The 143,109-nt window shown below is 44.7% G+C and overlaps 3 protein-coding genes and 1 pseudogene across 5 annotated transcripts; 3 read left to right on the forward strand and 1 right to left on the reverse strand.

Moving 5' to 3' along the window:
• Positions 1 to 1,178: 1,178 nt before the first annotated feature.
• Positions 1,179 to 51,284, forward strand: PCYT1A (phosphate cytidylyltransferase 1A, choline). 2 transcript variants are annotated; one of them, XM_047734195.1, is made up of 9 exons: positions 1,179 to 1,332; positions 20,016 to 20,142; positions 35,936 to 36,035; positions 39,944 to 40,060; positions 41,277 to 41,428; positions 43,355 to 43,433; positions 44,500 to 44,642; positions 46,109 to 46,297; positions 47,181 to 51,284. In XM_047734195.1, exons 2-9 carry the CDS (start codon positions 20,026 to 20,028, stop codon positions 47,385 to 47,387), a joined length of 1,104 nt encoding a protein of 367 aa, XP_047590151.1. In that variant the 5' UTR covers positions 1,179 to 1,332; positions 20,016 to 20,025; the 3' UTR covers positions 47,388 to 51,284. The 2 variants fall into 2 exon arrangements, with proteins under 2 accessions (XP_047590151.1, XP_047590158.1); XM_047734202.1 differs by having other exon boundaries at positions 1,213 to 1,422.
• Positions 51,285 to 52,277: 993 nt separating this feature from the next.
• On the reverse strand, positions 52,278 to 70,828 carry SLC51A (solute carrier family 51 subunit alpha). 2 transcript variants are annotated; one of them, XM_047734230.1, is made up of 9 exons: positions 70,136 to 70,828; positions 69,495 to 69,589; positions 58,721 to 58,875; positions 57,715 to 57,788; positions 57,139 to 57,297; positions 56,475 to 56,586; positions 56,039 to 56,185; positions 53,670 to 53,775; positions 52,278 to 52,918 (listed from the first exon to the last, which is right to left on the reverse strand). In XM_047734230.1, the coding sequence occupies exons 1-9, from the start codon at positions 70,171 to 70,173 to the stop codon at positions 52,713 to 52,715; spliced, it is 1,092 nt and encodes a 363-aa protein (XP_047590186.1). In that variant the 5' UTR covers positions 70,174 to 70,828; the 3' UTR covers positions 52,278 to 52,712. The 2 variants fall into 2 exon arrangements, with proteins under 2 accessions (XP_047590186.1, XP_047590178.1); XM_047734222.1 differs by lacking the exons at positions 69,495 to 69,589; positions 70,136 to 70,828 and adding an exon at positions 67,876 to 68,736.
• Positions 70,829 to 84,250: 13,422 nt separating this feature from the next.
• Positions 84,251 to 93,970, forward strand: ZDHHC19 (zinc finger DHHC-type palmitoyltransferase 19). The gene is given in 8 exon segments (XM_047734243.1): positions 84,251 to 84,724; positions 85,315 to 85,436; positions 85,942 to 86,081; positions 86,902 to 87,074; positions 87,418 to 87,523; positions 93,337 to 93,422; positions 93,772 to 93,868; positions 93,871 to 93,970. Coding segments are annotated over 8 exon segments (1,254 nt in total). The 5' UTR covers positions 84,251 to 84,281; the 3' UTR covers positions 93,958 to 93,970.
• Positions 93,971 to 111,593: 17,623 nt separating this feature from the next.
• On the forward strand, positions 111,594 to 112,752 carry LOC125102769 (mortality factor 4-like protein 1; annotated as a pseudogene).
• Positions 112,753 to 143,109: the final 30,357 nt, after the last annotated feature.

The raw sequence follows: 143,109 nt of genomic DNA on the forward strand, positions 1-143,109 counted from the left end.
ATTAAGGGATTGATTATAAATTGTCACTATTATAAATAACACTGGCATGAATTTATTTGTGCATAAAGGTTTTTTGGTACATTCTAAATTGTCTTTATCTCCTATCCATTGTTTCTGCTTTGCTATTGCCATCTTACACCTTATACAACTTATTAGGTGAAATGCACATTCATTTTCTCCTGGGTCTGCCATAGTGTCAGACACAGTGTCCAAGTTGTGTATGAAATCGGTCCTTCCTTTGAAACTTGGGAGATTATTTTGGTTACTATCCAAGCTCCCACTCTCTTTATAGTGATGTTCCCCGTTGTAGCCCCTGGCGTCTTCTCCAGCTAGCAGCCCTTATTGGGAGCACCTTAGTTTCCAAGCCACGTTCAAGTAACTATTTGAAATTCAAAAGAGAAAGGGTTACAATTTAAATCCCGTTTCTCCCTGGGGGCTCCTCAGTACAGTCCTGAGTGTATCCACCCACTTTTCTTCTCAGCCACTTTCAAGTCAAGCATGTAGACAAAAAAACAGTAATAAATATATTTAAAGTTCTTTTACATTCTTCTCCCTTAACATTGGGTATTTGCTTGTCTTGCATCTGTGGAATCAAAAGTGACCCCTCCAAAGGTTCACTCTAGCAAAGTAAAACGTTTCTCTACCAGATACCCTACTACATGTGGTTTCCTACCAGCTGGCCTCCCTTGATTCCGCTCCTGCTCAACTAGACCTCGGCTAATAATCATTTATGGGAGAGCCAACCTGGGTCAGAAATAACGGAAACGAGGGTTTGGGACCGGCTACAGGTCACCACAGGGCTGGGCGGACGGACAGGAATTCTCCCTTCGTGACCAAGTAGGGCAAAGTTGGCTCTGGGGTGAAGCAGCCGCGGGCCGAGGGGTCTCCGGCGGAAGGCGTCACGGCCACCTGCCCTGCGCCAGAGGCCCGGGACGGGGCGGAAAGGCCAGAGAGGGCAGGTCCTCCCCGACTGGCAGCGAGCACGCGCGACGGTCCACGGCCGTAACTCCCCACGAGGAGGCGTCTTCACCCCAAACTCCAGTTCCGCATGGCGACTGGCCCTTAGCCACCTCATCTCTTGTGTCCGGCGTTCTCTGTTCAGCCACGCCATCCCTTTGGAGGGCAGAACTACTGAGTCAGGGGTCATGGTTTTCAGGGAAATGTCGTAGTCGGATTGACAAGAAGGCGGGCAGTAGGCGGGACTTCCGGGCCGCTGTTCCGTCAGCTGCCTTTCCCGGGCGTCTCCCCGCAACCTCTTCAACTTCCCTTGTCCGTGACGCGGCGCCCGGGAGAAAGCTGCCGGGACTCGGGCCCGCGGAGCGTGAGCTGCAGGTGAGGATCCGGTGTGTGCATCTCCTCGCGGCTGTCTTTGAGAGGACACGCTGTGTGGCTAGGACCGCCAGGAGACTGACTGAAGACTGGGTCAGTGACAGCGAGGGGAGTGCGTGGAGGGGTTACGAGGCTGCTGTGACCCTGGGCGGTGACAGCGAGGGGACTGTGACCGAGAGGTAGCTGCTTGCGAGGAGTGTGCGACCCAGGAGCGGTGAATGCGAAGGGACTCTGACCTCGGAGAGCACGAGGCAGAGGCTGCGAGAGGACTATGACCGAGAAGGTCTGAGACAGTGCCCCGGAGGAGAGTCCGGGTGGAGGGATAGTGACTGTGCAGGGAATCCGATCTAAGGGAACCTGAAGCAGCGGCCAGGGGCGGGGAGGGGGGCGGATCTTTGACTCGGGAGCAGTAACTTTGAGGGGCTGACTTGGACAACAGTGTGGGCTCGGTGCCTGGACATGGTACTGCAGGGTTGTGTTCGGGCACAGGGTGTGGTTGAGCGGTCATGACTGGGCAGGGAAGGTGTGTAGTATAAAGAACGCGGGTCTGGGTGGCACTTATCAGACCTGAGTTTAAATTTATGGACAAACGTCTTGTGGCTGGAAAACTTACCTCAAAGCCCAGCTCCAGTTTTTTTTTCTTTCTTTTTAAAAGATTTTATTTATTTACTCGACAGTGTCATTGAGAGAGGGAGCACAAGAGGGAGAGGGAGCATCAAGGTTCCTGCTGAGCAGGGAGCCTGACTTGGGGCTCGATCCCAGCACCCCGGGATCATGACCTGAGCCGAAAGCAGACTCATAAGGCCTGAGACATCCAGGCACCCTATCAGCTCCAGGGTTTTCATCAGTGAATGGGAAGTTTGGACTACTAGACTAGGGGTTCCATGCTATTATTGGGTTATGAAATCCGTTTAGTGGATAGCACCTGAATTTCTTTTAATGGAATACAATAGGAATTTTCAGTGTGTTCACATAGTATTGTTTCATGAAACTTGTTTCAGTTATGTATGTATGAGATGATGATGTAAAGTTGATTTCATATATCCTAAAATGTATGAAATGTAGTAAAAATGTTTAAACTCAGTTTATTTCTGAGTTTTCTTTCAGGTCTAAAATGCCATGATTCTTTATTTAGGGGACTGTTTAGAAGTTCAAAGACTGGCTCTATGGCTGGGGCAGGGGTGAAGGGGGATAGGCTCCATCAGATTGACTTAATTGGAGAAGGCTTCCCAAATATAATTGAGGTGACTGGTTATGACTGAAGATTGAAACTCAAGATCTCAGTTGTAGAACCAGAACTTAACATATTAAAATAGGGACAGTGATATTTATAGAAGCAGTGAGGATATAGGGGTTTGTGATAGGAAAAACTGCTAGGAACAGACATCAAGAAAGGGGAAGCTTTGAGGAGGGTAGGAACAAGGCTTAAGAAGGGAACTGAAGATAGAGACAGAGAACATTCTGCCAATACGGACTTTAGGGTTCTTTTCAATCTTGGTATTTAGTGATTCTGTAAGCACCATGAATTGCTGGTAAAAAGATATTAGTTGAGAATGGAATTGGTGCAATAATCAGTGGTAAGCAGATGGTGACCATAATGTGGAAGAAAGGATAATGTTAGGAAAGTCAACAGTGGGGACTAGAATACTATATGGGAGAGGCTTTGGTGTATTTAGCTGTCCAGCTCCATGATTTATGTACTAGAGGCCAACACTGGCAAACTAGGAATAATACCATGTCGTGAGTAAATTCAGATGATGTTTTAGCTGGTGGTTTGATCCCCTACTTATCCCCATTCCTGAGGGCTGTTAGCAATGCAGGTGAAATGAACTAAAGTGAGTTTCACTACCTCCTCTCTACAAACTTTTGTAGAAGGTGCTACTGATTGTACACCCAGTGATTTTTTTTTAAAGATTTTATTTATTTATTTGACAGATCACAGTAGTGAGAGAGGCACAGTGAGAGAGTGCCACCCAGGCACCCCCACCCAGTGATTTTTTAAACAATATTTAATAGAAGAAGTTTGAGGGGCGCCTGGGTGAATCAATGGGTTAAAGCCTCTGCCTTTGGCTCGGGTCATGATCCCAGGATCCTGGGATCGATCCCCACATCAGGATCTCTGCTCAGCAGGGAGTCTGCTCCCCACCCCCCACCGCCTGCCTCTTTGCCTACTTGTGATCTCTGTCTGTCAAATAAATAAATAAAATCTTAAAAAAAAAAGAAGTTTGAGGTAATTTTAGCCTATCTGATGCTGCAATTATCTGATAACATAATAGGGACCCTCACCTCCTACACACATATACTTTGTAATAGAGGAAGGTAGTTGAGAAAGTTTCTTGAATGTTATGGTATTGAGTTGTGAATGATGGGGGAGAGGCTTTGTTTAGTCAAAAAATGGCTAGTTACACCTTTTTCTAAACATTAGATGTTTACTTGGCTTACACTTACACATAACTGAAAGGAACTACTCAAGAATTTCTGTAACAGAATACAGTTGACCCTTGAGCAACATGTTTTAGCTGCATGGGTCCACATACACGTGAATTTTTTTTCTGATAAATACAATATATACTGTAAATGTATTTTTTCTTTCCTATGATTTTCTTTTTTTTTTTTTTTAAGAGAGAAAGGGGGAGGGGCAGAGGGAGAGATAGAATCTTAAACAGGCTCCACACTTAGCTTGGAGCTGAAGCGGGACTTCATCTTAAAATCCTGAGAACGTGACCTGAACCAAAATCAAGATTCAGATGCTTAATTGATTTTCTTAAAAAAAAAAAAAAAAGATTTTGTTTATTGATTTATTTGAGAGAGTGAGAGATCACACGCAAGAGGAGGAGAGGGAGAAGCAGACTCCTTGCTGAGGAGGGAGCCCAATGTGGGACTCGATCTTAGGACCCAGGGACCATGACCTGAGCCAAAGGCAAACACTTAACCAACTGAGCCACCCAGGCCCCTCAGCCCCCTTATGATTTTCTTAATAACATTATCTTTTCTTTAGCTTCCTTGTATTCCTTGTCAGAATATGGTAAATAATACGTATAATATACAAAATATGTTAATCAACTATCAGTGTTATTGGTAAGGCTTCTAGTCAACAGTAGGCTTGTTTTGAAGGGTCAAAAGTTATAAGCAGATTTTCAAGTTTGTGTGTTGGGGAACAGTGCCTCTAACCTCTGTGTTGTTCAAAGGTCAGTTGTATATGCTTCAAGATAACTGACTTAGAAGTCATTTAGACTTGGAGACTGCAGCACTGCCTCTGGGGTCCTTTGTGTTTGTTGAATGAAAGGATTCTTTTGACCTACCCTGCTTTGCAAATTCCCTTCAAAAACCAGTGTAATGGCCTGATTGATAAAGAATGAACTTTAGGGGCGCCTGGGTGGCTCAGTGGGTTAAAGCCACTGCCTTCGGCTCAGGTTATGATCTCAGGGTCCTGGGATCGAGCCCCACATCGGGCTCTCTGCTCAGCAGGGAGCCTGCTTCCTCCTCTCTCTCTGCCTGCCTCTCTGCCTATTTGTGTTCTCTGTCAAATAAATAAATAAAATCTTAAAAAAAAAAAAATGAATGAACTTTATTCCTTTCTTAGCCTATGATTTTTCTTCCCATAAATAGGTGAGGTTTTGTTTTTCTTGGGGTCCTTCTCTTTGGATATGTGATCCCTTAGGGAGAATAATCTAGTCAGAGCCTTAGATTTAGAAATCCCAGGTTAATTATCTGATGCTAACACTAACTCACTCTGTGACTAAGGGAAGAACTGTTTGCTTTCTCTTGTTTTAGCTTTTCTGACTATGGCAGAGGTAACTGTTTTTCTGCTTAAATAGTTTTTAATCATCAGAAACATAGTCATCCTCACCAAATTTTGTATACAGTCTCATGGAGTTTGTAAACCACCTGACCCCATTCATGATTCCCCTATGGAGCTGTCTAACCTATAGGTTAGACATGATTCTCTGAGGGAGCTAAATAACTTTTCCATGTTATAAATGCTGATAAAAATTGATTTAAAAAATATTTATAGAAAAAGCAAGCATAATAATTTGCTATTGTTATTAATGTTGAGTAATGACAAGATAGTAATAATTATAATTTTCTTATGCTTTACTTTTCATGTATTTGCATAACTGATCTGAAGTCAGATCTTTTGGCTTTTCTACCGTTAGAGAACTCCCTCTTCTATAATTCAGTCAAGAAATTCAGGGAATATATACATTTTTACGTACTCTATTTTGCAGTATGTGCCATAGCTCCACTCAAGAAGAAAAAAAAAAAAGAGAACTGTTTGTGAGTCTCTAAAAAATATTTGGCACTATGTTTGTTTACATACATTACTCCATTACTATAAATAATTTAATTGCTTGTATTTTACTATTTGCAAACCAGATTAGTAGGTAGATATATACCTGGATTTTTCTGGTTTTTGTTTTGTCTTTTTTTTCCCTTTCTTTTGATAACTCTATTGTGAAAAGTTACATTAGTTTGAAGCTTTCTTTGTGCTAGGATGACTGCCAGTGAGCCGGGGATCGCCTGGGTCTGCCAGGCTGTTATATCACACTCACAAGTATTTGCAAACCAATTTTGAAGTGAAGGCTGGTAAAAAATTAGTGACATATGGTCTTTGCTCTATGCTAGAGAACAAAATGGGTGTGTGACACTTAACAGAAAATAGGTTTTTTGTTTTTTTTTTTTAAAGATTTTATTTATTTGACAGAGAGAAATCACAAGTAAGCAGAGAGGCAGGCAGAGAGAGAGGAGGAAGCAGGCTCCCTGCCGAGCAGAAAGCCCTATGTGGGGCTCGAACCCAGGACCTGGGATCATGACCTGAGCCGAAGGCAGCGGCTTAACCCACTGAGCCACCCAGGCGCCCCTTTTGTTTTGTTTTTTAAGTAGATTTTCTTATTTTAATTTAAAGGGAATTATCCTAGGTGTGATTATCTTTGTTTATGTTTTGGCCCTAGAGTAGAAATCTTAATCTTTTTTGTGCCATGGGCCCCTTTGGCAGTATGGTGGAACCTGTTGGATTCCCTTTTGGAATAATATTATTATACCAGGCAAAGATTTTAAATACATAAAACAAAAAGGAAACTATGTTGAAATATAGTTACCAAAATGCTTTTGAAATGTGTGATATGAGGAACTCCTGGGTGGCTCAGTCATTTGAGTATCTAACTCTTGATCTCAGGATTGTGAATTCAAGCCCCAAGTTGTGCTCCATGCTCAGTGTGAGGCCTACTTAAAATAAATATAAAATAAAATGTGTAATATAATACTATATGTGCTTTTTATTAACACCATAAATAATGTTTATTATTAGTGGATCTTATAACCATAATAATTTTAAAATGATCATATGTTTAAATAGTGTTTCAAGATAGTTTTAATAAGTGTGATGTTATCTGAAAGTATCTAAGATTTCTATTATTGACAATCTGTTACTGTTGTAGCTTATGTTCATAATTGAAGGAAATTGTGAATTTGCCAGAGGTTAGTAAAAATGAAGATATAATTCTTTTTGTCCAAATTCCAGACTTCCCTGAATCTGTCATAGACCCTGTCTTAGACATACGAATTCCATAACCCACTCTAGGAAAAGCAGAATCTAAACACCGTGTTTACTCACTGAATTTTGTAGTGGAATGGTGGGAGAGCAAAATTATTCAACCATAAAAATTAGTACAAGTGTCCCTTGTGGTTTTTAGGATAGTCTCTTTCCTGAAATATTCTGTTGTGTGGTGAGGCCCAAATATAGCCTTTATTTTGTTCTATGGTGAACCGAGGGTCTGGCACAGTGTAAGTGCCCACTCAGTGTCTGTTGAAAAAGGTTTCTCTGAAGAAATTAGAGGGAAGAGATCAAGTTCAAAACTAAGATCTTAGATGTGGCAATTTAGTAGCCTCAAATATTGAGGGGTAACATTGAGCTCTGGTTTAAAACTAGTCTGTTAATGTGGTTACATTGTGGTCTTTACCTTATCATTTAGAATTTCCCAAATCAGGAATACTTATGACTTACTCTATATAGTGTGGTAATATATACAGATTAGTGACATAAACTGCAGTAGTCCTATATCAGAAAGTTACAGTACAATTTCTTGAAGTCATATTCCTAGCACTGACTTCTACTTTACTGTTTGCATAATCTAGGTAGGATTTGCTATCTAATTAATGATAAACTGGTTCTTTCTCCATTTAGTATAAGAGATGGCAACTTTCTTGGCAAACTTGGCAAAATTTTTTTCAAAAGGACCAGATAGTAAATATTGTACTTTACAAGTCATACAGTGTCTATTGCCAACTACTCAACTGTGCAGTTATAGCACAAAAGCAGCCATAGACAGTACATCAATGAACGAGCATAGTTGTGTTCCAATAAAACTTTAATTTCAAAAGCAGTCAGTGGGCCATTTTTGGCCTGTGAGATCTGCTGGTTCTTGAACCCAGTCCCTCCTCCCCACTGTGGGTTAAATATATCTTCCCTCCAACTTCAAAGGTCTTTGCACAGGGATGACATGACTGCATTCTTCTCTTTGGAAAGGCCTGAGTGTACAGCAGATGACGTGATTAATGCCAAGAGTATTAGATGCACTTTGACCTAGAAGTTCACAGAGCTTGCCTTTTTTTTTTTTTTTTAACATATAATGTATTATTAGCCCCACAGAACTTGCCTCTTAAGAGCACCACTTCATTAAGCTCCACAGTGGTGGAAACAGGTAAAGATCCCAAGTATAAAGTATGCTTGCTCACTCAGCCTTGGAACTGGACATTGGTATGTCAATAGGAAGTTACTGAGCATATGGTTTTACTGAGGCAGACAATGTCCCAGAGATGGGAGAAGCAGGAATAGAATGCAAAGGAAAAATTCATGTCTCCTTTTTTTGCAGATAGTTCCCTGTAGTACTCCGTCAAATTTGAATTCAGTTTTTGAAACTTGAAGAATGTATGTGCGTGCAGTTTGCTATTACTTAATTTGTTGCATAGGTTAGGAAGCATCTCATTACCCTGAGATGCTTACTAGATCTCTTAGTAATAAGGAAGTAGAATAGAAGGGGGGGTGGGGGTGGGAGTCCTTGAAACTACAGTTGCAGGAGATTGTCATCTTTAAAACACAAGCGTATGCATACCAGTATCCAGATTTTGTCTCCGTTAGGACACATAGATTGGAAAAATACTTTACTAGGTTTATCCTCCGTTATCTTCTCACTGCCACCCTTCCCACCTCACACACATTTTCACTTCTCTGTACTTTCTTAGTAGCAAAATTGATGCATCCAAGAAGGCATTTATTGAAACATTGAAGAACAAGGCAAGCAGTGTGTTCTGGGAAGTGAGTCAGCAGAAATGGAGCCAGATTTTGTGAATCTGAGTAAAAATCACAGGCATAGATACTACATTCTGTATTTTGAAAGCAATTTCAAGACCCTAATTTGCTTAATAGGCATGGTGGTAGTCTGGTGGTAGTGGCCGTTACGTCTATATTTAGATTTGTGCATTAGTGGGGATTTTGACTAAAGATAGGTTACTAGGGATTGTAAAGGTACCAATGTTAGATCAGGCCTTACACATGCTATCAGCTCCCTTTAGCTCTCTTTTGTTATAATTTCATTTTACAAAGAAACTTTTTTGTAGGATAAACTGCTAAGGAAACAGGAAGCCTTGGTACACCCTAATGAGTTGAAGACAGAGGCTCTGTATCCTATCTCCACTACTTTCATTCTGACTTATCCTAGCTTAATTAATATGGATGCTATGGCTGGAAGTCAGGATCCACCTATAGAATATTAGGTAATTCTCCACTCCCCATCCCCATTCTGATCTTACACTATATTGGTTCTGAAGAGGTACCATCTTTTTCCAACCTTATCACCTTCTGGACAGCCTGTTATGTTAAGGTAGCCACGTATGTGTTTGTTTTTTTTCCCTCACTTGAATGTAGATGTTTAAAGCTACCCCCTTTCCCAGGGAAATCACTGTACCTTTACTTAATGGTATTGGTTGATTACAGAGGTATAGTTATCATAAACGGAGAGTTTGGGAAGTATTGTTCCTCATTGTTGGAGGAACGGGGCAATTGTGAATGTTGTAAAGGTGATGTGGTTTTAGGAATAGCAAAGTTTCAGTATAATGAACTAAAAGCCAACATGTATTTACTCTTCTCAGTATGCTCTCATCCTCCCACATACCTTTTCTCAGTGGCAAAACTGATATGTCAGGCATCTTTTGTAACTTTTGGGGAACTGGTAATTTTTTTCCAGTAAGGCTCTAATAGTTAAATTATTCTATATGCTTTCATGGTGTGTAAGTTAGTAGATGTGAGGGAACATGGGGTTGGTCTAAGAGAGAGCCAGTGGGGTGCCTGGGTGGCTCAGTGGGTTAAAGCCTCTGCCTTCGGCTCAGGTCATGATCCTGGGGTCCTGGGATCGAGCCCTACATTGGGCTTTCTGCTCAGCAGGGAGCCTGCTTCCCCCTCTCTCTCTGCCTGCCTCTCTGCCTACTTGTAATCTCTGTCAAATGAATAAAATCTAAAAAAAAAAAAAAAAAAAAGCCAGTGAAAAATGGTCTCTTGAGTGATCTGTAGAGTCAAAGTTTAAAAAATAATAGTAGTTTTAGAGGAAAAAAGGCATGAGAGTTAATCTTTTTATGATTTCAAAATTCTTTTAGAGTTATTGTTGAAGAATGTGATCTTGGTGTTCTCCATTTTCTCAGAAGGTGGATAAGATACAGAAGTGTTTTACATTAAACACCAAATGTATTCGGTATATTTGTTTCAAATCCATAGGATCTTAAGACCTGAGTTTCAGTCTAATGTATAATGTTCATTTTAAAGTGTAATGTAAAATACAGTGTAATATACAAAAGTCATCTTTAGAAAATAGAAGAACTGTATGTAAGCAGATAAGGAATAGTGTAACCAGATAAGGAAAAATACTTTTAACCAGGTGGGAGCTTTGTTGTGCCATCTTTGATACACTTATAAACTGACAAGAACTTGACTCCTTTCCATCAAAAGAAAACAGTAATTTATAAGTGCTTTTCAAAATTTCAAAAGTGGTTTTCTATACTTAGTATATTTATTCAAATAGTAATTGAGTGTGCCTACTATGTGCCAGAGCTCATTGCTAAATATTAAATGCACCAACTGTGATTTTTTTTTTTAAAGATTTTATTTATTTATTTGACAGAGAGAAATCACAAGTAGGCAGAGAGGCAGGCAGAGAGAGAGGAGGAAGCAGGCTCCCCGCTGAGCAGAAAGCCCGACGCGGGGCTCGAACCCAGGACCTGGGATCATGACCTGAGCCGAAGGCAGCGGCTTAACCCACTGAGCCACCCAGGCACCCCCAACTGTGATTTTTGTGGTTACAAGTGATAAGAAACCCAGTTTAACTAATTTAAGCAAAAAGGGGAATGAATGTATTGGTTGGCACAGTTAGACAAGGATCTAAATTCTCCCCATCATCTGCTTGCTTTCTGTGTGTCAGTGCTTTCAAAAAAGTCTCTCCTCCTGGTGGTAGGATCGCCACTAGATTGTCACAGGATGCTTCCCAAAGCCATGTCTCTCTAGGTTCAGGTCCCCAAGGAGAAGTGATAATCTTCATCCAAGCATTTCCATCTGGTGAGTTCTGAAAAGTACTCTGATTCAACTGACTTAGGTCACCTATTACTGTCCATTTTTCCTCCCTCCTTCCAATCTGTGGGCAGGGGAAGGTGATATGCTGATTGGTTAAAGTTTCATACAGTGATCTGATAAGATTTGAGGTTGAAGCTTACCAAATAGACCAAATGAAAGTGAGCCCATAAATAAAAATGGGCTCTTTTCAGAGCAGGAGGATTGAACAGTGGGAAGACAAACAACAAATATCTGCTACATAAGGGAATTTATAGTCTAATTTCTCATTTGATCCTTAGCATGATTTAGAAATTAAGTACATTTTATTAGAGTCTTCCCTAATCACATAGATAAACTCTTACCTAGAGTTAAGGTACTGGAAGGAGCTAGAATTAAATCCCAGTTTATATGATATGATTCCTAGTCTAGTGTCTTTTCTGCTCTTCTACTCTGGCTCAAACCAAAATAAGTCTCCCAGAGTTCTTGAGTATTTTGCTATTGATAGGCCCAGTGAGAAGGGAGCCCTTTGTTTATGAAAGATGAAATTAAATTCCTGACAGTGTAATACATGGTTTTGATTAAATTCTTATATGACCATTTTATATACTAGGCAGCATAGTGGTGCTGTTAAGTACACAGACCCTAGAGTCAAAATGCCTAGGTTCAAATCCTATTTTTGCCCTGTCCTAGGTGACCTTGGTCATTTAACTTAGCTCTGCCTCAATTTCCTCATCTTCAAAATAGGGATAATAGTATTAACTTATAGGATTGTTGTGAGGACTAAGTTATTTAACATATGCAAAGGTTAAAACTTCCTGGCATGTAGGAAGTGTGCTAAATAAATGTTAGCTATAATTATTATCATCACTATTATCATAATCTTTGGTATTGTGATAGAGAAATGTGGGTTTTGTGATAATGCAGTAAGACAGATTTACATCTGATTGAATACTAATCATTAAGATATTTAAATATATTCTCTATCCTGGGTTGTTTTTTTTCCCCCCGGAAGACTTTATTTGAGAGAGAAGGAGCATGCGAGAGAGAGCGCGAGCAGGGCGGAGGAATCTAGTGGTAGGTCACATTGGTGTATGGTGACATACCCTGGTCAGTATTTTCAGCAGTGACTTGGATGGAGATGGATTATAGACTTCATAAAATTATGATAAATAGCTAATATTATAGATGGCATTCAAGATTAGAAATTATTTTAACAGATTGGAATAAGCAAAAAGATCAACCAAGATGGACTTTATAACAGGATAATGACCAAAAAAATGAATAAGTATGTTTCTGTACAACCTCTGCTTGAATGTCCTGGTGTGCCAAAATGAAATGCCTCTTGAGGTAACCCAGTCCTGTTTCGGATAACTCTTATTCCTAAAAAGGTTTTTATTAAGTTTAGTTAACATTTATAACTCTTCCTCTTCTATCCAGTGATCCATTTTTTGTTGTCTGGATGTTTGCTCTATCCAACATGACAGGCATTCAAATATTTAGAGAGAGTTACCAGGTATCTTCTTGTAATAGTATGGTATTGTTTCGTATTATATATGTTGTAGTGGTTAGGAGTTTGTAGTGTGCAGCCAGGTTGACTGAATTTGATTCCCAGCTTCACTACTTACTAGCTGTGTGGCCTTATCGTCTGTGCCTCAGTTTTAATGATCAATTGCCATCTCTGTCAGGACACGACACCATGAAAGGTAGAAGGCTCCCTGCTCAGTGGTGAGTCAGCTTCTCCCTCTGCCCTTCCCCTAGCCCCCTCTCTCTCTTTCTTAAATATATAAATAAAATCTTTTTGGGGGGTGCCTGGTTGGCTCATTGGGTTAAGCCTCTGCCTTTGGCTCAGGTCATGATCTCAGGGTCCTGTGATCGAGCCCCACATCGGGCTCTCTGCTCAGCAGGGAGCCTGCTTCCCCCACCCCCTGCCTGACTCTGCCTACTTGTGATTTTTGTCGAATAAATAAAGAAAAATCTTTAAAAAAAATCTTTTTTTTTTAAAGTATACTTTTCATAATAGTAATCCTGGGGGGGAAAACTTGACAAAATCTTTTTGGATATAGGGGATACACACGAAGGCAAACTTTAAGGCAGATGATGACAACTACTGCTACTAAATAATATAGCAGCTAATGCTTACAAGTACTTACTTTGTGCCTGGCACTGAACTAAGGCTTACATGGATTACTCCATTTGAATCTCATTTATTGGGTGATGCAACTCTGGCAATTAAGGAGTTTGTCCAAGTTCTTATGGCTGGTAAGAAGTAGAGAAGGGATTCAGACTTAGGTAATCTGATTTTAGGGCCTGAACTCTTAACATCGTTACACTATGCTGATGGAGTGAGGTTAAAATCTCTGTATTTCCTCACAGACCTGTACCCCTGGGGATAAAAATATATTATATGTTTATAAAAAATAAAATTAAGGGGCGCCTGGGTGGCTCAGTGGGTTAAGCCACTGCCTTCAGCTCAGGTCATGATCCCGGGTCCTGGGTTCGAGCCCCGCATCGGGCTTTCTGCTCAGCGGGGAGCCTGCTTCCTTCTCTCTCTCTGCCTGCCTCTCTGCTTACTTGTGAGTTCTCTCTGTCAAATAAATAAATAAAATCTTAAAAAAAAATTAAATTAAAAAAAATCTCTGTATTTCTTAAAATGGAGCATGGATAAAAAATACTGAGAAACACTGCCTTAGACATTTGATTAAAGGTGCTTATATAAGGCAGATGGAAAGATTTTGTTATATGTACTCAATTGAAATACAGGTAAAATATACTGGTATTACTGTCATTTACCAAAGGGCTTTATAACATGTTCGTAACAACAGTAACCACTGTAACCACAGTAACCACTTGATCCCTTCCATGTTTGTGAATTTTACTTTAGCTTTAATAAGCTAATCATACAAATCTTTTCTCTTGCCTTGAGTCCTCATTGTGATATTTTATATTTTTTGTATGACTTTTTAATCTAGTGAAATAGAATGGGTATCACAAGGTCCAATTACCCCGGTACCAATTTGGCTTTCAAATATATTTAAACCACACTGGCAGTATTTTAACTCTTAGAAGGCGAGCCTTTTGCTTCTTTCTAGTATGATAATATCCATCATGTGTTTGTCTAGTTAAGTTGAATCATATGACAAGATGGTTCAATACTTTAAGAAGTAAGCAGTTAGAAAGCAAAGCAAATCTTATGTTACATATATTTTGTCACAGTATAAAAAACAAACAGACAAATAAGTAAAGCAAAGTTGAAGTCGGGGAGGCAGGGGTGGATTCTAATGTGGTATGAGGAAACCTGAGAGTGGTAGTAATGTTGATTATCTTAATTTTGATGATTCACAGATGTATAGATATGTTAAAACTCATTAAATCATACACTTTAAATACAGTTTATTGTCTCAATTATACTTCAGTAAAGCTATAAAAATATTACAGCACACATACCTTCCCACTCTCCCACCCCTGACAAAGAGCAAAAACTTCTGAAGAAATTCATACAAACATGTCTTTGGATGTGTTAACTATTTTTCTATTAAACATTAAGGAATTTTAACTTGAAGTTATAGAGAATAATTGCTGAAATCCAATATAACATTTATTTATTTATTATGGTACCCTTAAAACTGTTTTGTATCATGAATGGAAAGTACAGGTGCTTTTACAGTGACACCTATTTGTAATGTCAGAAGAGGGAGGAACAGAGATGAAAGAAATCTTTTTTTTTTTTTTTAAGATTTTATTTATTTATTTATTTGACTGAGAGAACACAAATAGGCAGAGTGTCAGGCAGAGGGAGAAGAAGAAAGTGGCTCACCACCAAGCAGAGAGCCCAACACAGGGCTTGATCCCAGGACCCCAGGATCACGACCTGCGCCGAAGGCAGATACCCAACCAACTGAACCACCCAGGTGTCTTGAGATTAAAGAAATCTTTATTGCTTAAGTTGAAAGTTGACAAGAAAATCCTAGCAAAACTATACAATAGGAAAGATCTACACATCTGTACAGCTGACAGATTGGGCTGACTCTGAATGAGACCAATAGCCACACCAATTCTATTCAATTGGTCCTGAGATCTTGTTTACCTTTAAGTACTGTGACCTTTTCTTCTACTGTGCAGTTAGGACTTAAGTCTGCAAGACTAAAGGGACCCATGCTATAGAGAGAGTGTTCTTGACAGAAGTAGCAGTATTGATGATGAGACAGCTTCTTTTTAAAAATCTTGGATTTCCGGGAGACAGAAGAATATAGTGGTAACGACTTTGGAATTAGACAAGTCTGGATTTAAATCCTGGCTCTTCCACGGCTAGCTTTGTGATCTCTTGGATGGGTTACTTAGCTTCCCTGTTCCTTAGTTTTCTCATTTGTAGGTTGGGGCTAATAGTACCTGCATCTCATGTCATATAGGTTAAATGAGAGTAATACATATAAAGTACCTAGCATAGTGCCTGGCACATAGTAAGTATTCAAAAAAAGACAGCCATTATTATGACTGTTGCTGTTATGATCTTACTTCCTTGCAAGGTGTTTAGATTACTAAAACATATACTTCTTGGAATATTTGTATCATTCATACTAATTCAAAGAGTTAGGAAAGAGAAGGAATCAATTTCTAGAGAAACTGAAAGACAGTCTTATATGAGACTTATACGAGTGGAAAATTGTTACAGAACATTTTTAAAAAAATTTTAAAAAGATTTTATCTGGGGGTGCCTGGGTGGATCAGTGGGTTAAAGCCTCTGCCTTTGGCTCAGGTCATGATCCCAGGGTCCTGGGATCGAGCCCCGCATTGGGCTCTCTGCTCAGCAGGGAGCCTGCTTCCCTTCCTCTCTCTGCCTGCCTCTCTGCCTACCTGTGATCTCTGTCTGTCAAATAAATAAATAAAATCTTAAAAAAAAAAAGATTTTATCTGTCAGAGAAGTGCATACACAAGCAGGGGGGAGCAGCAGGCAGAGGGAGAAGCAGGCTCCCTACTGAGCAAGGAGCCCTATGTGGACTCGATCCCAGGACCCTGGGATCATGACCTGAGCCGAAGGCAGACGCTTAAGTGACTGAGCCACCTAGGTGTCCCTGTTAAAAAATGTTTTAAAAATTGAACTTTTTATTTGAAAAAATGTAAAGCCTATAGAAAAGTTATAAGAATATTAAAATTAACTCCTTTATGCCCCATCTAGTTTCATAGATTGGTAACATTTTGGCCTATTTGCTTTAATTTTTTTATTTTTTAAATTAAAAAAAATGTTTATTTATTTGAGAGCGCACCAGTCGGGGTAGGGACAGAGGGAGAGAATCTTCGAGCAAATCCCCTGTTGAGCGTGGAGCCCAAGATGGGGGCTCAATCCCAAGGCCTGTGAAATCATGACCTGAGCTGGAATCAAGAGTTGGAGGCTTATCTGAGAGCCACTCAGGCGCCCCTACTTTACCGTTGATTTTTTAAAATGTAAGCTAATATACACAATTTTCTTTCTTCTCCCCCTCCTTCTCATCCTCTTCTCCTGCTTTCTTCTCCTGCTGCTGCTTCTGCTTCTGTTTCTTCTGCTTCTCCTGCTTCTGCTGTATCTTCTGCTTCTCCTCCTTTTTCTTCTGCTTCTGTTTTCCCTGTTTCTGCTGCTCCTGCTTCTTGTGCTTCTCCTTTTTTTGCTTCTGCTTCTACTTCTGCTTTTCCTCCTCCTTTCTATTCTGCTTCTGCTTCTCCTTTTTCTTCTTCTTCTGCTGTTTCTTTTGCTTCTCCTCCTCCTCCTTCTTCTGCTTCTCTTCTTCTTTTGCTTCTTCTTCTGCTGCTGCTTCTGCTTCTTCTTTTGCTTCTGCTTCTCCTTTTCCTGCTTCTGCTTCTTCTTTTTCTTCTTCTTCTGCTGCTGCTTCTGCTGTTTCTTCTGATTCTGCTGCTTCTCCTTCTGCTTCTACTACTACTTCTGCTTATCCTGCTTCTGCTGCTGCTTCTTCTGCTTCTGCAGAGGGTTAGTTGCAGAAATCATGACCCTTTATCCCCAGGTACTTCAGCTTTTTCTCCTAAAAACAAGGAAAGTCTTTTACATAACACAGTGTAATTATCAACTGTATTTTAACATTGATGTGTATTATGATTTGATACACAGTCTGTATTCAAATTTTACTGATCGTCTTAATAACTATCCTTTATAACAATTTCTCCCCCAATCTAGAAATGAAATTTAGTTGTCTTTTCTTTGGAACAATCCCTCAACCTTTCATTGTTTTTCATGATTGACATTTTTTGAAGAATAACTGGCCTGTTGTTTTACAGAATGTCCTTTAATTGAGGTTTGTTTGCTTGTTCCTCATAAACTCATACAGGGTAAGCTTTTTGGCAGGTAATATGTCCTCAGTGCTTCGCATCAGGAGGCATTATTGGTGATGTTAATTAACTCTGATCACCTAGCAAAGAGATTTTTTCCACTCTAAAAGTAACTATTTTACCTTTGTAATTAATAAGTAATCTATAAGGGTTGCTTAATATACTTGGAGATGTAAGGGCCTACTTAGCCAGAGCAGCCCCACCTTGGTAGAACAGCCATTTTGTTGTATATTCAGTGAACTTAGATAGACCCTGCCCCCCAGAGGAACTCACTTAGAAATGGGTCTGGGAAACCGGTAAAATATGGCCGAACAGCCCCTGATAAAAGGGCCCATATACCAGGACGTGTCAGGTCAGGGAGAGATAACAGAGCCCAGAATGCAAGTATGAGTCAGGCCAGGTGGAGACATCCAATCAGCAAAGCGCACATACTATCTCCCTGACTACCAAAGAATGTGGGCCCTGCCTTTTGGGCGCCGATTCTGACCAAGGTGATAGGCTAGTTCAAATAGCTACTATAGGGTGAATTGTAATTCAATTGGCCACCCGTGTGTGACCTAGCATGACTGTGCAGCTTTCTCTGTGTGTTACAATCTCATTGGCCACCTGTGTGTGGCCAGGCTCAACCACATGGCCTTTGCTCTATAAAAGTTAGTCTGTAAGGCAGGGAGGGGTCGCCTTCTCTGTAAGAGGCAGCCCCGGCCGGTGGGTTTGGTTCTCGATGCTTGGCGAGAAATAAAGCTTTGCTTGACCTTCGGTTTGAATCAGTCTCATCCTTTTGTCCACGGACCCTTCGGGAGATACGTTGAAACTCTGTAAATATCCTGTTTTTAAACAAACTTTCCCCCAATGGTTTGAGAATCCTAAGGAGCATTTTTGTATCATTAACATGTGGTTTCTTCGGTTGAATTTGAAGTCCTCTTGAGAAAGTAGTTTTTACTTCAAAAAATATGTTAAAGTACCCTATACACAGTAAGTTCCCAGTACTAGTGACTACCTGACCTTCAACTGCCTGACACAAGATTGCTGATTTCATTTCTTTTAATGGATTTTATTTGCTTACCCTGAGAGGTTAACAGGTACTTAAATAAAGTCCTGTTATATGCAATTAGAAATGGTCACTAATTGGACTGATTAGGTGGGGTTTTTTAGTTTTTTTTTTTTTTTAAGATTTTATTTATTGATTTATTTGAGAGAGAGAGAGCAAGCACAAGCAGAGGGGCAGAGGGAGCGGGCTCCCCACTGAGCAGGGACCCTGATGACGTGGGACTTGATCCCAGGACCCCGGGATCATGACCTGAGCCAAAGGCAGTTGTTTAACTGGCTGAACCATCTCAGCACTTCTGATTACTTTTTTTAGTAGGCCTCTCAGACCAGTGAGGTGGGAATAGTATAACCTTTGGATATTTTGAAAGAAAAATTAATAACAATAATGAAGAAAAGCTCTCGTTATCACTAGAAAACTTGTTAAATGTATAGTACCCTTATTCCGTTTTAATTTGGGTTTGTGATGAAAGGAAGTTTCTGGGTGGTGTTCATCTTTCACTTTAGACTGTGACATTTTTCATGACTCATGGGTGTTACCTTTAGTCTCTAAGAATTAGGTCAGGTTTCCTGTAGATCTTGTCACATTGCCACTTTAGCTGGAGGAAAGAAAGTAAAGCACAATTTCAGTTGTTTAGATGAACATCTTATTCAGGAGAGGTTATTAGAGGCAGTGAGGTGGAGTAGAATGTCCTCATTCTGTCTGGCATTTGTTTTGTTTTTCATCTCTGCTCTAAGGATCTTTCTTCTACCTTTCATGGTATCATGTCTTAGCAGAGATGGCAATTGAACATTAAAGTTCTTCTGTCCCCAATTTCTGGCTGATGCCTAAAATTACATCATTATTAAATTAACTTATTTGTGCAAATTATGATACCCAAGAAAAATGCAGGTATCCTTGCAGGGTGTAGGAGAGGTAGCATAAGCCTCATAAGCCAACATCTAAACATGACACATCATATATTTAGAACTTTTCTGTGGTAGCTAGTTGCTAGAAGCTCTCTCTGCTAAGTGAGACACTGGGGGCAAAGAGAAGTTTGGGTGGGGTTTTAATAGTTTAATAGTTGGGGGCTCTGAACAAGCTTACAGTGCTGACTCTAAAAGAGGAAGGGAAAATGGGTATTGGAAAAGTAAGAGGAAGGACACTTAAAAGATACAGTAGACTACACAATTTTCATAGCTCTAACCATGTGGAGTGGTCTGTGAAACCTACAGAGCATTTATAGTTTTAGAAAAATCCAGCTATGTTAAGCCAGGAATTGGTGATTGTTGTCTCTTTTTAAAAAAGCTCTTTTTTTCCCCCCATCTGCACCAAAAACGTACCTTCACACTTCCTTTTACTTGTTATGTCTTCAGATGTCCTAGGGATGTTATAAGGGGTGGTGGTAAAAGTCTGTATAACTAACTTTCTCCAAGTTATTAGAAATTTTACATTCAGTCAGGATATGGAATTAGTAGTTAGTATACAGGCTACATTGGTCAGGGTAATAATTTCCAAGGTCAGGTGATTAATTGTGGCTGTTGTTCCAGAGAGGCATTTCAGTATTTCTACTAGAGCACTTGTTTATTGAAGCTTTGTTGTTTTTGCCAGATGCATTTGGCTCATGTTGTGAAATGTGTGCTATGGAATTGATCTTTTGCTGAGTGTATCTCTGTTAACATCTCTGAAATACTGGTGACAGACTTTTTCTCCACTTCAATGAGAAAAAAATTCTTTTTCACTTTCTATGACCAGTTAAAAGAAGATGGACGCACAGAGTTCAGCCAAAATGAACACAAGAAAGAGGAGAAAAGAGGTACCTGGACCCAATGGGGCAGCAGAAGAAGATGGAATTTCTTCAAAAATGCCACGCTGTGCGGTTGTAAGGAAGAGATTTCTTTGTTGAACACTTAACCTGGCAGGGGGAGGGTAGACACTGATAAAAAATTGATGATATCAATATGACAACTCTTCTTAAATAATGAAAAGAATGAATAGTAAGTGTGAATAATATTTTCACAGTTGCTGGAAATGTTATGCTTTCTTATCAAATGGTAGCTCATTGCTCAGTTGCAAGAACTTTACATTGAAACTGGAAAAAGAATGTTAGGAAAAAAAATGTTAGAAAAATTTGGAAGTTGTATATATATTAAAGATCGAATTAAAACTAATGGAATAGAGAAATTGGAGCAGCCATCTGATCTTAGTGTCAGCTCATAGTGTTTAGTTTTCTTTGTCTTTTTTTTTTTCCTCCACTATCCTTCCTTCACTCCATTACTGGTTATATCTTAGATGAGAGCCTTTTTCTGTTACTGCCTACCTGTGTTCCTTTATCCCTGGGACGTTATCTCATATTTGCTAAGTACTGCCAAGCCTTTGATGTTCCAAACTGCTCATCCTGTCTTGGTTTGGTATACTTCTTTAAGCTTCCCCTAAAAAACATGTCAAAGACCACATACACAATTGAGGTTATTATTGATACATAATATTATGAAATCCATGTTTTAAAATTCCAGTGAAAGGATTGTATGTTTCTGTGTTTTCTTTACCTATATTGACCATTAGCCATTGATCAAACTGCGGTTTCCACTTTTAGTTCTGGAGCTTCATGTAGTACAAAGGGAAAAATATTTTTACTCTGACACAATTAACATTTGTTCCAAAGCAGTACTCTTATCTTGAGCAGTAAAAGCAACTTGATTCCCCCAATAGGAGATATATGCTTTGGGCCTGATATTGATGATGATATTGATGGTAGGGGCAAGTGTATTAGTTTTCTATTGCTGCTTAACACATTGCCACAAATTTAGTGGCCTAAAACTATACAGATATATTATCTTATAGTTCTGGAGGTCAGAAGTCTGAAATGGGTTTCAAAGGGCTAAAATCAAAGTGTTGATAGGGCTGGAGGTTCTAAGGGAGAATCTGTTTTATTGTCTTTTCCATCTTTGAGAGGCTACCCCCATTACTTTGCTCATGGTGCCAGCCAGCAATCACATTACTCTGATTACTGTTTCTATCATCACATCTCTGCTGATTCTGACTTCTCTGCCTCTCTCATTCACTTACAGAGACCCTTATGATTACATTGAACATACCTGAATAATCCAGAATAATCACCCTGTTTCAAAATCATTTATTTTTTTAAAGATTTTATTTATTTGACAGAGAGAGATCACAAGTAGGCAGAGTAGCAGACAGAGGGAGAAGGGGAAGCAGGATCCCCACTGAGCAGAGAGCCAGATGCGGGGCTCGATCCCAGGACCCTGGGATCATGACCTGAGCTGAAGACAGAGACTTTACCCACTGAGCCACCCAGGCACCCTCAAAATCATTTAATTTAATCATATCTGCAAAGCCCTTTTGCCATGTAAGGTACAATAGTCACAGGTTCTAGAGAATAACATGTAGACATCTTTGGAGGACCCTTATTCTCTACACTGTAGCAAGTATACTCAGAAAATGACTCAGCAGTAAACAAAACAGGCCATTGTTAATTTCTGAATGCTTCTCATTCAGAATTGAGGTTAAGGAGATGATGGTAAGCACCATCAGTATTGGAGTAGGGCAAGTTATAACCAAGTAGGTGATAATTGTTGCCAGTCACAATAGCCAAGGATAGAGCAAAGGAAGCCAGTCTTAGTGGAATGGGCTCTTAAAAGACTTAAATTTCTTTGGCCTTAGAATTGAGGAATTTCAGTGCTTTAAATTACTTTGCTTCATATATTCATGTCACAAATCAGCTGAGTTACTCCACATTTTACTCCACATTCCTCTCTGGTACACACTGGCTATTTAGCATGCGCTAATGGTCAAAGATCCACTCACCCAACAGGCTGTACCAACCCTAGTGAGGAGTGTCTGCTAAATAAACTTGTTTGTCATCTCTGTTGTACACTTGTACATTCTATCTCTGACCCCTTTTCAGCTCTGTAGCAAAAGCAAACAAGATTTTATTTTCCTTTTTTGTAATAACAGTAATATTGAGATCATATAATCCACCCATTTAAGCTGTACAGTTCAGTGGTTTGGGGTATATTTAGAGTAGTGCAACCATCACCACAACAAATTTTAGAGTATTTTCATCACCTCCCAAAAGAGTCCCATCCCCATTCGCAGTCACTTCCCATTACTTCCTAACTTCCAGCCTCTGGAAATCACTCTTTAGTTCTCTATAGAATTTTCCTATTCTGAACATTACATATAAATGGCATATGTACAATACATAGTCTTGTGGCCGGTTTCTTTTCACTGAGCATGTTTTCAAGATTCATTAATGTTGAGCATGTTTTTAAGATTAATTAATGTTGTAGCATGTATTTGTACTTGATTTCTTTTTGTTAACAAATAATATTCCATCACATACCACATTTTGCTTATCCACTCATTAGTTGACATTTGAGTTGAGCAAACAAGATTTTATCATACACAGTGTGGCATGGTCAGTAGGTAATAGGAGTATAAAGATAAATAAGACCTTCCTTTTGAGAGATGTGAGTCTAATATGGAGCTCTATAGCTCAGAGCTGCAAAGAGTTTTTTTTTTTTTAAAGACTTTATCTATTTGAGAGAGATCACAAGTAGGCAGAGAGACAGGCAGAGAGAGAGAGAGAGAGAGGAGGAAGCAGGTTCCCTGCTGAGCAGAGAGCCCGATGTGGGGCTCCATCCCAGGACCCTGGGATCATGACCTGAGCCGAAGGCAGAGGCTTTAAATTTAACCCACTGAGCCACCCAGGCACCCCTCCGAAGAGGTTTTTATTGTTTTTTTTTTGTTTGCTTTTTTTCCTTGAAAGGAGGAAAGAAGTTGGAAGCATCACCAAGTATTAGTAGCTGGGGTGGTGGGTCAGAATGAATTGGAAAGAAGAGAGAAAATAATTAAGGAGGAAAAATAAAGGTATAACGTTATGGCTAGTTTTGCTTGTAAGTATAAGGAATTTACTGATACAGATGTTTCTAAAGGTACAATAAAAAAAAAGAATCACAAAAATATTTATGAAGAATAAGACTTTTAACCTATTTTAATATTTATCATATGTAGAAATAAATCACAAACTGGCAACAGGTTTGCTAATGGAGATTTCACAATCTCATATTGAGAACATCTGTTTGCCACTTGCTATGCATTAGAGATGCAAAGATGAAAAGATGACCTTGCCTTTAAGAAGTTCACAGATGGGGTGCCTGGGTGGCTCAGTGGGTTAAAGCCTCTGCCTTTGGCTCAGGTCATGATTCCAGGGTTCTGGGATTGAGCCCTGCATCAGGCTCTCTGCTCAACAGGGAATCTGTTTCTCCCTTTCCTTCTCCCTCTGTGTGCTCTCTCTCTCAAAGAAGGAAAGAAAGATCTAAAAAAAAAAAAAAAAAAAAGCTCACAGACAAATAGGGGAAATAGAAAAAATAGAATGAGGAGCGCCTGGGTGGCTCAGTTAGTTAAGCATCTGACTCTAGATTTCGGCTCAGGTCATGATACCAGGGTTGTGAGGTTGAGCTCCACACAGGCTCTGTGGTGAACAGGGAGCCTGCTTAGAATTCTTTCTCCTTTTCCCTCAGCCCCTCCCCTGCTTGCATATTCTCTTTCTAAAAAAAAAAAAAAAAGAAAGAAAAAAGATACAAAATGGAAGAGCTAAATAGAAGAAAGAAGTAGAATGGCTGCCTAGGGGAGCAACAGATAAACTTTGATCTCTAGAGGTGGGGACAGGGGTTTTGGAAAAGCTTCAATGAGAAGATTATTTCTGAGTTGAACTTTGAAGGATAAATAGGAATTCAAGAAATGGACAAGGGGCACCTGGGTGGCTCAGTTGGTTAAGCACCTGACACTTGATCTCAGCTCAGGTCTTGATCTCATGGTTATGAGTTCAAGTTTCATGTTGGGCTCCATGCTGGTCCATAGAACCCACTGGAAAAAAAAAAAAATCCAACTCCCGGGGCGCCTGGGTGACTCAGTGGGTTAAGCCTCTGCCTTCAGCTCAGGTCATGATTTCAGGGTTCTGGGATCGAGCCCCACATCGGGCTCTCTGCCCAGCAGGAAGCCTGCTTCCCTTCCTCTCTCTCTGCCTGCCTCTCTGCCTACTTGTCATCTCTGTCTGTCAAATAAATAAAATCTTAAAAAAAAGTTCGGGATAAAAATCTGGAATAGATAAGGAAAGCAAGAGGCTGATTATGAAGAATCTTGTGTGCTATGCTTAGGAGTTTGAACTTTATCCTGTGGATAATGTGATCAGATTTGTAGTTTAGAAGATCATTCTGATTGTTTTAGAAAGGATTAGTTGAAATAGGGATTGACAGAAACCAAAGGACTAATTGTGAGATTGTTGTAATGATCCAGGCTGGAGATAATGAGAACTTAAACTACAATTTTAAGTTTTTAAGGGGTAAAATAGACAATCCTTGGACATCAGGATGTAAAGGATAAGAGGTGTTAAAGATGACTCCTAGATTTCAGTCCCAGGTAGATTGTATAGATGGGGTGCTTCTTACTTGAAGTAGAAATACAGAAAGATGAATTAGGAGAAAGATGATTTTAATTTAGTACAAGTTCAACTTAGAAGATCTAGGAGACATCCAAATAGTGATTAGATGCATGAGCTCATTGTTTACCTTCACGGAAATGGCAGTAGGAGTCGGAGAATTATTGCTTTTCTTTTCTTCTTCCTTCGTTCCTTCTCTCCCCTTCTCCCCACTTCCCCCTTCCTCCTTTTTTCTTTTCTTTTGTTTGTTCCTTTCTTCCTCCTCCCTCCCTCCCTTCCTTCCTTCCCATCCCCAGGGCATGGAATCTTTTTGCTTTGTTCCTTATGCCTTCTTTCTCAGTATTCCTCTTGACTTTACAGCCTTTCCCCTAGCACTATGGGCGAAAAAAATGGATCTCAGTAAGACCTATTAACATTTGTGCAGCATGTTTGGGTAAAAGGGAATTGTTTCTCTCTGTCATTGTGAAAGTTTCTGCTAAAAAATGTTTAAGAGTCCTTGGAAGTAGAATACTAGGAAGCCAATACCAAGTTCTAGTCATAATCTGATTTATCTCCATTCCTCTTTTTTTTTTTTTAAGATTTATTTATTTATTTATTTGACAGAGATCACAAGTAGACAGACAGGCAGGCAGAGAGAGAGGAGGAAACAGGCTCCTTACTGAGCAGAGAGAGCGATGCGGGGCTCGATCCCAGGACCCGGGGATCATGACCTGAGCTGAAGGCAGAGGCTTTAACCCAATGAGCCACCCAGGCGCCCCTCCATTCCTTATTCTTTTTTTTTTTTTTATAATTTTTTTTTAAATTTTATTTATTTATTTGTCAGAGAGAGAGAGGGAGAGAGAGCAAGCACAGGCAGACAGAATGGCAGGCAGAGGCAGAGGGAGAAGCAGTCTCCCTGATGACCAAGGAGCCCGATGTGGGACTCGATCCCAGGACGCTGGGATCATGACCTGAGCCGAAGGCAGCTGCTTAACCAACTGAGCCACCCAGGCGTCCCTCCATTCCTTATTCTTAAGGACACCAGAATCTCATCTCATTCGGTGGAATTTTGAAGAATAGTGAGTTAATATATATGCAGACATAATCAGGAAAAAGTTTCTATGAAAGCAATATTGTATTCAGAAAATCATTCATAATTTGGAGATGGTGATTATTAATTGTTATAATAGCATTAGTTATAATTTGTATAGAATTAGAAACGATATGGCATCTAGAATCTAATCTCTTAGATTAATACAATTTAGTTAATTTTGTTGGCATAATGAAACCTGTGTGCCATAGAATGGGAGAGAAAATGAGCTCACATTGATGATGACCTAAATTTGTTGAGTGCCACTATATGTGAAACATTGCGCTAGTTGCTTTACATATGCTCTTTTATTTAATCCTTGTAGCCACCTTGTGGGGCAGGTATTATATTCCATTTAAGAGAAAATGAAAGCTGTGATTTCACAGCTATTAAGTGATGGAGTCAGGATTTTTTTTTTTTTGAAAGAGTTTATTTATTTATTATGTCACAGAGAGAGAAAGAGAGAGAGTCCACAAGCAGGGGGAACAGCAGGCTCCCCACTGAGCAAGGAGCCCGATGTGGGTCTCAATCCCAGGACCCTGGGATCATGACCTGAGCTGAAGGCAGACGTTTAACCTACTGAGCCGCCCAGGCATGCCTAGAGTTGGGATTTAGATCTAAGTTTTTTCAAGTTCTAAATCCATGCCCTTTCACTTATGCTTCATGATCAGATAGTTGAATGACTTGAAAATAATATGCTGTAGGATTCCATTAAGGTTAAAATGAAGGAGGTGTGTTTTAGGAGAATAAAGGTAGAAATACTTAGTCCTACTTTTATAAGGCTTACTTTCTAGAGACACTGTTTTTAGACAGATATTTTTAGAAATACTATTCATTCTAACTGGAGGCAATTCTGGAGAGAGAGATTTTGCTGATCTGTTGTAGTTGAAGAACTTTAGGTTTCATTTTCTATACTTAGGAAGAATTGAAATCCCAGCCAGGAGAGGGATACCTGCATTTGCTTTCTGCCTTGGTACATACACAGTATACAGGGAAGATTGAAGAAACAGTTGTAAAAGGATGCTTTTTTTTTTAAAGATTTTATTTTATTTGTTTTAAAGAGAGAAAGAGAAGGAACGTGGGTATGCTTGAGTGGGGGGAGGGGCAGAGAGAGAGGGAGAAAGAGAATCCCAAGCAGAACTCTGTGCTGACCATGGAGCCTGACACAGGGCTTGATCCCAGGACCCTGAGATCATAACCTGAGCTGAAATCAAGAGTTGGACACTTAATTGACAGCTACCCAGGTACCTTGAAATATAGGATATTTTAATGTATCTTTTTAAATTGAGATTAAATTAATATAACATAAAATTCACTGTTTAAACCATTAAAAAAATGTGCAATTCATTGGTTTTTTTAGTGTATTCACAATGTTATGCAACCATCACCACTATCTAATTCCAGAACATTTTCATCACCACAAATAGAAGCCCCATATCTATTAGCAATCACCTCCCCATCCCCTCAGCCTATTCCCTGGCAACCACTAATCTACTTTTCTCTAGGTCTTTGTCTATTTTGGACATTTCATATAAATGGAATCTTAAAGTATGTGGCCTTTTTTATCTGGCTTCTTATATTTAACATTGTTTTTAAGGTCCATCCAGGTGGTAGCATGTATTAATGCTGCACTCCTTTTTATATTACACATAGACATACCATTTTGTTTATCCATTCATCAGTTGATGCACATTTGGATTGTTTCCACTTTTTGGCTATTGTAAATAATGCTTTCATGAACATTATTCATGTATAGGTTTATGTGTGTGTGTGTGTGTGTGTGTGTGCCTGTGTGTGTGTGTGTTTCAGGGGCACCTGGCTGGCCCAGTCAGTCTCACAGCACTGTGTGATTTTTGATCTTGAGGTCCTGAATTCAAGCCCCATGTTGGGCGTAGAGCCTACTTTAAAGAATAATAATAAAATAAAATATTTGTTTTCATCCTTTTGGTTATATACCCAGGAGTATAATTTCTGGATCATATGGTATTCTGTGTTTAACACTTTGAAGAACTGTTTTCCAGAGTTGGGCACCAGTTTACATTCATAGCAGCAGTGTGTGAAGGTTCCGGTTTCTCCACATTCTTGCCATCACGGTTATTGCCAGTGTTTTTGCTCATAGCCATCCTAGTGGGTGTGAAGTGGTATCATTGTGGTTTTCATTTGCATTTCCATGATGACTAACATTGTTGAGCATCTTTCCATGGGTTTTTTGGGCATTCGTATATCTTCTTTGGAGAAATGTCTAGATCCTTTTGCCTTTTCTTCACTTCCCACTTCTGCCTCCCTTCCATTTTCAATGGCCTAACTATAGATTTTTCAGTTTCTCTTCCTAGACCTGTTAACTTGACCTTCTCTAGATTAATGTTTCTAGCTTGATCTGGGCTTGGTAAAGTGCTCAATAGTTCCATTAGTCATTTATTGATCCTCTGGTACATTTCCCACAATAGCTATTCCACATATTTTCTACCTTCCTCAAGCTTTCAGTCTCATTCCAACCTCCCTATTTTTTTTTCATTATTAATTTTATTTTTTATAAACATATAATATATTTTTATCCCCAGGGGTACAGGTCTGTGAATCACCAGGTTTACACATTTCACAGCACTCACCATAGCACATACCCTCCCCAGTGTCCATAATCCCACCCCCCTCCCAAATCCCCTCCCCCCATCAACCCTCAGTTTGTTTTGTGAGATTAAGAGTCACTTATGGTTTGTCTCCCTCCCAATTCCATCTTGTTTCATTTACTCTTCTCCTACCCCCTTAACCCCCCATGTTACATCTCCTATCCCTCATATCAGGGAGATCATATGATAGTTGTCTTTCTCCGATTGACTTATTTCGCTAAGCATGATACCCTCTAGTTCCATCCACGTCGTCGCAAATGGCAAGATTTCATTTCTTTTGATGGCTGCATAGTATTCCATTGTGTATATATACCACATCTTCTTTATCCATTCGTCTGTTGATGGACATCCAGGTTCTTTCCATAGTTTGGCTATTGTGGACATTGCTGCTATAAACATTCGGGTGCACGTGCCCCTTCGGATCACTACATTTGTATCTTTAGGGTAAATACCCAGCCGTGCAATTGCTGGGTCATAGGGTAGTTCTATTTTCAACATTTTGAGGAACCTCCATGCTGTTTTCCAGAGTGGTTGCACCAGCTTGCATTCCCACCAACAGTGTAGGAGGGTTCCCCTTTCTCCGCATCCTCGCCAGCATCTGTCATTTCCTGACTTGTTAATTTTAGCCATTCTGACTGGTGTGAGGTGATATCTCATTGTGGTTTTGATTTGTATTTCCCTGATGCCGAGTGATGTGGAGCACTTTTTCATGTGTCTGTTGGCCATCTGGATGTCTTCTTTGCAGAAATGTCTGTTCATGTCCTCTGCCCATTTCTTGATTGGATTATTTGTTCTTTGGGTATTGAGTTTGCTAAGTTCTTTATAGATTTTGGACACTAGCCCTTTATCTGATATGTCATTTGCAAATATCTTCTCCCATTCTGTCAGTTGTCTTTTGGTTTTATTAACTGTTTCCTTTGCTGTCCAAAAGCTTTTGATCTTGATAAAATCCCAATAGTTCATTTTTGCCCTTGCTTCCCTTGCTTTTGGCGATGTTCCTAGGAAGATGTTGCTGCGGCTGAGGTCGAAGAGGTTGTTGCCTGTGTTCTCCTCAAGGATTTTGATGGATTCCTTTCTCACATTGAGATCCTTCATCCATTTTGAGTCTATTTTCGTGTGTGGTGTAAGGAAATGATCCAATTTCATTTTTCTGCATGTGGCTGTCCAATTTTCCCAACACCATTTATTGAAGAGGCTGTCTTTTTTCCATTGGACATTCTTTCCTGCTTTGTCGAAGATGAGTTGACCATAGAGTTGAGGGTCTATTTCTGGGCTCTCTATTCTGTTCCATTGATCTATGTGTCTGTTTTTGTGCCAGTACCATGCTGTCTTGATGATGACAGCTTTGTAATAGAGCTTGAAGTCCGGAATTGTGATGCCACCAACTTTGGCTTTCTTTTTCAATATTGCTTTGGCTATTCGAGGTCTTTTCTGGTTCCATATAAATTTTAGGATTATTTGTTCCATTTCTTTGAAAAAAAATGGATGGTACTTTGATAGGAATTGCATTAAATGTGTAGATTGCTTTAGGTAGCATAGACATCTTCACAATATTTATTCTTCCAATCCAGGAGCATGGAACATTTTTCCATTTCTTTGTGTCTTCCTCAATTTCTTTCATGAGTACTTTATAGTTTTCTGTGTATAGATTCTTAGTCTCTTTGGTTAGGTTTATTCCTAGGTATCTTATAGTTTTGGGTGCAATTGTAAATGGGATGGACTCCTTAATTTCTCTTTCTTCTGTCTTGTTGTTGGTGTAGAGAAATGCAACTGATTTCTGTGCATTGATTTTATATCCTGACACTTTACTGAATTCCTGTACAAGTTCTAGCAGTTTTGGAGTGGAGTCTTTTGGGTTTTCCACATATAGTATCATATCATCTGCGAAGAGTGATAGTTTGACTTCTTCTTTGCCGATTTGGATGCCTTTAATTTCCTTTTGTTGTCTGATTGCTGAGGCTAGGACTTCTAGTACTATGTTGAATAGCAGTGGTGATAACGGACATCCCTGCCATGTTCCTGACCTTAGCGCAAAAGCTTTCAGTTTTTCTCCATTGAGAATGATATTTGCGGTGGGTTTTTCATAGATGGCTTTGATAATATTGAGGTATGTGCCCTCTATCCCTACACTTTGAAGAGTTTTGATCAGGAAGGGATGCTGTACTTTGTCAAATGCTTTTTCAGCATCTATGGAGAGTATCATATGGTTCTTGTTCTTTCTTTTATTAATGTGTTGTATCACATTGATTGATTTGCGGATGTTGAACCAGCCTTGCAGCCCTGGAATAAATCCCACTTGGTCGTGGTGAATAATCCTTTTAATGTACTGTTGAATCCTATTGGCTAGTATTTTGGCGAGAATTTTTGTTCTGTGTTCATCTGTGTTCATCAAGGATATTGGTCTGTAGTTCTCTTTTTTGATGTCAACCTCCCTATTTTTTAAAGAACACTTCGTGTCCTTCTTACTGTACCAGTTGAGGACATCAGATAGAAATTTGTGTGTCTTTCCTCTTTACATCTAACATTGTCCTTTTATCACCTTCCTTTCTGTTTTTAGAAAAGGATGAAACTTCTTATTTCTAAAGCTAGTACTTTCCCCCCTGCTTTCCTTTGAAGCCATTCTGTACCATTTCTCTAGACTCTTCTGTTTTTCCTTCTCCAGTATTTTCAGTCTCTGGCTTCTTTTCCTCTGTCTTGGATATATATGTACAGATGTCCTTAACTTAAAAAAAAGTCACTTGATCTTTCTGTCTCCTCTAGGTACCTTTCAGTTTTTCTCATTCCTTTTATAGATACACATATCTAATGAGAGATTATTACTACTTTTTTCCTTTTCTTCCAGTTTTCTTAAAGGCACTGGTGTTCTTTTATTAATATATTCTAGAAGGTCTCTAATAGTCATTTGAATCAACAAATTCAAAGACTTATCTCAGTTGTCATTTTCTTTGATCTCAACTCCTTTTTTAAAAAACATCCCCATTCCTGCTACTATACTACTGGTACTACAATCTTATTTTCAGTTCAAAAATTCATTGTAAATGCCTCTTTTTTCTTGTGACAATATTTTTTCTTTTTACCATATTCTACCCATTCTTTCTTTATAAAGTCTGCCACCCTTTGTACTCCCACTGCAACATTAATGGAAAAATCTGTAAGTCTATTTTCTTCTCCCTATAATAACCTCTGAACTGGTCTCTTTTTTTTTTTTTTTTTTTTTTTTTGTTAAAAAATTATTATTTATTTGACAGAGATCACAAGTAGGCAGAAAGGCAGGCAGAGAGAGGGGAAGGGAAGCAGGCTCCCCACTGAGCAGAGAGCCCAATGCAGGGCTCAATCCCAGGACCCTGGGATCATGACCTGAGCTGAAGGCAGAGGCTTTAACCCACTGAGCCACCCAGGCGTCCCTGAACTGATCTCTTTCTCAGTATGCAAGATAACTAGTGGTGTCCTAGTAAACTGGCTCACAACAGGGGAAAAAGCCCTCTGATATGTAGCATTTGCTGATTTCTGTGGCTGAGATCAGATTACCAGTGATTTAATAACTGGCCCACAAAATTCCTGAATATTTAACAACCAACTCCAGTACACCACTGGTAATAACTTTAAGAGACACAGTAAAGCTTGTCTTTGATCTATACATACTATTGTTAATAAACACTTTTTTTCTATTTGTTTTATAGATTTTTACCTGTTTTTATATATAAATATATATAAACTATTGATATAATTCATATACAATTATAATGCACATACCCATTTAAAGTGTGCAAGGAATGGTTTTTAGAATATTCAGAGTGGACAACCGTCATATAATCTATTTTAGAACATTTCTGTCACCCCAGAGAGAAGCCTAGTACCCATTAGCAGTCACTCTCCCTTTCTCCCTAATCCTCCAAGCCCTGTATAACTACTAATTTACTTTCTGTATAAATTTTTTTATTCTAGACATTATATATAAATGGAATCATACAATAAGTGGTATTTTGTGGCGAGCTTCTTTCACTTAGCATAATGTTTTCAAGATTTCAGGATTCCTGTTGTAGCATGTATCAGTACTACATTCCTTTTTATGCCCAAATGTCCTTTGTTGCTTGAGGTAATAACTTACATATAGTAGAGTGCACAAACCTTAAGTGTACAGCTCAATATGTTTTTACATATATATATATGCAGATATACACACACACACACACACGTAATCACCAGTATTCCCAGAAGACTCTCACATCCCTGCTTGTCAGTATCCACTTTATCTAAATTTCCTCCTTTTCCTGTGGCTTCCTAGTCATTATAGATTAGCTTCACCTGTTTTTGACTTTATATAGATAGAATCATAAATTATGTATTATTTTGTGAATAGCATATGCTTTTTTTTTTTAAGATTTTACTTATTTATTTGACAGACAGAGATCACAAGTAGGCAGAGAGACAGGCAGAGAGAGGAAGAAGCAGGCTCCCCACTGAGCAGAGAGCCCAATGTGGGGCTCCATTGCAGGACTCTGGGATCATGACCTGAGCTGAAAGCAGAGGCTTTAACCCACTGAGCCAACCAGGTGCCCCAGCATATGCTTTTAGAAACACAAATTACTGTTAAGCAACTCTTTGAGTACTAACTTCTAGAGGATAAATTGTCTTCTTTAAGCTGTAGAGAAATCTGTGTTAACTACAGAAAATTGTATATTTGGGTCATTGGTCTATTCTTATCTCCTTTAAAAAATGTTCTTAAAAAGGATAGCACACATATGTACCCATGTCCCCTAAAAATGAATGCTTTATCTTTATAGCTTTAGCATATCTTTTTTTTTTTTGACACCGAGCGAGAGATCACAAATAGGCAGAGAGGCAGGCAGAGAGAGAGAGGGAAGCAGGCTCCCCGCAGAGCAGAGAGCCCGATGCGGGGCTCCACAGGACCCCAAGATCATGACCTGAGCTGAAGGCAGAGGCTTAACCCACTGAACCACCCAGGCGCCCCAGCTTTAGCATATCTTTTGTTTTTTTTTTTTTTAAGATTCCATCTATTCATTTCACAGAGAGAGATCACAAGCAGGCAGAGAGGCAGGCAGAGAGAGAGATAGAGGAGGAAGCAGGTTCTCCGCTGAGCAGAGAGCTCGACGCCGGACTCGATCCCAGGACCCTGAGATCATGACCCAAGCCGAAGGCAGAGGCTTAACCCACTGAGCCACCCAGGCGCCCCAGCTTTAGCATATCTTAAACTAAGCTAATTATAGAAGTGATTTGTAAAAAGAAACTTTTTTTAAAGATTTATTTATTTTTAGAGAGAGAGCAAACATACAGTGGGGAGGGGCAGAGGAAGAGGAGGAGAGAGAATCTTAAGCAGGCTTCCTGCTTACAATCCTGAGATCATGACCTGAGCTGAAATCAAGAGTTGGACACCTAACCAACTGAGCCGCCCAGGTGCCTCAAAAAGAAATGCATTTTAATTTTAAAAGTTAGTCTTAAAGGATGCCACCTGGGTGTCTCAGTCAGTTGAGCATCCAACTCTTAGTTTCTCTTAGGTTATGATCTCATGGTGAACCCTGAGTCAGGCTCTGTACCCAGGGTGGGAGTCTGCTTGAGGATTCTACCCTTCTGCCTCTCCCTCTACTCATTCTCTCTCAAATAAATAAAAATCTAAAACCTAATTATAAAAAGTCCATCCTTATCTGAAAACAAAACGAAACAATGTCTTCCCAGTCCCTGGATTCAGCCCAATCATGATGTAATCTATTTAGAATTTAAAATTCTAAGCCAACATTACTATAGCCCAACAGATAAAGGAATGTTATAAACAACTGAATGCCAAAAAAAATTGACAATTTAAATAAAATAGACATTCCTAGGAAGAGACAAATTATCAAGACTAACCCAAAATGAAATAGAAAATCTGAATGGACTTATACCAAGTTAAAAAAAAAAAATTGAATTAATTTTTAAAAATCTTCCCACAAAGACAAGACCAGTCCCAGCTGCTTGATTGATCAATTCTTCCAAATATTTAAGGAAGAAATAGTTTCCTATTCTTAACAGTTTCAGAAAATAGAGAATGCTTTCTATCCCATTTTATGAAACCAAACATCAAACCCAGGGGAGAAAAAAAGCACAAAAAAAGGAAACCATAGTTAAAAATTTCTCATGAACTTACATGCAAAAATCCTTAACAATATATTAACAAATCTAGGAAGATATAAAAAGATTTATATAGTATGACCAAGGGGGATTTCACTCTGGAATGCAAGGTTGGTTTGACATCCTAAAATCAATTAATCTAATACACCATAAGTAACAAAAGACAAAACCAGAATTTGATTGTTTCAGTAATGCAGAAAAAGCATGTGACAAAATCCAACACCTATTTATTATAAAAACTCTCAACAAATTGCAAAAAGGAGGGCAATTCCTCAGTTGATAAATGGCATCCACAAAAAAACCTACAGTTAACTTAATATTTAATGGTAAAAGATTGCATACTTCACCCCTAAGATATTTGTCCTATTACTTTTGTTCACCATTATGCTAGAGATTCCACCTAAGGCAATAAGGGATAATAAAAAGGAAATTAAAGGCATCCAGATTGGAAAGAAGTAGAACATCTTTAGTCATAGATGACATGATCTCATATGTAGAAAATCCTAAGGAATCTACCAAAGTGCTTCAACTAATAATTGAGTTTAGCAAAGTCACAGGGCCACAATCAATATACAAAAATCATCTGAAATTATACACACAGACACATTTGCATTTATAAATCAATTTGCATTTTTATATACTAGCAAGGAACAATCCAAAAATAAAGTTAAGAAAAACAATTCTCTTCACAATAGCAACAAATAGAATAAAATACTTAAGAGTATTAACAAAAACTCTTAAGTAAGACTTTCCTCTGTAGAGGAAAGAGCATTCCTGCATTCTTATTTCAGCTTTGCCTCTAAGTAATTGCATATAATTCATATAATTTCTTTGAACCTTGTTTTCCTCATCTTTAAATTGAGAATTATTGTACTTCTTGCCTCACAGGGCTGTTGTGAGCATTAGAACATACTTACAGTGTAAAGCATTATACAGTGATAATCACAATTGATAAAGCATACAGGAGCTATTTGCCTAGCCAGTCCCCTTGTTGAAATCCCATAGTTGAAAATGTGCTTAAGAACTTTGGCAGTTTCATCACATAGAACAGGGTCATGTATTCTGCCAGACAGCGGAGGAGCCGTTATTTAGGACCCAGTTAGTTGGGACTGTGCCTAGTTTTCCCAGGCACCTCGCTCAATATTACCCTGAAATCACCAGTAAGACATTTATCTTTCATATCATGATTTACTGTTTTACCCATTTGGTAAAAGGTTGCAACTTTCACTTGGCATTTTGAAATGCCTTTTTTTTCTTTTGTTACATGATTTAGGAGGAATTTAATCACCAGTATATTGAATAACTGGTTTTTCTTTAAAGCTGCCATTTTTGGGGTATTTCAGTCTGTACCATCAAACTTAACTTTGTTTTCCTTCACTTTCCTCTTAAGGGCTTACAGCAGCCAGCTCCTTTTTCTGATGAAATTGAGGTCGACTTTAGTAAGCCCTATGTCAGGGTAACTATGGAAGAAGCCAGCAGAGGAACTCCTTGTAAGTAAATGCTTAATTATAGTGTTGTTTTACTCTTGTTTTTAACTCTTACTACTCCCCTTGAGTAATAAGCAGGCCAATGGGGTAGGGTAAAATGACAACAGAATGGTGTAGTGGCAGTAGGTCAAATTTCAAAATGCCATCAAACAGTTCAAGGATCACATTCAGATGTGATAGTAGACCTGTTGAAGGCAAGATATTTTCATGTTCTCTCTGATAACACACATTCAGAATGTGGTACCTCACTCAGATCTGATCACATTAGCTATATTACCCAGCTTGTTGCTAATCTGTCCACAAACCACCTGTGGTACATAAAATGTTTGTGTGTGCGTGTGTACTATTCCCAAGTTTTGAAGCTTACAATTAACAAGCACCAACTAATTTAATTTTTAACAATTTTAGAATAGAATTTTATAAGTCATTTTTTTCAGATTATCTACTTTATCATCTCTTCATTGTACACATGAAGAAATTGAAGTCCACAGAAACTAAGAAGTGAAAGTTCTCCTATAGTAAAACAAATAATTAGTGATAGAACTGAAACTAAAGCCCAAGTTGTTCCATCTTTGTGTTCTTTTCACCCTGGAGTGATGCTGCTCTTTGTAGACATTAGTTAGAAATAATAGAAGGCTATTGGCAATCTGATTGCATTTTAGGTGGAAAAAAGAATCACAAATTAGCCTATAAAGTTTGCCGGTCTGATTTGGTCTCTAGTTGTCTCCTATATAGCATTCCATCTGTTCAGTCTTATATGAAATAACCACATGACTATTCATGCCAGTGTTGGACAAGGAGTAAACCAATAAAGAATCTACACATGCCACAATTAATGAATTTTAAAACAATAACTAGTACAAGGGGGCATCCTTCCCCACCACATACCATGTTTTCACTAGGGAGGTTAAGGGAATACAAGAAAGAAGTTGGTATAATCTAGGAGAAAACTCACTACCCAGAGAAAAAACAAATATGGCTGAAGAGATGAAAAGCTTATTTCTTTTGTAAGATGAAAGAAAAAAGTCAGCAGTATGTTTTCTAGGAGAAAGAGGGAAAAAGGCAAAGTCTGAAGGGCAGTGGAATGTGTCAGAACAGAAGTTTCGGTGATAGGTATTTGAGAGGATATATCAAAAGATGGATATATCAAAAATATATTAAAAATTGAAACACAGGTCGGTTCTGCCTAAAGGAGAACATGTATTTATTTAGCCAACAGTGATGCAAGGACTATAATTTATAATACAAATCAGGACCATTTTGAAAGTGAAAGGGGGTTGCTCTTAATAATATGCTGAGACAACATATGAATCAGGATTTGGTCATCCTGGTCAGTAGACACTTGGTAAATGAATAACCTGTGCTTTGTTCCCGCATTTTCTCATTCAATGGTGGTCTCTTCTGGCCATTTGGTTACTGTATTAGTCTGGGTTTGCCAAAGACTTGGGGGGTAAGTCATGGGGAATTGAGAGTTTAGGAGGCTGGGAAACACTGAAGAGGGCAAGAAGCACATCTGGAGTTTGGTCTGAGAAAGGGTTCAGTGGTGACTTGGCTTGATAACCATATGATTAACTCTGGCAAACAGCCAGTTGATCAGCAGCATTCTTTACTATTTCCACCATCCTGGAAATATGTTTATGGAGCTAAATCCCCCTCAACTTGCTTTGCCCAGCTGTACGCTAATGTCAAAGAAACAACAAATATTCTTAATTTTTGTATTCTGTGCTTTGTTAATTACTTCATGGTTATGATTTCTAGGATGTAGAAGACATTATGCTCCTCAGATTGTGTTTTCTTTTGCTTTGTTTTATGGATGAAGAAACTGAGTCTTAAAAAGGTTAACATTACAGAGGAGGGATGCTGGTAGTTAAGTTGGAGCTCTAATTTTTCTGACTCTTAAATCTATTATATTATTTGTTTTTCATTGTATTGGCATATCTATTTTATTTAAAAATTTTATTTCCTGTATTATAAAATCAGTACATTCCCATGGCCTAACATTCATAAAGTACAAACAGGGCACAGAATGAAATGTCTTCCTATTACCACTATCTCACAGCCACCCAGTATCCCTCCCTCCCACCCTTTTAGTGGGTGTATCATGGTACATTCAGTCCTTCCATTGAAATTTGGGCTGTTTCCAAACTTTTATTATTACAAACTATGCTGCATTGAGTAACATACATATTTACAAATCTATCTGTGAAATAAGTTTCTAGAATTGGAATAGCTGGGCCGTTGTAGGAGATAAGAAAACATCTGATGACTTTAGGTGCTTTCCAGAAAAAAAGTGTAAAAGCATTTATTTGTCTTTTAATAGATATTGTCTAATTGCCTTTTTAAAAAATATTTTATTTATTTATTTGGGAGAGAGCATGCATATACTGTGCACATGCACAAGTAGGGGAAGGGAGAAGCAGACTCCTGCTGAGGCATCCCTCTAATTGCCCTTAAAATTTTTGTACCAATTTATATTTCTATCACCAGTGTATAATTTCTCAGTTTAAAAGCTACTTATTTATGGATAAAGCTATCTGGAAAGAAATGTCCACAAACCTGAGAACCAGTTTTCTCCTCTTTGTTTCATTGTCCTCAAGGAGGAAGATGTGTCTTACCCCTCCCTTCGGTATGGTATATCTGATGAGTCTTCCCTTCTTTCCCAGAATGATATAGCTGTTCCTAATGTTATTTTCTGCTTCTATAGCAGTTAAGAGTTAAATACTCTTCTTTTATTCACATGTGGGAATATGTTCCTAGGACTTGTTAGATTTATTATTTGAAGCATAAGGAACTGGTAATGTCAATTCCATTCTCAGTGTGTGTGGTATTAGTCTGTACCTCCAAGAAGTCATTTCTTGGCTTTTCTTTCATAGTCCACTACTACTAATAAATTGACAATCTGGTCTCTGTTATTCTCACTAATGGAGAAAAAAGGAAAAGCACTAATACAAAGTCCTGTAGGATTTATATTTGACTTCCAAATACTTAGTATATCTCCCTCTACTGAGAAAGTGTAATATCATGCTCTCTGTCAGGGAGAAATACTTGAAGGAATCCCATCTGTTATCACAGAGTGGGTATTGAGGGTGACTAGGACTGAGAAGCCATAAATTGGTAACTGATACATACCTTCACCCCTTTCACCTTCTTTGTCTCACCCCTATGGATCACTTCTTACTACTGGGCAATTGGAAGGAGGTTTATTTTCAAAGCAAAGCTTAGTTATTAGTAATCAAGCAGCCTGAAAATGAGAGAACAAGCAAGAGAACACAAATGGCAGAGGGAGAGAGAGAAGCAGACTCCCCGCTGGGCAGAGCCTGATTCGGGGCTCAATCCTAGGACCCTAAGATCATGACCTGAGCAGAAAACACACACTTAACTGACTGAGCCACCCAGCCACCCCTTCCCATTTACTTCTTTTTTTTTTTTTTTTAGATTTTATTTATTTATTTGACAGAGATCACAAGTAGACAGACAGGCAGGCAGAGAGAGAGAAGGAAGCAGGCTCCCTGCTGAGCAGAGAGCCCGATGTGGGGCTCGATCCCAGGACTTTGGGATCATAACCTGAGCCGAAGGCAGAGGCTTTAACCCACTGAGCCACCCAGGCGCCCCCCCCATTTACTTCTAAAATAACTTCAAGAAAAAGCAATCATGAAATCCAGTTCCATGAACAGTTTGATGAAATCAGACTAACAGAGTCAATGGATGTGATGTCAAAAGTGTCTTTGGAGCCAAAGAAGTCTGTGATATTATTCCTCACAACCCCAACCCACCCTTCCATTAGAGTGAATATCCAGAGAGCACCTTGAGAGAGGGATATGCAAAGATGGAACACAGTGTCATTTCCATTTGTCAAATATGAGGTATTGAATCAGTGTGTTTTTGTGATAAATTCTTTCCTTTGGATTTAGGTGATCGGCCTGTGAGAGTTTATGCTGATGGAATATTTGACTTATTTCACTGTGGTCATGCTCGGGCTCTGATGCAAGCAAAGAACCTTTTCCCTAATACATACCTCATTGTGGGAGGTAAGAAAACATCTGATGACTTTAGGTGCTTTCCAGAAAAAAAAAAATTATAGTAGCCTTTTTCTCCTATTGTGACATGAATACTGGCTCTTGTTTTTGTTTTTATTTATTTTTATTTTTTAAAAGATTATTTATTTATTTGACAGAAAGAAAGGTCACAAGTAGGCAGAGAGGCAGGCAGAGGGAGGGGGGAAGCCGGCTCCCTGCTGAGCAGGGAGCCCAATGCAGGGCTTGATTCCAAGACTGTAAGATCATGACCTGAGCCAAAGGCAGAGGCTTAACCCACTGAGCCACCCAGGGGCCCCTTGTTTTGGTTTTTAAATGAGAGATATGGAACAGCCTCTCTAAAACATGAAGTATATGAATTATATAAACCTGGTGAGAGAAGCTCCAAGCACTCTGACCTGAGAGGTCCAGTTTTTTTTTTTCTTTAAATTTTATTTTTTATAAACATATATTTTTTTATCCCCAGGGGTACAGGTCTGTGAATCGCCAGGTTTACGCACTTGAGAGGTCCAGTTTTTATCTCAGTGTTTTTAGCTGAGTTTCCGCAGTTTTGGGTGCAACAGTGACCCCTATGGCCTACTTAAGAACAGCATTTATTCTAGATTTCAGTTTGTCTTTTTTTTTTTTAAGATTTTATTTATTTATTTGAGAGCAAGTGTGTGGGAGGGGCGTGGGAGGTGGGTAAGCAGTGAGGGAGGGAGAAGGACAAGCAGCCTGTGCTGTGCATGGAGCCTGACACAGGGCTTGATCTCAGAACCCTGAGACCATGACCTAAGCTGAAACCAAGCATCAAATGCTCAGCTGACTGAGCTACCCAGGCAGCCCTGTTTATCATTTTGAATCAACTGAAGTGCAAAAGTCTGTTAAGCAAATGTTATGTGGTCTAATACAGTCTTATGAAAATACATGAAAACATTTTTAAAAACTTAAGTGATGCATAAATTCACAGGAGGTTAATTTCAAAGCCAAAGATTTTAGGCCCTTGTTTTATCTTCTCTCCAAAGTGTGAACATACTTTTTGTAAGTACTTGGTCCTGAAGGTATATCTTGGATTAGGAAAAGCATTGTTACTCAGATTGAGTTGGACCCAGGAAATTCTTCTCTGGTGGGAAGATTGGTTACAGTCATAGGAAATGGGAGAGGTTGGTGACTGAGGAATGGTTAAGCAAAGAGGACTTTGACTTACAACTCTATGGTGTGGTGAACTCAGTTTGCAGTGATGAGCTTACGCACAACTTCAAAGGCTTCACGGTGATGAATGAAAATGAGCGCTATGATGCAGTACAGCACTGCCGCTATGTGGATGAGGTGGTGAGGAATGCTCCCTGGACCTTGACACCAGAGTTCCTGGCAGAACACCGGGTAAGAAACTGAACACACGTCCCCATCCCTTGTTCTGGAATTCCCTCAACTATCAAGACTTCTGTGATTTGGGGTAGTTTTCCACTAGCCTTTTTTTACTTCTGTGCTCTATGTAAATTTCACACAGAGGAGATGACTGTGATATTACTACTAATAATGATCATCCCTGACATTTATATGGTGTTTGGTGGTTTATAAACACTTTTATATCCATTATATTTCATTTGCTCCCCAAAACAATCTTATTGGGTAGCTATTCTTTCTACTTTACATATGAGAATAGAGCCAGAGAGACCAAATAACCTGGTCCAGGATACACAGTAGCAGGGCTAGAAACTGAACTCTTCAGTGAAGTGATTTTTATACCCCCACACTATGAATGTGTCCATCCTCCTAACATACCAGTCCTATAGAATATACAGAGCCTGAGCTGTGCTCTCAGAGAGTTCCAGGAAACAAGATGGATAAACATAGAGTTCTCTTATATATTGACTTAAATCTAGTTTCATGGCTTTGATTTTGGGCTAGAAGTTGTATAGCATCAGAAACCAGGAGGTTTCTCATTTTTACTCATTGAGTTAATAGTATAAAACCCCTCACTCCTTTTAATTCTCATGTTAAAGAAACAGGTTTCCTCTAAAAGGTGGGAAGGTGAGAAGAGTTTATCAGGTCAGGTTGAGGTCCCCAAACTTGAGAAACCAGCAAGCATATTGTCAGTTCTCAGCAGGAGTATGTGGAATGTCAAAGGTGAGCTGTTCAGTGAGGCAGAAAGAACAAAAGTAGCCAAAGTGCTTTAAAACCAATACTTGGCGGTAGGCCTGAAGCTAAAGGGTATCTGTTAAAACTGTTTGGGATTAGGACAGACCTTTCATAGTTCTCTAGCTTTTATATATCAATACTTGCGAGCCAGTGATACTAAAGGTGGTGAATAAGATTATTTTCAGCAACCAGAGCCAGGCAGGCTCAGGCAGAAGAGGTTAGAGGAACTTTTAACTTCCCTTTTCTCTTTGTTAGCAGTGAATCCTCAGCCAGCAGTCTTACTTGGCCACCATTCTTATTTTCACTTTGCAGCCTATCAATCCCTGACAAATTGTTCATAGGTAAGCAGGATGTTAGCTGAGAGTCTCTGACACAGTCCTGATAGGCATGCTTCACACTACTGGCTTCTGGGAATTAGGTATAGTCGTATTAGCAATTACATTAGTAAAGGGCATATGGCCTACGCAGGAATGACTAAATAAGTAAGGTTAGCATATCTCTCTGAAAGATTATTGATCCCATGCTATTGATCTCTTCTCACTGTTGCAAGAGGTATTGACAGTAGTAAAATGATAGAACCCAAGACCTAAATGTCTTTTATGGCTTTGAGTTTCACATTCCTCAGGAGTATAGATGTATCTGTTCTAGTAAAAGGGCTCTTGGTTGCTATTTTTATATTCCCACTCATCTCATGGTCTGAGAGAGAAACCAGCTAAGGAAGAAGTGACCTCTTTTGCATATTTTTAGAAACCTTATTTGACAATCTTTATAGACCCAGGAGGATGGGGAGATTTCCTCAGCTCCAGTCACTAACACACCAGCAAATCCTCCAGTCATGTTTACTACAGCATGGTGACTGGTGTGCAGTGTAAGGGTAGCTCTTCCAGTAGACCAGGAGAATTAGCTAAAAAAAAAAAAAAAGGAACTGGTCAACTTCATATTTATGAGTGATAAATAGATAAAAAAAAAATTAAATTGTGTGGCTTATGAATGAATCACAGAATTTATGAAGCTAGGCAAAGAGAGATAAAGAAAAAAAGTCCACTTGAGGCCTGGCCTCTCCTTGTCCTTTATTCTGAATCTGGGAGAGTATTTTCTGGGGAAATATTTACTGGTTCTTTCTGATGTCATTGATCCTCAGTTTTAAATGATGTTTCCTTATTTCAGATTGATTTTGTAGCCCATGATGACATCCCTTATTCTTCTGCTGGGAGCGATGATGTTTATAAGCACATCAAGGAAGCAGGTAAGTAAGCTGATCTACATCCTCACTTTATGAAGTCTCAGGCAGCAACAGAGAATCAATGACATTGCTACATTGCAAAGGAAAATTTATGCACTTAGAAATTCAATATCTACTTTCAATCACACTTCAGATAAGAGGTTTAGGTGAGCATAGCACGGATATCCATCAATTCGCAGTCTAAGCTTTTTTTTTTTTTTAAGATTTTATTTATTTATTTGACAGACAGAGATCACAGGTAGGCAGAGAGGTAGGCAGAGAGAGAGAGGAAGGGAAGCAGGCTCCCTGCCGAGCAGAGAGCCCGATGCGGGGCTTGATCACAGAACCCTGGGATCATGACCTGAGCCGAAGGCAGAGGCTTAACCCACTGAGCCACCCAGGTGCCCTTTTTTTAAGATTTTGTTTGTTTGGGGCGCCTGGGTGGCTCAGTGGGTTAAAGCCTCTGCCTTCGGCTCAGGTCAGGATTCCAGGGTCCTGGGACAGAGCCCCACGTCAGGCTCTTTGCTCAGTGGGGAGCCTGCTTCCTCCTCTCTCTGCCTGCCTCTCTGCCTACTTGTCATCTCTGTCTGTCAAATAAATAAATAAAATCTTAAAAAAAAAAAAACTTAAAAAAAAAAAGATTTTGTTTGTTTGTCCGAGAGAGAGAGAGAGCACTAGCAGGGGGAGCAGCCGGCAGAGGGAAAAGTAGGCTCCCCGCTGAGCAAGGAGCCCAATGTGGGACTTGATTCCAGGACCCTAGGATCATGACCCGAGCCAAAGGCAGAGGCTTAACAGACTGAGCCACCCAGGCGTCCCTAAGCATCTATTTTTGATACGTATTTTAATTTTAGGAAACTCCCAGGCCCATATATATATATATATATTTTTTTAATATTAGGGCCATCTAGATCTTCCTTTCTTTACCCCTAGCATTTGATTCAGTCTTCCTGCCGTATGTCAGTATCTCCAGACTTCACTTAGTAATAGAAGATCATTTTTTGAGAAAAAGAATGTTGCTCCTGATTTCCATCTAGTCCTATGGCCTGAGTTAACCAGAATGTCACAGTGTATGTGTGTGTTCTTGGATTAGGTATGTTTGCACCAACACAGAGGACAGAAGGTATCTCCACATCAGACATCATCACCCGAATTGTCCGGGACTATGATGTGTATGCCAGACGGAATCTACAGAGGGGCTACACGGCAAAGGAGCTCAATGTCAGCTTTATCAACGTGAGTTCCAGCTTCATCCCAGAGTTCCCTGGCCCTGTAGGACACACATTTACCTCCTACCTCATCTGAGCTAAAGTTGCTTTTCTGTTTGTTGTAACCGTCACCTCCAAAATTCAATGAGTGCCTCTTTGCTGATTACACTGTGCTGAGCTTTACAAAGAGATTAAAACAGAGGCATTCTCTGCCTTTATGGTCTAGTATCAGTCAACACATTGATATAAAAATACACAGCCAATTAAATAAGAATATGTTACTTAACGTAGTATAGTATTTGTATCAAATATATTTAAAACTGCAGTTCATACCTTTTTTTTTTTTTTTTGTAATTGGTTGGTCTTTGGAAAACTTATTGAAAGCTATGGATCCTCTCCCCGTGTGGGTGGATAGTGGCACACACAACATTTTGCATGCAATTTCTCAGGGCATGTGGACCTCAGTTTTAAAATTTGATTTATGAAAGCATAGTTTATCTTAGCTTAATATTACCTTTTAGAAACAAACTGCTATATATTTTGTATATAAATTGTATCTTAATAAAGTTGATTTTAAAAGAAGAAAGCTGCTAACTATATCTTCTGTACAAGTAGTTTACCGTGCTCCCTTACCTGCTGCCAGTTGTGTGAATAATGAATAGGTGAAATGGCTTCATCAGGTATATTTAGCTTTGCAGATAAACCCTAGCTCTTGTTAACCACCTACTACAGAATCTTCTTCAGGTGTTTAAAAATACTAAACATATTCTTGTTCCCCTTTATGATCTGGAAATTATGAAAACACTTTTCCTTTGACTAAACCTCCCCCGATCCATACCATTTTCCCTTCTGTTTAGGGAAGCTGGTAGGACCATAGTGTGTCTTCATTTTGCAGATGAGCAAACAGACCTCTAAATACTAAAAAATAGAACAAAAAGCTCTTCTAAAATCATAGAATAAGCCAGTGATAGCAGGAAAACATCAATACCATAAACAAATTAAGTAAAAGATCCACTACTTCAACCTATGAGAGTTGTCTTATTCTTGGCAATATTGTGCAGTAATCCTATGGCTTCTTACATATCTTCATCTAGAATGGGGTTTGGGTTATGTTGGGCATGTTTATGTTCCAAGTTTATGTTTTTTTTAAAATTATTGTGTTGTTAGCCAACATATAGTACATCATTAGTTTTAATGTAGCCTTAAAAAATCTGACTTCATTTGGCTATATGCCCAATGGTTACTGAGCATACTCTATATTTTTAGTTTAATCCAGGCATCTGTAACATTTGAATTATCACACTTTCATATAAGGTGACCATCCAGAGTATATTTAATCTGTTACTATGCTAGAGAAACAGGAGATTAGGGTGAAGTGAAATTCTGATGACTGGAAATCGTGTCAGTAACGTGCTGAAACTTTTTTTTTCTTCTCCCTTTGGAATGGAGGTCAGAGTGAGTATTATTTCTTAAAATAATTATTTCTTTACTTAGGAGAAGAAATACCACTTGCAGGAGCGGGTTGACAAAGTAAAGAAGAAAGTGAAAGACGTGGAAGAAAAGTCAAAAGAATTTGTTCAGAAGGTGGAGGAAAAAAGCATTGATCTCATTCAGAAATGGGAGGAGAAATCCCGAGAATTCATTGGAAGTTTCCTGGAAATGTTTGGTCCAGAAGGAGCCCTGGTATGTTCTTTCCTGGTGGACAGTTTAGGGAATTTCAGGAAAATTTAGGTAATTTTCATGCTGTGTGAAGAATTAGAGCATTATAGAAAGGGACATCAACATTAAGTAGTTATCTAATCTGTTCCTGATCCTGGGCAGAACTATATTTCAACTGTCCCCCAAAAGTTGTTTAAACTCATTACAGAAAGAGGTTACACATTCTCCTAAATAATATTGCCAGCTCTCTGTCAACCTCCAAATCTGGTGATAAGCAAGTGACCTTGCCCAGTTTGCTTTTATATTATAGTTTTAGATAAAAAGGAAAGGAAAGAACGAAGAACAGTAGAAAGAAAGCTGCGTCCAGTACAAACAGCTGCTGCAGAGCTGCTGGGTGAGGTGAGAGTTCTGTCCTTGAGGAGTAACAAGGTCTCTTTAAGCCAAATAGAAGGTGAGTGTAGTTATTTAGCAGGTGAGCCTTAGGATATCAAGAAGCATCTAACTGTGAAAGTATTTGATACCAGAACAGATTATTTAGGGAGAATATAGAATTTCCTTTTCAGAGAGCTTTCAAACTAGGATAGGTACCCTTTTGTCTGAGTGAGTTCCTTTGTTTTTGCCTGGAGCCTAGACTCTGGACCAAGTAGCCATTTAAGAATTCCTTTGACATAGTCATCGAGAATTGGGTGACTGTGGATAACAGGTAGGAACCCTTAGATAAGAAGCATAACATGGACTATTTTAGGGAGGAAATTGCTTAAAATTTTAGATGTATCCCTCCCCTAGCGTATTTGATCACTTTTGGCATTGCACAGGGCACTCATGATAATTTAAAGTCTCAGATCCTCCAGTGGTGATTTAGTAGGATCCCTAGGTTTCTTCTAATTCTTCCTTTTGGTCTCCCCAGAAACATATGCTGAAAGAGGGTAAAGGCCGGATGCTGCAGGCCATCAGTCCAAAGCAGAGTCCCAGCAGCAGCCCTACTCGGGAACGCTCCCCATCCCCGTCTTTCCGATGGCCCTTCTCTGGCAAGACTTCCCCGCCTTCCTCCCCAGCAAACCTCTCCAGGCACAAGGCTGCAGCTTATGATATCAGTGAGGATGAAGAAGACTAAGTTTTCATCCCTTCTTTCCTGTCCCCTCCCTCTGTCCCATCACCTTCAGAAGCTCTCTGTTGAATTTCGAATTGTGATTCTGACACTAAACCTAAGGACAGCTACAAAGGAAAGAAAGTTGGGGCAGGAGGACCTAGGATGGGATCAGACAGCCTATTCTCCAGGAGACATCACCCATCCACACCAAGAAGGAGGCTGACTGCACCTCAGAAACCTGTTCTGCATCCATATACCCTCCCTACAGACTTTGCTTTACTGTTTATGTTCATGTGATTTTGACAGGGAAATTGTCATTTTTATTAATTTTTTAAAAATTAGTCTTTCAAATGTTGTAAGTAGAACTAATTTTTTGCCCCTGAGGAGTGGGCAGAAGGAAGTGGTATATTACTCAGAGGCCTTTTCCTCCTGATACACTATAGTGTTTGCCTTCTGTTCTGAGGCAGAGTGGCTTGCCAAGTCTTTCAAGCAATGAGCCATGCTGATGAGTGATTTCAGGGGGCAGGGGAAATAGCATAATTTTGGTGTCCTTAACAAAAAAGCTAAAAGCTAAGTAAACTCAGTCACAAATCCCCTAAATGTACTGCTGGCACATGTGTCAATGTGGCTGGCTGTGAGAAGAAGGAGATCTGACCCTAACTTTCTTACTCCCTGAGGAGTTTCTTGTTGGACCCAATGGGGTCCATGGAAGACACTGATGGGGATGGAACCAGACCACATGGCATCAGCTATGGTTTTCCTGCTGTGTTCATCTTCTCAGAAAACTCTCACCCAATTATTTGGGAGCTCTCGTCAATCTCTTTCCTACAGTCTACCTTCAAAGGCAGGAACACGTCCAGATTTATTGTGATTGGGGAGGAGAGTGGGACAATACTCAATCCTATACAGGGTCAGGTTAGGTTAATTTTCCCATCTGTGAGTAAGTTCCTGGCCCTGCTATTTCGTGCTTATTACCTAGCTTTTTACAGAGGATACTTTATAAATGTCTGCAGTTTGAACATGATCTGTTAATCCATGTTGCTCAAAGCCATACTGAATATTTAGAGAGATTTGCACAGAATTTAAACACAAAAGCATAAAGAAACACCCCCCCCCTTCCTAAAGCCTTATCTTGAACTCTGTCCTTCTTAAGAATGTTCTTGACTGGAACTAATGCTCCAGGTAGTGTTTCTTTTCCTCTGAGAGTTGCAGCTGGTTGGGACTTCCCTCCGCTGCCCCTCCAGCAGACCACAGAAGATTACAAGAAAATGGCAGGTTCTCTCCTTTTCCCAGGTGTGCCTGGTGGTTATGGTCCCACTGCTCCCGTTAGGTTGCCCAGGAGGATTCACCACTTATATCCCACATCAGAGATGCTGAAGCTTAACACTTGCAGTTGAGCATGAGCTCATTTTAAGCCTCTAGCATTGGGCCCTTACATTACTGAGGAGACCATCATCTTCAGTAATCCTGTAGCTGGGTTCAGGGGAAAATTGCTTATGTCCAGGCCCCACCCTGTCACTCATAAATACCCCTTGTGGGGGTGGAGTTTTGGTGTTTTCAGCTAAGAAAACCACATTTTATCTTTGCTTTCCCCAGTGCTAGGGCTGTGAGCATCTCATAGTCTCCTCCCTAAATATTTTCTGGTAAAACTTGCTCTTCTGCCTGAGGATCAGGCTAGAATCACTGCCTGCTTGCACAGCAGGACTGCCTGGTTTCTTATAACTCCTGATCACCCAGAGAGACAGAGTATAGCAGAGTAGAGACACAAAGAGGGAAATCTCTTATTGTCATGATGGCTTACAAAACTACATTTCTGACTCTTCTCATGAAGTGCTATTTTTGCTATCAGATATGGTTTACATGAGCTTTGGCTTGGAATCCTTTTTTTACAACAGTACAAGTTCTTGTTTTCCTCCATTAACAAGCTTCATAGGATCACGTATTTTAACTTTTCTGCTTTAGTCTTCCCTCTTTGGGAATTTTGCCTACTTCTGTCTTATTTTCCTTGGTACAGAAAGATAATGAAATCACTGAAGGTCACCTACCTATTCCTCAAGGTACATATTGACCAAGTGTATCTGGCAAGGGAGATGCTCAGAATGTGGTTTTGCACCCTGTGTGTCACTCCTCTCAAGTATACTGTCGGGGATCTCTTCCTCTGCTCTGTCAGTGGGCTACTTTTGGCATTCCCTGCCCTTGGAATATAACCGCTCTGCTGGTAAGTTCTCTGAGACTGCCAGGTCCGGCATATGCACATGTGCTTGGAAAGCCCTCTCACCCCTTTTGACGAGCCTCTCTGGCCTCAGTCTCCTAACACTAGTGCATCTTGAAGTAATTTTGACTTGAAGATGAAAATTTATGGTTGTGGCATATTAGCTACTTTGGGGTAAATGGGATCCTAGGTGCTGGACAAGGATGGGTGGAGGGAAGAAGCTGTCGGGATGATGTATTATTTGATCATTTGTGCCTAATTAAATGAAGTTAGTGGTTTGCCTACCATGACCATGCCTGTGATCTGTAAATCTGCTATTATTAATTTTAATATGAACTGTTAAGATTGATTTCTAATATTAATATTATTATCTATTTCCCTGAATCCCACACACAAAGCAATAAGCCAAATGTAGCAGAAGTGGGAGAGCCTTAAACACTGGTTGGCTTCAGAGCCCAGTCTGTAAGACGGAAGAACGGAGACATTCCATGCTCCTCAGAATGCTGAGGAGGTGCTACTTTAGTTATCTTGGGATGTCTGGGCAGAAAGTTTGCTCTTTTCATACACTAGACTCGGTAGCAGTAAGGAGGAGAGGTTGAAACTTTCGAGGAGTAGAAACAGATCCTTTGTACTACTGCCACCGTTTCTGACAATTAGAGCCAAAGAGCATTATTTCGCTAAGGGTTGGGTAAGAAGTTGGGGATATGAGGACGTTGAAGATCCTAAATAAGAAAAAATATGAAGGAGGTCAAGAGAACTTTTGACTTTATCTGATTGCCGATAACGCAGCACCTGAGTTAGATTTTTCTTATTTTACTTGTGACCACACAACTGGTCAGGCAGCCTCTGGATATTCTCCCTGTGATGATTCTTCACAGTGCTTTGGTTTCTCTGGATTATCTTAATCTGTGGGTAACTTTTGTTATTCTGGAGCTCATTGCCTTTCTGACCCTGTTTTAGATTTATCTAAAATCTTTCCAAATCGATTATATTTTGCTGCTTTTCTTTAATTCCCTAAAAGCCATAGCTTCTACATTTTCTGTCAGCACACCCTTTCACCAGAAGTTGAACTAATAACAGGTAGGGAAAAAAAGCTCCCTTAATAATGGTTTTAACTAATGGTATTTTTTTTAAGCTTACCAATATAAGTATTTTTAAAGGTTGTATTTTTCAAAGTCATACAATGATGTTCTTGTTTTCTCTCATAGAATAAATTGTCATGGGATAAAGAGTGGTCCCTAGCTTCTATTTTTCCAAATAAGTAGAACATATTCTTGGGATTATATTATTAAATGTTAATTTTCTCTAAAAGAAAGAGGGAAGATTTTCTGTCTGCCAAAGTTTTATGTTAATACTCAGATTGGGGTAGAAAACAAAGCGCTAGGTTTAACACTAGGATGACTCAGGTTGTGTTCCTTTAGGTTTAAAGAGAGCTTTCCCACCCTTCTTCGGGGGGCACTGACTATTTTAAACACAGAGACTTGATTGGTTGGGTTGCTTTGTAGGGAGGATCCTGAAAAGAAAAAGGTGGAAGAAACACTAGCTTTGGTATGAATGTTAGTCCCATCTGCAGTGCCAGCATCCACAGGGTGTTTTCCTCAATCGGTGTTCAATATATTGTTTTCCTATGTGAGTGTTATTGATTTGTTCCAGTTATTTGGGCCTTTGTCATTTAGCCAAATAAAGGCAAAGTGGTTTTACCTAATGTACCATTTCTTGTGTTTATGACCTGGTATACATGTGTATAAGATGTTTTATTTATTTGGGACTTTTACCTAAACCCGCAGTTCTTTTGCTTTTGCATCCTAATTTGTCTCCTCAAAATTGTTCCATGACCATATTCTGAGGGAAATCCTTTTGCAGCTTTGCATAGAAGGCTCAAAAAGCCATTGGCCCTCTAAGGGAGGCTGATCCAGATCTATGAGGTCTAATGTCATCAGTGCCCTAATGACACATCTATAAGGGAGAGAATACCTTCCATCTGATCTTCAGAAGCCTGGTTTCTTCTGAGACTTCAGGTTTGTACTATTTTTGCCTGGTTGAGTTCCTTTTTTGTTGTTGTTGTTGTTGTTGACATACCATGTTACATTAGTTTCAGGTGTACAGCTTAGTGGCTTGGCAAGTTTATACACTATGCTTTGTTCACCACAAGTATTGCTACCATCTGTCCCATTACATTGCTATTACAATATCATTCACTGTACTCCTTTTTTTTTTTTTTAAGATTTTATTTATTTATTTGAGAGAGAGAGTGAGAGCAGGTGTGCATGGGCAGAGGGAGAGGGAGAAAGGATCTTAAGTAGACTTTGCACTGAGCACAGAGCCCGACACAGGGCTTGAGATCATGACCTGAGCCAAACTCAAGAGTCAGATGCTCAATCAACTGAGCCACCCCGGTGCCCCTCATTGACTGTATTCCTTATGCTCTTTTTGTTCTTGTGACGAACTCATTCCACAACTGAAGGCCCATATCTCCCACTCCTCTTGGCCCATTTTGCCCAACCCCTCACCTCATCTCCTCTGGACCATCAGTTCTTTGTATTTATAGTTCTGATTCTGCTTTTCATTTGTTTATTCATTTTCTTTTAGATTCCATATAGAGTGGAATCATATGGTATTTGCCTTTTTCAGTTTGACTAATTTCACTTAGCATAATACCCTCTAGGTCCATCCATGTTGTCTCAAATGGCATGGTCTCCTTTTTATGGCTGTATAATATTCCATTGTATAGCTATACCACATTTTCCTTATCCATTCTTCTATTGATGGACACTTACGTTGCTTCCATATTTTGGTTATTGTAAGTAATGCCACAATAATCGTAAGGGCTTGCCTGGTTGATTTCTACTCCTGTTCTTACAACAGGCAAACTACCACATACTTCCCCCCCTTTCATTGGCTTTGGGAAAACTCAGAGTGACCTTTCAATATACAAGCTTCAAGGGCTAATAGTGTCACCCACAGAGGCAATGTACCCAACTGTAGAATTTTAAACTCTATCCTGTTTATTATAAAACTTAAAATACCTTCTCCAGACAAGGTCCAAAATAATTGCATTCTATTCCATAATTCTTCATCTCCTACAGTCAAATGTAATCTGTCACCTTGTTCTGGAAATGGAATCCATTCCCCTGTGGTCAAGGTTGAGGGACAGTGAGGAAATCTTGTGCCCATTTAATGTGTACAGTGTTTCTTTCAATGTCCACTTTGGAATTTGAAGTCAAATCCAGGTCTGAGGAAGAAAAAGGTTCATATCCAACCTTGTTGTCTTTCCTTCGGTAGTACATGCGTGTCAGCACAGTCATTAGAAAAGTCTCCAGTACGAGGAGTTGGCAATTCATAACTGCAGCATGGAGTGAAATATAATGTAAGTTATCCTAAATTGTAGAGATGGTATCCCACTAGCAGCCCTGGCATGTGAGTTCAGCAAAACTTTCTCCAATTTGTCCTCAAACCATGTTTAGAGATACTAAGTTGTCATAAGTAACGTAGCAGATGAATGGTAAAGCCAAAACTGGAACTTGACTCTCCACCTTCTGCAATCTGAGACTAGCATTAAACCCCATTTCTTTTGCATGTTTTATGAGCATGATGTTCCTTTTTTTTTTTTTTTTTTTTTTTTTTTCGAGAGAGAGAGTAAGCAGTGGGGAGGGGCAGAGGGACAGAGAGAATCCCAAGCAGGTTCCATGCTTAGTATGGAGCCTGATGTGGAGCTCGAGCCTTCAACCCTGAGATCATGACCCAAGCAGACATCGAGAGTCAGATATACTTAACCAACTGAGCCACCCAGGTGCCCCTATCAGCATGACCCACTTTCAGACCACACCCATTCCTCTCCCAGAGGCTGGGAATTGAACCTATGGCTTCCTGGGTTGGCCATCAGGGTTGGCCTCAAGCTGTGGGATTGCAGCTCCCCTCTGTGTGGTCAGAGAAGTCACCATCTCCTTAAAACCCCACTAAGACTTCTTGGAGATGCCTTTCTGAGTATTCTGAGCAGAAGCCAGGCTGGCCCAACCTCTGTTCTAAGGTCCTCTCTTCCCTGACCCTCCCTTCTCACACATTCTGGAATGAGAGAGGAACTCTTCTGTGCTCACCTTGAGACCTGATTTTAGAGGAAAAGGGAGGTGAACAAGCAATCTGCCCACTGTTGGCCAAGACTGAGAAGATGGATGGCTGCAGGGCAGTCAGGATGAGGAGCACCTGCAGAACAGAAGAGAAGCAAGGGCAGGAGAGGCCCAGCACCCGTGGCACTGAGGCCAGTCAGCGCACTGCTGTGCTTGGCCTTCCACAGTGCAGTCAGCTGACCTTTTGATCTGGCAGTTACAGAGGGTTGAAACTCACTTAAGTAAAGTTTTGTGGACTTGTAATCCTTAGGCAAATTATAATCTTTGTCTTTTACCCAATATTTTATGAGATGTGACAAGAAACAAGAACTGATTTGGGGTCCATGTTTGTTTCCCTATCTCAGCCATGGCTACTAATGAGTACTCAGTGAATGAACAGGGTGGATGGTTAGAGAAGACCGTTTCCATCTGGCTCAAGGACCTAAGATTCCCTGCTCCTAAAATGATGGGCAACTGGCCATGAAGGAAAGCGCCCTTTGAAAAATCTCTACAGTGCCAGGCCCTGGGGGAAAGGGGGAAAGGGGAATTAATGTTCAAAAGGTACAGAGTCTCTGCATGGAAGGCGGAAAAAGTCTGGAAATGGATGGTGGTGGTGATTGCACAACAATGTGAATGCACATAATGCCACTGAACTCTACACTTAAAAATAGTTAAAATGCTGGGGCACCTGGGTGGCTCAGTGGGTTAAAGCCTCTGCCTTCGGCTCAGGTCATGATCCCAGGGTCCTGGGATCGAGCCCCACATTGGGCTCTCTGCTCAGCAGGGAGCCTGCTTCCTTTTCTCTCTGACTGCCTCTCTGCCTACTTGTGATCTCTGTCTGTCAAATAAATAAAATCTTTAAAAAAAATAGTTAAAATGGTAAATTTTATGTATATTTTGATACAGTGAGGAAAAAAAGAAAAAGAAAATCTCTGTCCAGAGGCTTCATCAACACCTGTGCCCCCGAGTGCTCTTTTCTGAAGAATCAGCCTCTTCAGGGCAGGCGTCCCCCAATAGTCACGGGCAGGCCTGGCAGTCACAGGACTTTTAGCCCGTGGCATGACCCTAAATGCTTCTGCGGCCCAGATCTTTTCTGCCCTTTCAGTCCCTGACTCATTTCAAGCTCTTCTGGCCCATCTTGTCTTCAATTCTACCTACTGTGCGCCCAGAAATCCACATCTTGGAGGCATCTACTTAGATCAAATGAGAATTTATGTGAAATCACACTGTCAACTACAAAGCGGTCACTATGCTGTGGGAATAGGAAAAGGGCCTAGAGAGGAGACAGAAAAAGTGGAGAGAGAAGGAAAACAAGATTAGGCTAGAAACCATTGCATTTGGTGGAAGTTCTCTAGGCTTTAGAAAATGGAAAGTGTAAAAGTGAAAAAATGTGCCTTGCAGAGAACTTCGAGAGAGGTGTGCAGGTGAAGAGACAGCGTGATGAGAAGAAGGAATGTGGATCTGAGAGTTAGATCTAGATTTAAATTCTGGCCTCATAACTACATGCCTTCGAGCAAGCCCGAAGACATCTCTGGGCCTCATTTGCACAATAGGAATAATAATGACTCCTAAGATGATTGTGAGAATTTAGAGGTAAATGTATGAAGAGTCCCAAATGTGGTGAAAGTAGTTCACAACTATGATCATGCTGGTGCTCCTGGTAGTGATGAATTATAGAGCTTTAGAAAGTATTGGGTAGGAAAAAGTAAAGGGAGAAGATTTTAAGGTTGATAATACATGTTTTAAGAGTTGAAGTGGGTCCCTAAAGTAATATTTTGAAGTCCCAACCCCCAGTATCTCAGAATGTGATCTTATTTGGAAATAGCATCATCATTTTGGTTAACTGATTAGGTATCATGAAGATGACATCGTGCTGGAGGGTCCTTATTCCCATATACTGTTGTCCTTCTAAGAAGAGGAAAAGAGAAGACACATGACACGTGCCATGTCATACGGAGACAAAATCCATGATGCAGCTGCTAGCTGGTGATCGCTGGCCAACCACCAGAAGTTAGGAAGAGGCAAGGAAGAATTCTCCCCTATAGGTTTCAGAGGGAGTGTGGCCTGGCTGACCCCTTCCTTGATTTTGGACTTCTAGCCTCCAGAACTGTGAAACAAGAAATTTTTGTTGTTTTAAGCCACCCAGTTTATGATCCTTTTTGAGGGCGGTGCTAGGAAGCTATTACAGCACAGAAAAGCAAAAACTGGGAAGGGACAGGAATCATTTTCTATATCTCATAGGAAACCTAGGCTTAAGAAGATTCCCAGACCCACTTTTGGTGTTTATTAGTCTCAGTTCCTAACCCCAGTTGTTGGTAGCTCTAATATTAACCAGCTTTTCTTTTCCAGGGTATAGTTACCTGAAAGAGGACAAATTTGGCTCCTATATTCTGCTCGCCCAGGTGCATCTTGGCTTGACGGAAAATGATGGCCAGGGCCCAGAGAGCCAACAGGGTAGACACACCGAGGAAAGTGTTGATCCACAGAGCTGTGCTTTCCTCAGAAATCTGGTGGCAGATCAAAAAGTAGTGAGGGAGGTGAGCCTTTTCTCCTCCTTTTATTTCTCCTCTTCCATAGTGGGAAAGGTGATTAAAAAAAAAGCCCCAAAGCCTTGACCTGTTCCACTCTCCTCTCCCCACCAGTCTCCAAGCCTCTACTTTTCCATGGCCACACTGTTGCTGGCGCTACCCTGCCTGTGGGGCCCTGTTGCAGCGGATGTTGGCTCCAGCTCTTCCTTCTAGAGCTCAGAGGTACTAAGTGAGTCTTAGACTTTGCTGCCCCTTACTCCTGGCTTACGTCTGCTGGGTCAAAGATGCCATCGGGGATGAGAAACAGGCCCACGAGGCTCAGTGTTATCTTGAAGAAGGCATACTGGAACGGGCCCAACATCAGCAGCTGAAGCTTCTTCCTGAAGGAAGAAGAGGGTTAGGAACATGAACCCACAAACTGCCTACCTCAAGAACACCTTCCAGGTCCCTCACTGGGCTCCTGAGCTAAGGCTTGGCTGCCATAATAGACACCAAAATGGCTAGATGGATGGGGACATAGGAAGAAGCCAGAATGTTGAGAGCATTGGAAACTCTCTTCTTGTCTCCCACTCATCCCCCCAGACCAGAATGCTGCCTTTAGGGCAAGAACTATCAGAATGTTGACCCCAATCTCATTAACCAAAATGGGCAAAAGGGACAAGTAAGTAGCCCAAAGTCCACTTTGCTCCAAATGGCTGAAGTTTGTGGGCAGCAGTGAGCTTAAGGGATGGAAATTGGAGTTCTCCTTCCTCTGCTCTCCTCACCCCTGTGTTGGTGGCTGTGAGATGCCCACCCTCTCATCACTGGCTTTGTTCCATACCTGCCTGGTTCCAAGAGACTTGAAGCAGAGCTGAGAGAGCCAGAGAGGCTTTTGGGGGAATGCAGGAAGAGGCTAACCTGTTCCTTGAGGAAGCCTCTCACTCCCACCTCACCTGGTGAGCATGAGTGGGGGGCAGCAGGGGCAGCAGCAGCAGCAGGGGCCTGTGTGGACCATCATCGGAGTGTCCTTCAGTGTCCTCATTACTGCCTCCTTCCCACCAAAGCCTTCCACCATGACCCTCATCAGCAGGTAAAAGTATACTGCGTAAAACCTGGAGTGGGAACAGAGGTGAGCCTCACAGAGGGGAAGTGGTAGCCTGCTGAGGGGATACCAGACTACAAAGGGTGCAACAGAGATGGGGCTCACTGAGGGGGACATAGTAGGGACCAGGTATTCAGAATATGTGACCCAGCAAGAGGGAGAGACAGGAGAGGGTCCGGGGCTGAGGAAGAGGGGAATTGGGGCCTGGAGGAACAAAATGATTAACTGAGGATGAACAGAACCAGGAGTTCAAGGGACCTGATTAGCACAAGTTGAAAGGGGATAGATTCATGATTGATTGGTTTGCAGGGATTTAGGGAAGGGATATGGGTTAAAAGAAAATGTGGACCCTGGAGTCCTGGGTCCTGGGTGAGTGGGGAGCAAAAGGGTGACCAGCTCAGAGCTGGAGGTGGGGCAGGACACTCACGAGGTAATGGCCATTTCCACGAGCATGAGTGAACGAGGGATCCAGAGACCAAAACAGCAGAACACAGACACGACCTACTTGGAGAGGAACGAGAAGCTGTTTGCAGCAAGAAAGGAGTCTTTGTGCTCACTCTCTCAAACATTTTATGGCAAGGGCTCAAGGAAGCAAAACCTGAACAGTTGGGGTGTCATTACTTCAAATGGTTGGCTGGAAAAATAGTTAATTTTAAGAAGTCAACTAATTTTTTAAGGTTCTTTTTTTTTTTAATTCAGTGGTCATTTCCTTCTCTATCTAGGGTTAGAGACAGCAGGTCACCTTAAGTCTGGTGGTTGTTTGAAGATTATCTCATCCAATACCCCTGGAGTAGTGTAGTGTTCATCCTTAGGAGGAATTGGGTCAAGATCCAACCCTTCCTTTTCAACATCGCATGTTACTAGAGCATCTCTGATGACTTGAGATGGCCCAGGCAGGTGTCCTCTGGTAGAAAAGGACCTCAAGGGCTCCATTCTGCACCCCAGACACACACACACACAGACCTTACAAAGAAATGGAAGTCCAGTCTTAGGTCCTGGGAGCAAGCCAGAGACCTATATAATGTCTGTGAGGGTGAGTTAAAAAGGTCTACAATATAAGGATTGAGCTGAGTATGTCCCTATGGGGAAAAAATAGTTTCCCTCTTTCCCCTCTGAGGAACCACTGCTTTCCTCTACAGGAAGGGATATTTCTTTTAACAGTAATACTGTGGCCAGAAGTAGTGAGTAGGGATGCTGGTGGGCTGAGCAGTTTCTCTACCTTTCTCCTGGCTCTAAGAATTCAAACTTGCTGTCCCACTAATTGTTGGCTTTCCAAGCACGGGGTCCTGACTGCAATCGGAAATTACATCCCCCTATTCTAAGTGTGTAGAAGCAGGCAACCCTCTACTGACTTGGATTGCTGAGTTTAGAGGAATTCTCAAAATTCCTCTAATTGTTTAGTCTCTCCCAAAGGGCAGCTACAAGGCCCTTACCGTGGGTGCAGAGCTGCTCCAGAGCAGGGTGGTCCTCTTGATGGGACAGTGTGTGTTCTTGTACAGGTAGACAGCATCCTCCAGGAAGATGATGACTGAGCCCAGGGCAAGCAAGGTCATGATGACTGTGAGGGCAATTTCTGCAGGGTCCAGTGCTAAAGTGGAAAGAGAGAGCAGATTCTCCTGAGCTGAAGTCCAGGACTGAGGGGCAGAAGATACGGGCTTCTTCATTAGGATCTAAATGGCTTTAATGTATCTAGAATTATGTGGTCTAGGCTCCCACCCATGCAGAAGAATGGCATTTTCTTAGACTTAGAGTATCCAACATGTAGCTAAAAAGTCATTCTTCTGCATGGATGAGAGACTAGACCAGATAATTCTAGGTATGGTTAGGCTTACCTCAGCCAGGATATAGACACCAAACAAGTTTTTGCTTAATTAGCAAAAATTTTGAATTAGGAGGTTGGCTGTGCCTAGTCAACTTTACTATTTCCAGTGAAAGGTGTCTGAAAGGGGTCCTCTAAGCAAAGAGAGACCCTAAAAGTAGTAGATCAGAAAGGAACAGAGACAATATACAATAACAGTCACCTTACAGGCAATACAATGACACTAAATTCATATCTCTCAATAGTTACCCTGAATGTTAATGGGCTAAATGCCCCAATCAAAAGACACAGGGTATCAGAATGGATAAAAAAAACAAAACCCATCTATATGTTGCCTACAAGAAACTCATTTTAAACCCGAAGACACCTCCAGATTTAAAGTGAGGGGGTGGAAAAGAATTTACCATGCTAATGGACATCAGAAGAAAGCAGGGGTGGCAATCCTTATATCAGATCGATTAGATTTTAAGCCAAAGACTATAATAAGAGATGAGGAAGGACACTATATCATACTCAAAGGATCTGTCCAACAAGATCTAACAATTTTAAATATCTATGCCCCTAACGTGGGAGCAGCCAACTATATAAACCAATTAATAACAAAATCAAAGAAACACATCAACAATAATACAATAATAGTAGGGAACTTTAACACTCCCCTCACTGAAATGGACAGATCATCCAAGCAAAAGATCAACAAGGAAATAAAGGCCTTAAATGACACACTGGACCAGATGGACATCACAGATATATTCAGAACATTTCATCCCAAAGCAACAGAATACACATTCTTCTCTAGTGCACATGGAACATTCTCCAGAATAGATCACATCCTCGGTCCTAAATCAGGTCTCAACTGGTATCAAAAGATTGGGATCATTACCTGCATATTTTCAGACCACAATGCTCTGAAGCTAGAACTCAATCACAGGAGGAAATTTGGAAAGAACCCAAATACATGGAGACTAAACAGCATCCTTCTAAAGAATGAATGGGTCAACCAGGAAATTAAAGAAGAATTGAAAAAATTCATGGAAACAAATGATAATGAAAACACAACGGTTCAGAATCTGTGGGACACAACAAAGGCAGTCCTGAGAGGAAAATATATAGCGGTACAAGCCTTTCTCAAGAAACAAGAAAGATCTCAGGTACACAACCTAACCTTACACCTAAAGGAGCTGGAGAAAGAACAAGAAAGAAACCCTAAACCCAGCAGGAGAAGAGAAATCATAAAGATCAGAGCAGAAATCAATGAAATAGAAACCAAAAAAAAAATAATAGAACAAAAATAACGAAACTAGGAGCTGGTTCTTTGAAAGAATTAATAAGATTGATAAACCCCTGGCCAGACTTATCAAAAAGAAAAGAGAAAGGACCCAAATAAATAAAATCATGAATGAAAGAGGAGAGATCACAACTAACACCAAAGAAATACAGACAATTATAAGAACATACTATGAGCAACTCTACGCCAACAAATTTGGCAATCTGGAAGAAATGGATGCATTCCTAGAGACATATAAACTACCACAACTGAACCAGGAAGAAATAGAAAGCCTGAACAGACCCATAACCAGTAAGGAGATTGAAACGGTCATCAAAAATCTCCAAACAAACAAAAGCCCAGGGCCAGACGGCTTCCCAGGGGAATTCTACCAAACATTTAAAGAAGAACTAATTCCTATTCTCCTGAAACTGTTCCAAAAAATAGAAATGGAAGGAAAACTCCCAAACTCATTTTATGAGGCCAGCATCACCTTGATCCCAAAACCAGACAAGGATCCCATCAAAAAAGAGAACTACAGACCAATATCCTTGATGAACACAGATGCAAAAATTCTCACCAAAATACTAGCCAATAGGATTCAACAGTACATTAAAAGGATTATTCACCACGACCAAGTGGGATTTATTCCAGGGCTGCAAGGTTGGTTCAACATCCGCAAATCAATCAATGTGATACAACACATTAATAAAAGAAAGAACAAGAATCATATGATACTCTCCATAGATGCTGAAAAAGCATTTGACAAAGTACAGAATCCCTTCCTGATCAAAACTCTTCAAAGTGTAGGGATAGAGGGCACATACCTCAATATTATCAAAGCCATCTATGAAAAACCCACCTCAAATATCATTCTCAATGGAGAAAAACTGAAAGCTTTTCCGCTAAGGTCAGGAACACGGCAGGGATGTCCGTTATCACCACTGCTATTCAACATAGTACTAGAAGTCCTAGCCTCAGCAATCAGACAACAAAAGGAAATTAAAGGCATCCAAATCGGCAAAGAAGTAGTCAAACTATCACTCTTCGCAGATGATATGATACTATATGTGGAAAACCCAAAAGACTCCACTCCAAAACTGCTAGAACTTGTACAGGAATTCAGTAAAGTGTCAGGATATAAAATCAATGCACAGAAATCAGTTGCATTTCTCTACACCAACAACAAGACAGAAGAAAGAGAAATTAAGGAGTCAATCCCATTTACAATTACATCCAGTGAAAGGTGTCATGCTAGCAGACGTGGACCAATTAACATTATAATTAAAGCAGAATGTAATTAATGGTATACTTTAGGGCTGTTTAAATTTGATTTTAAAAATTATGTCACGAAACTGGGACATTAGGAAGGGATTTTAACAAAAGAGATATGGATACCCGAAAAGACTCCAGGGACATTTGACTCGTGTTGGCCTCGTAATTAGTCTTAAATTAAATGTGCTTCAGTAGCTTTCCTCAGTGTTTACTGCAATCATTTGAGTAGTTGTTAAAAACGAGCTGTCCAGATCCTATCCTCAGAGATGCTTCAAAATCTTTGTGAAGAATGTGTAATTTTTTTTTTAAAGATTTTATTTATTTATTTAACAGACAGAAATCACAAGTAGGCAGAGAGGCAGGCAGAGAGAGAGAGGGAGAAGCAGGCTTCCCGCCGAGGAGAGAGCCCGATGCGGGGCTTGATCCCAGGACCCTGGGATCATGACCTGAGCTGAAGGCAGAGGCTTTAACCCACTGAGCCACCCAGGCGCCCCAGAATGTGTAATATTTTTAAAAAACTTATTAGAACTCAATTTTTAAAAAAATTTATTAACAGATCCACAAATGTATGGTCATCTGGTTTATGACAAAAGACACCACTACAATTTATGGGAAAAAGGATGTTTTTTCAAGAAAATCTTCTGGGTTAACTGGATATCCTTTGGTGGATAAAAAAAGGACATTGAGGGGACACCTGGGTGGCTCAGTTGCTAAGCATCTGCCTTCAGCTCAGGTCATGATCCCAGGGTCCTGGGATCGAGCCCCACATCGGGCTGAGTTGAAAGCCTGCTTCTCTCTCTCCCACTCCCCCTGCTTGTGTTCCCTCTCTCACTGTGTCTCTATCAAATAAATAAATAAAATCTTAAAAAAAAAAAAAAGGACATCGACCCCTCCCTCACATCATCCAAAAACACCTAAGTGTGAAAGTTAAAACAACGTTTTTAGAGGAAAACAGAGAAATAGATCTTCATGACTTTAAGATAGGCAAATATCTGGGGTGCCTGGGTGGGTCAGTTGGTTAAGCGGCTGCCTTTAGCTCAGATCATGATCTCAGGGTCCTGGGATCGAGCCCCACATCGGGCTCTCTGCTCAGCAAGGAGCCTGTTTCTTCCTCTCCCTCTGCCTGCCTCTCTGCCTATTTGTGTTCTGTCAAATAAATAAGTAAAATCTTAAAAAAAAAAATAGACAAAGATCTTTTAAAATAGGACACAAAAGCACCACCCATGAATTTAAAAATGGATAAATTGGACTTTCTTAAAATTAAATATTTTCATTGGTCAAAAGAAACCATTGAAAGGACAAGCTCAGACTAAGCAAAATAAGTCAGTCAGAGAAAGACAGATCATATGATCCTCCTGATACGTGGAATATGAGAGACAAGGAAGAGGATCATGGGGGAAGAGAGGAAAAAAATGAAACAAGATGAAACCAGACAGGGAGACAAATCATAAGAGACTCTTAACCGTAGGAAATAAACTGAGGGTTGCTGGAATGGAAGCGGGTAGGAGGGATGGGGTGGCTGGGACATTGGAGAAGGTATGCTATGGTGAACTCTGGGAATTGTGTAAGACTGATGAATCACAGACCTGTACCCCTGAAACAAATAATACATTATATGTTAATAAAAAATAAAAATAAATTTAAAAATAAAATTAAAAATCATAAAGGGACACCTGGCTGGCTCAGTCAGTGGAGCATGCGACTTTTGATCTCCGGGTTGTAAGTTTGAGCCCTATGCTGGGTGTAGAGATTACTTAAAAATAAAATCTTTATTAAAAAAGAGAAAATCACAAGGAAGAGAAAATATCTTTACAGCACCATACATATATTTATTGGAAAAAAAATCCTCATATAGGTGGACCTGCATAGTTCAAACCCATGTTGTTTATTTTTTTTAAGATTTTTTATTTTATTTATTTGACAGAGAGAGAGAGATCGCAAGCAGCAGAGGAAGAGGGAGAAGCAGGCTCCCAGCTGAGCAGGGAGCCCGATGCCAGACTCAATCCCAGGTGTTCCAAACCCATGCTGTAAACTGTGATACATTCCCACAATAGAGTATCACACAGCAATAAAAAAAAATAAATAAACTGATACAAGCAAAAAAACAGATTAATCTTTAATCTTTAATGATGAGTGACGGAAGCCAGACACAAGAGTATATACTGTTTGATTTTGTTTCTACAAATTGAAGAATGGGGAAAAATGATCTATAGAGGTGGTAGAGGTCTAAGTAGTGGTCTCAGGAGGCATAGTAACTGGGGCGGGAGTACAAGAGACCCTCCTGATTGCCGGAAATGTTCTATTTTTTTGTCTAGGTGGTGGTTTCACAGATGTACACACAAGCAAAAATGCATCACAATATACACTTGAGATCATTACCCTTTACTGTATATAATTTAGACCTAAAAAAAAGATTTCATGTCGATAAAGAAGATTGCAAAATTAATAACCATGTTTGGTTATTTATAAAATTGGGCGCCTGGGTGGCTCAGTGGGTTAAAGCCTCTGCCTTCGGCTCGGGTCATGGTCCCAGGGTCCTGGGATTGATCCTTGCATCGGGCTCTCTGCTCAGCGGGGAGCCTGCTTCTTCCTCTCTCTCTGCCTGCCTCTGCCTACTTGTCACCTCTGTCTGTCAAATAAATAAATAAATCTTCTAAAATTAAATTAAATTAAATTAAACCATGTTTGGGGAGAGAAAGGTAGAAAAGACTTGAAGGAAAGAGTGGGACAAATATCTTTATCTTACAAAGTGCGAAGTCAGGAAGTACTGCCCCTGCTTGGCAGAATAAGAAGTTATCTAAAGGAATAATAAATCTATAAAGATAACCAACTAAAAATATTGACATAATTACACAGAGAACGAAGAAGGTCAGGGCTGACAGAGAGAGAGAGAGCACATGAGCAGGGGGAGGGGCAGAGGGAGAGAGAGAGAAGAATCCCAAGCAGAATCCTCTCCCCACCCCTCCACTGAATGTGGAGCTCCCCCCACCTCTGCAGGGCTCAATCTCACAACCCTGAGATTACCACCCCAAATCACGACCTGACCCGAAATCAAGAGTCCCACACTCAACCAACTAAGCCACCCAGGTGTCCCGATTTCTCAAAACCAATGTCCATTGTGGGAAGGCAGAGTCACTCTTAGAAGCCTCTGTTGGCAACTTGCCCACCCCTGCTTGACCCTTGTCCTCCCCCAGCTCAGGGAGAGCTGAGAGTAAAAAGAGCCCTTTCAAAAGCTTTCAAGGTCGGAGCCTTTCCCAGTCTTCACTGACTCAACTGCTCCCTCCTCTTTGAAAATCTGGTCCACTTTGACTCCCAGAACCACAGTCCCCCTCATGTCCTCTGACCCTGGGTCTCTGGCACTGAATCCTCACCCTCTCCCACACCCTGTGTTCCCCCATGTCAAACACCATAGCTTCGCTGGTCTCTGTTTACTGAGGTTTGGGATTTCCCTACCACTCCTACACCCCTTTAGCCTCCCAATGACCATGTCAGCTGTGCCACCTCTGGAGCTTGGTGGCGCTCGGTTTCTGTCCATTCAGTTTTTCTCCCTAGCTCCCAGTGGCTGGCTTCTCCTCACTGAGATCCCCGTTCCAATGCCCCTCCTTCGCCAGCTTTCCCTGAGTGCCCCATCTCTCTCCCACAGTGAGGTTATTTACGTATTTATTTTCTTGCCTCTTTTCTGCTGCCTACCCCTCCCCCCCAACACACCCTTGTAAAGTCCTGCAAGACAGCGACTTTGTCAAGCTTTGTTCTCTGTTCCATCTCCGAGGGCGTGGAATAGCAACTGTGGCTATTTGTTGAATGAAAGAAATAACCCATGTGAATTCCTATTGTCATCTCCATTTATAGGCTTTTCCAGGAAACTAAGTTTAGAGTTTAAGCACCTTACCCATGGTCACACAGCCTGGAAGTTACCGGGCTGGAATTGAAACCCAGGGGTTTCTGGCTAAGCCCATACTCTTAACCATTTCACAGGCTGACTCTTGGTGTGCGTTCCCACAGCTATGGGAGGGAATGTGGAGCGATATGAACAATGAGACGCAACCCTAACAAGTTGTTTAAGTTTGTGAAGGTGGGCTGGGGGCATATGTGACTCTTCAGTACAGACATGATTTGCAGTCTCTTGTAACTTCTGGCTTTGACGGTCTATATTCTTTCTCCTACTTGTAGTATCTATAGGCTCTTGTATTCACTGCCACAGCACAAAAGCTAAGAAGTTTCTCAGCATCCATAGATCCTGACACTACTGCTCTCCATGCAACTCATTTATCTTCTTTGGAGATTGTCCCCTACCTTATTTTCTGCATCTTAATAGATATGGGACAAAAATGTTCTATGGCCAGAGGCTTTATGGAGATGCCTTAAAGTTAAACCTGTTTCTTCCCATACTCAAGTTTTTAATCTGCTTTATACTGTAATTTCCTAGTGGAGGTTATAGAATATAACTTTTATAAAACTTATTTTTTTACAGATTCTGTGTTCATGAGGCACTACTTGAGATTCATATTCCAAGAAACACACTTTGGGAAAAGCTTGTCTAACTGACCATTTTGAATACACTTACACCTTTAGCAACTAGCAAATTTCCCACCGTATCTCCAATAGAGAGGATGACTTTTTTAAAAAGGTAATGAAAACAATATTAGAGCATTAAAATCTTGAAAGAGTATCCCCCATAATTCCAGCTAGTTCCTAACCAGAGGTTATTTTCATTTTTGCGTGTTTGTCTTTAAGAGAGTTAAGAGCATAGGCTCTGGAGTCAGAGACACCTGAGTTCCAAGTAAAATCCCACTTGGTGCTCGCTCTTGACCTTGGACAGCTTATTCATTCTCTCACTAACTTCTTAGCACAGCATCTCGAAAGTAGTATTTGTTCAATAAAAGGTAGCTTTAAAAAACACCCGGGTTAAAGTACATACCTATTGTATTACTGCAATTATATTATAAAATTGTGTACATTTTTAACTAGCATTTCATCATAGCCATCAAAAATGATTTTTAAATCACAAAAGTTTCAAAAATAAAAATAAAAGAGCAAACAGAAAGCTATCTTTCTATATTGTCTTTTGTAAAAAAAAGAAAAAAAGTTGGTATTTTACATTTAGGTATTTAAGCTCTCTGGATTAAAGCTACACCGGAGCTATTTTCACACGGATCCCCGCTCCGCCCCGGGACAAATACATTGTCCTGATGACTTCGTGGCGATTCCGTTTTGCCCACGGAGGGGGTGGGGGGTAGGCAGGGGCATCACTTCACAGAGCGCATGCCCAGTTCCACGTTTCTACTTGTTGGGCCTTTTGCACTTTCCTGTTCATTGCTTAGCCTCATTCTAAGTCTTTTTTTTTTTAATTTTTTTAAAAAGATTTTTATTTATTTATTTGACAGAGAGAGATCACAAGTAGGCAGAGAGGCAGGCAGAGAGAGAGAGGAAGGGAAGCAGGCTCCCTGCTGAGCAGAGAGCCCGATGCGGGACTCGATCCCAGGACCCTGAGATCATGACCTGAGCCGAAGGCAGCGGCTTAACCCACTGAGCCACCCAGGCCCCCCTGCCTCATTCTAAGTCTTAACCCCTGGTAGGGCAGGTGCCCTCCGCACATGTTTTCAAAATTGGCTTGGCTTTTCCTGGCTCATCACTTTCACAGAAATGTTTGGATCGGTCCATTTAAGAATCCTGGAGGGAGTGTCATCGCAATCATACCACAGGCATTTCAAAAAACAGATTCGGTAGTTCTCCCCCAAGAGCTCCTCCTTAAATGGCAGCCAAGTTTAAGGAGCAACAGTTTACAGGAGAAGGAGGAAGGGTTTTGCCACGTCCTCAGGGCAAAGCCTCTTTGGGGCTTTCCTGTTTCTCGGGGTCATCGCCGCTGCCCTCACCCTGCCCCGATCCCCCAGCGGGGTAGTTGCGGGATCTTTTCCTTCACTCGCCCGGTCTAGCTATCTCCCAGGCAGCCCGTTCTTTCTTGGGCTTGCCTCCGTTTCCCAACCCCCGCTCTCTTCCCTGACATCGTTCCGGCTCAGACTCATGTACCCCATGCTGGGCTGGGGCGATGATCTCCAATGCATAGCCCGGCTTCTCGAGGCCCTTCTTCCCCGAAGTCCACCCCGTTTACTGATTAATGATTTTGCAGCCCCGTCCAGCCCCTCCCAATCTCGGAACCCTCCCCGGCTCCTTCCGTCCTCAGGATAAAGTGCAACTCCCCCGCCTGAACTCATCACGCCCCACCTCACCTGCCCAGCCCTCTCGGTTGTCCCCTGCTTCTCCACCAGCGACCTGGAACCCTGCCGGATCAAGGTCCTCGGGGTCCGCGGCACGTGCCTGCCCCTTCTGTCTCCATCCCACCGCAGCAGCGCGCACCGCCTGCTCTCCGTTCTCCGACATTCCCCCTGGGAACGAGGCAGAGCGCTGGGCTACCAGACCCAGCACGGTCTCCCTTCTTTGAAGATCCCTGGGGCTTCTATTTGCACATCTGTCGCAAAGCAATGTGAGATCGATTTTTCCTGTGTGAGGCTGGGTTTCTCAATCTCAGCACCATAGACACTTTGTTCAAGGTAACTCCTTGTGGTGGGGGACTGGCCTTTGTGTTCAGGGCAGCATCCCTGGCCTTTCCCCCACTAGATGCCGGTTGCGCCCTCTAGTCGGGGCCACTGAAACAGTCTCTGCGCATTACCAGAAGTTCCTTGGGGGGACAAAATTGCGTCTGGTTGGCAAACTGCTAATGGAACACTTGTCCCACCAGCTGCACTCTGAACGAGAGGTTCCTGGAGCTGGACAGAGCAGCTGGCTACCAGCATGAACCCCAGAGCAGTTGCAAAGCCTCTCTGGACACTCTGGAGAGTGTTGTCATTCGCTCTGAAACAAAGCTGAACATTGTCCAAGCACATGCCCCTGTCTGTCTCCTGATCCACGCTGACCACATCCTCTGTGGTCAGAAAGTCTACTCACCGAAGTGACCATATCAGGAAGGAGGTTAGGCAAAAACATTAAAGATACCATAGAGGGGGTCCCTGGGTGGCTCAGTTGGCTAAGTGTCTTCCTTGGGCTCAGGTTGTGATCCCCAGGTCGTGGAATCAAGCCCCGAATTGGGCTCCCTGATCAGTAGGGAGTCTGCTTCTCCCTCTCCCTCTGCCCCTCACCACCACACTCATACTCTCTCCCTCAAATGAATAAATAAATCTTTATATTAAAAAAGATACCATAGAGACACAGACTCCTCTTCATCAATGTCTAAGAGGTGGTTAATCATGCAGTAGGAAAACAAAATGAAATAGGGATAGGAGCCACGTTTGCTATAAAAAAGCTAGGGTCATTTGGTTGTCATATAGGCGGCCAGGAAATAAACTGAGACCTGTATTCTGCTTTTCATTTTCAAAGCAATTCAGTATAAGATCTAGTTGGCCAACATTGTTGGAATACTTCTACAGGCTCGCCTAAATTTTAAGGACATTATTCATAGTGACCACCCCTCTAGAATGACAGAGACCCTTTCCCAGAGGCTCTTGTGCAGGCCCCAAGGGGGATTCTCTGGGGCTTGGATCATACGGGTGCCATCTTGAATCCTGGTTGGCTCTGGGGTTTGAACAATACTCCAGGCCAGTGTCCCCAACTTGCAGGAGCTTTGAGGCTGGGATCTGTGGGGGGTCCAGCATGCAGCTTTGTCTCCCTGGCTAGGCTACCATGCCCCTCTTCTGGCCTCTTGGATCCTTGAAGAGTTGCTCTTCTCTAAGGCCTTAACCATGACAGATAGATGCTCTACAGGCGGGCTGGCTGAGGACCACCTTTCATCAGCATCACTCAGGTGTCCTGGCTCCCTCCTCTCAGCTCCCTCTGGGGAGGGCCCCTGACTCACCTCTCAGAAGCTGGGCTGCAGTGGGAGCATGAGAGAAGCAGGCAGACGAGATGCTGTAATTGGTTTTCAGTAACTCCAGAAGATCTGCTGTGTACCTGTAGAGATACCAGCCTGTGTTCAGAACATGGAAGGTACCGAGGGAATACCAATTATCTCACACTCCCTCAAACACTTCTGAGTTCAGGGAACTTGTACATTTCCCCTCGGTGCCCCAATTCTTAGAGGAAATGGCAAATGGGCCAGGCTAGTGTATAAGACAAGTGCCCCAAGGCTATAGGCAGGCCTGACTTTGGTGCCCACTCTCTCCACTTCCACTGGGGCAGCAGGTCAGGCACTGACAAGAGAAAAAAGGCAGGGCCTCAGAGAAAGAGTGGGCCCTAAGTACCAGGGATGGGTCCACAGCTCTGTGCCTGCCCTTCACAGCCCCCACCTTTGGGATTTTTCTCTTCCCCATTGAGTGCAAAGCCAAGGCTCTGCAGGATCACACTGACCTCAGGGCCAGCCAAACCATTGTTCATCTGCCCCATTCTGTGTCCTGGGAGCCAAAGGCCCTGGGAGGGAGATAGGGCCAGGCCAGCGTGCTAGGGGCCTCCACTGCTTAGCAACTGGTTCCTGGCTCTGGGCCCAGCACCCTCACTCACCTGGGGTCAAGTTTTATCTGAGTCCTGTCTGGCTCCATCGTCTTCTCTCCCTCTCTGGCTTTCCCAGCAAGCAGTGAGGGGCAAGGAAGGGCAGGTTGGTGGGGGCCCTGAGGGAGGTGGCTCCCACGAGTCTTTCTGCCTGCTGGCCTTTGTCAGAGCAAGGACCTCGGCCACGTGAAGGTGCAATGGCAGGATCTTCTCCTCTGCCTCTCTGTTCTCAGGCTTCCCGTGGCCACAGGTCCCTAGAGCTTATCTCAGAGTTCACCCCAGAGGAATTTGATCCTCTTGGCTGGCTGAGTTCCCTGGTTCCTGACTCCTCCCTCTCCCTAGGTGTTGTCCTTCCTTTCTCCCTCCCACCAACGCCTTTGGACACCCTTTGCTACCTGCCAGCCCTCACCCCAGATCCCCTCTAAGGAGTCTTCTAGGGTGGTGGTCGAATAAAGTTCTCTATCCTCCCTGCAATACTACCAGTCAGCAAACCCAGGTCTCCCAGAACCTGGCTGGAACTTGATCTCTGGTCCCCTGAAGACGGGAGAGTCAAGGCCAACTCCCTCACTGCCATTAACACTTTGGTCTGGCGTGTGGAAGGGAGAATGAGCTGGAAAAGCCAGATGAGGCCCATGTGGGTTTCCCAAATCTCAGCCTTCCTCGTCTTGGTGAGGGGCTTATCCTGCCAAACAGCAGCCAAAGATGCAGCAAAGATGCAGAGGGACTTAAGATGCAAGAGCTGTAGAGTGAGACTTCCAAGCATTTGGACAGCTTCTGGAAAGCTGTGCCAAATTATATGTTTCTCAACTTTTTTATTGATTAGTGATCTCTCTTCTCTCCAAGTAGATTCAAAGCCATTTGAGCCCAAACACAGTACCCCAGGGTTCCTAGCCCAGGGCCCGATACACATGGAGTGAGAGCGCTTTAGAAGTGGTCACGTGACTGATAAACTCAGGAAAGCTCAGTGACAGCGGCTGCAAACGTGTGCCCCGGGCGCTGTAGAAAATGCAGTATGTTCCTTATCTTGTTGAAATGTTATAACTGCTCTTGGAAGGTGAGTACTGTCTTTATTCCCATTTTACAGATGAAGAAACTGAGGCTCACAGAAGTTCTGACACCAGGTTGGATAGAAAGCCATGAGAGTGTGGAGAGAGGTAAAAGGCACGTAGGGACGAAGGGACGAAGCTCTGTTGAGCTTCAGATAAGAATTTTGAAAATAAGAAAAGGGCCCATGAGAGGGTCAATAGAGTGGATTCTGGGGGTGGTGAGGAGCTACAGTCAGAGGAAGTAGTTATTGGTGGTACCAAGAGGACTCTCTACTGCTATCCCCATACATCGAAAATGTCTCAAGCAGGTTTTGTCCCTCTTTTATCCTCCTCCTAAAGTACAACTCTCAGGACAGGACAGCCCAGGGATCCAGGAGTCTTGGGGACCCAGTTATCTCCTGAGGTGGAAGTGATGGCACAAGGAATACAAGGACATTGACCAGGGTCACTTGCCTTGGTCCCACCCTGACAGACACAGGCTGACTCAGCGGCCTCGGCCATGTGACAGGAATGACCCCTGGGTCATTCATCTCTAGCCTGGTGAGAGGCCTTGAGCTTAATTGTCTCAAGCCCTGAACTTTAGACTTCCTCAGAGCAGGGAACCGGGCACTGAGGATGTTCTCTGAAACTTATTCAGGACAGAACTGTGGGAGGCAGGAAAGGGGGAATGAAGAGTGAGAGGGAGTCAGGAAGGGAAGGCGACTGGATGGACACTCTGGGCAGCAGGGGCTGGGAGGCCCGGGGGAGACTGGCTGATTCTTAGCTTGGATGAGGATGAAGAGAGAAATAATGGTGTGTTGGTGAGAGGGAGGACTTTATAGCTATGAGGGAGTACTGCGGCCCCACCCAGAATCCCTAGGTGGCTATCTTCCGGGCAGTGTCACCCACGATTAGTCGAGGGCAATGATGGCCTGACTCAAAGCCAGCCCATCCCAAGCTAAGGTATGGCCAGAGAAGATGAGCTGGACCAGCCAATCAGATTCTTCTCTTGCTAATTTTGGACAGCTTGCTGTCAAACACTGAATTTTAGACCCAAGAGGAATGAATCATTCTTTGTTTCATTTTTTTTGGCTTAATTACTCTCTCCAAATTATATGATTGCCTGATAGGACGCCTGTCACTTCAAATTTGGCTCTCTCAGTGTAAGGACCATTTTTGAAAAATCCAAATATAAAAATACGCATAAATTTCATCAGTTTTCCTCAGGGATCCTCAATCATTTGATATTTAAAGGCCATTCTCTCTTTTTTAAAAAATGACTTATTGAGGTAAAATTCACATAACATAAAATTCACCTTTTTAGTCATTGTAAAGTATATAATTCGGTGATTTTAGTGTAATGTTGTGTAACCATCACCATTTATCTAATTGCAGAATATTTACATTAGTCCAGAAAGAAACCTCCTACTTCCCAATTCTTCCTTCTTCCCATTCTCCACAACCACTAATCTACTTCCTCCCTCTATTGATTTGGTCCAATTCCGAACACGTACCTGAACAGACACTTGTCATTACAATACGTGGTGTTTCATGCCTGACTTTTTTTTTTTAAAGATTTATTTATTTGACAGAGAGAGAGAGAGCACAAGTAGGCAGAGAGGCAGGCAGAGGGAGAAGGGGAAGCAGGCTCCCCGCTGAGCAGAGAGCCAGATGTGGGGCTCGATCCCAGGGCCCTGAGACCATGACCTGAGTCGAAGGCAGAGGCTTAACCCACTGAGCCACCCAGGTGCCCCTGACTTTTTTTATTCAGCATGTTTTCAAGGTTTGTCTGTGTTGCAGTGTATTCCGGTCCCTGACTCCTTATGGCTGAATAATATTCCTTTGTGTCAATATGCCGTATTTTGTTTAGCTATTCATCAGTTGTGGGCACTCGGGTTGTTTCCATTTTCTGGCTGTTAGAATAATTCTGCTACTTTCCTGAATGCATTTACTAGCTCTGATTGTGTGTGTGTGTGTGTGTGTGTGTATTCTGTTAACTATATACAAAATTGTATCATCTGCAAATGGAGATTTGCAGTGTGGGTGCTTTTTAAAAAAAATAATTTTATTTATTTTTATTTTATTTTGTGTGAGAGAGAGACCTGGGATCATGACCTGAGCTGAAGGAGGGCGCGCTTAACCAACTGAGCCACACAAGTGCCCGCAGTGTGGATGCTTTTATTACTTTTTTTTTTTTAAACCTAATTGCTCATGGCTAGAACTTCAGTATAATGTTAAATAAAAGTGACAAAAGCAAGCATACTTGTCTTGTTCCTGATTTTACAAGGAAAGCTTTCAGTCTTTCACCATTAAGTATGATGTTAACTATGCGTTTTTCATAAATGCCCTTTATTTGAGAAAGATCCCTTCTATTCCCAGCATTGAAGTGTTTTAATCATGGAGTAGTATTAGATTTTGCCAAATGCCTTTTTTGCATTAAGACAACCGTGTATGTTTTTCTTTCTCTCAATTACTGTAGGGGAGTACATTGGCCGCTTTGTATACATTCAACAGCTCCCAGGTTCCTGGGATAAATCCCAGTTGCTAGGGGCGCCTGGGTGGCTCAGTGGGTTAAAACCTCTGCCTTCGGCTCGGGTCATGATCTCAGGGTCCTGGGATTGAGCCCTGAATCGGGCTCTCTGCTCAGCGGGGAGCCTGCTTCCCCCTCTCTCTCTGCCTACTTGTGATCTCTGTCTGTCAAATAAAAAATAAATAAATAAAATCTTTAAAAAAAATATCCCAGTTGCTGATGAAGTATAATCTTTTTAATATACTGCTGGGGTCAGTTTGCCAGTATTTTGCTGAGGGTTTTGCCTCTGTGCTCATAAAGGATATTGGTCTGTGGGGGTTTTTGTGATGTCTTGAGCTGGCTTTGGTTTCATGGTAATATTAACACCATAGAATGAGTTAGGAAGTGTTCTTTCCTCTTCAATGTCTTGAAAGAGTTTGGGGAGGACTGGTGTTCATTTTTTTCATGTCAGATAGGATTTATCAGTGAAGCTATAGGCCTTTTTTTTTGAAGATCCTACTAGATTGTCAGCCTTATTGATTTTCTCTTCTTCAACTTTCAGCTGTTTTAGACTAGCTTCTTTTTTTTTTTTAAAGATTTATTTATTTATTTATTTGACAGACAGAGATCACAAGTAGGCAGTGAGGCAGGCAGAGAGAGAGGAAGGGAAGCAGGCTCCCTGCTGAGCAGAGAGCCCGATGCGGGACTCGATCCCAGGACCCTGAGATCATGACCTGAGCCGAAGGCAGCGGCTTAACCCACTGAGCCACCCAGGCGCCCTAGACTAGCTTCTTATTTGTTGGTGACTTTTGGGGTGACTAAAAAGGTATTGTAATATCACTCCTATCAACCTCATAAAATTTGGCTTCCTTTGCAAGATTTTTAAATCTTTGTAATAAATTGTCATTGTACCTGCACTTGGCATTGTTTTGCATTGAGGTTGAGGAAAAGGAAGATGCTAGTTTGAATGAAAGGTGATGATTGAGTGAGGCCTCATTTCTTATTTATTAGTTAACATTTCTGTGGAGTTTTTTTGTTTACTACATAGCATCATAAATTTGAGGATGCAGATAATGGAAACTGAGAATGCAAAAAGCCCCCTGGATTCTAAAACTACCAACATCAAAATATATGGTGCTAAATTCAATAAATAAATTTTTTAAAAGTTTGCAACGGACTCTAGAGATAAGCATGCAGGATGCTTGTTAGGGAGTAATTTTGGCATCAATGCCTACAAAAGTGAAGGAAAGGAAGCGGGACTGAGCGGAGAAGTCAGTCTGTGGTAAAGGGGCCAACAACAGCCTCAGCCAACCTGTAGGTCACACAGGGGCCAGGTGGCCCTTCAGAATTTTCCTGCACTGGGGCAAAATGTCTGGGCCTTTCTACTTCTTGTCTATTACTCCTTGGATGCAAACTGCTATGGAAGGAGGTGGGACCTTGGTGAGGTAATTTTTGTGAGGGGAGGCACTGCCCAAAGCTGAAGCCAACTTTTGGCAGCTGGGGGATAAGTTCTTCATTCCTGAGGGGGCTCTGGGAGGCCCCTCACAGTGCCACCCACAGATTTTGGCATATATGAAGAAGTCAGAATCTGCTGTGAGAGAGAAAAGAAGGCTTACTCAAAACTAATGCTGGAGGGTGCCTGGGTTGCTCAGTGGGTTAAGCCGCTGCCTTCGGCTCAGGTCATGATCTCAGGGTCCTGGGATCGAGCCCCGCATCGGGCTCTCTGCTCAGCAGGGAGCCTGCTTCCCTCTCTCTCTCTCTCTCTCTCTCTCTCTCTGCCTGCCTCTCTGTCTACTTGTGATCTCTCTCTGTCAAATAAATAAATAAAATCTTTAAAAAAAAAGATTAAAAAAAAAAAACTAATGCTGGAATCATTGATGATAATGATGTGAGAAAAAGACACCTTAGACCTTTACCTTCTATCTTACCCCTACATTAATTTCGGATTAGAAAATGAAATGGAAAAGGAAACAAGAAATGCAGTTAAGTATTCATCAGATAGAAGGAGAGGGGAAACTTTGAAGTAAGGTAAAGTGGTGCTAAGGAAATGCTGAATAGATTTGATTACATAGAAACAAAAAAATTTTTACGTCAAAAATTACACACAAGAGGGGCGCCTGAGTGGCTAAGTAGGTTAAGTGCCTGACTCTTGATTCAGCTCAAGTCATGATCTTGGGGTCATGAGATTGAGCTCCACATCAGGCTCCACACTCAGCGTGAAGTCGGCTTGAGATCCTCTCTCTCTCCCTCTGCCCTTCCCCCTGCTCCCACACGCTCAGGCTCTCTCTTTCCCAAATAAATAAATAAATCTTTTTAAAAATTACACACAAAATCAAAAGGCAAACAACAGACTGGAAACATATTTGCCAGAAACACAGTCAAATTTTTTAATATAAAGGAGCTCCTACAAATCAGAAAGAAAAGCCCAACGCTTCTACCAAAAGCAAAATGAGATGTCACTTGACATGTAATAGGAGGGATGTTATTTTTAAAAAAAGAAAGAAAAAAAGCAGAAAAAAAGTCTAAGCAAGGATGTGAAGAAATTAGAACCTTGTGTACCTTGGTGAGAATTAAAACACTACAGCTGCTGTAGAATATAGTATAGCAGTTCCTCGCCAAATAAAATATAAGATTACCTATGATCCAGCAACTCCACTTCTGGATATGTACCTTAAAGAATAGAAAATGGGGGCTTGAATAGAGATTTGCACCCCCATGTTCATAGAAGCATTATTCACAACAACTCAAAGGTGGAAACAACCTAAATGTCCATCAGCAGATGAATAGATAAATCAAATGAGGCAACTACACACAATGAAATATTACACAGCCCCCAAAAAGAAGGGGAGTCCGACACCTGCTACAACATGCTGAGGGGAAGAAGCCAGAAGTAAAAGGACAGATACTGGGTGAATCTGCTTATATGAGGTCCCTAGAACAGTTGAATTTATACGGACAGTAGTTACCAGGTGCTGGGAGTTGGGGGAGCGGGGAGTTACTGGTCAGTGGGTAGAGTTTCTCTTTGGGATGATGAAAAAAAGCCTAGAAAGGATGGTGGTGACGGTTGCACAACAGGGTGAATTTACTTAATGCTGCAGAACTGGATACTAAAAAGTGGTTAAAATGGTAAAATGTATGTTATCATGCTAGAAAAAAGAGAAAAATACCCTAGTACTTCCACATTGAGATGTGAGTGAACCAAAATGTAAAAGGGAAATTCACGAAACAGCTACAAGAAAATGACTTCCAGGTGTATAAGAATACTTAATTTTTTATTTAAATTCACTTAATTATATATAATAATACATATAGTGTATTATTAGTTTCAGAGATAGAGGTCAGAGATTCATCAGTCTTTATTCATCCAGTGCTCATGACATCACATGCCCTCCTTGATGTCCATCACACAGTCACCCCAACGCCCTCCCTATCTCCCCTCCAGCAACCCTCAGTTTGTTTCCTATGATTAAGAGTCTCTTTCGGGGGTCGTCTGGGTGGCTTAGTGAGTTAAGCCTCTGCCTTCGGCTCAGGTCATGATCTCAGGGCCCTGGGATCAAGTCCCGCATTGGGCTCTCCGCTCAGCAGGGATCCTGCTTCCCCCTCTCTCTCTGCCTGCCTCTCTGCCTACTTGTGATCTCTGTCTGTCTAATGAATATAATCTTTATATTAGATTGTTGTTTAGACAACAAAAAATTGTCTATGTTATGGTTTGTCTCCCTCTCTGATTTTGTCTTGCTTTATTTTTTCCTAACTTCCCCTCTGGTCCTCTGCTTTATTTCATAAATTCCACATATCAGTGAGATCATATGATAATTATCTTTCTCGGATTGACTTACTTTGTTTAGCATAATACCCTCCATTTCCATCCATGTTGTTGCAAATGGCAAGATTTCTTTTTTTTTTTTTTTTTTTTTGGTGGCTAAGTAATATTCCATTGTATATATACACCGCATCTTCTTTATCCATTCATTAGTCAATGGACATCTGGGCTCTTTCCATAGTTTGGCTCTTGTGGACATTGCTGTGATAAACAGTGGGGTCCAGGAGCCACTTCAAATTACTACATTTTGGGGCACCTGGGTGGCTCAGTGGGTTAAGCCGCTGCCTTCGGCTCCGGTCATGATCTCAGGGTCCTGGGATCGAGTCCCACGTCGGGCTCTCTGCTCAGCAGGGAGCCTGCTTCCCTTCCTCTCTCTCTGCCTGCCTCTCTGCCTACTTGTGATCTCTCTCTGTCAAATGAATAGATAAAATCTTTAAAAAAAAAATTACTACATTTTATCTTTGTTGTAAATACCCAGTAGTGCAATTGCTGGGTCGTAGGGTAGCTCTATTTTCAACTATTTGAGGAACCTCCATACTGTTTTCCAGAGTGGCTGCACCAGCTTGCATTCCCACCAACAGTGTAGGAGGGTTCCCCTTTCTCCACATTGTCGCCAGCATCTGTCATTTCCTGACTTGTTAATTTTATCCATTCTGACTGGTGTGAGGTGGTATCTCATTGTGGTTTTGATTTGTATTACCCTGATGCCGAGTGATATGGAGCACTTTTTCATCCATTTGGATGTCTTCTTTGCAGAAATGTCTGTTCATGTCTTCTGCCCATTTCTTGATTGGATTATTCATTTTGGAGGTGTTGAATTTTAAAAGTTCTTTATAGATTTTGGATACTAGCCTTTTATCTGATAAGACATTTGCACATATCTTCTCCCATTCTGTTTGTTGTCTTTTGGTTTTGTCGACTATTTCCTTTGCTGTGCAAAAGGTTTTGATCTTGGTGAACTTCCAATAGTTCATTTTTGCCTATGTTTCCCTTACCTTTGGAGACGTGTTTAGCAAGAAATTGCTGTGGCCAAGGTCACAGAGGTTGCTGCCTGGTGTTCTCCTCTAGAATTTTGATGGATTCATGTTTCACATTTAAGTCTTTCATCCATTTTGAGTCTATTTTTGTGTGTGGTGTAAGGAATTGGTCCAGTTTCATTCTTCTGCATGTGGCTGTCCAATTTCCCCAACACCATTTGTTGAAGAGACTGTCTTTTTTTCATTGGATATTCTTTCCTGCTTCTTTGAAAATTAGTTGACCATAGAGTTGAGGGTCCATTTCTAAGTTCTCTATTCCGTTCCATTGATCTTTGGGTCTGTTTTGTGCCAGGACCACACTGTCTTGATAATTATAGCATTTTAATAGAGCTTGAAATCCGGAATTGTGATGTCACCAACTTTTTTTTTCTTTTTTAACACTCCTTTGGCTATTTGGATCTTTTCTATTTCCATACAAATCTTAGGACTATTTGTTCTAGCTCTGTGAAAAAAGTTGGTGATTTTTTTTTAAAGATTTTATTTATTTATTTGAGAGAGAGAGTACAAGCAGGGGAGCTACAGAGGGAGAGAGAGAAGCAGGCTCCCCACTGAGCAGGGAGCCCAATGCAGGGCTTGATCCCAGGACCCTGGGATCATGACCTGAGCTGAAGGCAGACGCTTAACTGATGGAGGCACCCAGTTATCGCAAAAGTTGGTGGTATTTTGATAGAGATTGCATTGAATGTATGGATTGCTCTGGGTAGCATGGACATTTTAACAGTATTTGTTCTTCCAGTCCACGAGCATGGAATGTTTTTCCATTTCTTTGTGTCTTCCTCACTTTCTTTCAGAAGTGCTCTATAGTGTTCTGACTATAGGCCCTTTGCTTGTTTGGTTAGGTTTATTCCTAAGTACCTTATAGTTTTGGGTGCAATTGTAAATGGGACTGACTCCTTAAATGGGACTGACTCCTTAAATTTCTCTCTCTTCTATCTCTTCGTTGGTGTATAGAAATGCAACTGATTTCTGTGCAGTGATTTTTTTTTTTTAGATTTATTTATTTATTTGACAGACGAATTACAAGCAGGCAGAGAGGCAGGCAGAAAGAAAAGGGGAAGCAGGCTCCCCGCTGAACAGAGAGCCCAATGCGGGGCTTGATCCCAGGACCCTGAGACCATGACCTGAGCCAAAGGCAGAAACCTTAACCCACTGAGCCACCCAGGCGCCCCTCTGTGCAGTGATTTTATATCCTGCCACTTTGCTGAATTCCTGTATGAGTTCTAGCAGTTTTGGAGTGGAGTCTTTTGGGTTTTCCACATGAAGTATTGTCATCTGCAAAGAGTGAGAGTTTGTCTTCTTCTTTACTGATTCGGATGCCTTTTATTTCTTTTGTTGATCACTGAGGCTAGGACTTCTAGTACTATGTTGAACAACAGTGGTGTTGGTAAACATCCCTGTTTTGTTCCTGACCTTAGGGGAAAAGCTCTTAGTTTTTCCTCATTGAGAATGGGCTGTGGGCTTTTTGTATATAGTTTTTATGATATTGAGGTATGTTCCCTCTATCCCTACACTGTGAAGAATTTTAATCAAGAAAAGATGCTGTACTTGTCAAGTGCTTTTTCAGCATCAACTGAGAGTACCATATGGTTCTTGTTCTTTTATTAATGTATTGTATCACATTGATTTCCACATGTTGCATCAACCTTGCAGCCCAGGAATAAATCCCACTTGGTCGTGGTGAATAATACTTTTAATGTACTGTTGGGTCTTATTGACTAGTATCTTGTGAGAATTTTCGCATCTGTGTTCATCAAGGATACTGGTCTGTAATTCTCCTTTTTGGTGGGGTCTTTGTCTGGCTTTGGGGTAAAGATAATGCTGGCCTCATAGAAGGGTTGGAAGTTTTCCTTCCATTTCTATTTTTGAAACAGCTTCAGAAGAGAAGGTATCAATTCTTCTTTTAAATGTTTGGTAGAATTCCCCTGGGAAGCTCTCTGGCTCTGGGCTCTTGTTCGTTGGGAGGTGTTTGGGTTTTTTTAAAATATTTTATTTATTTGACAGATGGAGATTACAAGTAGGCAGAGAAGCAGGCAGAGAGAGAGGAGGAAGCAGGCTCCCTGCTGAGCAGAGAGCCCGATGCGGGGCTCGATCCCAGGACCCTGAGACCATGACCTGAGCCAAAGGCAGAGGCTTTAACCCACTGAGCCACCCATGAGCCCCCTGTTGGGAGGTTTTTGATGACTGCTTCAATTTCCTGCTGGTTACAGGTCTGTTCAGGTTTTCTATGTCTTCCTATTTCAGTTTTGGTAGCTTATACATTCCTAGGAATGCATCCATTTCTTCCAGATTGCCTATATACTGTTGGCATATAGTTGCTCATAATATGTTCTTGTAACTGTATTTCGTTGGTTTTGGTTGTGATGTCTCTTGTATCATTCATGATTTTACTTATTTGGGTCCTTTCTCTTTTCTTTTGGTAAGTCTGGCCAGGGGGTTTTCAATCTTATTAATTGTACTGCCTCTTCTCTTTTTTTGCAGTGAGTTTTTCCATCCTGTCATTCTCCTACCTTGCAGAAAGTGGTCACTTTTCTATTTGTAGAAATATAGCATTCTTTTCTTAGATCTCCGGGTGAGTTCACAGGTGTTCAGAATGATTTGATAGCTATCTCTGAACTCCTGGGACAAAAGTAAGGTCTCCTACTCCTCTGACATCTTGGAAAATCTTCCTTTCTTAATGTCATAAGTGATTTAAGGAGATATAAATGAAAAGATCAAGGTGTCATTTGTCATTTATAATGACATTATAAGAAATTACTTTATGTTAATATTTAATTATAGTGTTTGTATTATAATATGGTCATGCTCATAACAGCAGTGTAAACATTTATAAACCTTCTGGAAAGCATCTTGCAAATTATGCAAAAGATTTTTTTTTTTTAAGATTTTATTTATTTATTTGACAGAGAGATCACAAGCAGGCAGAGAGGCAGGCAGAGAGAGAGGAGGAAGCAGGCTCCCCGCTGAGCAGAGAGCCCGATGCGGGGCTCGATCCCAGGACTCTGAGATCATGACCCGAGCCGAAGGCAGCGGCCCAACCCACTGAGCCACCCAGGCGCCCCCAAAAGATGTTTTAAGTATTAACATTTATCGACCTGAAATCCACCCATGAGGTGTGTATTCTGAGGAAACCAGGGGAGGTGCAGGCATCTGGAGGACACAGAGACACCACATGAACAAAGGACTCTGCGAGCTGAGGAAGCAAACTCAGCGACTATATGTAGCAGAAAATTCCAGGGAAACAGGAGAGCAAGTGCGAAGGACCCAGGACTGGAGTGTGCCAGGTGTGTTTGGAGAAGAGCACGGAGGCCAGTGTGCCTGAGCAAGGGGCAGAGTGTTAGGAAATGAGACCAGAAAGTTAGAGGAGCTGGGTCAGGGAGGGCTTTGAAGGCCACAGTAAGGACTTTGGACTTTGAGTAAGGAAGACAGGAGCTGGGGGGTCCTGACCAGAGGCCGTGATCTAAGTTCTAAAAGGATCAGGGGCTACTCTTTGGAACAGAGTCTATGAAAGGTCAAGGACAGAAGAGGCCCGGGTCAGTTAGGATGCTACCGCAATATCCAGCCAAGACAGCGGGGTGGCCTGGACTTGTGAGATTCTCTTTTGATGGCAGAGCTGGTGGATGGGATGTGGGATAAGAGGTGAAGACAGGAGTCAGGAGACTCCATGGGTTTGAGCTGAGCAATAGGGTGGATGACAATCCTAATTACTGGATGGAACAGCACTGGGGGAGAAGTCAGTTTTGGGGAGAAGGAATCCGGGGATTGACTCTGACAGTGAGCTGTCCACGCTGGGGGTCGCCTGAGCTTATTGTAAGGCAGATTGTAGTCATGCGCCTATTCCCCGGAGCCCTTTCTCTCCTCCTTTGACGTTTCTTCCAGAAGACCAGATCTCTGGTCGGCAGCTTCCAGCAGGGACTTCCAGACAAAAAGGAAAGGAGCAGAGAAACTGTATGTTGATGACAAGGCACTTTAACTTGTTACAGCAGCGAATGTTATCAGAATGGAGGAGAGTGGAATCTCTGTTGGGGTAAGGTACATAAGTGATGGGTCCCCATAATTATTCTGTGAAGACTCACTGGTAATTAACCCGAGGAGACAAAATGAATTAGTGAAAAGTGAAAACACTGACCAATCTGTTACATAAAGTGTGTGCCAAATTAGCTGCCAGCTGACATACAAGTGACATAGGTGACCGAAGAACAAGGGCACCCGAGTGGCTCAGTCAGTTAAACGTCTGCCTTCAGCTCAGGTCATGGTTCCAGAGTCTAGCTTCCTGTTTCTCCCTCTCCCTGACTTGTGCTCTCTCTCTTTCAAATAAATAAGTAAAATCTTTAAAAAATTAATATAAAATAAAAATAAAACCAAGGAATAAAATGTTCTCAGAAGCCAATTGGTTGACAGTCTGGGCTGGGCTTTGTACTAGAATTTGAATGTACTTTTACCCACTCTGCAAGAGTATCCAAATTACTGAGAAACATATTCATATTGGTAAACTTTTATCTATATAAACATGAGATTAAATCCTTTTTTAAACTTATGAGCTTACCCCACAACGTGGGCCCAATATATAGGGCAGCTCTCACCATACTGTTGAGCACAGAAGAAAATTTGGAGCATGTTATCGTATCTCTACATTAACAACCTTCCAGTCTTGACTGTGCCATGTCACAGGTCATGAGGGGGCAGAGGAAGCCTTTGGTGTCACCTTGCAGTCAAAAAGACACAAGGTCAAATTTATTTTTCTGAAGTTGGCCCCAGCATCAGAGAATAGCAACATCAAGGAGAATTGTTGCTATGTGAGAGTACAGGTGTCGTATTATTTTTTTTTTAAGATTTTGTTTATTAGAGATCACAAGTAGGCAGAGAGGCAGGCGGTGGGTGGGGGGAGCAGGCTCCCTGCTGAGCAGAGAGCCCGATTTGGGGTTTGATCCCAGGACCCTGGGATCATGACCTGAGCCAAAGGCAGAGGCTTAACCCACTGAGCCACCCAGGTGCCCCGGAATTACTTTTTGAAGAAGAATACAATCACTGTTGGAATTAAAGTGACATTTTAAATGGCCATTCAACACACAGGAACTCTGAAAATATGTGCAGAAGACTCCCACTTGATTGGTGGCAGTTCTGAGGCTAATTGGTGGCGCTGGGTCACAGAGCTATGCCCTCGCTGCAGGAGAGGCTTTGAATGTGAGTTTCTGGCAGTTTTAGCTTCGGTTGGGATGGGGAACGGTCTTTGCCCTTCATGAAGAGGCGCAGTGCAGGGTGCCCTCTGTGCACAGAGGGGTTCAGATGCTCCACAGCTAAAACAAATGACAAATGTCGGCTGCACGTAACAGAAAACTCAGTTATCTTCTCACATAATAAGCAGATCAGAGGGAGCCTAGCTCAGGTCTGGGCAGTGACTCAACAATGTCAACGCCGTTCTGTGTAGCATGTCGTCATGCTGCCTAATGGGTCCAAGATGATAACTTCAGCCAGCACATCCAGCCTCAAGACCAGAAGAAAGGGACTGAGCAAAGCTTTTCTAGAAATCCTCAGCAGACATTCACTTAGATCTCTTTGACCAGAATTGTGTCATGAAGCCAACTCTGGAAATGAGGGAAGCTGGGAAATTATTTAGCTGCCCCTCCCCCTCAAAAGTGGAATTTTGTAATAACAGAAAGGAAGAAAATGGAGATAGGATGTACGATGGGCACCGTCTGCTCCGATTAGCCTCGAGCCTGAGAGGATGATCAGGATCACCCACCTTCTCCCCACACGTCTCTCTATTCTCATGTCATCTCAAAGCCAACCTCACAGGGGCAGGAGCTCTCAGTCCCTGGCACAAGCATGGGGCAGGGGTGGGAGGTGGGTTTGCTGTGAGCGGTGCCCGTCACAGGCCACAGACAGTTCTGCTGCGAGGCCGCTGCCCTCCATCCTTCTCAACCTCTGTGATGTCACACTGGGACTTCTTTCCTTCCACCCTGGGCTGTGGCTTCCGAGGCTGCTGTGGCCATGGGGCTCCTGGAGCCAGCAGGGGCGAGGGAGCCTAGTGGCTCTGATCTCCCCTGCCGGCGCGGGAGGTCCAGCCATGCCACTCTTGAAGGACGCAATGCCTCTCATGAAGGAGCCCCATCCCCCGCCTCAGGCTCCTCTTCCATGGATCCTCCCCAGCCTGTTTGCAGCCTTCAATGTCGTGCTGCTGGTGGTTTTCAGTGGCCTCTTCTTCGCATTCCCGTGAGTCTCCCTCCCACACAAGCTGCAGGTTTCCTACAGAGACAGAAAGTAACACGGATAATGACAGTGCAGAGGCAGCGGAAGTGCCCAAGAGGGGCGAGAGGAGGCAGGATAGTCCGGGCCCAGGGAACCGAATATGCAAACACACAGGCAGTACAGTGCTTGGTGCCTCTGGGAGCTGCAGGTTGCTCGCAACACTGGGTGACATTTTGTGGAGTCACTAAGGATCTGTCATGAGCCAGGAGATTTATTTATTTATTTATTTATTTTTAAGATTTTATTTATTTATTTGTCAGAGAGAGAGGAGCGAGAGTGAGCACAGGTAGACAGAGTGGCAGGCAGAGGCAGAGGGAGAAGTAGGCTCCCCGCCAAGCAAGGAGCCCAACACGGGACTCGATCCCAGGATGCTGGGATCATGACCTGAGCTGAAGGCAGCTGCTTAACCAACTGAGCCACCCAGGCATCCCGAGCCAGGAGATTTAGAGTGGGGTTCAAGGTGTGTGGGTTCTGACCAAGTGGACAGGATCGGTGGGTCTTGGGGGGAGCTTCGGGCCACTGCGGATCAGAGCCAAGCCCTGCTCTGGTTTCAGTTGCAGGTGGCTGGCCCAGAACGGGGAGTGGGCCTTTCCCCTCGTCACAGGCCTCCTCTGTGTCCTCACCATCTTCAGTCTGGTTTCGCTCAATTTCTCAGACCCTGGCATCTTGCATCAAGGTGAGACGTTGGCCCCTGGGAGAAGGAGGCAGCCCCTCCGGAAGGGCCCCTCCCATCTCCCCTCTTCAGGCCTCAGGACCTTTTCACCGTACCTCCTCATTTGCCCCTCAAGTGCCTCTGGCACTTCATTGTTACAGCCACGGAGACATGGAAAAACAAATTTCTGGAGGTTTTCCAGCCACCTTGTGTAGGAGGGCCCAGGCAGGCCAGGAAAAGAAGCCAGCTCTTTGACATGACTCAGTTCTCCCTCCATTAAAGCATCAATCACAGTTTCAAAGGGCTGAGTCCTCACAGAACACTTCTGGCTGGAAACCTGCCTTGCCTTTGAATGCCCGGCTCTCTGTGCTTGGGCGGCCTGCTCAATGGAGACGAGGGATACCCTCACCCACCTCTTCCCCACATTTCCTGGAGCCCAGTAATGACCTGGGGCTGGCCTCCCTACCCCCCAGAGCAGCAGACTGACGGAAGGGCCTTCTGCTGCTGCCCAATCCTCTTTCCGTGCCAGGCTCCAACGAACAGGGTCCCATGATGGTGCAGGTGGTGTGGGTGAACCACAGGGCCTTCCGCCTGCAGTGGTGCCAAAAGTGCTGCTTCCACCGCCCGCCCCGGACCTACCACTGTCCTTGGTGCAACATCTGTGTAGAAGTGAGTGCCTCTCCTGACTCGCCCACCCCTACCCGCCCCGCCCCCTCCCACGGGGGCCAGTGGAAAGCCTGAAACCACTTCTGGCACTGCTAAAGGCCAAGAGGGGCAGTAACGCCCAACCACTTTGGGTCACTCATGCAGGTCACTTCCTCTGCACATGCACCTGCCCAGGGAGGCTGGCCTTTGCCTGCGCAGGTGCAGACACCCGCAGACGCATCTACACCTGTGCTGGGCCTGGTCAGGCCAGGGGGAAAAAGACACTACTGTCTTACCCCAGGCTTGCTGACTCTAGCTGCCCAAGGCCGTCAGGCTAGCTGGAGGCCCGGCCAGGAAAGCTTTGCCTGTCCTCTTCTTGTCTGGGTCTCCTGGGCTCTGAGTGCTTGTCTGTGTCACGTGCACAGCTGCAAAGGTTTATAAAGGTGCTGTTTTGTCTGGTCCTCACAACCCTGGGAAGTGGGCTGAGCAAGGGTATTACTATCCTCAGTGGATGTAGGAAACAGAAGCCCAGAGATATTCTATGTCCAGCCCACAGTTACACCAGGATGTGTTCCCAGACCAGGCAGGCCTTGTCTTAAAGGCCTTTTGATGCGTGATCTTGTGAGCCACAGAGACCTAACAGAGCGCTGACAAAAATGCTAGCGCTAGGGACTTTGTGGCTGGGGTTCTCCCTAGGGATGAGACCCAGTTTGGTTTGAGGGGCCACGGGCAGGTGGCCTTTGGGAACGGGAGTTGGGGGATGGGTAAAGCCTCAGATTTGGGGGCGATGGAGACTGGTCCAGAGGTCCAGTCCTCGAGGCCTGCTCCCCTCCCTCTTACCCAGGACTTTGACCACCACTGCAAATGGGTCAATAACTGCATTGGTCACCGCAACTTCCGCTTCTTCATGCTGCTGGTCCTGTCCTTATTTCTCTACTCGGGTGCCATGCTCGTGACCTGCCTGATCTTCCTGGTGCGCACGACCCACCTGCCCTTCTCCATGGACAAAGCCATCGCGTATCCTCCCCGGGTACCCACGAAGAGAACAGTGGGGGGTGCAGGGGTTGGCCGGGGGCGGGGTCACGGGGGCAGAGCTACTGGCGCTGGGAGAACCCACTGAGATAGGCGGGGGTGGGCAGGGCCAGGGAGATGGGCGGGGCTAGGAGGGACTGCGGAGAGTCGAGAATCTACAGCAGGGTCATGGTGGGAAGTGCTAACGGTGTCACGGGGCCTAGACAGCAGACTGGGTTGAGGTGTCCGGGGCGAGCGTTGGGAGCGGGCGGGGCTGTTGGGGCGGAGTTGGGGCGGGGGCGGGGCCAGGGAGGAGGGTCCCCGGCGCTGCTCCTTAGCGAGTGCTCAGCATCTTGGTGGCTGTACCCGCCGTCGGCTTCCTGGTGCCGCTCTTCCTGCTGCTGTTGATCCAGGCCAAGTCGGTGAGCGCGGCCGAGCGCTCCCACGAGGGCAAGGTACGCGAGGCCGAGCGGGGCGCAGGGTTGTGGGTGGTCAACTTGTGCCTCGGGACCTCTGCCCCTAACGCTCCTTGTCCACCGCCCTGTCCCTGACCGGCTGACCTCCCTCGAAGGTGCCTCAGTTGCCCTTCTAGACCTAGATGCACCTCCATCCTCCGCTGCTCGGGGGTCACCTTCCCTCCTGGGTGCACTGCATCCGGGGCCTACTGTGTGCTAGGCCTCGTGGGCTTCATTTTGAGCAACGGGTGAGGAGGTGAATAAAGCTACATCCTGCGCTTCTGTGGAAAAGGACCCTGAAATCAGAGTAACACCCTCCAGACAGCGGTGAACGCCACGAGGAAGGGCCTGCCCTACGTTGAGTAACAGACTCACAGAGGGACTCAAGTTCAGTGAGGACCACCGCGCGGAGTAGGACGCAGCGTGCGGTGGTTTTGGATGTGCAGAAAACCCGGGCGGGGGTGCGGGTGGAGGCGGGTGAGAGCAGTGCAGGTGAGGGGTGCTGCCCGCAGGAAGGCAAGGAAGCCTGCAAGCCTGTGGGATGTGGATAGGATGTGGGTAGGATGGTGAGGACGCAGTGCCCGCTGGAGCAGAAGGTGCCGTGTGAAAGAAGTCTACTGCTTGGGATTGGCCAGAATTAAAAGGCTCAGAAAGTCAGGTGGAGAATAGAGTCTTGGTTCAGGGGAAGCCTGGGAGCCAAGGAAGGATTTTTTCCCCTTTTCTTAAATACAGTAAAATTCATCCGTTTCAGTGCATTTCTATGAATTTTGAAAAGCATACAGTCTGGTCCTGTAACCACCACCATGATCAAGATTTGTAACGGCTCCATCACCCCCCAAAAAACTCCCTCATGGTCTTTTGTAGTCAGTTTCTCTCCCTGCCCGCAGCCCCTGGCATCCACTGATCTTTCTATCCCTGTAGTTTTTCCTTTATCAGAGATTGGTATACGTGGAATCATAGCCGCTTGAGTGGGCTTCTTCCACTCGACATTAGCGATCCATCCCTGCTGCTGCCCATACCAGTAGTTTTTTTCTTTTTATCGCTGTGTCCTATTGCGTCCTATGGATAGACTACCTTTTGTTTATCTGTTCCCCTACTGAAGGATATCCCTTGCATATCTTTGATTAAATATCTGTTCCAGTGTTTTGCTCATAAAAAATAAATTGGGTTTTTTGAAATTATTGAGTTCTACAAATTCTTGATATACTCGGGATTCAGATAAGTGTTTTGCAAATATTTTCTCCCAGTCTGTGGCTTGTCATCTCAATTTTTAAACGGTGTCTTCCAAAGATCAGAAGTTTTACATTTGGATGAAGTGCACTGTAGGTTTTTTTCTTTTATAGACGGTGCTTTTGGTGTTGTAATTAAGAAAGCTTTGACTAGGAGGGCCTGGGTGGCTCAGTTGTTAAGTGTCTGCCTTCTGCTCAGGTCATGATCCCAGGGTCATGGGCTCCTTGCTTGGCAGGGAAACCTGCTTCTCCCTCTCCCACTCCCCCTGCTTGTGTTCCCTCTCCGGTTGTCTCTCTCGCTCTGTCAAATAAATATGTCAAATATTTATGTCAAATAAAATCTTTTTAAAAAAAGAAAGAAAGGGCGCCTGGGTGGCTCAGCGGGTTAAACCGCTGCCTTCGGCTCAGGTCATGATCTCGGGGTCCTGGGATCGAGTCCCGCATCGGGCTCTCTGCTTGGCGGAGAGCCTGCTTCTCTCTCTTTCTCTCTCTGCCTGCCTCTCCGTCTACTTGTGATCTCTCTGTCAAATAAATAAATAAATAAATAAATAAATAAAAAGAAAGAAAGAAAGCCTTGCCTAACCCAGTGTCACAAAGGTTTTCCCATACTTTCTTCTGGAAGTTTTATAGTTTTTGAATTTTATATTTAGGCCTATGATTCATTTTGGGTTAAATTTTGTATATGAGGCAAGTGTTGGGTTCAAGCTTTATTACTTTTGCATAAGGGTTGTTCCTGCATCATTTGTTGAAAAGAATATCCTTCTTCCATTGAGTTACCTTTGAACATTTGTCAAAAATCAGTTGACTGAATAGTTGTGGGTGTATTTCTGGACTCCCTATTCTTTTGTCAATACCACACTGTCTTGATAATTAGGTTTGCATTACGTCTTGAAATCACACAGTGTGAGTTCTCCAGATTTGTTCTTTTTCAGAACAAATCTTTCGGTTATCCTAGTTCCTTTTATTTGCCATATAACTTTTAGAATCAGCTTAATTTCCAAAAAGAAAAAAAAAAAAAGATCGCTGGGATTTTTATTTGGGTTACATTGAACCTGTAAGTCAATTAGGAAAATTGATACCTTAACAATATTGAGTTTTTGAACCCAGGAACCCCTTTCCGTTATTTACTTCTTTGATTTCTATCGTCAGTGTTTAGTAGTTTTCGGTATATAGATCTTGCGTACATTGTGTTAGATCTTTTCTAAGTATTCATGTGCTATTATAAATGTGTTCTAAAATTTCATTTCTATTTATTATTTTAAGAAAATACAGTAGATTTTGTTTATCGGTCTTGAATCTCGGATTTTGCTGGATTCACTTGTCCAAATAGCTTTTTTTGTTGATTCTACATAGAAAATCATGTCATCTATGAATAAGGACAGTTTTATTTCTTCCTGTCCAACTTGGATGGCTTTGTTTTTTTTTTTCTTCTTACTGCACTGTCTTGGATTTCCAGTACAGTGTTGAGTAGGAGTGACAAAAGTGAACATCCTTGGGGTGCCTGGGTGGCTCAGTGGGTTAAAGCCTCTGCCTCTGGCTCAGGTCATGATCCCAGGATCCTGGGATCAAACCCCCAGCCTGCTTCCCCCTCTCTCTCTGCCTGCCTCTCTGCCTACTTGTGATCTCAGTCTGTCAAATAAATAAATAAAATCTTAAAAAAAAAAAAAGTGAACATCCTTGACGTAGGATGCCTTTAGCAGAACAATGACCTGACTAAATGTTGGGGTGTTGTTTTTTTTTTTTTCCTTGAGTAGGCTCCACATGATATGTGGGGTTTGAACTCACGACCCTGAGACTCTGCGATCAAGAGTCACATGCTCTTTCAACTGAGCCAGCCAGGCACCCTAACTAAAGGTTGTTTTAGGAAGGCTGTAGTTGGCCACATTGATGAGGGAGGGCTGGAAACAGGGAGACAGCTGAAAGGACAGAGGAACCCTGCTTGCCCCACTACCTCCCATCCCTACAGTCAGTACTCAGTCACACAAGCCTATCCCCTTTTGGCTCCCAGCCCACCTGTGACTCCTCTGCTCTTACCCATTAACCCTTACTTATTACCTCCTGCGGTCTGCATGCCTTCTCTCCCCAACTTCAGACCATCATTTCAGCCTTTCCAGGGCAACATTCTCCCTTCCCATGTCCCAGGGTTCTTCTAGCCCCCAGTCAGCCCATCGGCCCGTCCTTGCACCACTGCTCAGATTGGGGCTCTCCCAGGCTATGATCTCCAGTCTTAAGAAATCTACATGTGGTCTGTACTCTGTGAGTCACTGCACTCTGCAATGAATGTGATTCATTCATTCAGGGCTCTTTCCCGTTACCTCCAGAACCCATTTCAGGCATTCATTCCCTTCCTACCTCCATCCCCAAACCACATCTCTCACGGCCACTTGCTTGGGGGTTGATAGCAAGAGCTCTGCAGCCAGCGTACATAAATTCAAACCACAGCTTTCTATTGGCAGGGAGATCTTGGGTCTGTCACTTGGCCACCTGGTGCTTCAGTTTCCCCATCTGTAAAAGGGAGCAGCATGGGTTGATTTGTGTACAACACATACAACTGTGCCTGGTACAAGCAAATGCCCAATAGAGCATTGCTGTTGTTACCATTCCTTCCCATCATCATTTACACATGTTCCTGTCTCTCTGATCTTAAAACAAAGCAAACAGTCCTTAACATCACAGGCCTCCCTTCTGGCTGCTGCGCTCTCCCCTCCAGCAGAGGAGTATTCCTTGAACGAGTTGGCTCTGCTCACTTTCCCCTTCCCCAGCCCACTGCAGCCCTGCCTCTGCTCACTGTCACACTAATGTCATGCTCACCAAGTGGCCAGTGGCAGTCCTAAGACTCATCTTGTCCCACACCAGCGTGGTCCCACAATCACGCGCCATGGCCCTTGCCCAGCCTCTCAGGTCCCGGCTTTCTGCTTTCCAGGGCTGCTGCTGTTCTACCTGCCCCCTAGAGTCTTGGCACTGGCTGCCTGCTCTGCTCTCCTATCCCCTCTCTGGGCTGCCCTGACCACTCACCAGCCACCTGAAAGTTAAGGCTGGCTTTGTTGGTGGTGGTGTGTCCTCAGTGCCCAGTGCAGTGCCTAGGGCATTGCTGAGGCCCCAGAACAGTTATGAGCAAATGAGGGAATCTGTACCCAAAGGAATTGATACTGCTTTGGGAAAGAGGGAGGGAGGGAGCGAGAGAGCGAGGAAAGCCTGATACCCTGATCCCTGGGGAAGAAGGGCAGAGAGCAGAGGCAGCAGGGAGCTGGACAGGAGATGAAGATGCCCAATTTGGTTACCATCCTGTGGAGTGGGAGAGCATTCGAGGCATGGATTTGGAGCAGGAGAACTGGGTCTGGAGCCAGTGAAAGAGGATAGTCAAGGAATTTCCGAGCTACTGGATTCCGTTCACATCTGAGAGGCTCTTCTGGGGGAGAGGAAAGGTCTGCCCTTTGTTAGCAAGTTCTGATGAGTTCATTAGGCAATTATCTATCCCTCCTTCACGCATTGAACAAGTCAACATGTTTGTATGCCTCATATATATCTAATAAATCAAAATTTATTTCTCTAAATTTAAAATTCTAATTGTAAATGTAACCCAACTCTTCTAACCATTTAATTAAAATTGCAGATAGAATATCAGTTTCCCTTACTTGAATGCTTTAAACATAGTAAAGTAGGCAAGAACTCAAAGCATCGCGATGGTTAGTGTTGCTTTTTGGCAACAGTGGGACATTGTGGAGGTGTCTGGACTTTTCCTTCCATAGGTTCACCTGTCCTGCATGGAGTCCTGGCTCCTTTTGGTGGAGAATAGTGTTGAAGGTCAATATCATCGTGACAGGGACATGGGACATAGAGGAGCTGGTGATGGGCAGAAGTGGCCCTGGGCCACTTTTGGTCATGACGGACATTTTGTAGTGAAGGATCTTGAAGTCAGCATGAGAATCAGCTTGTGCTGGGGAAGAGGAGGAGGAGGGCAAGGCTGATGGGTAGAGGGAGGGAAGGGGAAGAACTTGGTTAAAGAGTGTCCAGGGGAGGACTTGACCTTTGCTGCTGGATGCTCAGGGTCTTTGGCCCAGACTTCCAGGGCCAAATTATCTTGTTAAGGAAATCTGATTGTGCCCCAGGCAACTGCCTTTCTAGATAGTGAAATTCAGCTAAGACACCAGTTTGGGGAAAAAAAAAAAAAGAGAGGTGGGAAAGTAGGGAGGTGGGGGAGGGGCATGGAACTGGCTTTAGAGCAGTTTAGCAACAAAAGGAAGATCGGAAAGTATATCTGGAGGGAGGTAGCAGGGGGATGTGCAGGGGCCAAAAGAAACAGAAAAAGGGAGGATACTGCAAAAGGGGTATGGGGTGATCGGGGAGGACCCCTGAGAAGGCAGAAGTGGGTGCAGTGCCGGGGGTTGCCTAGAGAAAGCTACTCAGGGGTGGGTGGGCTGGAAGAGGCCGGGGATCCCTCTCTCTGCTTCTCTGCCCTTGGAGTCTTGCTGCCGCCCTAAGCTGAGCTGATGGTTCAGGAAGGGCGGGCGGGGGGCGATGGGGGGGTTGCCTGCCCAGTCCTGCAGGATCTGAGTTCCTCTGCTGGCCCTTGCCTCCCTCTAGTGCCGCTACCTACAGGGATACAACCCCTTTGACCACGGCTGTGCCAGCAACTGGTATTTAACAATTTGTGCACCGCTGGGACCCAAGTGAGTTGGCAGACCAGGGGCCCGAGGGGAGGATCCTGGGCCTGAGGTGGGGGGGGCAGGATAAAGCCCGGTCATCACCCCTGGCCCCTTAGCCCAGCTCCCAGGCTCTTATACTCCCTGTTCTTCTTTTGGGGGTTTTTTCCCAGGGCATGGTGAGAGCCCCTGGAACCCCCAGTTCCTCGCCTTTGTGGGTTCTTCACCCAAGGAATGGGGTGGAGGGACACTACAGCCTGGCTGAGACTGATCCCAGCTCTCTGCAGGGCCAAGCCTTGGGCTGTGTGCTCCCCAGGCTGAGGGGGACCAGGCCCGGAGGGCCACGACCCCTTCCATCTGGCTTATTGCTCCCCAGGTACATGGCCAAAGCTGTCTGGCTACAGAGAATGGTGGGGTCTGACTGGGCTCCCATGCAGAACCTTCACTTCCCAATGTGCACCTCGGTGCTCAATTCCCCAGCCACCCCAGGGCCTGTGCCTGGCCCCCAGCTCCAACCTCTGAGTCTCTACAAACCAGGGAAGGTTCCCCCAGGGAGTGGTGAGGCTCCAGCCCTCCAGGAGGTGAGGAGTGGCTCGAGTGTGTGCATGTTGGGAGAGGGTGTCTGTGGATTTTACAGGTGTTGGGGGCAACCCCCCCCCCCATATTGGGCTGGCCCTGAAGGTAGAGCACTCGGAACTTGAGGGAGGGGGATCAGAGACCTGAGCAGGGCTGGAAGTCAAGTCACAGGCCTCCAGAATACAACAGGGACCCATGGAGACAGGAAGGGAAGAGACCACACCTCTCACTTGCTAGTAGGCCTTGGGCCTGTCACTTACCCTTTTTGGGCGTCCGTTTCCTCAGCTCTTAGTAAGGACTGAGACTAGTCCAGGGGTTCATAAATCTGAGGGGGGATTCCTTTACTTAAAGACAACTTTTACTCCGAAGCCCAACATAGGAAACACATGGAAGCCGACCATTAGGAATGAAGTGGGGGTGGGTAAGCCCAGCTTCCTCCAGGGCTCCTGCAGTGACATTCTGGGGTGCCAGCCCACTCCCTTTGGTCTGTCTAGGGGGAGGGTGGCTGGGACTGTTTCTTTCTCCCCACCTGGTGGGTTGTGAGCTGTGGGGCAGGCGCCTGGGGAGAACCCCCATCCCTCCACTCTGTGTTTAGCTCCATCCAGGCCCAGTGCTGTCCCTGTTGCGGGACTGCCCCAGACGAGGCTCTGTCTGCCGCTCGCCCCCTCATACCCGGCGGTGCCAGGAGCCCCTGCACCTGAACCTCATCTCCTGATCCTGCATGGAGGCCTGTCTGTGCTCTGCCCTTGCCCACTCCCCTGGCGGGAGTGTTGTGAGCTCCACCAAAGCCCATTAAATATCCGTTGCCTGCCTCCTATGACGAATCTCCTGCACTGTCTGTCCTGGGGATCAGGGAGCTTGGGGGTGAGGGGGAGCTCCGAGGGGCCGGGACAAAGGCCCTGGGAGGGAGGAGCCAGGGTCCCATAGTGGCTGGTTCTGCGACCTTGGTTAAGACACTCAACACTTCTCTCATCCTTAAAATGGGGGGACCGTAAAGACTACTGCGGTGTAACAGAAAGCCCAGCAGATGGTCCCAGGGATGTCAGGGATGTCAGCCCCAGTGACATCCCCGCCTCTGCCCTGCTGCACCCCTGTCTGGCTGCAGGGGGCGTCCGTCACCTGGGAATTCTCCAAGCTGGCCTGTCCTGTCTGGGAACCCTGAAGCCTCCCCCATGGGTTGGGCAGCACTCAGGCTGGGAGTGGGTCCCCCCACTTGCTGCCTCATCCCTGGGGGGTGGAGGGGTAGCGGTGTTCTCCATCACAGTACAATTCCGCAGTCTTTCTTGCCAGCGGGTGTCACCCTGGTTGCTCTCTCCTGTTGGGGAGTCACATGCTGATTCTGGTCCTTTCCCTGGCATGGGTCCCAGGCCCTGTGAGTCTGCAAGCCCCAGGGGGTTGTAAAGGGGTGCAGGGGTGGGTGGGGGGAGAGGAAACCACCTCAAACTATGGTTTCTTTCTGGAGGGCAGTGTGTGGCTTTGGGAATAGAAATGATGGCAACTTCCTGGCAGGCTCTCAAAGGATAAAATGAGGGGTCTCAGGCCAAACATCAGGTACACAGTAGGCACAAAATGAATGCAATGAATGCAGCCGGTGTGGTTATGGCTGTTTTCTCCACCCAAGAGCTAATGGACCACCCAGCATTTCTCCAAGGACCACTTTCTCAGGATTACCTGGGTCCCCAGACCACTGATTCAGAATCTCTGGGACGGGGGCGGGCAGGCATCTCAGCCTAAATTTTTGTCAAGCACCCCATGTGATCCTACCCCCACCCCGGAAGTTTCAGAACTGTTACTTGAGGAGGTTGAGGAATGGCACCAACCCCACTGCTTCCCGCCAACCTTGTATCCAGGTGAAATCAGGGTGTGGGGGAAGGTGAGAGGAAGGGATGTCACCAAAGGATCAGATGAACACCTCAGGGGCCTGTGGAAGGGTGTGCCTGCGTGCACGTGCTCATGCCTGGGGGTGGGAGTGGGCAGGAGCCCATCCTTTGGGGGTGTAAGCCCAACCTGGAGAGGTCATGACTCTAGTTCTCCGTATGCGGAGTCCCTCTCAGTGCTGCCCTTCCTTCTCACTCCCACCCGGAATGTTTTTGCTCGACCTTAGGGGCTCTGGCACTTTCTCATCCCCTTCGCTCTGGTCTTAGGGTCTCTCCATTCTAAGCCCCCTCGGTGTTCAAGTCTTTTCTCAGCTCTCATCCCTGCTTAACTCTGGTTCTTGGGCTTTGGGAGGGATGCAGTGTACACACTGGCATACAAAAAGGCAGCCTGGCTTTGGCTTTGGCTTTGTCGTAAATGGCTCCTGTGGCCATGTTTAAAACTCTTGTGCAAGTAAAGCTGGAGCAGACTTGTCTGTCTGGGAGGCCCGCAGTCCATGGTTGTTGCATGGTAAGGGGAGGAAGGCGTGAGGCCTTGTGAGCCCCCAACCCCAGGTGTGGATGTAAGTCCAAATCTGTGTTTGTCCCCTGTCTGGGTGGTTCCAGAGGGCACAGCTGAGCCCAGGCTGCCCAGCAGTGAGGAGAGGCACAGCCCTGCTCCCAGATGGGAGTTCTCAGGATGGTCTGAGCCTGAGGCAGAGAGGAAGAGAAACCAGGTGCCTGGGCCAAGGCATGGATGGGGAGATATTCAGGGAGCTGGTTGGGCACCCAGTGGTGCCTGCCTGGAGCCCCAGGTCCACAGAGGGCTAAGAAGTTTGGGCCCCAGGGTCTGGGGAGGCCTGGTCCTGCTTCACCCCACTGCCTGTCTCTCTGCTGCTCTGCCCGGCTCAGGGCCTGGTGGCTGGTCATAAGGAGTGGACCTGCTGGGTCCCTGCCTCCAGCTGTATAGGAGACTCACCCACTGTCTGGCAGGGCCTTCCAAGTCTTAAGCCAAGTGTGGGTCATCCCCTGGAAAGCCTGGGCCTCAATTTCCCCACTGGGCAAAGACATAACTTTTCTCAGGTTCTCAAAGGTGGCCATAACCCTTCCTACCCTGGGACATAGATTCTGGGTCTTTCTCATCCCTCCTAATCTGAGATATTTAGGATTTCTTAGGGAAGCCTCTTAGATCAGGCTTCTCTGCTCCTCAAGGGGAAGTGGACCTAGTTTCCCCTTCTTCTGATGCATGCCCCCCCCCGCCGCCTCCACACACACCTTTCCCCTACCTTAGACCTGCCCTCAGAGTCTTTCCTTCGAGGCTGGAGACCTCTGCTGCCCTGCACCCACCTTCCCTCTCTGCCCCCTCCCCATTTTTGCTGAAACTGCTCTTGATTCTCAGACACACCCCTTGGAGCCCTTGGCCCCCCGATAAGAGCAGGGGTATTATCTGGGCCCAATTATGGGGCCAGCTCTCCACACACCCAAGAAGCCCTGCCATTCCTCCCTTCCCTGGACAGGAGCCAAGGAGTGACCTCCCACCCTTTAGGGTGCCAGGTACCCATGTGTCTGGAACCCCTCTGAGATGTCCCCATTCTACACTTGGAAACTGATGGAGGGGTTCAGACCTGGGATGGGGAGTCCAGAAGCTGTCAACCTTTCCTCATCTCCAAACCTTTCCTCCATGGGCCTTCTAGAAGGTCAGGGTGTGGGGGGTGGGAAGAGCACTGGGCTGGATGTCCCTCAGCTCTGCTATCAACTAGTACCCTATGGGAGTGAGTCTTTTCCCTCTGCCTGGCTTCCTGTGACTGGTCTTTAAACAGGATGATCATCATGGCTACATCACAGGGCTTGGTCACAAGATCCTAACTCTTTAGAGCTGCAGGGGACTCAGGGGTCACCTTATCCAGCTGCCCCTCCACCTCCAATTTCACAGATGGGCACTAGAGAAGGAAGGGATTGCCTAAGATGACATGGCATCCAAGCCAGGCAGCATTCTGTCTGTCTGTGGGGCTGCCTCTCCCGTTCCTGCTCCCAGGGACTATTCCAAAGGAGCAAGGAGCTGGGCTGCCACCACCGGGCCCTACCTTCAGCCCCCAAACCCCAGAGCCCAGCAGCACATTTCAGCACAGGGCCTGGGGAGCCGATAAGAAGGCCCCACTTAACTGTGTGTCCAGCCCTGTGCTGGGAGTGATAATGCCGCCCAGCCCAGCCCTGCCCACCCCACCCCACCCAAGAGGGCCCTGCTGGTGGGTAAGGGTGCGGTAGGGGCGGATGGGGCAAAGGAGTTTGCCACAATGTAGGATCAGGGCCCAGAATCCTACCACGTTGCAGAGCCCAGACCCCTCGCTGGCTGACCTCCCGGGTACCGGGGCGAAGTGACTAGCACCCAGGGGACACTCCACCTGTGCCTACATCCTGCCCTTCAGTTCCTATGCCTGGAGTGTGCAGGGCTGAAGGTCTGCGGGGTACTGTCGTGGGGGACAAAACCTTCACCAGCACCGCCCACAGCCTGACCTGTGTGGGGGTTCCCACGTGCTTCTCTGGTCCCCACAACCCTCTGCAGTTGTCACGCTTGTTCTAGAGATGAGGGAACCAGCACTGAGCCAACAGTCCAGCTCCTCGGGGTGACACCTCTTCTAAGTGGCCGAGCCAAACCCCTGTCAGCCTCTCCCATTGCACTGTGCTGCTCTAGGCGGTTCTCTATGATTTCAGCTTGTTCCAGAAGTCCCCCTCATCTGTGGGGGTCTGCTCTGAGCCCCCCAGTGGAGGCCTGAGACCACAGTCAGCACTGAGCCCCATATACACCACAGTGACATTTAATGTATAAATGAGCCACAGCAAGAGATGAACAACTAAAAATAAACTGGAACAATTCTAGCTGCGTCCTGTAATCAAAGGTATGAGTGTGGTCTCTGTCCGCCTTCCGGTGTGAGATGTAAAAGTCCTGTGTGATGAGGTGAGGTGAGGGAATGACTTCACACCATGACCCATGATGTCATGGTAGGCTACCATGGGCCTCCTGACATTACCTCAGAAGGAGGCTCCTCTGGTCTTCAAGGGAACAGCAGGCTGACCACCCAAAGGCTTGGCCTTCCCATACGGTGAGGGAGTTTCCTCTTAAGAAAACATAATGTTGGGACGCCTGGGTGGCTCAGTTGGTTAAGCCTCTGCTTTCGGCTCAGGTCATGATCCCAGAGTCCTGGGATCGAGTCCCCATCGGGCTCCTTGTTCAGCGGGGAGCCTGCTTCTTGCTCTGCCTTTTCTGCCCACAGCTCTCTGTGCTCCTACTCTCTCTGCCAAATAAATAAATAAATAAGTCTTTTTTAAAAAAAAGATTTGGAAAAAAAAGAAAACATAATGTTGCCTCTATTTTGGGACTGGCCAGGGTCCCAGGCTGAAGGTGGTCAAAAGCCATGGTCATCTGAGCCCTGGGTCCAGCCAGCTCCCAGGCTCCTGCCTGCTCTCCCCTCTCCCTGCAGCTTCTCTGTCTCACCTCAGTCTCTGCTCCCACTTCGCACCTTTCCCCTCCCACTGCTCTCTCCCTTGTTCCTCCTCTGCCTACTCCTTTCCTCTCTCTCTTCTCCCTCTCCCCTCCTGTCCCCGCCACCCCTCTACCCCCAGTCGTTTCTGGACCACAGCTTCCAGGAACACAAAGTTAACCGTCTGGCAACTTTCAAGTAATACCTTTTAACTGTGATTCTTGGAAACCTCTGGGTCTGGGTGTGGACACCCACAGAGCTCTGGGCCAGGCCAGAGGCCTCGCAGGCACAGGGCAGCTTTGTCCCTCTCCGACCCAGTCTTCCTCCCAGTCAGGCATATGCTCTTGAAGCTTCCTGGTCAGGGTGGTTTTGCTGCTGAAATTGGAGGTTCACAAACTGGAAGAGTCCTTCCTGAAAATCCAGTTTATTTCTCAGAGGAAAACCAAGGCACTGGGTGGTGGTGGGGAGTGGGGTCAGCAAGGCCTCCCCAGATCACACAGTGAGGTAGAGGTCAGGTGAGGCTGGGTGCCAGACCTCCTGCCTCTGAGCCTTTCCACCGCCCCACCGTAGGTCAGAGGCCCGGACAATAAACGGGGAGGCACTCTTTCTTCTCCTGGAGGCCCAGTAGCTCGGCTCTGGTGGGCAAGATCACAATGACAGCAAGCCTAGCAGTATCCCCTGGAGTGCCCACTGTCGCGGAAGTGCTTTGCTTGCATGATCTCATTTACTCAGAACAGCTTGGGTGGAAGGTGCTGCTGTTACTTTTGTGGACATGACCCTGGATGGTCCTTGGGCTTCCATCTCCCTATCTGCCAGGATAGAATTTTCTGGAGGCTCCTTGGGACTAATCTTGCCCTGACCTCCTAGAAGTCCATAACTCTGACCAGGAAGGGGAGGTTCCTGGTCTGGGGACAAGCCTAGGACCCCTGGCAGGGCTTACTGAATGACTCCTGGGGGGGGGGCACATTAGGTCATCAACCAAGGGTACTGAGCCCTGGGCAGGATCCTTGGCCACCTGCTCTGGAAAAGTCCCCTGCCCGGTATTCACTAAATAGCTGTTCCTCAGCCACTGACAAAACTGGAAAGGCTGTCCTTCCTGCCCTTTTGCTGTCTGGGCAGTAGTACGCTGTGGAGAGGACACAGACTGGGCGTTAGGAGAGCTGGGCTGGTAGGCAGGCCCTGCTGCTTCTGGTCATGTGGCCGTGGAAAGCCTCTGGCCTCTCAGAGCCCATTCCCACATCAGCCAAAGGGCAATAAAAGCCACCTGACCGCACTGTGGGCTTGCTCTGTGATGCTCACTGCTTTGCACAGGCCAAAACCGAGTGGTTGTGGGGTCACTGGGAACGGAACAGTAGGAGGGCCACACTTGGGCTCCAGTATTTGTCTCCCTTTCCCAGAGCCAGAAAAGGAGGCCCAAGTTTTGGATTATTTGGAAATGACCAAAGCCAAAAATGGGCCACCTCTTTTTAAATCCCGGACAAAGCCTGGGTCACCTTCGTCAGGTGACTTCCCCACCAAGTGTCTGTCCCTAGGGGGAGAGCTGGCCCGACATGGGTTTGGGGCAGGGATGGGGCCTCTCCTCTCTGTTCCCACTGGTACCATCTGTCAGTCCCTCTGGGCCCCTGGCTTCAGGGTGCCCTGGAGTGTGGAAGCCTCTGGAAGGTCTCATGGTCTGGTTGGGCCCGGCTCACTCTGACGCCACGGCAGAGACTTGGGCTGCAGCCATCTTGGCCAAGAGGCTCTATCTGCCTTGGACACAATTCAGACCAAAGAGTAAAGGAGGTTTGCTACTAATGCAGAGACCAGAAGTAGGCACACAGAGGGCTCTTTGCTGTGGAGCTGAAGCTTTTAAAGATTTGTTTTCTTTAAATATCCTGCTGCAGGAAAGAGAAGCCAAAAATCAAACATTACTGAGACATAAATTTCACGTGGCTTTAAAGGAACAATTTGGTTAGTTTCCGCCCCACCCTGTTTCTGCCCAGTAGGGTCCCGGGCACATGTCCCTGGGGTTTGCTGGTGGGCACACACCCTCCCTAGGCTCACCCATCCAACCTCACCTCGAGGTTTCCGAATACCAGCTCCAGCCAGAGGGCCTCCGGCCACAGCCTGGCCCCAAGCTTGTCCCAGGGAGGGTCTGTGTACATCAGCTCAGGAAGTGGAGGTAACTTACCTCCGTCCTCGGCTGTACTGGCACTGTTGATCATACCCTCTTTCTTGAAAACTCTCTCTTTATCCTTGACGTCAGGGACCAGACACACCTGACTCTCCTCCTGACTCCTGCTCCAAGACTCTTGCTCTCACCTCCTACCAGGAAACTTCCAGGCTCTGTCCTGTGCCCTCCTCTTGTAGAACTCATGCCCTTGCCTTCAATAGCCCTGGGCCTTTCCAATGCCCCAGGCTCTGGCGTTGATTTTTTTCTGTTTTCCAGCTTTACTGGGGTATAGTTGACAGATAAAATGATAAGATATTTAAAGCATAAAACAATAATTTACTATCTGTATACATTGTAAAAGGATTCTCCCCCCATTGAATTGGCCTTAATTTTCTGATTGAATGATTCCCTTGGGGTCCCACCAAGACTTGGGGTCTTTGCTTGGCCCAGCACAGCGGAGAAAGGAGAGAAAGCAAAGACAAAATCAACCATTGAGTAAGAGGAGCACTTTGTTAGATGAGGAAACAGCTGAGCCGGGTACGAGGGCCTGGATCCTGGGAGAGGGTGTCTGGGGTGTCCCAGCCTCTTCCCAAGCCTAATCCAAAAGGTGTCCCTTTTCGGCCAGTCCATACCTGGCCTCGACCAAGAGAGGAGCAGAGTGGGAGGAAACCTCTGAGTAGCCTCATTGGCCCTTTATGCCCCCAGAGTCCCTGCTGTGATAGGGACCCCATGACAGGCCTGGGTGGAGCAGAGGAAGGAGGGCCCTTGGTGAAGGAGCTTCTAGAGGAGAAACCAATCAAGTGTTGTTATCTAGAGAAGAGCTGGGATAAAAATTTATCCAGCAAGGGGCACCTGGGTGGCTCAGTGGGTTAAGCCTCTGCCTTTGGCTTAGGTCATAATCTCAGGGTCCTGGGATCGAGCCCCGAATCGGGCTCTCTGTTCAGCAGGGAGCCTGCTTCCCCACCCCACCCCTGCCTGTCTCTGCCTACTTGTGATCTTTCTCTCTCTGTCAAATAAATAAATAAATAAATAAAAATAAATTTTAAAAAATTTATCCAGCAAATACTGAATAACTACAATGTATCCAGGAGGTAATGAAATTGATTTTTTTAAAAGATTTTATTTATTTATTTGACAGACAAAGATCACAAGTAGACAAGAGAGGCAGGCAGAGAGAAGTGGGAGTCGGGGGAAGCAGGCTCCCCGCCGAGCAGAGAGCCCGATGCGGGGCTCGATCCCAGGACCCTGAGACCATGACCTGAGCCGAAGGCAGAGGCTTTAATCCACTGAGCCACCCAGGCGCCCCATGAAATTGATTTTAAAAAAGAATGTGTTCGAGGTGCCTGGGTGGCTTAGTGGGTTGGGCCTCTGCCTTCTGCTCGGGTCGTGATCTCAGGGTCCTGGGATGGAGCCCGGCGTCGGGCTCTCCACTCGGCGAGGAGCCTGCTTCCCCCTCTTTCTGCCTGCCTCTCTGCCTACTCATCATCTCTGTCAAGAAAAAAAAAAAAAAAAAATTTTTTTTAAAAAAGAATGTGTTCATGTGGGGCTCCTGGGTGGCCTCAGTTGGTTAAGTGGCTGCCTTTGGCTCAGGTCATGATTCCAGGGTCCTGGGATCTCGCCCCTGGTTGGGCTCCCTGCTCAGTGGGAAGCCTGCTTCTCCCTCTCCCACTCCCCCTGCTTGTGTTCCCTCTCTCGCTGTGTCTCTCTCTGTCAAATAGATAAATAAAATCTTTTTAAAAATATGAAAAATAAACTAAATTTTATAATGTGTTCATGTATGGCATAATTGTTAATTTTCAATTTTACATATATATGTTATATATATATATACAATTTTTATTTATTTAGAAAGAGAGAGAGCAATAGCAGGGGCAGAGGGAGAAGGAGAAGCAGACTCCCCTGCTGAGCAGGGAGCCCAATATGGGGCTCAGTCCTAGTACCCTGGGACCACAACCCGAGCCAAAGGCAGACGCCTGACTGACTGAGGCACACAGGTGCCCCTCAATTTTATATATGTATTTTTAAGAGACTAGAAGCAAGGTCATCAAATGCTTGTGGTGAATAAGCAAGTATTTCCTCGTTGGGGGGTTCTGGCTGCCAGTCTGGGGGTTAGGACCCTGAATACCTCAGGCCAGCTCTTCCTCTGTGGGGCTGTGTGACTACAGAAAGCACTGCCCCTCTCTGAGCCTCTTCCCTCATCTGAGAAACGGGGCTGTGGAACCAGAAAGTCGGTGACTCCTTCCAGCTCCGCTGTTACCTGAGGGGCCTGGAGGGTTATGGGTAATTTGGCTGACTTGGCTGGGGTTGCTTCGCTCTGTGGGAAGATCGGCAGCCACCTGCACGCAGGCCCCTCTCCTGGAGGGCTCCACAGATAGGACGCAGTGGCCCTCAGGCTGCTCAGCTGCCAGGCTCTGATCTCATATTTGAATCACTCCTCTCATCTCTTTAACACCCATTCTGAAGCACAAAGGGCCTCCTAGACCCTCCACCTGTGGCCTCCTGACCTCTACAAAGGGGGTAATGACAGAGCGGCCGCCTTCACAGCCTCAGTGGCCTCGAAATCTTGCTCAGGAAGTGAGGGCGCCAGCCAGACCAGGGGTAATGCGTTGTTTGTGCATCCCCGGTGTGCCAGACACTCACTGTCTGAGTCATTCATTCTCCACGGCAGCCCTGGTGGGGAGGCTGGAGTATCACCTTTGTTTCCTGGAGGCGGAGGTGAGGCTCGAGGGGTAGAGCACCAGGTCCAGTCGTGCAGCTGTGAGTGGCTGTCCCTGCATCTGAGTGGGCAGCAGCCAGAGTCCCAGGCTGTCCTTCTGAGGTCAGAGAGGGATCCCCAGCTGCCTGTCGGACCCCACTCCTGACTCCCTGCCAGAATGTTGTGTGTGGTGGCAGGGGGGGTGAAATCCTTTTCTGATCACACCCATTGGAAACATGATTGTCTCCCCTAGAAAATCCCACAGGCAGAACTACTGTTCCCCCTCTTTGTTCTCAGACCTCTGAGTCCACTAGACTCCCCAGCAGTCAGCAGGTCCAGCACCTTCTGTCATCTTGCTGTGATGAAAGCAGCCTCCTGAAGGGAGAGAATTTAAGGTCCCCCGCTGTCCTGCCATCCCCCTTATGCTGACCTGGCTTTAGGGACCTGATTCTTCCTCTCACAACCTCCCTATTTGGCCAACTGACTATCCTTTCCCCTTAGGCTACTACCTTGCCCCCCTCCCTCATACCACCATTCTTTCTTTAAATTATAAAAGAGGAGGGCAGGGGGAAATTATGTCCATTCTCCTCTCTGGCCTCAGATTTTAGGCAGGCATTCAAGATAAATTAAAAGTACTTTCTTATCAAATGCCATCACTTTTTTGTTTTGACTACCGGCATTATAGTAATAGTTTTTGAATGAATATTCATTGCATTTGTTTGGGAATCTGGAGGACTGTGGGTTAATTGGCCCTCCTTGACTAGCCTGAGTCCTTAAATACGGTAAGAATCCTGTTTCAGTGGGAAAGTGCCTTTAGACCACATCTTGGAATATAATCTATTTGGACATCGGGGGCTGCCTGTAATTCTTAACAAATTCAAATCTGCAACATCTTGGGTGGGATTCCTAACCTTGCTTGGCTCATAGTCCATACTTCATAGGACTGTTCTAAGGATTAAATGAGGTAAGGTGTGGAAATGTGCCAGCCCATAATGGGAGCTCTGTAAACCTCCCACACTGTTCACCACTGCATACTGTCCTGGGGGCTCAGGTGTTAGCCTCTCTGAACCCCAGAATTTTCATGTGTGAATTGGGGCATCTGTCCTGGAGTTGCTTTGACTATTTCAGGTGGCAGGGAGGTACCAAGCAGAAAGTGTGAAAGTACTTTCTAGGCTGAAGGCACAGAGCACAGTTAAGAAATTATTACATGCATGCCCCATTGCACCACTTAATTGACTTGTTTTTAAAGAGATAAAGCTCCAGTCCCCAAACTTTTTTTTTTAAGATTTTATTTATTTATTTGAAAGAGAGGGAGAGAGCCCAAGTAGGGTGCGGGGGGGGGACCGAAGAGGCAGAGGGAGGAGCAGACTCCCCGCTGGGCAGGGAACCCTATGTGGGACTTGATCCCACAACCCTGAGTTCATGACCTGAGCTGAAGTCAGATGTTGAGCCAACTGAGCCACCCAGGTGGGCCACAGTCCCCAGATGCTTACTTAAGTCCTGGTTAGGACAGGCCACACCAATCTCAGGAATCATAGAGTTGGGCTTTGCCTGGCTGCACAGTGCTAGAGACAAGAGCTATAATGAAGGGCAGATCTGCCCTCACCCTCTTGTCTGCTCTCAGCAACCAGCCCTTATTTCCCAGGCACTGACTGTCAGGAGGTATGTGCTCGGGCAGTGGCCTGACTGCGGGACTGCCAGGATGAGCTGACCTCTCCCTTCACGTGAGGCCCTCGGGCTTCTTGTCCCCTGCGTGGACCCTCTCTCTCAGCAGAGCAGTGGGGGGCCTGGTCCTTGCTCTCCGGGGGAGGGGCAGTGACTGCTCCAGGCATAGGTTCCCATGCCCACAGCCACTACACACCTGCCCAGAGTGGGTGTGGTCTTTGGCGGCCCATCTGTTAGCTTAAGGTCTCCCAGAGCAAAATCTTCAAAAAAAAAAAAAAAAAAAGGATCATTTAAAAGGAATAAGCGAGGCTACATATATTAACCTATTCCGTGGGCTCTGTGTTCTTTTTTTTTAAAATATTTTTTAAATTTAAATTCAATTAATTAACATATAGTGTATTATTAGTTTCAGAGATAGAGGTCCTTGATTCATCAGTCTTATATAACACCCAGTGCTCATTAAATCACCCAGTTACCCCATCCCCTCACCCTCCCTCCCAGGCTCTGTGTTCTATAGCAGAGTACATCTTTTTACAAAGTGAGGTGATTTAAAGTTGATTTGGTGACAAATACCAAGTAGGAAGTAGAGCAGGGGATGTGCAGTATGGAAACACCTGTGACGGGAAACTGGCTCAAGTCTGGGAAATGCTCTTTTCCCTCATGCTCACAACCGTCCTGAGAGGATGTGTTCTTGACTCCTTTTCCAGAGACAAAAAGAGGTGCACAGAGGTGAGGTGAGCTTCAGTGGGGTTGCAGGGCCTGGAGAGAGGGCTCCCCACACGACCATTGACCCAGGGGCCGTGGAGCCCCGGCGGACGGGTCATAACGGTTCAGAGCCTGCCGCTGCAACGGTGAGCTGTGCCAGGCAGGGGCTCATCCTCCGACCAGAAACGGTTGCATCAGACTGGCTGACCTCATGCCTGTGGCAAGGCAGATAGAGAGGTTGATTGGGGCTTAGGAAGGGGGGACGATCTGAAGGAGAACCAGGCAGAGACAAAAGGCAGGCAGAGACCTGCGGGGCTGGCCACCACCAGAATTCTGAACCCAGAGTGAGGAGGAGGAACAAAGTAACACACTCTGAGTTCTTTTAACCACTGGTGTGGCCTCCGATTGGCCTCCAACAGGCTTCTAAAATCAGAAATGGTAGTAGGTGAGAAGAATTTGAGTCAAAGGACAGCTACAAACTGTGCAAATGCATCCCACGCACCCTCCCAACCAGACACACAGACACTATACTTACACAGCCCTCACCCTCCCACCCCCCCCCACACGCCGTGAGTAACTCAGGGTCAGGGACCTTCCTGCTTGAAGAACCATCACAGACCTTTTGCCCCAGTGCCTCTTAAAAAACTCCTGGGATGAGAAAACAAAAAACAAAAATAACTCCTAGGATGTGGGGCACTGGGGTGGCTCAGTTGGTAAAGCGTCTGCCTTCAGCTCAGGTCATGATTTCGGGGTCCTGGGATCAAGTCCCGCATTGGGCTCCCTGCTCCACAGGAAACCTGCTTCTCCCTCTCCCTCTGTGTCTCTCTCTGTCAAATAAATAATAAAATCTCTTTAAAAAAGCGGGGGGGTGGCTAGATGCCTGGGTGGCTCAGTTGGTTAAGCGGCTGCCTTCGGCTCAGGTCATGATCCCAGCGTCCTGGGATCGAGTCCCACATCAGGCTCCTTGCTCCGCAGGGAGCCTGCTTCTCCATCTGCCACTCTGTCTGCCTGTGCTCACTCTCTCTCTCTGACAAATAAATAAATAAAATTAAAAAAAAAAAAAAAAGAAAGAAAGCGGGGGTGGGCGCCTGGGTGGCTCAGTGGGTTAAGCCTCTACCTTCGGCTCAGGTCATGATCTCAGGGTCCTGGGATCGAGCCCTGCATCGGGCTTTCTGCTTAGCAGGGAGCCTGCTTCCCCCTCCTCCTCTGCCTGCCTCTGTGCCTGCTTATGATTTCTGTCTGCCAAATAAGTAAATAAAATCTTTTAAAAAGCAAAAACGAAAACAAAAACAAAAAACAAAACTCCTAGGATGTGCTCTCACCTTTGGAATAACATGTAGCTGACCTGTCCACCTTTGTTGTGGTCACCAAAAGCTTAATAGCTGTGTCTGGTGGCCACAGTTTCACGAGACGTAAACACAGGTTCAAGTGAAAGGAACAAACAAGTACTGAGCACACTTGACCTAGCGCTATGCGAAAAGGAACAGGGAGGGGACGTAAGATGAATGAGGCGGCCTTGGCCTCAAGGGACCTGCAGCCCCTGAGGGGCAGGAGAGGGAAAGCTTGCTTGAGGAACCAAAATGACCAGTCAGCTGTAAGCCACTTCCAGTAAGATTTGAAGATGACTGGCCATGGAGGAATGGTCACAACCAGTGCATAACTGTTCCCAGGGGCTGGAGCCACTGTCAGGCAGAGGGCAGTGTCAGGAAGGGCTTCCATTTCCCAGGGAGGCTGTGGGCACAGCTGGCGCTGGGGGGGGTGCAGCGGGCGTCAGTCCCCATAAACAGATGAGGCACCTGAGGCTCTGGGCGTCCAGTGCACCAGACTAAGGCAGTTAAGGATAGCATCTGGACCCCTGAAGGAGAGGCCACGCCAGAAAGTGGCCTGGGCCTGGAGGCGGGGAGGGCACGAGTTACTCCCGGGGTCTGCAGGGAAGGAACAGGTAAGAGAAGGGCAGGGTAAGCAGTCCTGGAAAGGCAGCTCTAGGAGGAGTGGCCCAGCTTATTTCATGCGAGGACCAGGGAGGGGACATGTGCAGGTGGAACGGGAGGGGCACACTTGTGGGTGGGTGGGAGGAGGGCACAATGGTGGTTACTGTTGGTTAAGAGATAAAGATTTCTGGTACCAGTTAAGAGAAACCTCAAAAAACCTTTAATTCCAGAACTAGCTTTTGGTTTCAGAGATTACTCAACTCTGTTTTTTTTTATCTTAAGTAAGTAAGAAAGAAAGAAAAAGAAAGAAAGCAAGCTAGCTTTTCTTAAGTCAGTTCTATTTTTTTTTTTTTTTTTTTAGTTCTATTCTTTTTAATACCTGCAAGCTGAGATGGGGTTGGGGGAGAATAGTAGCTGCAGTTCACCCAGTCTCAGCTGGCTGTGCCGTGGGGAGGCTGCCGGGGGCCACCTGTAGGGGCCACCGAATCCCTCAGCCACTTTTGGACACCTCACAGTCCTCTGCGTAACATCACTGGGGAAACTGGTCCAGTACGTAGCTCTAGGCCACTCAGCAAGCACATGGCAGAGCAGTGACCCAGGTGCCCCCTCCCCGCCCCGGGACTGGCTTTTTCAGCCCAACGCTGGATGTTGGTTCCTGACAGGAAGCTCTCCCCACCGCGTACACACCCATCCTTTGGCTCCCCTGCTGCCAGTCTCCTCAAGGTCCCTGCAATTTAGAGATTGCTCTTATTTCGAAGTAAACACATTTTCCTCCTGACTACAAAAGTGAAATGTATCTATTTTGGAAAATTTTGTAAAGTATAGAAAAACACAAAAACGAAAAATGAAAGTCCTCTGTCATCCCACAGTCCAGAATGAACCACTGTTAACATTTTGGGGAATAGCCTTCCAGTTTTTCTTGTGTCTATCCATACGCATGTGTAATAAAAATTACCACCCTACGGTTTTATAATTTTTAAAAAGAAACCTATGTATTTATTTAGAGAGATCCCACGTGCATAGACATGAGAGATAGCAGGGGTAGGCACAGAGGGAGGGAGAGCCAGTCGCTGGGGCTCCATCTCACAACCCTGAGATCATGCCCTGAGCCACCCAGGGCAACCCCTCGCTGTGTAATTTTTTTTTTAATCTAAGATTTTATTTATTTATTTGACAGAGATCACAAGTAGGCAGAGAGGCAGGCAGAGAGAGAGAGAGAAGCAGGCGCCGTACCAAGCAGAGAGCCCAATGGGGGGCTCAATCCTAAGACTCTGGGATCATGACCCGAGCGGAAAGCAGAGGCTTAACCCACTGAGCCACCCAGGTGCCCCATGTAATTTTAAACACCTATTTAGAGATACAACTGACTAAACGGGACATATTTGAAGTCTACAATCTGATGAGTTTTGCCACCACGTGTACATCTAGGAAGCCACCACGCAATCAAGGTTCGGTTCACCGCCCACAAACACGTCCCCGAGCCCTGTTCCTGTCCTTCCCTGCCTGCAGTCCTATCCCCAGCGCTGCCTGGAACTGGGGATTTCCAGCCAGTGTCCCGGGCCTGCGCGGAGGCACCCCGCCAAAGCGCCGCCTACGCTCGGGCTCTGTTGCAGTGCTCTTCAAGGAGCGCGAACAGTACCACCTTCTCTAGGCCAAACGCTGCACTTGATCTTGTCAGTTTCCTCCAGCCGCTGGGCTTCCGCTCTAAGGCAGGGCCGGCCCCCCAGGGAGCCTGCTCCTTCCTTCCCTCCAGCTCTCAGCCCTCTGCCTCCACCGCCCTCCCTCATACAGATCTGCCTCCTCCAGAACCTTCCAGCTCTCTGAAGTTGGACTCAGCCCTCCTGGGGTTCTGTAGCCTCTTCTGGGAAGGCTGCAGGGGTCCCTGGTGGCAGGTGCCACAGGCCTGTCTGGAGCTCTTGTTGCCTTTGCAGGTGGAGCAGGAGCTGGGGTGGGGTGGCCGGATGGTGAGGGAGGTGCAGCAGGATCCCTGTGGGCATCCACGCTTGCTTCGTGCTCCTTTTGACAGACAACTTTCTGAATCTCATTACTCCAGCGCTTTGGTGAGCAGGATTTCCTGAGTGTAATTTAATCTTTTCTCTATGACTCAGTCCGTATTTGCAACCTCGTTTGGTAATGGACAGTGGCAGATGCAGCGGCAGTGTGGGTGGAGGGGGAGACCAATGCGGCCATTTTACTGGAATTTGCTTTCTTGCAAAGGCCACACGTGTCCTCCAGCCTCAGAAGGGGGACAGCAGCTGGGTTTCTGCTGGCCTATTGGCAGCAATCCAATGTGCCGCCAATGTATTAGCAAATCGAAGCAGCAGCCTTCTGTCAATGGCTTTCCCCCGCTCCATCAGATTAGCATGATGATACCCATATGCGTACATTATTTCAGGGTCCTCAGAGCCCTCTCACACACGCATCCTCTGACCTTCACAATAACCTTGGGAGAAAAGCAGGGCAGGGGCTCCTGTCCATTTCAGACCTCTGCCCCTCAGTGGTCTCAAATATCAGTCCCAGCTCCATTACCGACGTGGCAAGCAAAGATACACCCTCAAGCAGGGAGTGTAGGAGCATACATCTGGGACATTGGGGTGCAAAGAATTTCTTGGAAGCACTGTTAAGAAAAAGATAGGGGGGCGCCTGGGTGGCTCAGCGGGTTAAGCATCTGCCTTCAGCTTGGGTCATGATCCCGGGATCCTGGGATGGAGCCCCACATTGGGATCCTTGCTCAGTGGGGTGTCTGCTTTTCCCTCTGCCCCTCCCCCGCATCATGCTCCCGTGCGCGCTCTCTCTCCCTGTAGCAAAAATAAAAAAAATTTTTTAAATCTTTAATAAAAAAAGATAAATTCATTCTACTCCATTACAACAAAAAGCTGATAATAATGTGTCCATGTAGGGGCGCCTGGGTGGCTCAGTGGGTTAAAGCCTCTGCCTTCGGCTCAGGTCATGATCCCAGGGTCCTGGGATTGAGCCCCGCATCGGGCTCTCTGCTCTGCAGGGAGCCTGCTTCCTCCTCTCTCTCTCTCTCTGCCTGCCTCTCTGTCTACTTGTGATCTCTCTCTGTCAAATAAGTAAATAAAATCTTAAAAAAAAAAAATGTGTCCATGTAGGTAAAAGGGTTGTAACAGGGGGTGGTGGGAGAAGGAGGAGGCAGCGGCGAATCACTTATAAATGGTGCAGGACCCGAAGCCCAAATTCCAGGAGGGTGAGCGAGTACTGTGCTTTCATGGGCCTCTTCTTTATGAAGCGAAGTGTGTAAAGGTTGCCATAAAGGACAAACAAGTGAAATACTTTATACATTACAGTGGTTGGAATAAAAATTGGGATGAATGGGTTCCAGAAAGCAGAGTGCTCAAGTATGTGGATACCAACCTGCAGAAACAGCGGGAACTCCAAAAAGCCAACCAGGAGCAGTATGCAGAGGGGAAGATGAGAGGGGCTGCCCCGGGAAAGAAGACATCTGGTCTGCAATAGAAGAATGTTGAAGTGAAAACCAAAAAGAACAAACAGAAAGCACCTGGAAATGGGGATGGCGGCAGCACCAGTGAGACCCCGCCACCACCTCGCAAGAAGAGGGCCCGCGTGGACCCCACCGTGGAGAGCGAGGAAACCTTCATGAACAGAGTCGAAGTGAAAGTGAAGATTCCCGAGGAGCTCAAACCGTGGCTTGTCGATGACTGGGACTTAATTACCCGAAAAAAAAACAGCTCTTTTATCTTCCCGCCAAGAAGAATGTGGATTCTATTCTAGAGGATTATGCAAATTACAAGAAATCTCGAGGAAACACAGATAATAAGGAGTATGCGGTTAATGAGGTTGTGGCCGGGATACAGTAATATTTCAACGTGATGCTGGGCACTCAGCTCCTGTACAAATTTGAGAGACCACAGTACGCCGAGATCCTTGCGGACCACCCGGACGCGCCCATGTCCCAGGTGTACGGGGCACCGCATCTACTGAGATTATTTGTACGGATCGGAGCGATGTTGGCCTATACTCCTCTAGATGAGAAGAGCCTTGCATTGTTGCTAAATTATCTTCATGATTTCCTAAAATACCTGGCAAAGAATTCGGCCGCCTTGTTTAGTGCCAGCGATTACTAAGTGGCGCCCCCCGAGTACCACCGGAAGGCCGTGTGAGGCCGGCGGCCCGCACTTCGTCTGGATCTCTGTAAACACAGTTTGTTTAGTCCTTCTCTTGTACAAATGATGTACTTTGAAAATGTTAGTGTACAACAGAGTTGATGTTTGTTTTCTGTTTGACCTTAAACAGAGAAAAATAAAAGGGGTTATAGCTCCTTTTTTCTTTTCTTTTCTTTTTTTTTCATTTCAAAGTTGCTACCAGTGTATTCAGTGACGGACAATGGAGAGACATACTGTAGCCTGTTCTATTGCTAGACGACAAAGCTGCTTCGAATGCTGGTGGTTCTCTTCCTTTGACACTACGCACTTTTGTAATATGTGTTGATGCTCTATGACAGATGCTCCGATTCCTAGTGCCAAAGGTTCACTTCAGTGTATATAACTGAACGCGCTCCTCCGTTTGTGCTTTTTTTTTATGGTGCTTCAAGTAAAGAGCCCGTCCTTCACAGGCCATCCATGTTGTTCTTAGGCATTTTATCTTCGCTCAGATTGTTGAAGAATGGTGGCTTGTTTCATAGTTTTTGTATTTGTGTCTGATGCACGTTTTAACATAATAGACGCAATGCATTGTGTAGCTACAGTTTTCTGGAAAAGTCAATCTTTTAGGAATTGTTTTTCAGATCCTCAATAAATTTTTTCTTTAAATTTAAAAAAAAAAAAAAAAAGGTTGTAACAAATGTACCACTCTGGTGGGGCTGTTGGTAGCAGGGGAGGGGGGGCTCTCAGTGTGTAAAGGCCTCAGCTGTATGGGAACTGTCTCTGCTTTCTACTCTGTACTTTTGCTGTAAACTTAAAATCACCCTTAAAAATAGTCTGTTTTGGTGCACCTGAGTGGCTCAGTCAGTTAAGTATCTGACTCTTGATTTTTGGCTCAGGTCATGATCTCAGGGTCATGAGATCGAGCCCCATATCGGGCTTTGCACTGTGCATGGAGCCTGCTTATGATTCTCTCTCCCTCTCCCTCTGCCTGCTCCAACCTGAACATACTTTCACTCTCTCAAAATATACATATAATAAATGTCTGCAGCTTTAAAAAAAAAAGCCTCTTTAAAAGGAAAAATAAAGTGAATATAGCTTCTGTTCCTCAAAAGATGCTATACATAAAGCAAAAAGTTGCAAAATAAGAGACTGTATTTGCAACACATAAATCCATGCAGGATCAGAGTCCAGAATACACCAAGCACTGGAAATAAGTAAGAAAAGAAGACAAGGAACACATCCACCACCAGGGGTATGCAAGAGAAAACATGGTCAGTAAACATATAAAGAGATGCTCAACTTCCATAGGAATCAGGAAAATGCAAATTGAAGGCACTAGGAAATACCGTTTTACACCCTCTGGATTGACAAAGGATTTTTAATGGTGAGGATAGTCTTGCTGGGCATGCTGCTGCTCTGATTGCTGCTGTTGGGTCAAGACCCAAGCGGCACTTGGGGTGGGGCACACGGTGCAGGAGTTTCCAGGTGGTCACCGTTTGCCATGTCAGAAAGCCTATAAGCAAGCGCTATAGCTTTTCAAAGTCCATGGATAAAATGAGGTCTGTCATACAATGGAACGAGAGAGAATGAAGATCCCTCACCCTTATTCAATAACAAGTGCATTTCTAGAATATTGTACTGAATGGCGTATTCATTTCCTGGGGCTGCCATAACAAAGCACTGCAGACAGGGTGACTTAGACCCAGAAACGTATTCTCTCCCAGTCCTGGAGGCCAGAAGTTCAAGATTGAGGCGCTGGTGGGGCCACGCTCACTCTGAATACCCCAGGGACTGACGCATCCCACTGTCCTTGGCTTGTGGCAGCCAGAACTCCAGGCTTCATGGGACGTTCTTCCCGTATGCGTGCCTCAGGGTCCAAATGTCCCCATTTTATAAGGACACCTGTCATGTTGGGAGTAGGGCCGCCCTGACGACCTCCATCAAGGCCATATCTCCCGGAAAAGGTCACATTCTGCAGTATTGGGGATAGGACTCACCACGGTCTTTTGCAGGGGGGGACAATTCAATCCATGCCAAATAAAAAAGCAGCAGAATACATATAACAAGAGACCATTTATGAAAAGTTGAGGGATACATAAATACTTAAAAGTTTAATGGAGAGAAGAGAATGACATCTGCTACATCTGGAGCAGTGGGCATCCTGGGGCGCCTTGGAACCTCAGATACCTCGGGATGCTCCACGTCTTAAGTTGACTGGCAGGTGCATAGGTTTGTTTGAATATTCTTTATAACAGGTTATATATGTGGTTTTTATTTGGGAAGTAATTCATAATAAGTGCACAGTTTTAAATAGAATCAGAAAGAAAGGACTTGGAGGACAGTGTCGACTACACTTTGGAGGACTTTTGCTGTAGGGGATGGGGTGGTGTCTGGGGGACAATGAGGGCGGTTTCCCCAGCTTACCTGGGAAGAGCTGGGTTCAGAGAGGTGAAGTGGTTCAGCCAGGCTGATGCAGCTGGCCCGGCTCAGCTGGCAGTGGCACCAAGGTCCCCGAACGCCAGCACCATGCTTTGTCCTTCCCCCCACCCTAGCGGCCTGTTTCTTGTGGTCGTCCTTGGGGCCCTTGGGTGCTAGAGGCTGGTCCCTCTACTACCAGAATTCTGTGATTCCTGGAGCTTGGAGCTAGAAGAGACCTCACTGCTACCTCTTGATGTACTCGACCATCCTCCCCTCTCACTTGCCCTCTTGCTGCGATATGAAACCAGTTTCCAGACGTGTGCATGTTCACGTGTCTATTATATGCCGAAGTGTATTCAAGGTCCTCACGAGTAATGAGTTCTGTAGTCCGAACACTGCAGCTGTTTTGGAATGAATGTCTCACAAGGAGGAAATGTCCAGCATATGGAATATACTCAGGGTTTTGTGACAGCACCGTACGGTGACAGGCGGTGGCTACACTCGTGGTGAATAGAGCATAACGTATGGGGTTGTCAGAAGACTATGCTGTACACCTGAAACAAATGTACTATGGTGTGTCGACTGTATTTCAATTTTAAAAAATTATTATAATTTAAAAAACAAAATAAATTAAAAAAGTAAACAAGACTTGGAAGAAAAAAAAGAACACTGCAGTTGTTGGATGGTCAACTTGGGCTGGACTCCTGACTGCATTTGCTATCAGTTTGACCTTCGGTCAAGTTCTTTACCGTTGCCGAGACTCATCTGCAAAACGGGGCTCATGCCCACTTCCTAGGGTGGTAATGAGGACTGGGGAAATAAGGTGGGTGCCCAGCACAGGGCCCGGCACACATGCAGGTGCTCAGCAAAGGTGGCCTCCTGTCCTTCTCCTTCCCCACTCCGTGTCTCACACAGGGGTCCTGTCTGCCTCTCCCCGGCCAAGGGCAGACCACGCACCCACATGCCCGCCCACGAAAGGGCTGCCTTTGTTATAAACCAGAGACCCGGTTTTCTGAGCTGACTGTAGAAGGGTCTGAGCCGCTGTCCTGGAGAGAGTTTTACTAGCTCCTCCTGAGTGGTCATGAGGCGGTTGTCACTCAGGCTGTCAAAAGGTGGCCCCAGCTGACCCCACAGCTGTTGTGGAACCTGGCACTCAGTGCAGTGAGCTGGAGAATTTTCTCTCTGCTGTGACCTGAAACCTCCCCTGGGTGATAGACCAAGTTCAGTTTTAACTCAGTTTGTCCATCAAGCAAAGGGAGTATTATGTTCCTTGTGTGCCTAATTTCCTTGCTCTGTAAAGTGACAGGGTTGGATGAGGCCATCTCTAAGTTCCTTCCCACACAGATTCTGGATTCGTTGTCAGATGTCATTTGAACCTACAAAGTTAGCCCATAGAGACACAGAGGTCCTGCTTTTCTTCGCTGAAATCCCAGAGCACCTAGTTCCCCAGCACCTGCAGGAGTCAAATCTAGCAGAAGTGCCAGGAGAGAACTTCTCCAGTCTTAGGAGCCCAGGCAGCACAGGGTGGAGCCCCGGGCCAGCCCTTGTGCTGTGAGCCCACACAGGGCTGTCCGAAGAGGCCCGGGGAGCGGGCACCACCACCACTCTCAACACTCCCAGTCTTTAACTCAGTAACTTCACCTCTGTGGAATGATTCTAAGGAAATGTCCAGAAATATGGACAACAGTACACGGATAAAGATGTTTATCACAGTATTGCTTAAAATATTGAAGAACTACAAACAACATAAATGTTCAGAAATAGAACATTTGAATAAATTTTGTATTGTCCATATAATTAAATATCAGGAACCCATTAAAAGTCATGTTAGGGCACCTGGATGGCTCAGTTGGTTGAGCTACAGCCTTCAGCTCAGGTCATGATCCTGGAGTCCGGGAATCAAGTCCCACATCGGGCTCCCTGCTCGGGATGGGAGTGGGGTCTGTTTCTCCCTCTGACCTTCCCCCCTCATGCTCACTCTCTCTCATTCTCTTTCTCTCTCAAATAAATAAATAAAATCCTTTTAAAAAATAAATGAAAGTCATGTTATAGAAGATTTTGGAAGTACTTATAATGCATCAAGTGTAAAGGTAGCATATAGTGTTATACTTGTTGAATGATAATAAGTTGTAGATGGACAAACATGTATACACATGTATATAGTCAACATACAGAAGGAAGTAGATCATGTTATTAGCAGCAGTTGTCTCTGGGGAGTGGGGCTATGGTAATTTTTATTTCATTCTGAGTTTTTTCACATAATGTATGGGATATATTACATCTTTGCCTCTTTAGACCATTTTTTTAAAACATTTTATTTATTTATTTGACAAAGAGAGACATAGTGAGAGAGGGAACACAAGCAGGGGGAGAGGGAGAGGGAGAAGCAGTCTCTCTGCTAAGTAAGGAACCGGACTCGGGGCTCGATCCCAGGACCCTGGGATCATGACCTGAACTGAAGGCAGAGGCCCAACGACTGAGCCACCCAGGCACTCCCTCTTAAGACTTTTCTCTAAGTTCAAGAATTTTAATAAATATTTCCCTTTATATGCAGAAAAACAACAAAATGTTGTTAAGATTTTTTCTTTTTAATAAGTGTCAAATACTTTTAATAGTGATAAAACACATACAACATAAAATATATCATCTAAACCACTTCTCAGGGTAGGGTTCAGTAGTGGGTTTTTTTGTTTCTTTGTTTGTTTTGCTGTTGTTACATTTATTTTACTTTACTTTTTATCATGATAAGTGTACTCTTTACCACATCCTTTCTTTCCTCCAACCCCCATCCCCAAACCATCAGGTTATTTTCTACAGTTACGAGTCTATTTCTTGGTTTGTCTCTCTTTTTTCCCTTGGCTCGTTTGTTTTGTTTCATAAACATCACATCTGAGTGAGATCATATGGTATTTGTCTTTCTTTGACTGACTTCTTTCTCTTAGTATTATACTTTCTAACTCCATCTATGTTGTTGCAAATCGCAAGATTTTGTTCTTTTTTATTGCTGAAAAATATTCCTTTGTGTATATGTACCCCATCTTCTTTATCCATGCTCCCATTGTAAATAATGATGCTATATACATGTGCATGTATCTCTTTGAATTAGTGTTTTCCTTTTGGGGGGCAAATACCCAGCAGTGTTATTTCTGGATCATAGGGTAGCTCTATTTTTAAATTTTTTGAGGAATCTTCATACTGTTTTCCACTGTGGGTGCACCAATTTGCATTCTGTCCAATGGTGCACAAGCGTTCCTTCTTCTCCGTGTTCTCACCAACACTTTTTGTTTCTTGTGTTTTTTATTTTAGCCAGTCTGACAGATGTGAGGTGATATCTCATAGATAATTTTGATTTGTATTTCCCTGATGATTAGGGATGATGAGCAACTTTTCATGTGTCTGTTGGCCATCTGTACATCTTTTTTGGAGATATGTCTGTTCATGTCGTCTGCCCATTTTTAAATTGGATTATTTGTTTTTGGGGTGTTGAGTTGTAGCAGTTCTTTATATACTTTGGATACTAACCCTTTATCAGAAATGTCATTTGCAAGAGTACCTGAATATCTGAGTCAGTTAGGCAGCTGACTCAGTTTCAGCTCAGGTCATGATCTTGGGCTCCTCAGAACGAGCCCCGTGTTGAGCCCTGCACCAGTCTCTTCACTCACCTGGGAGTCTGCTCCAGGATTCTCTCTCTCCCTCTCCCAATGCCCCTCCCCCGTTTGTGCTTGTGTGCGTGCTCTCTCTCTCTCTCTTTAAAATAAATAAATAAATCTTTTTAAAAATGTCATTTCCAAATATCTTCTCCCATTCCATAGGTTGCCTTCTAGTTTTGTTGATGGTTTCCTTTGCTGTGCAGGAACTTTTTATTGTGATATAGTCCCAATAGTTTATTTTTGCTTTTATTTCCCTTGCCTCAGGAGACATATCTAGAAAAATGTTGCTAGGACCGATAATAGAGAAATTACTGCTTGTGCTCTCTTCAAGGATTTTTATGGTTTCAGGTTTCACATTTAGATCTTTAATCTATTTTGAGTTTCTTTTCATGTATCGTGCAAGAAAATGGTCCAGTTTCATTCTTTTGCATGTGGCTGTCCAGTTTTCCCAGCACCATTTGTTGAAGAGACTGTCTTTTTCCCATTGGATATTCATTCCTCCTTACTTGAAGATAACTAACCATATAATTGTGGGTTTAATTCTAGTTTTCTGTTCTATTTTATTGATCCGTGTGTCTATTTTTATGCCAGTACTATACTGTGGGCAGCAGAGCAGTGGGTAGGAAGCAGTCATATCAGCCCTGGGTATCCCCACACCTGTGAGACGGCCTCCCAGGTAACTGATGCCCTAGTGATGGGGAGCATCACAGAAATTTCTATTTTTGCCCTGGAATAGCTGGAGGCAGAGGGAAGGCCTAGTTGACCTCTGGAGAGCCCAACCAGCCCAAGGACATCACTTGTTACCTCACTTTTATGCTGGTACCAAATGAATATTTATGTGTACAATATTGTTCATTACATGCCCATTTCAGTTTCTGCCCATGGCATCTGTCTCTGAGAACAGAATATCTCTGGAACTTTCTTTATTTGGGATTGCTAGTATCAAGGGCTCCTATCCCTTTTCTTGGCTCCTGAACCTTCTGCCGGTGGTTTGTGGTGAGACAGGAGACACAGCGAAGGACAGGCCATTGTCAACCACCCTGAGACAATCGCAGGGCACCTCTTTCTCACGGAGGGGAAACTGCTGTCCGTTTCAGCTTGTGGAAACCCTTCATCACCCCCAGTGACTCTCATCAGACAGAAATGAGTCTCCTCAGGCAGAAGTAAGGAGCCATGACACATGGTCACTAGCTTGGAGGAGGCCTGTGGGCCCATCTCCCACAAGGTCTGCCCTGTGCCCACCTCTCCCAGAGGTGGCAGCTGCTGTTTCTGTGGCATCTGACAGGCCAGCGTGGGTGTCATGGAATGGTGGCCCCAAGGGCTGGCCCCGTGGGCCTGTGACCCATACGCCACAAAGGGCCCTGTGCTCCAAACAGCCCCACACTCACTTTAAGGCTTGGTGAAACTTAAAAAAAAAATTTTTTTTTAAGGGCCCTGCAAGTTATACAGCCAGCTCTGGTGGCCCCTTTTCCACAGCAGCCCTGGAGAGCTGTTTCTTAGGGAAGGGATGGTAAGACCCACACCGTGCCGGGATGGCCTCTGCTGCCTCTGAAGTCCCGTGTCCTGAATGATCACGGCACATCTCTCACTATGTCCTGCCTTGTTTTAGAATTATTTGCCTGCACATGCCAGCCTGCAGCTAGACCAGAAACTCCCCGTGGGTCAGGACAAGGCCTCTCACCCGCCAGAGTGCCCGGTGTGTGGTAGGTGCTCCGTGAGTGTCAGCTCAAGGAGCTGTGAGGGACTTCGAGCCAAGTCGGTGTTTAGTGGCAAAGGAAACCCAAACAGAAGATTCCAATGACAGAGTTTGATTTTGTCAGGAAAGAGTGGGGGAAATAGGAGAAACCAGAGGGGGTCCATGGCTGAATTTCCACGTGGCTGTGTGTCTATCTAGCAAGGCGTGGATATTATTAAAACCGGGCACTGCGCTGGGCACCCTAATCTACCATCTGTTTAATCCTGTGGCCTCTCAAGGTTTGGGAGGCCTGGAGAGCCCAGTAGCTTGCCCAGAGCCCCATGATGACAAATAGAGGAGGGGAGATTTGCACACGGGTCTGTTTGACTTCAAAGGCCTCATTCCTGGTGTTTTGATCCTGGGGAAGGGTTGGAGGTCACTAACTTAGTGAAGGAGTACAGCTTCTTATATGGAGCAAACCGTTGAGGACCCAAAGACTGAGGAGTAGTTGCGTTAGAGTCTGTGAGAGCTTGGCTCAGATGTATTCCTGTAAAGCGTTGATGTGCAAAGCAGGAAACTCTCCCTCCTGGTCTGCAGTGTGGGAGCAGTAAGAGCAGTTACCTCAGGTGGTCGCTGTGTAGATTAAAGGAGACAGTTAGTGACGACTGAAGTGATGGCCTCCAGGGTCTTGCACTGCCATTCTCGAAGAGGGGCCTCACTGTTTTCTGGAGACTCTTTCAGCTCTGTTTGGGAATATTAATTTAGTCTTTTCTGAAAATGTTTGCCATTCAGGGTCTCAGGTCTGGGCGTGCCTACCCGCCCAAAATCCATTTCCCCTTCTTCCCTAGGAGCAGCTTCCTGCCTTGGCTCACCCTTGACAAGCCTGCGCTCTGTGTTCCCAGTGTGCCCGTGACTGGGGGTGACCATGTGACCAGTTCTGACCAGTGGGACACAAATGGAAGGAGCCTCCTAGGACAGGCTACCTGGCTCCCTTTCCTTCTCTTTCTCCCTACTTCGAAAAGGTTCCTGATATTTGAAACCGGAGTAACGATTTCCACAGGAAGAGCCAAGAGAACCATAGAGACGCCAGCCCCAATGCTACTGAGCACCAGACCCAGCCGCTTTCAGATATTTCCTTCTGTGAAACAAAGAAACCCCTATTTGTTCAAGTACCTGCAAGTCAGGTTTTGTGTTGCTCGAAGCCCTGTTCTCAACTGACTGACTGAATGACTGACTGACTGAGGGCACTTCTGGCTGCTCTTGCTCTTGGTCAGGGAGGGAGGGACGCCCTTAGGCCCTCAAGGAACTCTGCGTCAGCAGGATCTCTCCGCTCCTTATGCAGACTTTTGTCAGACTGGATTGTGCTCTGGGAGCCTGGAGGACATCGCTGTCTTCCTCTGCTCCTCTTTTGTGCCACTGTTAGGTTCCCTCATCTCCTCTGACTTCAATTTCCCATTTCCCTTGATGAATCCGCTCCTTGCAAAATCACCTTCCTATCACACGCACTGAGTCAGCATCCCCTCCCCACATCATGTGGCACATAAACACCACACACACACACACACACACACACACACACACACACACACAATCATACACCTCTCTCCTGGCCTTTTTGTCTTTTATATTTTTCTTCTTGATATAGGGAGAGCCCCAGATCTGAAATCCAGTGTCCTGATTATACTCCCGCCCGATTCCATCTGCTCCTGGCAGATGGAGTGTTCTTAATCCACATAGAATTTTAGAGTCAGGAGAGGCTGCCTCGGGGAGCAGACACCCTCACCAGGGCCCCAGGAGCCTGCCCTTTCTTCCTCCTCACTAAACCCAGCTGGCCTTCCCCAGGGACACATGCCAAGGAGGGGATAGAGCAGAGCCTCTCCAGGATTCTCAGCTGCAACGCTGACCTTGGAAGCCAGAACTCCCAGGCCACCCTGAGGGCTATTTGGAGCTACCTCTCCAGGCCCTACCCCACCTTGAGCAAGTGCAGAGCTGGCCAGAGTAGATGATACCCGAGGGAATCAACTGTTTTCTCTGCTCGGCTCACTCCTACTGAGACAATGCTGCACTTTGTCTGAGGAGACCTTCACCATGCAGGGAGTTCCCAACCTTCCCCAGTGCAGGAAAAGGGCCCTGGACGGTAGTTTTGCCACTGAAAGGGGGGGGGGGGCTGTAAGGAGCTCCTGGGGGGCGTAGCTCATTGCAAGGTGTGGGGGCATCCCCCCATCTTTATAGGAACTGCTACCTGCCTGGCCGACCAACTGGGTTATATGACCTGGGAGCCCTGGGGATCAGCAGCTCAGGCTCCCAACCACACAGGCTTGTCTACTCACCCTTGTAGACGGTCTGAAAGCTTTCCCGGCTTCCCTGACCCCTGCCCCCCAGGTACCTCTCCTGCTCTGGGAAGCCTTGCAGGGGTGTGGCTGGGAGATGGGTAATTAAGATTTTCTTCTGGGTGGCAGGAGGCTGTGGGCTCACAGTCCCCACCTTGTGCACTCATGGCTCAGGTGGGATGAACTTGCAGTCTGCCAGGTCAACCCCTGCAGGGAAGGGCTGAAGGTCAAGAAAGGAGCAAAGGGAGGGAGTACCCCAACTTTAAAGCTTCCAGACCTGAGTCGAGGTCTCAGACTCCATGAGGAAGGCCCCAGTATGTTTTGGAAAGAGGCCTCCTTCTGGGCTCAGGAGTCCTGAGTTGATTGAGTAAGACCTGACCATTTGACCTTGAGCAAGTTACTTTAGAATCTCAGAAGCCTGGAAGCTTCCTTCAGTGTTAAATGGTCTTGTGAGGATTTCTGTAGCCAGAGAGCTGCTTCTCTAATCCACCTCCCTGCAGTGGGGACTCCCTCCTCTCTTGTGTTCTTTCTGTAGGCCCTGGAAATACTTTCTTGTGGAAGCCCCCATGTATCATATCAAACACAATAAGACATGCCTACAGCCCACGTTGAATATTTTCTGCTGTAAACTTTCTTCAAGGGATTTAAGAAAATTGCTTTACAAATTATTTGGCTAGAAATAACATTGAAACTTGATTGGTTGATTTTTCAGTGACCATAATGTATGTTGGAAATTCTTGGAAAGCAAGAAAAGCGGCAAAGAGTTCTCAGTTGATGCCACTAAACTGAATGAATGAATTTCCAAGCCTGTTGGTCAACTAGCTTGGCCACTTAAATGGGCCATGGGAGGTGTATTTACACCACGGAAATCTGCAAGAACTCTCAGTTAATGTGGTGTGAATTCACAGTCCCCATCCCCCCCCCAAGCCATTTGCCCCCCACCACTGGGAAATTGTTTCTTTGTTTTTTTAAATCTCTCTGCATGATTCAAATGTGCAGCCACCTAACTAAAAGAAGTTTGGGCTGGGAGTTCACTGCCTTAACGAGGATGATGGCTCAGTAGGACCCCAGCCTTGATTCCAGGAGGAAGGATGAATTCTTGCAGGATAAAGGAAGTACTCCCATGGGGAGGTGCTCCCTGCCACCCACGTCAGGCCTTGTTCTTGGTGAGTCCTAATTTAGATCAAGGCCTCATCAAAAAAGCCTCTCTAATCTCTCCTTGTTTTTGTGTTTGCACTGTAATCAGTTGGTTTGTTTTTATTATTTTACCGCTGGGTTTCACTCAATAACAGCCTAGTTATCGTGTTTATTGTACTTCTCTTTTTATCTCCCACTGTTAGCAGGTCCTGTTGGCAAGCTGAGCTGTGGAGGCCTGGTTTGCAGCAAGTTCCTGGGGCTCTGCCTGGGCCTTCCTACTTCTGCAGCAGGTGGCCTGTGGGGGAAGTCCTTGATCTTGAACCCAGACAGTTACTGCCTGCAGGTGGTCCTGCTTTCAAAGTGAATGCCCCAGGATTCTGACCTTTCCAGTGTGAGCCCAAGAGGCTTCCTTGGAAAGTGCTTCAGGACTTATCCACAAAGCCTCCAGGCCTCAGAAGCAGTGGGAAATGGGGTGGGGCAGAAGGCTACCACCTGGGGAAGAAGGGTCTGTCCATTAAGCCTAGTTCCTTTGAGTGGAGTACCACAGGCCAAAGGAACAAACCAGAGGTAGGTGTTTCAACAGGAGAACTCTCAAAATGTGCTGTGGGGCAAAAAAATCCAAGTGCCAAACCATGTGTGATACACGATACCATCTCCGTGAGAACAACCCCCCCAAACACAATACAATCTATTTTGTATAGGTTTGTATAGAAATAAAGGAATGGAAATGTCTGTTTTCTGAAGTTCTGGGGCATACACATCAAACCCATAAATAATAGTTACCCCTGGGGATGTGGAGACAAGGACAAGTTCTGATGGAAAGTGACAGGAAAAGAAACTTCAGGTTTACCAGTAATGTTCAGATTTCTTTTTAAAAGAAAATTAGTTTACATATGTAATTCAGCTTAATTAATTACATATGTAATTCTTTTTAGAAATCTAATCTTTTGGGGTGCCTGGGTGGCTCAGTGGGTTAAAATCTTTGCCTTCGGCTCAGGTCATGATCTCGGGGTCCTGGGATGGAGCCCCACATCGGGCTCTCTGCTCAGCAGGGATCCTACTTCCTCCTCTCTCCCTCTCTGCCTACTTGTGATCTCTGTCTGTCAAATAAATAAATAAAATCTTTTTTAAAAAGGAAAGAAAAGAAAAAAGAAATCTAATCTTTTGTGTGTAAAGGCAAAGCATAGGACTTGGAGTCTGAGGGTGCGGGTCGAAGCCCATTCAACCCCTATCACCCCTAGAAAGGACCTGGCCACCAGGACCATTTTGAACCCTCTGCCTTCACTTGCTGCCTGGGGAAAATGGGCATGAAGATAAAAATAGTAACTCAAGACGGCTTCCTAAAGAACCAAGTGGCCTGGTGGAGAAATATAGATGTATGTGTATCTATCTATCTGTCTATATAATATTATCATTTTGTTTCTATCATTTTGTTTCTAAAAACTTTTTTTTTAAGATTTTATTTATTTATATGACAGAGATCAGAAGTAGTCAGAGGCAGGCAGAGAGAGAAGGGAAAGCAGGCTCCCTGCTGAGCAAAGAGCCTGATGCCGGGCTCGATTCCAGGACCCTGAGATCATGACCTGAGCCAAAGGCAGAGGCTTAGCCCACTGAGCCACCCAGGTGCCCCTCTAAAAACAATTTAGAGCCTTTACAAAGATAGGCTCAAAATAAAATCCAAGGTCTCTCTCCCCAAGGGCAGAGAAAACAGAGTGATTGTAAGGGAGCCACCTGAGTTTCCTGAGAATAGGTCATGTCAGACGAACATTACTTCCTTTGTTCACAGAAGAAGAGGGGAAAGGAAAGCAGCAAAGATCTTTACCGCTTTGACTGTGCCCCAGGCTCTGCCCTGGGTCTACTCAGAGCTCACAACACCCTGAGAGTCAGGTTTCTCATTTTTTCAGGTGTGGAAGCCTGAAAAGGGTTTAGCCGGTCAAAGAATATGCCTCAGGGGAAACCGAAGATCTGGATCTAGATCAGCCCAGATCCCCAGCAGCTAACAGGAGCAACAGCAGCGGCAGGAGCTTCTATCCTGGGCTGTCATTCATCCTCCTAAGGATGGTAAATTTTATCACTCACATGTTACAGGTGAAGCAAATGGATTGCAATGGAATGAATGGCCTCCCGTGGCCATCTGGATTGTGGCAAAGCTTCTGATAGAGATGCTCTATAGAGCTTGGAGGTCAAGACGGAGATGTGGGAAATAAAGCCTGATACCGCTTGTGTCATAGATTGAACTGGGTCCCCCAAAAAGATATGTTGGAAGTCCTCACCCTGGTACCTGTGAGTGTGACATCATTTGGAAATAGGGTCTTTGTGGATGTAATCTAGTCAGGATGAACTCATACTGGAACAGAGTGAGCATTAAATCCACTGACTCGTATCATACAAGAAGAGGCAAATTTGGACACAGAAACACATAGAAGACACACACAGAGGGAAGAATGGCACGTAAAGATGGAGGCGGAGATGGAGGGATGAGGGGAAAGCCAAGGAATGTGAAGGATTGCCGACAACCAAGGAAGGCTAGCAAGAGGCAAGAAAGGGTTCTTCTCTAGAGTCTTCGGAAGGAGCGTGGCCCTACTGACACCTCAACTTAGGACCTCTGGCCTCCAGAACTGTGCGTGAACGAATTTCTGTTGTTTGAAGCTACCCAGTTTGTGGTAATGTGTTTTGGTAGCCCTAGGAAATGAAAACAACCGAAACAACTTGGTTGCTCCATAGCTGATTGCAAAACCACAAGATATCATGTGGACTTGGGTAGTAGGACAGAGGGCTTTATCCCTGACCCTGATTTATCCTATTATCCTCTGGGATGAAAATCAAGAGTAGGTCTGCCAGTTGAATAGGTGGATTATGCAAAACCTGGAGAGATGCTCAGTGCCGAAGATAGGATCTGTATTCAAAAACATGTCCACAAACTGCAGTAATGGGCCAAACTTTATAAGCTGAGATTTAGCAAAGACAAATTCGTTTCATTAGGTTCAAAGAACCAGCTGCACGAATGCAGAATGAGGAACCCCTGGCTTAACGACAGCTCACGTACTGAAAGGCACTGGCCAAAGCTGACTGTGAGCCAAAAATGCATTGCAGTCAAGGCAAAAGCTAATGCACGGGTCACCCATGGGCATTTGGGCTGGTCAGGAGCTTCATTCAAGTCTGGATACCATGTTTTAGTATTTGACACTACTCAGCATCCAGGGAAAGAGAGCCAGGAAGATGAGGTGTCTAGAAACAGCCATACAAGGAAAACTGGGGGATCTTGGCTTGTTTCCCTGGAGACAGGAAGATGTGGGAACATGGGACATGTCTTTAAATACCGAATGGCTCTTGTGAAGCAGAGGGACCCAGGCCAGTTAGTTATATAGTATTCTAGGAGGAGGTTCCTAACTCACGGCTCCTCACTGATGATGGCAAGCAGGGGTCCCCAGGCTTCAGGTGAGGGCACAACTGTTTGTTTTACAGCATTCATCCTTTTTCTAGTAGCAACACCCAGATTTCATTTTCAAGACCATTTCAACCTTGCTTTGTCCATGGTTTGAGGGGTGGGCATATGACTCAGGCTTGGCCACAGTGTGCTATCCCTTCGGCCATAGTAATCTGTTTAGGGATGGGCATGTGACCCAAGCCAGATCAGTGAGTGTCCATCCCAGGCATTTTGTTGCAACTACCAGGAAGAGACCCTCTCTTTCTTCTAGGCTCACAAAGCTGGCAGGATCGAAACCTGGAGAGCTGGTTCGGGAGACCAGCTTAACAAGGTGTGAGAGGAGCCAGCTTGAGAATTGAGGTCAACACGGACAGAGAGCCCAGAAATGGAGACAGAAAGATATCTGCTGGCGCCATGTAAACACCTGGATCCAGCCATGACTGAAGCTTATTTGTGACATGACGCAATACAATCCCCTTTTATGAGTTCACCAGTTTGAGATTAGGCTTCATCATCTGCAGTCAAGTGTCCTAACACATCACATCCACCTGTGAGTAAGACAAGCTGAAGAAGACATCATATGGAGGAGATAGTAATGGTTGATGCTTACAGAGCATCTTCTATATGTAGAAATTGTGGTAGACTTTTTTTTTTTAATTTTTAAAGATTTTATTTTTTCACCAGAGAGTGAGAGAGTGTGCAAGCATGAGTGGGCAGAGAGGCAGAGGGAGAGGGAGAAGCCAACTCCCTGCCAAGCAGTGACCAGAGCTTCATCCCAGTATCTGGAGATCTTGACCTGAGTTGAAGGCAGATGCCTAACCATCTAAACCACCCAGGCGCCCCAGCAGATTTTAAGTTTAATTTTTAAAAGCATTATACTTACGCATAGTTTGATGAGTTAAGTAGTTCTGTAAGACTTGCTACGCAAAACTTATCTCTTGCAACTCAGACCCCATTTCCAATTCCTCAGAGGCAATTGCTTTCCACTTCTCCAGCTAATTCCAGCTAATTGACTTCCCACTATGGAAGATTAGGATTTAGCTTATTTGGCTTTCCCTGTCCCCAACACACAATACACTTCCCATCTCCCCCTTCCTTCCAATTTAGTTACCTTGTAATTTTCTTTAGATCAACTTTCACTGTTTATGTTTTGACTTTGTAAACTCTATTCACGGCTTACTTAGTATACTATGATTACTTTTTCCTGTACAACATATTGTTTTTGCTGGAGTTAATAATGACCTTGCTTTTCTCATTTGCTTAGTATTCCATATATCTGTTACCCATTCAATCCCAACCACTCCCCGATCTGTGTATAAATCTCCAATCAATATGCCCGTTACACTAGCTGGTCTCAGAGTTGTGTCTTCCTGGACAGAACCATCCCTTGGTCAGGGGGATGACCTACTTGGGTCTGGACGCTTCCCCCTCCAGGCCTCAGCCACAGCTGCTGTTCTGGGCTCTTCCCTCACCATCAGCTAGACAGTCCCTTTGCTCCTCCCTTTATTGGCTCTCACTCCTGAATCCCATTCTTTCTTCTTTCTTGGTTTACATCTTTGTTTTGTAAGAGCACACCCTTGCGTAGCTTCCTGAGACAATGGATAGGTACGCAGAAGGTAAATTTTTTAGATCTTTTCTGACAGTGTTTCACTCTCCCACTTCATCGCTGGATATCATTTCCCTCAGAATTTTGAAGACCTGGTTCCATTGCATTCTAACTTCCAGGATTGCTGTGGAGAAGGCTGATGCTGTTCTGATTCAGGAGCCTTTCTTATGTAACCTTTATTTAAATTATTTCAATTTTTTTTCATCCTCAAAACTTGTAGTATCTTTTCGTTGTCCCCAGTGAGCTGCCCTAGCTGATCCAAAGATGAATACATCAGTCCCCAAGGAGATCTAAGGCCAGTGGAGAAGATGTATATTGGGTATCTGTGTAACAAATTTCCCCAAAAGTTAAAGGCTTAAAACAACAATCATTTGTTATGTCAGTTTCCATGGGGCAGGCCCCTGGGGACAGCTTAGCCAGGTGCCTCTGACTCAGAGTGTCCCACAGTGAAACCAACCAAGTGTCACCAGGCACTGAAGTCACCTCAGAGGCTTGACTGAGGAAGAATCTGCTTCCACATCACTCAGGCAGCCATGGACTCACCTCAAGTCCTTACTGACTATTGGCTAGAGACCTCTGTTCCTTACTGCATGGGCCCTACCCTCAGACTATGCCAAGTGGCAGTTGGCTTCCTCCAGAATGAGAGGGCTCTAAGAGACAGAGAGAGAGGGAGGGAGGGAGGGAGGGTGACCAAGTCAAAAGCCACAGACAGTCCTTTTGAAACCAATCTCCGAAGAGATATCCCTTAACTTCTGCTGGATTCTTGTCGTTACATGGAAGTTACTGAGCTGAGCTCACACTTGAGGGGAGGGCATTACACAGGAGAGACCCCAAGAGGCAAGGATCATGGCGAACCATCCTACCAGAGCCCGCCTACCACAATAGACAAATGGGTAATTAGCACATACGCACCGGTACAGGGAGAGGCCAGTGCGGGCTGTCGCAGGAGCTGCAGAGAAGAAATGCCAGCCTCTGCCTGAGGAGATCAGAGAGGGCTTCCCAGAAGCAGCAGCTTTGGATTGAGACTTGAAAGATGAGTGGGAGATATCCCAGGTGGACCAGGAGGTGTTAGAGCATCCCAGGCAAAGGAAAAGTATGTATAAAAGTCGGATGTGTGAAAAGTCTTGGTGGGTTCTGGAAACAACACAGCCGAGGGTAAGATGCAAGGCTAATGGGGGAAAGGCCCATTCCCGAAGGACTTGCCTGCTCTCCCAGGGAGCTGGTGCTGTATCTTGGAGGCTCTGGGGAGCCATGCCTAGCTTTTCAGGAGAGTGTGAGGACTGGATTTGTGTTTGAGTACCCTCTAGTTGCTGGCTACGTGGAGGAGGATGTCAGGGCAGAGGTGGGAAGCAGGCGACCGGTGAGGAGGCTGTGGCAGGTGCCCAGGTGAATGTGGGCCACATCTGGAGTGAGGTAAATGTGACCAAGGGGGCCTTTACAGTGTCAGTGCAAACCGATCCAGCCTGTCTGCATGCATGGAGGGGAGGAAGTGAGGGGGAAAGAGGAGTGAGTGGAGGGAGGGGCCGCACACCCCGGAGGGGACCCCAAGGATGTCTGTTGATTGGCTAGTGGTGAGCCAGCTGTGCCTTGCTCCTGCCTCGTGGGGGAGTTGGCGGGGCTGGCCAGTAACCTTGGGAGCCTAGGAAGAGAGGTCGGGGTAGAGATGTCCACCTCTTTGGCCACCCCTGCTCTGGCCCCAGAAGGCGCATGTCCGAGTCCTGTTGGATGTTCTTCTTGGTTGTTCTTGCCTCCCCATCTGTGGCTTGCAGCCAAGGCTCAGCTCCAGACCCAGGGCTGAGAACTCTCCAGGGGTTTCCCAAATCCCCCCCCCCAACCCACTCCAGCAGCTGTCAGTGAGATTCACCTTCACCCTTCTGAAGTTCATGAAAGACCTTCCGGCCTTGACCTAACTGTCACTGATCTGCCCGCGTCATCACCTTCTCCTTCTCTACGTGATTTTGAGCAAGTGAGTCACTTCTCAGTCTTCTACCTATGAAATGAGGGGGTTGGGCCAGCTGCTGGGCAGAGTGTGCCCTGGCTTGCTGGGATTCCATCTCCCACCCACCTCTCTGGCTTCTGTGGGCCCCGGGGTTGTTTCTGGAACGTGCATTCCAGCCGTCCTGATGGCTATCTGCATTTCCTCCTTCCCTCTGCTCAGGCCTGTCCTGGGGAGGTGGCAATGAGCTTAGTTCCTCAACTTAATTCTGCACATCTTTTTTTGAAATGTGATCTTTTTGCCAGCTGTGCATTAGGTACTAAGATCTGGGTGTCCTGGCCTGGGGTTTTAACCAGCACGACGTGAAGTCTCGGTGGGACGGTCTTCCAGAAGTCGTATAGTCCACCCCTCTGCTCTGGGCATGCCTACTTTATTCATCACAGATCATCTTTAATTAGGGACAGAAGAAACCTCTATGTGACGCATATTTTGCCGACCTCAATGGCAAAGTTCTTTCTTCAATTTAGCCTAAATCCTTCAGGAAGCCTTAGACCAGAACAGAGCTGCATTCTCAGGGCTCCTGGATAGGAAACTCACATGAGGTCCTGTCCCACTCAGCTTTCCTGCTCCAGGAATGGGGGCTCAGATCTCCAGGTGGGAAGGGGACCCCTTCCTTTTGTCTCCCGCCCTCTCTGACGAGGCATAGCCGACACCTGCGTGGGGCCAAGCTGCTGTTGCCCTTGGCACCCAGCAGGGCTGAAGGTGTTATGTAACTGGTCTTGACCAGACATTCTGGTTCCACAGGTACAGCCTGCAAGTTAAAAATTGTTCTAAAAATGCACTGCGGCTGCCTAAACACACAGTCCTAGAGGAGGCGGCCAGAGGGCAGAGGCCATAGTCAGCAGAAGGATGTGTTTCCCGTGGTGACATTGGGCCCAAGCGCTTTAACCCCAAGGAAAACATCACACTTGGGGACATGCCTACCCCAGAAATAGGTTTTGTGGCCTCACACCCTCCGAGCCCTTTTCTCTGGAGCTACTCTTCTCCTTCTGCCCCACCCTCATCCCCGCCCCCACCCCCGCCCCCGCCACCCCCCCCACCCGCCACCCCCACCCCACCCCACCCCACCCCACCCCGTGAGAAAGTGGCTCCGGCCCCGCCTCCTCATAATCCTGTCTGGTCTCCACCTGTGCCTGCACTGAAGTCTTACTTTTTTTTTTTTTTTTTTTTGGTCATCTTATTCCGTTTCCATACTTTCAGTCTCCTCTAACCTTCCTCTACTTCTTTTCTGGTCTCTTCTCTTCGTTTTCCTCTCCCCCCCACCCCCTTGTCTCTGCTCCCTTCTACCCACCAAGTAATGGGGACCGGAATTCCTTTCTCCCCTTCTTAAACTCTGCCCCTCACCCTAAGCCTCCGGTCCCTCCGTGGGTGACCCTCCGGAGACTCCTTCACCTCTCAGCCTCTGTGCAACAGGAACCACCCACCGTATTCTCTGCCTCACAGGATGGTTGTGGAAATCCAAAGAGGAGACACTGGCTTCCACACACATGTACAAGGACCTTAAAACATTGTTTCTTCAGTTCGTTTGTCACGAATTATTAAGCACCTACTATTTGTCAGACACCGTGATACATCCTGGGGTGCGGAATGAGGCATGAAAGACATCGATGGGATGATGTCATCAGAATTACAGAGAAGGCTTCAAAAGACAGCCCCCCAACTTCCATGCAGACCGTCAGGGTCAGAATCTGCAAAGACGGGGCCCCAGGAGGCAGGGGTAGTGTCTGTTTTTATAGCTTCTTGGGTGAGCCTGACCCCCAGGGCTGGAAACCAGTGTGTTGATGAGGGAAGGAGCAGAGGGAGCAGAGGAAGGAGGGCGAAGCCAGAACGCCCTTTGGGAAGACTCAGATCGCCAAGATGGGAAAGAAGGTGGAGGAAGCTGGTCCAAGGTGGGAACAAGAGGGCATTTTTCTCCCATTTCTTTTTTTTTTTTTTAAGATTTTATTTATTTATTTGACAGAGAGATCACAAGTAGATGGAGAGGCAGGCAGAGAGAGAGAGAGAGAGAGGGAAGCAGGCTCCCTGCTGAGCAGAGAGCCCGACGCGGGACTCGATCCCAGGACCCTGAGATCATGACCTGAGCCGAAGGCAGTGGCTTAACCCACTGAGCCACCCAGGCGCCCCTTTTTCTCCCATTTCTTGATGAGGTCTGACCATGTACATCTGTTTCCAGGCTGGCTAGCGACTGATAGCCTATGATAAATTCTTTTAAAAAGTCATAAAAAGAACAGCAAAGGAAATACAGTAGCTCTAATCATTTCTTCATAACAGGTGGCTTTCTCCCCTCAACTAGGGTATTTTATAGGATATTTTGCTCATAGATCAGCCTTTCTTCGTTTGTTTTGTCTAGAGAATCTATTCCTTTTTTTAAGATCTTATTTTTTAAATTTACTAATTAATTAATTATTTTAAAGATTTTATTTAGTTATTTAATAGAGAGAGAACACACAAGCATGGGGAGCAGTAGAGGGATAGGGAGAAGTAGGCTCTCCAATAAACAAGGAGCCTGATGTGGGGCTCGATCCTAGCACCCCGGGATCACGACCTGAGCGAAAAGCAGATGCTTAACCAACAGAGCCACCCAGGTGCCCTAAATCTTATCTTTTTTTTTTTTTTTTTTTTTTTTAAGATTTCTTTGAGAAAGAGAGAGAACGAGAGGGAGGGAGCAGGTGGAGGGGCAGAGGGAGAGAATCTTTCAGGCAGACTCCCTGCTGAGTGCGGAGCCTGAGGTGAGACTCCATCCCAGGGCCCATGAGATCAGGTCCTGAGCTGAAACCTAGAGTCGGAGGCTTAACCAACTGATCCACCCAGGAGCCCCGACCTTATTTTTAAGTGATCTCTACACCCAAAGTGGGGCTCAGACTTACAACCCCAAGATCAATAAAGTCACATGCTTCACAGACTGTGCTAGCCAGGTGCCCTGAGAGTTCATTCTAAAAGTAGGCATTGTTTTCCACTTTGTTCTTGGTATATGTGAAAGTAAAAACAAAATATATATAGTAAGATGTGTTTGTTTCTTTAAATATTAGTGATATTGGGTGGCTGGGTGGCTCAGTCAGTTAAGTGTCTGCCTTTGGCTCAGGTCATGATCTCGGAGTCCTGGGATCAAGTCCCGCACCGGGTTCCCTGCTCAGTTGGGAGCCTGCTTCTCCCTCTGCCGGCCACTCCCGCTGATTGTGCTCTTTCTCAGTCTGTCAAATAAATAAATAAAGATTCAAAAAAATATACTAGTGATATTTATTCTGATGTTGATGAAGCAGTTATTAAGTCTTACTGCCTGGAAATTTAAATATAGACCCATTTGAAAGGAGCAGAAGGATGCCTGGGTGGCTCAGTCCATTAAGCATCTGCCTTCAGCTCGGGTCATGATCTTAGGGTCCTGGGATCCAGCCCTGCGTGGGGCTCCCTGCTAAGCAGGGAGTGTGCTTCTTTCTCTCCCTCTCCCTCTGTGCACGTACTCTCTCTCTCTCTCTCTCTCTCTCTCTCAAATAATAAATAAATAAATAAATCTTGAAAGCAAGCAAGCAAGCAAGCCAGCCATGAGCAGAGGGGTCCCTGGCTGGCTGGGTCAGTAGAGCATCTGACTCTTTTTGCTTTATTTATTTATTTATTTACAGAAAGAGAGAGAGAGAGCAAGAGAGGGAACACAAGGTGGGGAGGGCAGTGGGAGAGGGAGAAGCAGGCTTCCCACTGAGCAGGAAGCCGGATGTGGGGGCTCAATCCCAGGACCCTGAGATCATGACCTGAGCTGAAGGCAGACGCTTAACAACTGAGCCACCCAGGCACCCCTGAGTTTCTGACACTTGATCTTGAGGTTTTGAGTTCGAGCCCCATAGTAGGCATAGAGATTACCTTAAAAAAATGAAAAAGTAAAAATAAATGAGCAGACGGGATGCCTGGGTGTCTTAGTGGGTTTAAGCCTCTGCCTACAGCTCAGGTCATGGTCTCAGGGTCCTGGGATCAAGACCCGCATCGGTCGCTCTGCTCAGCAGGGAGCCTGCTTCTCCCCTTTCTCTCTGCCTGCTTCTCTGACTACTTGTGATCTCTCTCTGTCAACTAAATAAATAAAATCTTTAGAAAAAAGTAAATGGGCAGAGAGAAAAGGAAAAAGATCTAACATCTCCAACCTCGATAATTTTTACAGATTTTTTTTTTTTTTAATTTTAAAAGGGTCCTTGAGGAACCATGACCTGATGGTCAGCAACTCCCTCATCCTACTACAGTATCTTTCTTCCTTCTATTAAATTTAAGTTAAAATGAATATCTGTAATTTTAAACTGTTATCAGTGATTTTGTTTTTTGTTCCACAGTTACTTGAGGAGCCAGTAACCGGGGACCATGGAGAGAAAACAAAAATCGGGGATGAAAAATACAAAATGAGAGTCACCGATACAGGGTGAGAATTTTAGGTAGGGTAGCCTGCAAGACCTCCTGAGAAAATAGGTCCTTAGACTTTTCATCCCACAAGATTTCAGAGATAGTCAAAGGCAGAGGGAACAATGAAATGAACGCCTATGCGTCCGTCACCCGCTTTCAACAAATATTAACATTCCGCCAATTCATTTTATCTAATTTTCTCCAATCTTTTGTTTGTTTGTTTGGTCCTGGGGTGTTTAAAAGCAAATCTGAGAGTTCACACGCAGTTTCCTGTCAATGCTCCAGTAAGCATCTGAACTGTTAAGCTTATTTTTTTTAACTATATACTTAGGGACACCTGGGTGGCTCAGGTAGTTTTTGTCTGCCTTTGGCTCAGGTTATGATCCCAGGATTCTGGGATCAAGTCCCATGTCCAGCTCCTTATTCAGTGGGAAGCCTGCTTCTCCCTCTGCCTGCTCTCCGCCTGCTTGCGTTCTCTCCCTCTCCGGCAAATAAATAAATACTTTTTTAAAAGTTCCTAAAAAGACTAGTAAAAATAAAGATAAAGCTACATATGTATCTGTTATTACATGCCCACCCAAATTAAATAACAATCCCTTAACATCATCTAACAACCAGTCCATACTCTTACTTCCCAAATGACTCAGAAATATATTTTACATTTGGTTTTGAAATAGGATAACAAAGGTTAATTCTAAATGAAGACTTTCATTTTAATACTCTATTTTTTCAAATTTTCTACCATGAGCATGTATTGCTTTTATCATTATTAAAAACATAATAAAAGGGGCGCCTGGGTGGCTCAGTGGGTTAAGCCGCTGCCTTCGGCTCAGGTCATGATCCCAGGTCCTGGGTTCGAGCCCCGCATCGGGCTTTCTGCTCAGCAGGGAGCCTGCTTCCTCCTCTCTCTCTGCCTGCTTCTCTGCTTACTTGTGATTTCTCTCTGTCAAATAAATAAAAATCTTTAAAAAAAAAACATAATAAAATAAAAAAAAAGAAAAGATGACAGACTGGAGAAAAAAAGGTTGCAGCAAAGTAAGACACAAGATTAGGTTCATAAACAGCTAATTGAGAATGATTATGAGCAAAGAATACAAACTAAATTTCATTCAAGGGGAACTTAAATATAAATACCTCGTCACACCAGATTAAGCTAACAAGAGTCAATCATATTACCACCACCCCAAAATCTCTGCAGAGTTGGTAAAAGTGTGCTTACATACTCCTAGCACAGTGTAAATGGTTCCACTGGGGAGGAATATAACCATAAAGCATTAAAAGCATTAAAAAACCATAAAGCAAAAAAAACAAACAAACCTAAATAAATATAGGTTTCTCTTTAAGAGGAAAAAAGAAGCAAACTAAATATCTGGCATTAAGAAAATGCCACCTAGGGGCACCTGGCTGGTTCATTGAGTGGAGTATGTGACTCTCAGTGGAGGGGATCTCAGGGTCGTGAGTTCAAGCCCCACTTTGGGTATAAAGATGACCGAAAAATAAAATTGTGAAAAGAAAAGAAAATGAATAACTAAATGTAGCTTCATCAACCTGGTGGAAGATCAGGCTGCCATTAAAATTCTGTATATGAAGGGGCACCTGGGTGGCTCAGTCGTTAGGCATCTGTCTTCTGCTCAGGTCATGATCCTGGGGTCATCGGATAGAGTCCCACTTGGGGCTTCCTGCTCAGCGGGGAGCCTGCTTCTCCCTCTGCCTCTGCTGTGCTCTCTCTCTGACAAAGAAATAAAATCTATAAAAATAATTCCGTATATGAAGACTATAGGATAATGAAGGAGCATTTATATTTAAAATGTTAAGTGACATAATACGACCTAGATCACCAGAGGCACAGCGATATCAGGTATGCCTGTGTTTAGCCAAACAGGAAGGACTGGACAGAAAGAAAACAACAATTTTGAGTTAGAACGCTGAGATCATAGGTGTTTGTTTTTACTTTAAAATTTCCTTTAATGTCTCTATATTGTTTTTACAACTGTTCTTTTTAAAGAGAAGTCAGGATGTGGGTAGACATGTGAAATAATGTGGAAAACACACCCACATGCATCTTCTCCTTCTCCTGCAGTCCTGCCAGGCGTCCACTTCCCTCCCGGCGCCCTGGGGGAGCCCTGCCAGGCGGCCAGGTGCACCAGGGCTCACCCAGCCCAGGGCGGCCCTGACGCTCAGGGCTCTGCAGGAACTGGGTGCCTGGCCAGCAGCTCCCCTGGGCGGAGCCTGCCTTCCCGCCGAGCTCTTTTACACTATCTCAACCGAGCTCTTTTACACTATCTCAAGGTAATCCTCGTGAGTCAGTCAGGTGGGGCTACTATCTTCATTTCCTAGATTTAAAACCTGACTCGGGCGCACCTGGGTGGCTCAGTGGGTTACGCCTCTGCCTTCAGCTCAGGTCAGGATCTCAGGGTCCTGGGATCAAGTCCCACGTGGGAGCTCTCTGCTCCGAGCGGAGCCTGCTTTCCCCTCTCTGCCTGCTGCTCTGCTGCATGCTTGTGATCTCTCTCTCTCTCTGTGTGTCAAATAAATAAATAAAATCTTAAAAACAAAACAAAACAAAAAACCTGACTCGTAGAGCTTTGGATAACTTGCCCAAGGTCGCAGAGTGGGTCAAGGGCAGAGCCAAAGGCAAGACTCTGCTCTAAACCTGTGTGCTGTGCCTCTGTGCTAGGGCTCTGGGCAGCTCTGCCAGGCGGCTTGCTATGTGGCGGAGTGAGCTCCCTAACCTCTCTGGTCTCCTATTCCCTCCTAGGTAGCAAATTGAAGTGCCTGGGGAGAAACCCACCTTCCTATATATGGGATCAGAGCTCCCCATGGATCTGAACAGTGCTGAGGATGGTGAGACCCTTACTTCTATTGATTCACTCATTCATTCATTCATTCCACACACATCTACTGAGCTCTCTCTATGCACCAGGCACTGTTCTATCTTGTGATACGCATAACAACCCAGGGTCTCCATGTAACAAAGGAAGGAAGACATATCAACAGAGAAGTATGATTTGGCCTAAGCAAATAATGGCAAGTGAGAGCAAAAGTGAGTCCAAGGGTATCAAACACAGCGGTGTTGATGAGGACGGCAGCTGTAAAATCCTGCCCAATCACAGTGGAATGGTCCCCAGTGACTGAGTCACATGATACAATAGTATGTACTCATTAACATGCATGTGGGGACCTGCATTTCCAGGGATGACTAGGTGGCTCAGTCTGTTAAGCATCTGCCTTTGGCTCAGGTCATGGTCCTAGGGTCCTGGGATTGAGTCCGAGGAGCCTGCCTTTCCCTCTGCCTGCCTTTCCCCCTGCTTGTGGTCTCGTGCTCTCTCTCTCTGACAAATAAATAAATAATATCTTATAAAAAAATTACTAGTGTGTTTGATATTATTTAATTTTGACTATTTTATATCTAAGTATGAGACAAAAATAAATTGGTTTTTCTCTCACTGGTGAACCTACAGATAATTTGTGTCTTTTTTTTCCGCTAATTTTTGAAAAATTTTTTACAATAAATACAAATGGTGTGGATAATAAAAATATAAAGCAAATAAGAATAAATAAGATCTAGACTATCCTCTAGAGCTGGAGTGTAGTAGTGTAATCTGACAGATGTGAGCTGACTAAAGGGAAAAAAAGGACATGGGATCCCCAGGGAGCAATATTCCCAGGGTAGAAACCTCAATCCCCATGTATCCTCAGAGGAAATAAAATCCTCCCCAAACACAGCAGGTTATTGAAACCCAGTCAACTGACTCTAATCAGCTCAGTGTTTGTTCCTTACACTCAACTCAAGGCAGAGCCTGCCAGGTGGAGGGATAATGGGATTAGAAATGCAAAATTGATTTCAGGACCCCAGGGGTCGTCGGAGGGTGCCAGCTTTGGGTAGAGGTGAACAGCTTTGCTCCAGGCCTCGGAGCAAATGCCAGGCCTTCTAGGCACTAGGGTGTCTGACCCTCACAGGGACAGACGGGTGGCAGAGCCTCCTCCCGAGGGACCCCTTTTCTGTCAGTCCCCATCCAGGGAGTTCTTCCTTACATCAAGTTAAGTGTTCTGCCACTATAATTATAAATATAATATTTTCATTGTTTTCCTCTGATTATAAAATACTCAAAAGATATAAAAATGTGTCGGGGCACCTGGCTGGTTCATGTGACTCTTGATCTCAGGGTCATGAGTCTGAGCCCCACACTGGTTATAGAGATTACTTAGAAATAAATAAATGTAAAAAATAAATAAAGTTTTTCTGCCCTTAAAAAGTAAATAAATATAAATGTATATGTGAGGAAGAAAAATATGGTCGATAAACCCGCACGCCTGAAATATTGTTTTTTTAGTTAATTTTCCTTCTATACTTCATTGGCATATTGGCATCACACCATGTCCTATCCGTGGGATCCTGATCTCTTCATTCACCATCAAGAGGACAACAGCCCCAGAGTCCCTAGAGAAAGGCCTCCTGGTCTCATCGCTTCGGCCCAGGTCCCCAGACAGGGCTTGGCCCCCCCAAGATGACTGCTGACTGGAATGTAGATACCTCTTTCCCCTGGTCTCCTCTGTCCTGAAAACCCTCAAGGAACCTATCTCTCAACAGTGCCTGAATTCTCCTGGTGAACAACACATGGAGGAGAAAGGCACAGAGTTGGGATTAAGAATGTAAAATCCAGGGGCCTAGGTGGCTCAGTGGGTTAAGTGTCTACCTTTGGCTCAGGTCATGACCCCAGGGTCCTAGAGTTGAGTCCCATGTCAGGATCCCTGCTCAGAGGGGAGCCTGCTTCTCCCTTTGCCTGCCGCTCCCCCTCCCTGTGCTCTCTCTCTTTCCCTCTCTGTAAAAAAAAAAAAAAAAAAAAAACTTAAAAAAAACCCAAACCATAAAATCCCCTGTAACTATGTTTCCTGGTTTATTAACATAATCAAGACAGCGCCCTGCAGGAAGGAACGCCAGGATCCGCTTCATGAGGCCACATCCTTCATTTCACAGTACATGCTCCTCACCATTTCCACTGTCCGGGTCTGGCTCTGCGGGATCTCTCCCACAGCTTCAGAGAGACAGTTGTGATTTTGCTTGGCTTTGTTGCTGGTAACCCATATAGGAAAAGCTGGAGGGATCCCCCTTACACAGGTTGACCTGTTGCTGATTCTCTGAGTTGGGACCAGGTAGTTCCCACCTTTTGGCTTGGATGCTGGGCCATTTATGTGGCCCTCTCAGACGGTGAGACCCTGGAGAGTCTCCATCTCTGTCCTCATCAGTCAGCTTGAGGTAACTGCCAAGGCATGCAGGTTGACACAAGGCCCTAGATGGGCCCCATTAGTGAAGTCTACACAGGCCCAAACCCACCTACCTTATCCCATTGAGCTAGCCTGAGGCCAAGGCCCACCTTCCTGCTTCCCTTACTTCCCCCGAGGCTACACTACACAGAGCATAAAACCTCTCCTCCCATGGCAGCCATTTGCCTCTGGTTTATTATCATAATCCCCAAACCTTGACCTTCTAACTGGCTCCCTGCATCAGCCCTCCATGGAAATGCAAACTCTTTCTCCGATCAAAAACCTCCTGGTGGTTTCCTACTTCACTCAAAATTAAACCCATTCTGGGGTGCCTGGGTGGCTCAGTGGGTTCAGTGTCTGACTTCAGCTCAGGTCATGATCCCAGGATCCTGGGATGGAGCCCTGTATCATTGGACTCCCTGCTCAGCCGGGAGTCTTCTCCTTCTCCCTGGGCACCACCTGCTCCCCCACCCAAAAGTTTGTGCTCTTCTCTCTCTTTCTTGAATAAGTAAAATCTTAAAAAAAAAAAAAAAAAGTTAAATCCATTCCTTACAAGGCCATCTTCTACGACTCCGCTGGGCTCCTTACAATACATCAGTATGCTAGGCCTTTGCATAACTTGCGTCCTCTACCTGGAACACTCCAACTCAGGTACCTATTTGGTCACCTCTCTTACCTCAAGTCTGCTCAAACCTCCCCTTCTCAGTGAGGCCCACTTTGTGCCCATACTTAATACTGTGGTCTACATTCCGACCAGCACCCCTCATTCTGCTCTATGCTGCTTTTTCAATAGCTCTATGGCCTTCTAATGTGCTACGTAATGAGCTCATTTATCATTATTGTTATTTTTTTAACTGTCCAGAGCCTACCACCCAGAGTATAGGCTCCAGGAGAGCAGGGATCTCTGTCCCTTTTGCTCAAGAATTGATCTCTAGAACAGTGCCCTGCACTTAGCAGGTATGCAAAAATAGGCATGGAATGAATAAACAAAAGATTTCTGTTTCTAGGAGGAAATTACTGCTGGGGAAGAAGGAGTATACTTTTACTTGAGACCAGAGGCAGAAGTAGGGTGGAAAATGTCCACCAAAGCCTGAGCTCCGGGTTTGTTTTGGAATCTCCTGCTCATTTTCTCAATCTTCCTGGTCTGCTGTGGGGAGGAAGTGTGTGCTATGCACATACACTCTATGTCTGTATGCAGGGCCCTTCTGGAGACTTCTAAGATAAACAGGCAGAGATGCCCTCGGTTTGCCTTTGGCCCCATCTTATGCCAGTTAGGTGTGATCTCTGAGAACTTCTCAGACAATCCAGGACAATCTCAGGGAGTGAGGTAACCCTGACAAGGGTCCAGTGGGTGGAGGGCGGAGGGAGAGAATCCTTCTCTCTGGTGATATTTTTCTTCTTGGGCCCAGTTGGGTGTGTCTCACCTGAAAGAAATGGGATGAATTCAACGATGCTTTGAAGTTGAGTTCAGAGTTAAGTTCCCAAGACAGCTAGGATGTGGTGGGAAAAGTAAAAATGTTTTGTAGACAGAGGATGTGGGTTCAGGTTCCACTGCTGCCAATGCTTAGCTGAGCAATAGCTTTGGAAACTTTTCTGTGGTAGGAAGAATAATGATCCCCAAGGATACACAGGCCCTGATCCCCAGAATTGGGAATGCGCTACCTGATTTGGCAAGGGAGACTTTGCTGATGTGATGAAGGCTACAGGCCCTAGCTCCCTGCTCCGGGGGAAGCCTGCTCACCCTCTGCCTGCCGCTCCCCCTTCTTGTGCGCATGCGCTTGCTCTGTCTCTCTCTCTCTCTCTCTCTCTCTCTCTCTCTCGTCACACAAATGAATACAATCTTAAAAAAAAAAAAAAAAGAACCGCTACAGGCCCTGATGTGGGGACATTGTCCTGGACCATCCTGGTGGGCCCAATCTAATCACACGAGCCCTCAAACACAGAGAACTTTCTCTGACTGAAGGAAGAAGGCAGATGAGGCCTGAGGCGAGGTCAGAGAGGGGCTCCCATGGCTGCTGGCTTTGGAGATGGAGGAAGGGAGCTACAAACCAAGGAACACAGGCCACTCCAGAGGCTGAGAAGGACCCGGAGCTGACAGCCTGCAGGGACGCCAACCAGTCTCTCATTCTACACCATATGGAACTCAATTCTGCCAACTGCTGGCCTGAGCTTGGACACAGATTCATCTTCCAAACCTCCAGAAAGGAACACAGCCCTGCTGACAGCTGACTTCAGTATTGCGAAGCCCAAAGCAGAGAACAAGCTGAGCCAAGCTCTGCCCCGACATCTGACCTACAGAACGCTGAGATAATGCATTTGTGTGGTTTTGAGCTGTTACCTCTGGGTGTGTGTGTGTGTGTGTGTGTGTGTGTGTGTGTTTAAGATTTTATTATTTATTTATTTGACAGATACAGCAAGAGCAGGAACACAAGCGGGGGAGTGGGAGAGGGAGAAGCAGGCCTTCTGCTGAGCCTGATGTGGGACTCGATCCCAGGACCGTGGGATCATGACCTGAGCCGAAGGCAGACGCTTAACCGACTGAGCCACCCAGGTGCCCCTAAATTTGTGTTGATGTGTTACAGCAACAACAGAAAATGAATATTCTCTTGGAGCCTGGATATGCTCAGCTATAAAATGGGGACAGTGATGACAG

This window comes from Lutra lutra, chromosome 1 (assembly GCF_902655055.1).
Source record: "Lutra lutra chromosome 1, mLutLut1.2, whole genome shotgun sequence".
NCBI classification, from domain to species: domain Eukaryota; kingdom Metazoa; phylum Chordata; class Mammalia; order Carnivora; family Mustelidae; genus Lutra; species Lutra lutra.

Coding starts and splice junctions, on each gene's coding strand:
- PCYT1A (XM_047734195.1), top strand. CDS start 20,026: ATGGACGCACAGAGTTCAGCCAAAATGAACACAAGAAAGAGGAGAAAA. Junction 20,143..35,935: donor AAATGCCACGCTGTGCGGTT/GTAAGGAAGAGA, acceptor TTTCCTCTTAAG/GGCTTACAGCAGCCAGCTCC. Junction 36,036..39,943: donor AGCCAGCAGAGGAACTCCTT/GTAAGTAAATGC, acceptor CTTTGGATTTAG/GTGATCGGCCTGTGAGAGTT.
- SLC51A (XM_047734222.1), bottom strand. CDS start 68,026: ATGTCGGAGAACGGAGAGCAGGCGGTGCGCGCTGCTGCGGTGGGATGG. Junction 53,776..56,038: donor CCAAATTTGTCCTCTTTCAG/GTAACTATACCC, acceptor TCTGTTCTGCAG/GTGCTCCTCATCCTGACTGC. Junction 52,919..53,669: donor CTCTAAAATCAGGTCTCAAG/GTGAGCACAGAA, acceptor TCCATGCTGCAG/TTATGAATTGCCAACTCCTC.